Below are 144179 nucleotides of genomic sequence, written 5' to 3' on the forward strand. Positions count from 1 at the left end.
CTATCAAATGTCACTTAATTAAAACAATAGTAACAAATTTTAAAGCTTTAAAAAGTGTCCTGAAGAAGAGGAAGTTCATTTTGCACATTGTAACTAAGTTACAAGAGGTTTACGTCCTAACTGAACGGCGCATCTACCGAGTCAACTTTTGGAATATCCTCTTAAGGTAGCTTTCAACACAGCTAAGGGAAACGTATGTGAACGAGTAAAAGAATCCTCCGTAGCAGAGTGGGTAACGTCATGGTTCGATGACCACAAGGTTCGTGGTTCGAAACCCGTCGCCGAAACCAGATTTTTTAAAATCTTAATTCTCAGTTCTGAAGATCTTTCTCTCCTTTCGTAATCATCTGATGCTCTAAAAAGAGTTCTCCACATTAATTCGACAACTGCCTAATGTGATCCTCGCAGTTCGAAAACTTATCTTTCACAAAATCAGAATTTTCGTCATAATATGAATGCTGTCCGATCATTTTTTCCCCAATTCTAAATCTGTGTATACAAATCATCCCTCTCTGTCTCCATACTTGAATCCCTCTCTCTCTCTCAATGTCACCCAGGAAGTCATATGGCTTGAGATCAAACCTTCGACTCTTGAAACCAAATGTAAGCTCTTTAGCAATGTGTTATCGTAACTCTATAGGTTCGTTGTTAAAACCAGTGTCTTTTAGACTTTATTCGGGGGGGGGGGGAGGGGGAAGGAAGCGATTCTCCGGCGACATAAGATTTTCACTTTTTATTAGTGTATTACTATACATTTGATCAAAAAATACGTATTTATGAAGCTGAAGAGAGAGGAATTACACCCTCCTGTAATATACAAACCATAATAAAATGAATAATATATTTCTAAATCTAAGTATGAATTTTTTGAGTTGATATATAAAGAAAGAAAAAGACAGTATGACTTATGCCTTCATCCACAATTGAATAGCAACATACACAAAAGGGCTAAAAGCTAGAACTTTGTTTGGTATTGTTTTGAAAATTAAAGAAACGAAGAAGTGAAAATCTGAGCTTTCTCAATAAATTTCGTTCCTTATAGTAGAGACCTGCACGGGCCGAATTTTTCGGCCCGAACCCAATCCAGCCCGAATGTACATAGGCCCGGCCCAGCCCGGGCCCGAAAAACTTTGGAGATTTCGGCCCGAGCCCGGCCCGGCCCGATAAATTTTAAAAGTTTCATTTTGTAACATTTTTCACGGACACACTTCTTCAACGTTTGCCTTTATTCTAATTATCGTTTAACGGAAGTCAATAATTATTAAAGAATTGCAATTAATCGGCCCCAGCCCGGCCCGACCTGAAGAAAAATCAGTGTCGGCCCGGCCCAAAGAAATAACAGAGTCGGCCCGCCCAAGCCCGGCCCATGCAGGTCTCTACCTTATAGAACGCTTCAATTTATTATGTCCACCAATGTTTTTCAACAGTTGTCAGTTCGTAAGTTTGAGTTCTCAATTTCCCTCGACATTTTGTTCGAAGAGATTGTAGTATGCTGGTGGTGTCTACGTATTTTCTCGCTGATTGGAAATGTCTAATTTCTTTCGGCGGTACCAGATCTGGTCTAAGCAATCTGGTCTTTCTGGCCAGATAATTCTAAGTAACAAATAGAAGAATCATGTACTTGGAAGTGAAGCAAAGCAGAGGAAACAAAACATGAAAGTTTCAGGGGGCTGAAGGTGATCGAAGGGGACTCAACCCCTAGCTAGTTCCGATATGAACATTGGTTAAGAAATCTGGGCTATATGTATCTTTTCTAATTAATGCTAATTATTCAACACTTATCCCCATAAAACACTTAAATTTCTTATTACTAAGTGCAAAAATAGACTACATCACTTTCAAAAGTCAGGGATTTAAAATTACTTTTAAAAAACGACAACATTTTCGAAAAAGAGGATAAATTATTATTTGCGAATCGAGACAACAGGAAACTTCTTTGACTTAATAAGACGTCTCGTCCCGTGGACAACATGAGTCAAGGCTGAGTTAAATAGTTTTTGCGCGTCCCAAAACCAGTGCCTTACTTTAAGCAAAGAAGATCATATATCGGAATAATATAAAATAATTCTAAACAACATTTAATAAATATCACCAGTTTATTGGCTTTAATGATGAGCCATATACCCAGCCCATGTCACTAACCTTAGGATACATTTCCATGTAAGACATTTGCACTCAATTGAATTACATTGATTTCAATACAAAAATAAAGTATTTACAGATATCATTCTCAACAGCTTGTTTTCAATTTTAAGTTTCGGTACTGACAGATTTATCAACGGAGTGCTAACCTAATTTGCTGACATTTTGCACTAATGTTTGTTTCTAATTAACTCATGATATAGAAATTGACCCCATTTCCCCTTCTCAGGATCGAAATTTTTAGAATCCGAAGATCGCGGTCTGTAAGTTTTAATGAGAAGTGTGTGTGCTGTATTTTACGCCTTCTTAATCCTAAATTACAAAGGAGTCGTCTGGCAGACTACGCGACTAATGCTGAGATCTCACTCTGCTTACATTCCTTACCCTGTTATGTCCTGTTTATTTCTTTAGTACATGTTCACACAGTAATTTTCTTTTCTTTGTTGAATGTACTTATTTCTGAAAGTACAATTTTTCACTGTAAATATGACTTTTTATCATTTATAACCAAAGTAGTTCGTCAGACTACGCCTTTGTAATCTAGGGTTAAGCGAATCCTCACATTCGGCATTTTCTGAACAAATAATCGGAAATTCCAATATTAATACAAACTCCCTCTTTTTTCCTATAGGAGCGAAATTTTCGAAATCGTTGAAGCGTGTTTTCGGTTAATTTTAATGAAGAATTTATCCCCTAGTTCAATCTTCTTAACTTCAAGGATTTATGATATATTCTATTCTTAGTAAAAAAAATTGAACTCTTTTTCACTCTCCTATAGGACATATATTTTAAAAAAAATATTTTATTAGCCCTTGCTTTTTGACAAAGGAATATTCTGTACAAATTCATGTTTCTATCTATAATAGTTTGGGTAAGGTATTGATGAGTGAGTCATTTTAGACATAATCTTTTTTTTAAAAAAAAAAATAAATATAATAGTGTTATCTTTTTAAAAACTCATAAATAATTCGTGTTCAGTTTTGGTATTTTCGCCCTAATTGAATTATGTTGTTGGTACTCGATCATTTAACATTTTTCTTAGATCACTTTTTATTACACAATTCACGAGTCAATACGTTTCTTCTACGGTTTTCTCAATGACTTTCTCTAGAAGAAAGAACATATGGTGTCCTGACATTTTCAAAAAAAATCTTACAACCTTGTCCCTCAGCACGTACAGAAAACACTTTTGTGGTCACTTGTGGTCATGTTTGCGGAAGGGGCTGTTTCTTACGAAGTGTATGTTAAGGGTCGTTTATGGGTGGCCACGACTTTATGATTCTATATCTGAAATCTTCATAAAAGCTAAAATTTTTGGAGATGATAGAAAGCTATCCATCTAAGGAGATATTTCCAAAAAAAATATAATAAAATAATAAAAATATAAGCAAAAAACAAAATTATGCTCGGTTTTGTGTATACTGGCAATCATGGTTTCAAGGGATTTTTCAGTAGCAGAGCACGATTGCGAAGGGAAATTGACAATAGGCAGTGAACGAGGGGCGATAGGCGAAGGAAGGAACTGGAAAGTGGAGTAAAATATTGAATTTATTGGTTTAAACCTAGTGTCTAGATGGTTTGCTAAATATAAATTAGCTTCTGTAACTAAGATGTCGTGCGAAAATATAGAATTAAACAAAAAACTCTTATCTTATCTTAAGACAGCAAACAAAACGTAGTCTCCGTGGTTAGGTGGATAGAGTGGCGGACTAGCAGTTATTTTATTATTTTGACACGAGATTGAATCCCATCCCATCCCATGTAAATATATATATATATATATATATATATATATATATATATATATATATATATATATATATATATATATATTACAAAACATTATAGGAAGTGTATAATTTTGATGTTAATAAGAATCGAAACAATGTAATAAGGAAATAACTTATTGATAGTATCTTTTAATCGACGTATTTATTCAGTATTAGAATACGTGTAGGCCTACTATTGGAAACAGCGATTGCTTTCAGTTTATGGACTTGTATGTTACACCTCCCCTGCTCATTCTTGAACAGCAGACAACTCACTTCGGATTTGTGTGTCAGGAACAGGAAAAAGAACATACGCGACCTTGACAATCTTACCTCTTGTTACACCGACCTGATGTCAAATTGTCGTTTATGTGTGTGTGTGCTTGTTTTTTTTTTTTTTTTGCTTTTTAGAGTATTGACTTTCTCTTCTCTTTTTTCATATCCACAAGTACAAGAATGCTTTCGTTGAACGTAACTAAATAATACAGATCTATGTATGCGGAACACGAATATTTCCAAAAGATAGCATGAATATGAACGATAATCATGCCATATTTCTACATTATATAGTAGCGTGAAAACTGATATTAAAGTGATATAACAAACAGGCATAAGCTTTTTTTCTAGCATGGCGACACATTAAACGTAACTCATTAAATTTTGGGGATTACAAATTATCACCTTACGTGTCGTTGTATTCCTATTCGTTTTCACGTTCGAGCGACGAAAGAAGAAATTGTAGTGATAGTGATAAAAATTGAATTCCAGATTTCAATGAATTCAAGTTTCACTGTAACATATCGAAAAAGTGATTTTGATGTCTGTCCATCTGTTCGTCTGTCGGTTCGTCACGCTTTTACATGCATTCAAATAGAGGCCATATTGTTCGATGTATCTGGACCGAATTCTAGACATGAAGTTTTTATAAAACTTTATCGTTTCGAATTCTATATCCTCCGACACCTAAAAATAAGGGTAGTTTACTGAAGGATGATAATTTAAAATAATTAAATTGTTTTAAAAACAGCTGTAAAGATTTTGCTTATTTTTTTTTACAAATATATATTTTATTAATAACCCTTCACCGTAGTATGAATCATTGCTCTGAAAAAATACATAAGGTGTAATTTACTGTATGGGATGCATTTTTTCGAACAATTTTTTCAATCACATTTCATAAATAAATGTAGCATTAATAACCTAACAATATGACACAACTCGTTCGTTCTATAAACATCCAGATGGGGTAGTTTACTCTTCTCCGACGATTTTCTCATTAACGCTTGACGCAATTTTGTTCATATTTCATAAATACATGTTACATAAAAAACCTAACGATATGGTATAATTCCATCATCCTGAAAAGCTAGAAGTGGTATATTACTTTTCGGAGTAAGTTTTACCCTACGATTTTGTCGAGAGCGACTCAGGCATTTTGTTCGTATTTCATAAATAGCATAACTCGTTTGTCCTGAAAAGATATACAAGGGATATTTTATTCTTGGGGATGACCTTTTCGACGATTTTCTCAGAAAGTATTCAGACGCTTTTGCTCATAGTTCACATACAATTATTTCCTTAATAATTCTAATATATGACATAAGTTATTTCTAACAGAAATATGACTAATAGGTACTTTACTTTTGAACGTAAGTTGCTTCGAACAAAGTTTCCAAAACACATGATTTTATTCGCATTTCCCAAGTAAGTGTTTCAGTAATAGCTGCAGCCTAACACGAGTCAGTTTAAGAAATTCGAGCGAGAAAATTCAGTGCATTTCATCCGTTCCCAGTCTTAAATATATTTTTAAATCACAATTTTCTTAACAAAATCGAAGCTTATTTTTAAATGTGCCTCGTTGTGGCCAAATGGGTCAAGTGCATTGGTTCTGGATTTCATTCCCGGTGAGAGCTAGTGTATTTTTAGCCAACCTTAAGGTATAGGTAATAAGTAGGTGCAAAGAGAAAAAGTGTTTAAACAAGCCTAACCAAGCTAATGAATAATACAAAGAAATAATACAATATTACGAAGTTATAGAAGAAACGTTGTTAGTATTAGATATTTGCGTGTGAAATGTCCAACCGATGACTGTCAACTCCAAAGGTAAGAAAGTGAAACATCCAATACCAGGTTAATCAGTGGTATCTAGGTAAAGCTCTCCTAGTAGGAAGTGATTGAGATACCAAAAAATGTTGTAATCGCTGGGAGACATGTTAGAATACAGTGCGTGAGAGTTTAATACTGCAACTCATGAATAGTCCGCACCTTCGTTGAGTATTGAAGTGCGTGGCCTATGTAGGTTTGCACCGAAATGAACATTAATACACAATATCTATTGAGCATTACGGGGGGCTTGCAGACAGGTTTGCAGTGCATTTCACGGGGTTCGATATTGTAACGATCCTAGCGAAATTCTGAGCCTTCCCTACTGTGCGCTATATGTTAAAATTCGTGCTTAATTAAAACTCTATTTGTTTAAATTTAACACTGTTAACCGTTATCACCTGTGCACTATGAGCAACAATCCGCCAGTAATGTTTTATTTTTTCCCTCTGTTTTAGCGCCATAAATGACTTTGTTCATAAATTTGTCTATGGTTTTGCATATACGTAGCGTGGACATTAATTTTTGACTTCTACGCCATATGCATCTAATTACAAACACACCTATAACACGAACACAAGAAACTTGGAATATATAGTTTGTGTATGGAAAATCATACATGAGGCGCTGCACAGGAGAGTCGTGTGCATACATATGGCAGTCAACTCCCTAAGAAATTAATAATAATAATAATAATAAACAGAAAACGAAACCGAAATGACAAATGTTTGCAGGTACGGTTACCCCATATTGTCAATCTGTACGATATATTTATATTTAATATAACTGGAAAATCATCTAAAAAAAAAAAGCATGCTTATTTTTTCTAGTACGCGAAATTCTCCCTTCTTTTGTTATCAATATTCAATGTTCCACCACTATGAGGCGTTGGAATCAAGTGCGGATCAAAAGCTAATATGACGAAGTGTACACTATTTAGTGTGAACTCCATTTGTAGACCTCGAGTGTGCATCCTCGAAGTGTGCACTATGTACTTTTGGACACGGCCCTAGTGGCCCACTTGCCGGTAAATGGCGATCGTCGATATAGCGACGCGTCGAAGGATTGTCGTTAGTATTCCAGTAGTGGCAGGGATTCGTCGAGTCGAAGCAGATATCTAGAATCGGGGGTAACAGCGAGGACTTCATTTTGATCCGCGCTTCTTTGATTTGTCACGGAGAATCGCAAAGGGACCAACACGAACTATCCCCAGTCATGTGCATGCGGTTATTATTATAAATTACTTTTCCCTGACGAATTTTTATTATAAGGACAATACTTGAGCTCCGGGGGTCAAGAGTAACTCCTGCCTTTACATCATGAAGTGAAAAATCTGGAGATGGGTGCGTATAATTGTATGAATTTAGATGGCAACTGTCGCCGATCACTAGCAAGTGAATATGGGAGAACTATGAAAAAAGTAAATAGACGCTTGCCATTTTGTTATAAAATTATATAGCGAGTGCACTTGATCTGATTCCAAACAGTTATCGTCAAATATACACAGTTAAAGGAGCACTCTGTTTAGAAATATTAAAAAGACGTCAACGATTTATCACTCCACAAGCTGTGCCTTCACAATCGCCTCCGTGGCGAATTCGAAAGTACACGCAACTAGTAACCCTAAGGTTGGTGGTTCGCGCCCAGCTCAGAGCTTTTCTTTTAAGACACACCTTAATGAAAACAAATTACGCACATAGGCGATTTAACGTATTTTCGGGGAATAATTTTGTGGTTCGTTGGCGTTCCGTCGCTTCTCTGCCGCTGGTGGTATAATTTTCAAAGCGGAAGTGGGACCACCGCCGATCGTCGCTGCGGGACCGCCAATTTTGGGGGACATGTCGCTAGTTGCCTAACGGTGGTTCACCGACGCTTACGGCATGGGATTGTCCCCTCACAAGTGAGGCAGATTGTAATCGACCAAGAGTGTTTTGCAAAAATGGGAAACATCTTCCGACTTCGACTTCTGAATAATTCGTTTAGGATCACGTCGAATCAAGGCTGCCCCACAGGAAAGTAGAACAAGTGAGGCAATCGTTCCAAGCACTACGCTCGACACCCTCCGTCTCATTCAAGACTTAGACTCTTCAGGAAAAGTAACAAGTTTATTACTTGTAATTTATTCTTTCAGTCAAAGTATTTTGCAATAAACCATCGTTTTGTAAGATATTTTTACGATCGTATACTATTACTTTCGAAAATTGTACTCATAATTTTCCATCATGGATTTGAACAAATCAAAGTTTGAACAAAGAAAGATCTTCGATCCACATGTCTCTTCATGTTTGATATGGAAGTCTCATCTTCATTATTGACCCTTAATTTATTTTAGTCCTAGGCAACGCGAATCGACTGGATGGCTCTAAGTGAAAACATTCATTTAGATGATTAAGTAATCAGGAAATTGCTGCTATTTCACGAAACACAATAGACCTTGAGTGAAAAAAATTTTTTTTGCTTACCAGGGGGAGTAAATAATCTGCTTACGTTTGCTTAACTAGGAAGAAGGCAAGGGCGCCGATCCTAGTGGCCGGGCCCCCCCAAAGCTCATGTGGGCCTCCTTTGTATTTATGAATATACAATATTTGGCATAATTTGAGTGCCCCCCCCCCGAAATTTACAGAGAAATCAACGCCCTTGGAAGAACGTCTAGTGAAATTAATAAAAATGTGATAACGTAATACTACAACTCTATCTAATGGAGGAAAGTAAATTAGTATTCAACACTTCTTTCAATTTTAAGCATTTCAAAGATTCTCGTAATTTTGAAGCATCTCGGATTTGCATTTTTGAAATATGGAAACTCTATCTATACCACAACGTGGGACCATGGACTTAAGTCACTTTGCCACAAGAGGCACATAGGAGCTTTCCTTTCGATTTCCTTAGAAATATTGCGAATGGTATGACTTTTAAAACTATGTTTAAAAATTAATACACATCGACACAATAAGATGATAATCTGATATCTAGGAAATATATTGAATTGTTTTAATTTGTTCTCACGCTGCCAAAACAGTACTTATGCTTTTTTTAATTTTTTTTATTCCAGGCTTTTAAATATAAGCATTTCACACTATTGTCTGTTCTAGGACGATACAATTCTAGTTCATGTATATGCTAGCTTTGGAAATACAGTAGGGTTTCGCTTATCCGACATAAACAGGCAGGCAGAACGCCGGATAACATGAATGTTTTAAGAAAAGAGCTAAAGTAAAACTTATAATGTTACATATTACACATCTAATAATCATGTTTTATAACAAACAAATGCACTGCACTGAATCAGGGAAGTATCCAGCGTGAGGGCCGTCCCCCTCCGAAACTCAAGCACTTTTTAATAAACTTGCTTTTACCCTTTTGAGTTTCTTTTATAGCAGTTTACTTGGAGTCAGTGTCCAAACTTTGGGCAATGTGCTGTTGTCTTGTTATAATTCTAAGAACATAGCATAATGCCATTATACCAGGTGGAATTAAAGAGCAGTTTTTAAGTAGGATTAACGTTTCGTTTCCGTTCTGTTTTTAACTTTAATATATTAGAACGATACACTCAATGTCTTCTTGCTATTTTTGTTATGTGATATACGTAGCAGACAGTTTTCTTTAGTTACATTTCTCTCGAAAATATGCTTCATTTTGTTTGTGCTATAATGCAGTTTCCAAAGTAAACCGGTTTATAAATGAAAAGTAGGAAAAACTTCAAGAGATATACAGAACTGTTGCATTATTGTAATTATTTATATTTTTAAAACATTAGAATTACGTGCTTACGAGGATTCGTGTTGGGCCCCCTCCGAATAGAAAACCTGAATACGTGTCTGCACTGAATGATAGACATATGAGTCAAGGTGTAGACAGGCGCGCTAGGCGATAGACTCCACAGCATGAAAAATAGATTAAGACCACAACTTGCAGTTCTTGCCGATTGGTGCTATCTGCAATGTCAGACAAGCGAGACCATGGTGTATTGGTGTTTCAGGCACCTAAATCTGTAAAATGTTTGTATAAACAATTATCTTTCACTTCCTAGCTAAATTTGTGGGTATGATCACACACCTTGCCTTATAAAGAATTTTTTTTTTAGCTAAAAGCTAAAGAGAAGCCAACTTCAATAATTTACTGTTTTTTTTTTTTTTTAAATAATGGCAAACTCGTCCATTTCATCACGATAAATCACGTTTGGTACTAAGATGTCTTTTTCTATCCTGTATATCCTTCACACTTTGTTGGAGACAAAATTGTTCTTTTCCCAAGGAATCAGGATGAGAGAAGCTATACAACAGCATAAACTGAAAATAATAGCTATTACCAATAGTATTCTAATACTGGAAAAATACGTCATTACAGCAAAATATCAATAAGTTATGTGCTTATTATATTGCTTCAAAAAAAAAGAGGGGATTCGATCTAGTGTCAAAATAGTATAAGAACTACTAATTCACCACGCTACCCACCTAACCACAAAAACTACTTTTTGCTTGTTCTCTTTTTCTTAACCAATAAATGCTAATATCCATAGCGCATGTCATTTTCAACCTCAAGACAGGAGATTTCCTCTGTTTCTGTATTTCCATACGACATCTTGGTTACAGAAGCTAATTTATATTTGGCAGACAATCTATACACTAGGTTTTAACCAATAAATGCAACATTTTACTCCACTATCCAGTTCCTTGATACAACTCCTCGACTCCCCTACTGAATTCCCTCCGCAATCGTGCTCTGCTACTGGAAAAATCCCTAGAAATCATGATTGCCAGTATACACAAGACCGAGGATAATTTTGTTTTTTGCTTATATTTTTATTATTTTATTATATTTTTTTGGAAATATCTCCTTAAATGCATTGCTTTCTATTATCTCTACATACTAAGAACTGAATTTTACCCATAAACGTAAGGAAATTGGAATAAATGCGAAAAATCGTGAGTTACAGTATACGCGCAATTTTTATTGCGCATGGGTGTACAAACTGTATCTAAATATACAGCGTGTTACAGCAAAATTATTTTGATACTAGCATAGGTGTTGGCATTATGTTTGAGTACAAGAAAACTAAGACGGAAAAATCAATTATTCCCCCCTCCCCCTGCTATTCTTGTCGCTTAAGCACACTCACCTTTTTTCAATAAATTCCTTCTTGACGCATTTACAAAAATGTCTTTTTCGACTATATAATGTTAAAAATGACGCAGAAAACACTTATTCGCCTTGTTTTAGTACTGCGAAGTTCTAATACTGATAATGAAGTTGAAATGCAGCAAGTCCGGAAAATGAAAAGATTGGGTGAGTTAAAAAATAATAATTAGAGGGCTTGCGAGCACCAACATTAAGACTGTGGACTATCTTTTAAACTGTTGTACACTACCTGACACTTGCTAAGAAACAACTGATTTTTGCCACGTAGCATTCCCGGCAGCCGACCAATTACAGCCAAATGCGATGCAGAGGGCATAGGCACGTATGATCGTGGACGTGAAGTTGGACGGCTGGAAGCTGGTCAAAATGTCTTACTCTGGCGACAGCAATGGAGAGAGAGAGAGAGAGAGAAAATGTCATCTCGTGATTAAAACAGGCCGTGTAAGTGGAAATCCGATGTCAAAGCATGTCGGTGGTCGTCGAAGGAAGATCATGCCTCAAGACTAGTGTTGCAAAAAACGTTTTTTTTCTGTGTTTTTTTAAAATAAAAAACATCGTTCTTTTTCATGTTTTTTTCAAATGTCTGTTTTTTTTCTGGCAACTATTATTTATTAATTTACGTTGCAGATTATTGAAATAATCAACAGAACTTGAGTCGAAGCCCTCGTAACTTACAAATCTTTTGTTTCTTTGTACCTATACAGTAGCAAAATTGTGTGATTATTCCTTTCGCCCCAGGTCATTTTTGTCGTTTTCCTACATTTCCAGTTAGTGACTTATTGTTCAAAAACCATTCATTCGATTGATATGGTTAAGGCCTTGTTTTTTCAGAAAATGGATGTGACTATTTTTTATGTGTAAGTTACATTGCAGTGTTGCCAACGGGTGGGAAATTATTGAGGGAAATATAGGGGTGAAAATTTACAAAAAATTCCCTAACCGAATTTCGAATTTTTTTGTATCTAATACCATTGCTGCTATATGGGTTCAAGTCACCTAAAAGAATCTTTGGTATGTTGACAAGGTACAGTGAAATCCTGAAGTCGTTTGCTTCCATCCAAAGAGGGAAAGAAAATATTCTCTCATACACATGAAATTTTGACACTTTTTACGCCTCACAAGCAAAAATCAAATATGCCGGGGCTACAGCTTCTATAATTATCCTATTGAAACTTTTTATGGTGCGTTCTGTAGGCCAAAGACGAAGCTTTTAGGTAGTGGTACGTTTGTTTCAATGTAGCTAATAAGAGGGTAATAATAGAGGGGAAAAGGGAAATTTTCCGAATTTTTCACCTAAAAGCGGGAATTAATTGTTTTTGCTGGAAACACTGCCATCAGACAGACGAAAACTATCTGAAAATAAACCTTAGTACTCCAAGAATATATCCTACAAGTATCATGGCAATATATAACAAAGTAAGCATGAAATTAAAAAAAAAAATCTCATTCTACCTCAGAAATTCACCATTTTCTTACCATTTACAGAACATGGTTTATTATAAATCTCAACTGTACTTTCCCTAATTATTCTAGTGAAACTTTTTATGGTGCGCTGTGTAGGCTAAGGATGAGGCTGTTAGACACTGGTACGTTTGTTCGAATGTAGCCAACAAGAAGGAAATAATAGAAATAAAAAAGGGAAGTTTTTCCAAAATTTGCCCCTAAAATCTGGAATTAAAATTTTCTGTAGCTGGCGACACTACTATCAGACACACACAAACTGTCTTAAAATAAGCTTTGGTATCCCTCAAATATATCCTGCAAGTATTGTGACGATATCTAATAAAGTAAGCATGTCAATAAAAAAATCTCTCATTCTACCTTTTAAAAAATCACAGTTATCTTCCCAATTAGAGAACAAGGTCTACTGTAAACCTCAACTGTACTTCCCCTAATTATCCTATTGAAACTTTCTATAGTGCGTTGTGTAGAGCAAAGACGAGACTTCCAGATACTGGTACGTTTGGTCCGATATAGCCAACAAGAGGGAAATAGAGACAAAACATAATTTTTCCAAAATTTCCCCCTAAAATCTGGAATTAAAATTTTCTGTAGCTGGTAACACTGCTACCAGACAGACGCAAACTATCTTAAATTAAACATTGGTACACCACTAATATATCCTACAAATATTATGACGATATTTAAGGAACAAAACTTCTAATTACTAAAAATATATTACGGCAAACAGAAAAGTACGAAAAAACTAGAAAAATCAAGGGTTAGAACCTAAATACGAATTTTTCCTGCGTTCCCTAATGACCCCATTGTAACGATCTGTACTTGCGTTTGTTAAGGACAAATGTTCGATTGGCGTAAGTTGACTTGCACTCGGACGTATAGGTACGGATTTATAAACAAAAATTTCTAATTTTTTGCCCAAATTTAGGAAAATTTTAATTTCCCTAATTGGAAGCACTGCGCGCAGACCCGTCCAATTGATGTCAACAGTTAGGTATCCATCCGAGATATCTACCTGGCAAGTCTTAAGGAGGTCTTTCTACAACAAAGGAAGCTATAGGTAAAAAAAGAAGTAAAGGAAATTCGAAAATTCTCGAATTTTTGACTGTGGTGAAATTTGAGAAGGAAATTCGACACCAGAAGAAAAATTAATATGATAAACTATAGTCCGACCATATTTTGCAAGAATAATATGCCGATATCTTAATTAGTGTCCACACAGGAGCGGATTACACAAATGACACACCCGTGTTTGCCACTTTGGCCATCTGGGCCACCGAGTATACATTTGATTACATTTTTTTGACTACTAACTCGTTTTGTTGTTGTAGTTATAGTCTCGACTAATAATAATATCGTTGTTGTAAACAATAACTTTATAAGGAAAATTTTCTCTTCTTTTTACATCTTAGTTCCAACACTGTTGATCGGTGTTTCAAAATGAATTTTGGGGCTTATTACATTTTACGTACAATTATAAGCAATGCATCAAGTAAAAGAGCACCTCAAACAGTCTTTGCTACAAGTGTTCAATGTGAGATTCATTCGTCACACGGCACACATCTAGTCGATAGGCGAGAAATGCCCATAAACTTTCCGCCATATGGCACAAAACACATTCAATTTAGGGGAGTCTCGTTTCAAGTGTACCATCTCCTGAGGATTTGCTGACTGCCAGATACAAACATTGTGAGTGTTCACATTAGCTCTTAGGTGAAATGTCGATTTATTACTGAATCCAGAAAATCTTCATTGTTATGCAGCAATATTTCACTTGCGAAATTGGCACGTAAACCGTAGTCTGTAGGCTTTAGACCTGTACCAACTGCAAACGATAAAGACGTAGTTGCAAGCGTCTTCTTAATATTCTTCACACAGACCGTTGCACAGTACAGATTCAGTCTTTATTAAAACACAAAAAACTTTCTGCTCTCTAGTCTCCATCTTTGCTGCTTGCTCTTTCTAACGGCAGACAGAAGAAACAATGCATGTACATGCGTACGTACAAAACTGTTTTTTGAAACACCCTGCATTATTTCAAATTGTGTCATCCTATATTCATGTCTTTTATATACATATAATCAGGGCCGGTCCTAGTCAATTTGTCGCCCCATGCAATGGCATAATTTGCCGCCTCCCCGTTTCTCCAGAATGAACAAATCTTAAAAGTCATGATTTTAACTATGCTACTCCAGCATGAACAACAAAGGTGAGGGTAAGTGCAGTTGCACTCAGAAAGGCTTAAATACTTACTAAAAATGCAATCCCGTTGTGTCTTTTTTTTTTAAATATTAATCTATTATGTTTGTGAAAGATAAAGCAAACACATGTGCAGAGGAAAGATGGTAATCCTTTTTATAGAATTCACTATCGAGCTTCAATCTCAACGTATCAGTTTGCAATTCCAGTGCAACTAGCTCTTTTATCTTTATTTCTTGATTTCTCTTCTATATCTGTTAACATTAAAAAAAAACTTGTTTCTATCTTCAATGATAAGGAACTTGTTTCTGACAAAAACAACACTAGTTGTCATATCAAAACTGTGATAACTTACTAAATGGAACAGATATTCACTACTATTCGAGAATCAAATTCTTGCATTTGGCAACAATCAAGCAATTTGTGCTCGGATTTATTCGACCATTTGCTTTAGCATTGTCCATGTGGCCTTAAACTAATGCAACCTAAACATAATTTCTGAATGTAGTATTCAAATAGAAGGTCAGCTTAGTAAATGTAACTACCATAATCATGAAATCTGTTTCCAACAAGAAATATTTAATTTAAATAATATACTTATGACAGATTTTGCCGGACCATCCAAACTTGCCGCTCCACGCAAATGCACGTGTTGCATATATGGTAGAGCCGGCTCTGCATATCACATATATCTAATCGACAAATTATTTATATATGACATTTACTAAAATACTATTAGGCAAATTAGTATTAGTTTTTAGCTTTAGACAAGTTATTTGAATTTTATACTGTTCGTGACATTATTTTCGTACTTACTAAAGGCCTGCTTTCACGAAAAATCAAAATTTCATTTCTACTTTTATTTCTTAGTTGATATTGATGAAAACTGCTGAAACCCGGATTGTTAATAGGTATGGTATTCATGTAAATTGTAAAATATTTGTAGCGTATTAGTATCTAGCGTTTAATTTATGTTGCATTTTACGGTGATTATACCTACATAAAAATATTTAATACTTAAATAGACGTAAGGTGCATTACAAATGACTATTTGAAAAAAAAAAACAAAATTTAGAAAAAAAACGAGAGGCAATGTTTTTTTTTCTAAAAAAGGGTACCTTTCTGAAAAAATACGAACGTTTTTTTTTCTATTTACAACACTACTCAAGACGATCGGTATGTATTCCTAGTGACGGAAAAGAACATATAGCGCACTCCGCGTCAGATAGCTGCGGACCTTGCAACCGCTATCTGTACACATGCATCTGGCAGATTCATTTCGCGGCTCTTAAGAGCCGGCGGGAGTCAAGTGACCTTGACAAATCGAAGATATCGCAGTGCAAAGTGTTTCCTTATTTTGGCAACAGATGGGGTTGTCGCTGAAATGCCGTCAAAGCAAATGCACCCGTCCTTTTCCTTCGTTTTCCCCTGCATGTGGTCAAAGTTGGACAGCGTAGGAGGGGGATGGTTACGGCTGTAAATGGGACAGAAGAGTGAAATTCTTTTCTTTTGGCTAAAAGAGAAACAGAACTGAAGAAACAAATAAATAAGAGGGACCAACATGATATCAGCCGTCAGCTCCCTGTCAGAGAGCCACTCAAATATCTACAACGGTCACAAACATACCATAGAGAACTAAAGCACTTGTCGCCTGTCTCTTTCTCAAAGGATTCTACCTATGATAAATAACAGAACAGTGCGGGAAGAATCTGATACAAAATGAAGAACCATGCCAATATAAAAAAAAAAAAAAAAAAAACACATACGGGAGAGTCGATATTCTAATTTATTTAGAGCCTTCGTGGTTTAAAAAAAAAACTTGGAATTGAAAGGCAGAAAACCCAGACAAAGATTTGAAATGTATTGACAATGTGAATCATTTTTTTTTAGTGGAATCCATTTCCTTATTTTCTTTTCAAAATATGACCACCAGATTTACCCTCTCTCTCGCCTTCACATTCGAATGGTCCTGGGTTCGATACTAGTTGCTGACCATCCTGAGTTTTTCCTATTATAACAGGAAAAAGCCGCAATGTTACATTCAGCCTTGGGGGCCGGCTTAGAAGGACAGGAGGGAGCACATGCCCTGCTTGATGTTGGTTTTTATTGGGGGAAATAGACCACTTCATTAACAATAGAATTAAAAGATGTGTCACTCATGTCCAAAATTATTGTCGCATGTCTATAAATATGTTATTGTAGGAATATAATTTGATAACGAATTCACCCGGTATTTCTTATAATGTTAGTATGCGTACAATCGGCAAAGACATGTATGTGGCAAATTTCATGTCAAAAGAGCAGTAAATAAGAACAATAAAAGAAAACAAAACTTTCGTGTCCATTTAGCAACATTTTATTTTACTCATTCTAATCTTCGTATTTATAATTACTGTATTTTCCTATGAAATTTACCACATATATTTCCCGATTGTACACATAGTATCAGTATTAAAAGTCTCCTGCAAAATCATTATTACATGATATTTTTACAAGAAGACAGTTATAGAAATGCGACAATCATTTTGGACATGAGTGTACAAGGATGTAACAGGTGTTTGTTTCAAACATTAAATAAGTGTTCGTATAAATTGAACTTATTTCCTGACGTCATAGAACTAAGAACTGTTGCAGAGCGATGTAAGTCCGGTGAGAATACAATATTCCATTCTTACTTTCATACTTTGCAATATATCTATTTATTTTAAAAGCAAATTTTAATATGTTTTTATTTTCAACTTCCTTATCCTAAAATAAATACTAGCCTTTAACCAGCCCTGGTATCCCTGGTTGCATATCACTTTAGGATTTGGAAAAGGTGTCCAACGAATTAAAAAAAATGATAAGACATCTTTTAAAGACATTCTTTTGTTAATAAATTCCCACTAAAAAGTTAAAAATAATTTTGTTTATGCAAGACTAAATAAAAAGAATGGAGTGCGTCATTTTAAGAATTTATAAAGTAACTGTAAACCTATATGAGAGCGCATCCCTTTTTTTTAGTCACGCATAAACATTTTTTAAAAACTTTTAAGTGCGACTTGATTAATGAAAGAATATCTTTAAAATGTTTATTATTATCTTTTTTTATTATTGTTAATGTTTGCATCCTTGGCATAGGGTGTTTATTTTGGTAAGGTACCGTATGGTACGTTTCTATACTACTAGGGTATATTAAAATTTAGTTTCCTATGCGTTACTACATACATTATTAAAAAACATTTTTTTAAAAGAATTACTACCGCTCCGCTAATAAGAGGGAGACAGATTGAGGATACCAAACACCCCTACCGTTGATTGAGAAATATTTAGGTGTCGACACTGATGAGCAACATCTACATATGAATTTGAATGTTTTATGGGCTTTAGACAATTGATTCAGACCGGGAAAAATGGGGGACAGAATGTTGGAAGCAAGTAGTCCAGTCCCTAGTTTGAATGCCTGGAATGAGTAAGGACTCTTCCCCCCTTGGTAAAACCTGCCGAAATTGGAAGCAATATCAAAGAAGCACTGCTTCGAAAAAAGAGGGAGCAAACATGCATAAATAGTCAGAGTCGGATTTAGGTTTAGTAAGGCCCCAAGCTGTTGAAGGTAATGGGGTCCTTTATGTGTCCAGATGAACATACGCACCCTACATACAGCAATGAAGAAACTAGAGATAATTTAGGAAGCAGACTGGTAGAAGGAGCCCTATTAATTACACGAACGTAGGCTACACAGCAGGAAGCACTGTTGCTACGTATATATAAATTTTACTTTATATTTTTAAATTTTCTTATATTTTAGAAATCCAATTTTTCTTTAGATTTTGGGGCCCCCAAGAGAGCGGGGCCCTAAGCTATAGCTCGTTTCGCTTACACGTAACTCCGGCACTGTAAATATTATACATATACAGGCGCGGATCCAAGGGTGGCTATAGAGGCTATAGCCCCCCCCCCCTTGACGCTCAGGTATACACTGGATAAAATGGGCTTCAATCCTGTTTACTCTGGATAAAGAGGTAAACTATGGTTTACCTCCTCCCTTGATCATATCCTGGAGGAAATATATGTATACATGTATGTATGTATATAAATGTGTGTGTCTAGTATGTTGTACGATGGAAGCTGATGAAAGAGCTTTATACCATATTATTCTTGATTTTTTGACAGGTAAACAAAGAATATTTCGGGAATTAATCTATCCTAAAGATTATAATAATGTATCTTATTTTTTCTCTTGCATGTATATTCTTAGCCTGCAGGAAGTTTTCATTTCTTTCTTGGAATAGATAAACGAAGACTTTGGTTCGGCTTCTCCTTCACAAATTTTTGTCGAAAGGTTGACTTTATCGCTACAAACACAAATTACTTCTTCTCACAGAAACCATCTACAAACACACTGTACTGCTGAAACAGAAACCATCAACCAAAGAGGTCATAAATGTTGCCATTCCTCGTGTTTAAAGTTTCCGTTCTTCACAATGATTTCCTTCCTCCCGCCCCTGTTAAGAAGTTCAAAGTAGATTTTCAAAAGGACTGGCTCCCGCTGAGAAGGAAAGGGGGATGAGGAATGACTATAGTGCCATCTAGCAGTTATACGGCCAAGTACGTGAACACGAAAAAATCTGATTTCTGATTTCTGTAGATTCAATTATGAAGGATATAATTTCTCATCGATTGTGAAATGAATGTCTTTGGGGGAATTTGGATTATAATTATCTGTATTTATAAGAAGAAAATATCACGCACAGCGTTCAAATTGCACCTTTAAAATGAGATGCATCATATTTAGTGCGCTACTGAGACATTTTTGCGAAAGAACGAAATGAAACCGTGATTTGCCTAAAAAATGGTCGAGATCCCATGTTAAATTGAACACCAATATTCCGGCCGCTGTGACGCACTCCTTCTCCCTCTTAAATCAAGTTGGTTTGTATGCACGGAAGCCTGGATGATGCATCCCACTTCAACCACGCCATCATCACGAACGATTACAATGGTGTCACGAAAATGTAGGTTGGGATCAGCAACAGTGGTACAGAGTGATGTTCTCCGACGAATTCTGTTTCACTATGACAAGTGATTCTGGTCACCAGTTACTGTAGAGAGAGCGGGAAACACATTATGCACAACACAATGTTCATGAAAGTGATCGCTCTTGCTAAGGCGTGATGGTGTTGGGTAGGCATAATGCACAATGGCAGAACCCTACTTCACATCTTATTGAGGTACTCATATCTGTATTCTTCTTGTAGGAATACCCATTTTGCGTGCCTGTTTGGACCTGCACCAATGAGCATCTTTTTCTTTCTTTCTTTTTTTCCTTTTCCATATGGCGTAATCTGTACAATTTTCTATTGGAATTGTACATTGTCTCTACTAATGCATATGTACTGCATTTCACTTCTTCCCTCAATGTCTATTCTGAATTATTTCGAAAAATGGCACTGTTCCTTTATTGTTAAGCAGCGTAGATCACTCGAAATTTTAATCACATGATTTAAATTCATACGAAAATAGTGATTTCTCCATCAAACATGGGCCACTAAAGTGGCTACATGGAAGACAGCAGTAAAATCGACGAAAGAACAAAGCAATACACAGAAGAATTTCCTAACACAAATTCTTGCATATATGGATTCAGGTGACATCTTTAACATAATAAGAGTACATCTACTACACTAATACCAAACTGCACTTCAACGTAACTGCTCACAGATTCCATGCTTGTATAATTGGTCATCATCACTACTAATTAACAGTGTCTTACCATTATACGAATTATCAGTGTTCCAATTCCAATTAGTTTAATTTCTTCTTGATATTAACGATTCAGATTTCACGATATGCAAATGTTTGGTCGGTGTGATACAAATATCTGACCGATGTCATTTCAACTATCTTATCTCTGTATTACTCAAGGCGAAAGAAACTCAACAACAAATTGTTAACAGCAACACGAACATATCTATCAAAAAGTATATTCGGGATTAAAAGCGATTACAATTCGACACCAGTGATAGTATGAACCACACGCCTGGAAAATATACGAAGCGTTTCACACTGCACTTCATTTTCTCTCTCAGACACACATGTGGGTTGGATCCTATCTACATGTGTTCAAGTGAAAGGATCAAATTATGAGTGCATGTGCAACAGCCTAGCATATCAAATATTGTGACAACATTGTGTTTATGACTTAGTAAAGGATGTTTAACAAGTACACGGTTCATTTTCGAAAGCTCAGCGCAGCACTGATACGCAACAATGGTCTGCTTCTAAAGGAAAGAAGACATGGAGAATAATTCCAACTATACAGGGGAGGCAAAAATCCAGCACCACCCTTTTATTATTGAAACGATTAGAGGAAAGTTAACGAAATTTTGGATGTGGATAATTGGGGTGGGGGCGTATCAGATGGTGCCATTCGAGAAATTCGCTATATTGAATTCAGGTCTAATATTTCACATGGGAAGGGGAGCATACGACACATGATTCTAGATTGGAGTTTCACAAGAAATAGGAATCTGAAGTTATTTTTCATCTAACTTTAATCGGTAATGAAATTTTGTGAAGTAAACATTGTATATTGCATCATGTAATGGGTTTTGTCTTTTCAGGTGATGTAACACTGCTCTTAACCACGAGGAAAGCACTGAAATTGTTCTCATCAGTGGGGAACGTAGTGCTAGACACATCGCTGATGACTTCAATGCCCGACATCCAGCGAGGGACGACGCTGCACATACCAGTGTCGTGTATTTTGCAGAAATTTCACGATCTGTACACGATAAATAACGCAGTGGACGCCCGAGGACTGCAACAGATGAGGCAACAGCAACGGTAGTTGTAACATCCTTGGTGAAAAGCTTGAAAGGCAGTGCAGTCTCAGGTTTAAGTTAGGAGATCGATACTCCGTATGTTACACACAAACAAGTAGCATCCATACTAGAGATGCAAAAAAGCCGGCTTTTTTGAATCGATAGTTTTTTTCACATAAAAAGCCGGCTTTTTTGGGAAAAAACCGAGAATTTTGGAAATTTTGGCTTTTTTCATTTTCATGATTTTTCTATCCAAATAGCTTTCTTATAGTATATTCTATAGTTAGATAAGATTTTCACGACCTGAATGCCATATTTAGCTCTGTAATTCACCATCAAGATGGATGGAGCACATATTTTACGAATTAAAGCTAACATGAAGAATGTAGTATTTGAGGGCAATTTTACAGGTTATTTAACTTTATTTTAACTTTTGAGTTATCGACATTTTTTTCCTTCTCTAGATCATTTTAGTTTGTCATCCGTGTTTCATTTCTAAGAGCTTAGTACTCCAGCTTCTAGCACGAAAGTTAAACTTACGTTTTTCTATATATCCGTCAAAGCATACGTTTTTCAATATGTCCGTCAAACCGTATTTCCACATTTCTGTTATACTGTAGTTGTGCAATGATTTAGCAATAATTTTCCAGATACAACCTTGAATACCAATTTATACAAATAATCAATAGCGGATTTAGAAAAGTACTTTGGGAGGAGTTTCTGATTGTTTCGTTTTCTAAAAAGTCCTAATTTTATTTGGGAGAAGCTTGAAGTTTATGAGTACAGGCATAACTAATATTTCGTTTCGTTTGTATGTTTAGCAATAATCTTCCGGATACAACCTTGAAGATCATTTTATACTGAGAATCAGTGGCGAATTTAAAAAAGTGTTTTGGGAGGGGTTTTCTTACTACTAATGTTTAGTTTTTCTAAACATACGTAATTTTTATTTGACGGGAGCTTAAAGTTTATGAGTAAAGGCATAACTAATAGATATTTCGTTCGTTTTAGACATTCCACAACTTTGGAGAACAGGCTTCAGTCCGAAAGACCGATCCTCTAACCTTCGCAAAACCGTCACTGCTGGTAATTAGTAATAATAACGATTTAAAAACAATAAGAAAGGAAGTCGGCCAACTCTTACACTCCTAGTCGGCCAGTACACGCACTATTTCTACATTCTCAGATGGAATGAAGGAAGGCTTTGTCAGAATGGTCGAATGCTGGGTTGAATCCTGGACTTCCCGATAGAAGCGCAAAAGCCAACCACTCAGTCACGTTTGTTGTGCAGTTGTATTTAGCTTAACTTAAATATATTCCGTAGTTTTTTTTTTTTTTTTTTGTGTTCCGTAATGATATGTTGAATCCCTCTTGTTAAAAATTCAGAAACCTTGAGGACTGGGTAAACCGTGATGGTGGTCAAGGGCGCCCATGTTGTGGTTTCCAAGGAGGGGCAAGTATAAGCGACGTTTCAAAAAGTTTCAAATTTTGCTGTAACTAATGTTAAAATCCTATTGGATTTTCAATATTCTGAAGTACATTTTCCTCTAGGGGGCAAGCGCCCCCTTAACCCCCCTGATGGGCGCCCTTGATGGTGGTTATAAAAAACTTGACTGTAGAATTTCAAGAATATACAGAACCATGTGCAGCCTTTAATTGTATCATACAAATCTAAGTATTTCTCTTATGTTTTATTTTAATTTTATTTTGTTTCAAAAAGAGGGTATGGAATATTTTGAAGTAAATATACTACATACAATTTTGCTAGTTATTTGTGTATTTTTTGAAAGAAGTTTTTACTCTTAGGGTTGGCTCGTTTACACCAGCTGTTTTTTTTTTTAAAAATAACTGGTTTAAACTAAAAAAATTAAAATAACAAAAATGCGAATCGTGTGAACTTCATGGTGACGTTTCACATTTCAAACCATCTGCATTAGTCTTATTTCCTTTTCACCTTTTAATCAAGGTGTCCCATGTTCAATTCTCGGTCGAACCACAACCCTTCTTTCATGTGTAAACCAAGTACTCTTTTGGATGTCACTTTAAGCGAAAGTCTTCTCCTTGATAACCTCGGTATTACGTAAGGATGTTAAGCCTGAACATACAAAACGAAACCAAATTATATATTTCTGCATGCCTGTTGTTTTATAAAGAAGAAGCGAAGGTTGCTTAAATATATTGATTAAAATTGGTAAAATTTATCGATTTCCTACTTAGCTTCCAACATTAGCTTGGATTGGACTTTCAATGATACCTACATACTAAATTTGTAATTTAATACCTCAGTTTTAGAAAAATAAACACACTGCTGAACAAGACTGCACTTATTTAATATAAAAACACATTTACACGTGACGTTTCGATCTTCTATCCAAGATCCTCATCAGACGTACACTCACGTCTGATGAGGATCTTGGATAGAAGATCGAAACGTCACGTGTAAATGTGTTTTTATATTAAATAAGTGCAGTCTTGTTCAGCAGTGTGTTTATTTTTCTGATTTTATTCGTAAGACGTTGACTATGATTGTGTGTCACTCAGTTTTAGCGTACTGATTATAATACGTTGACCTTTAAATTTTACATGCAAATTAAATTTTACAGGATTTTCCCGTTATTGTTTTACATTTAAAAGAATGACGCGATTTTCCCGATGGCTAGGGCGGGAGTTTCTCAATTTAAGAAATTTACTGACCGGACTTCTTTAAGCTTATGGGACCTCTTCCAGCATAACCCCGTTGTTGAATAATAACACCAAGGCGAAACAAACTTATTTCTGTGAACATGTAATATAGACCTAAATACATAAAGCAAAATATCTAAATCAAAAAACCTGGTTTAAACCCCATAAAAGCCTGGTTTAAACTGCCCCCCCCCCGAAACGGGTTTTTGGCATTTTCAGAAACAACCATGGTTCTTGCCAGCTCTGCTTACTTTTGTATATAGGAGGTTAAAATGTGTTTATTATATACATTGGTTAATCCTTTGGAATTCTTAATGTAAAAATGTTGAAGTAAAATTGTTTAAAATATCTTTTCGAAATTCATGGTTTACTTTCGAGGTTTTATATTATTATCGGCATCAACCACTAATTAAATGACTTTCTGTGTTATAGAGAAGCGAAACAAAGTCTGCTTTATCGATTTAAAGCAGAATTTTGAAAAAAGCCCAAAATTTCCCAAGCAAAAAAGCAAAGCAGAAAAAACCGAGTTTTTTTTTCAAAAAAGCCGGTTTTTTCCCGAGCCCTTGCATCTCTAATCCATACGAACTCCAACTGCAGCAGTATCTAATTGATCCTGATAGGAGAATGTAATTTGCAGAATGAGCTGTGACCAAGTGTAACGAGGATTCCACGTTTCCTCTTAGTATGTTGTTTGGTAATGAGGCTTTGTTCCATGTGAACAGTCAGGTCAAAAAACAGAATCACCGATATTGGTCAGACACAAACCCAGCAGGGACAGATCCCTTGAGGGTAATTGCTGTCGAAAAGGTGATGGTATGATGTGGGATATGGAACATTCGTTTCATCAGACCGTTCATCCACGGGAACCTCACTGCTGAACCCAGAAGGTGACTCTCCTGCCTTTTCCCAGCAAGATCTCTGGAAAGGTGCACCTCCTCACTGTGGATTGTGTGTTTGAGTGGTTGGTTGGATGCACTTTTCCTGGGCCACTGGATTGATTAACGAGAGCCACCTGAGTGCGATCCTGTTCGCCCGACCTGACACCCTTAGACTTTTAACTGTAGTGCCATTTCAAAGACTTTTAACTGTATTTTCTTGTTTATCAAGAAAAAAAAATCACGGATATCCGACACCTCGAACAAAGAATCAGGCAAAGCTTGTAACTCTGTGACATCGGAAGTGTTTACGTGTTCATCAGGACTGGAAAAATGTCTTGTATTATGTGTAGCATACAACGGGGAACACGTAAAGCATATATTGTAGGATCCCACATGCAATGTTTACTTCACAAAGTTTCATTACTGATTAAAGTTAGGTGAAAAATTCAGGTTCGTATTTCTCTTGATATTCTAGCCTAAGATCATGTGTCGCATGCCCCCTTTCCATTTGAAATATTGGATCTGAACTCAAAACGGGGGGGTTTCAAGATGGCCGCCATTATGCCAAACGGCACCATCTGGTGCACCCCTACCCCAATCACCCACATTTAAAGTTTCATCATCTTTTCTCAAGCCGTTTCAAAAATAAAAGGGTGATGTTGGACTTTTGCCTCACACTATAGATCACATTACATAAATTCCTTTTTTGCATGTGAGGGAATGTATTTTGGATAGTGTTTTGCCCCTCTATCACTATCCAAACATTTTTGTTGATTGTCCAAAAATCTGAATTATATCCACTATTTCTATGATACGTAACTTCCATTTCCTTCTTTTCGAAAATAAAAGACCAGTTCCTGGTAATGTCACTTATTTAGAAGAAAATGACTCCTGGATTTTCAGTGCCAAACAGAGCATATCACCCTTCCCCATTAATGTATTAACACTTCATTGCACATCAATTTTATACCCTCCAGTTTATCTACAACCACAGTAAATCAGCGTCCACGAACTCATTTTCCAAGTTCTGTCGTTAGTGCAGAATAACGTACCCCCTACGTATAATAAATTAATTAAATGTTATCTTCTCAAAATAGGATTTCAAAACTGTTCACCAAAAATTCCATTTTACATTCTAGGCAAGTCACTCTCTGTTACAGTCTTCTTCCCTGATTTTTTAAACAGACCAGGCGGACTAAATATGATGTATGTGTAAGCGGGATGGAAACTTTAGGTGATACTTTTGATACCTTTGAACCAATAGCTGGTCTGAAAGATAGGTTTCCACTCTGATCGATCATAGACATTTTATCACACTAACCCTATCTGAATTTATTACCTTGTGTTTGAAATACTGGGTTGAAACGGAATAACTTCAAATGAGATATTTACTTATAAAATTTAAGCACATTACTACGGATTCTAAATACAGACATTTACAGATGAATTGCTTACACGATATCATACGTGAAAACAGTTAAATATGGTCGACATCAGCCAATTCATATTAACTGAAATCAACAATGATATTCTTACACAAATACTTCACATTAGCTGTATTACGGTTGTTTTTGTACTTAAAATAAGTCATATTTCGAGAATATTTTACCAATACTTTAAACACGTCTTCAAGCAAAGAAATGTCACTTCTTTAAGTCTCATTAAATTTATTTCGCCAGGTTTTCAGAGACTAAGTTTTTCAAGTGCAGCTCAAACCTTATGTGCAGTCACTTTCTAGCGGAGTATACGGAGACACTGCTGCAGATAAAATGTCTATCTACATGACATTACTACTATATTTAATAATTTTGTACATATATATGAAATCAAAATTTACAAATTTGAAATCTGATGCTGTTCAAAGCAATTTTCTTTTAAAAAGTTAATAAACTTGTTTATATCGTTAAAGTCTGAATCTATGATTATAGATGAAGTTTACCAATGTTATACAAACTAATACAAAAAGGCAAGTGAAAAATACAACATAAACTGAAGTACGAATCGAACTAAAGTTAAGAGTCTTCCATCTTGGGCACTACAGGCTTTGTAATGTAAAATACACAGAAGTTGCATGTAAACTCATCTCATTCTTCAGTTTTGTGTTTTCTTAACACCTATACAATTACAGTTCAGTTCTCTCTGGAATACATGGCATTAAAAACTAAATAGTTCCACCAATTAACTTCTCGTAAACCAACAATTTTACACAACTTACGAATACTCTTTCATCGAGAAATAAATGTTGATATATATATGCATTTTCATTACACTTTGTATAGAAAATTAAACATTCAGTACACAGAACTACTAAATAACGTTATTTTCATAGTTCTCTCTCTCAAACACATCAAGCGAAACTATAAAATGTTTTTCCCTTCCCATATTCACATAATCACAAACTTCATCTGGCATGCCATTTAGCCACTTCGAGAAACAATAGTATAATTCTGCATTATTAAAAGTCGTACGCAACTTGTATTTATCTCAGATCTTGAGTTCATTCACATGAAAAGCTTGATTTGTCTTTGTCTTTCACTTGAATACTTGTTCTAGTAACATTTACTCAGTACGTGAAAATTCACTTTCAAAAACTCTCACTTCTCAAACTTTCTGCCTCAATTCACCTTTCGCTCTTCCCTCTAATTTGTCGATCTCTGCCCATCGGCTACGCACTTCTTGGAAAAGCTGTTTGAAAACAAAAATTAATTAATTCAATATTAATAATAAAAAGAATAAATTCAATAACAATCTTAGCTGCTAAGTTGCAACAAACGTTGAATAAAAATTCCTCCCAGAACTGCAAGCCTGCGGAAAACTGCTCTTGTTCAGCGAACAAGGATCAATTTTATTTTAAGTTCAGAATATATGTATCATAACGCTGACGTCTCTGCAAATAACTAATAACTTGTGATCAAATTGAAGGAATGATAGCTTGGGTGAAGAGAAAACTAAGAGTTTATTTTATATAATGCTATGTAGTAAGTAATTAGAAAAAAATGAAATATCTCAGTTTTACGTCCCACAATTATGCTCTTCAGGCTAAGAACGATGTGTAAAGCAAGTGTACAATGATGGAAGTGGTGGAATGAGAACGTGGGAGGAAACGAGTACCCCGAGAAACTCAAGGACACGATGTTGTCTACAGCACACACACTTGGCCAGGGATCGAACCAGAAACAGCACGCACCAATGGTAAATGCTCTAACACTGTCACAATGTTCCCTTGTAAGTAGAATGGAGATAGGTAATCAGTGTTTTCTTGAATATGAAAAGGAGGGGGGTAACCACATGACCGACACACCTATGTACTACTACAGTAAAAGATGCTATCGAACGAAGGCATGAAGCAAGTCGGTCCATACAAGGGCGTACACTGCATGAAATGAGGGCAGTTGAGAAAGTATTTGCCTCCTGTTAATGCAGCAGTGAATACTGAACACAAGCGATGCATGAAGTCAATATCCATATTATAATAAACTTGTTTATGCATTATTTTTGGTGTTTCCAGCTCAGACAATTTAATCATTTTATATTGAAGGCTGCTACTTCTTCATGCATAGCGTAATTAATCGTTGTATATTCTCACAACGGATATATCAGCAGCGAAGCAGACGGCCATCGCCAGCAGCCAATCACAGTCCTACCTGTGCTTACGTCAATCTGGTAGGCGGGACTCACGTGAGCAGCACGGACAAAGAAGCTAAATGATGTAATCAACATTGCGCGCCGAGACTCCGATTCAGGACAAGCACTTTACATATGATGCTCAAGACAATTCATAGAAAAATGTAAATTTGTGCATATCCATTTGTATTTTTAAACTCAGAAGACATCCACATTTCATAGTGTTGAATTTTGTCCATGTCACTTGTAGAGATGTAAGTATGGTGCTTAATGTCAAATATAATCACTATTTTATGCGTACCATTGGCGTTATTCTGACCTGGAAATTGTCACCTTGTATTCTTTTGTTCTGTTACGCATGGTGCAGTGTAGATTGATTCAAAGGACTTATTATTATTTTATGTTCTCTTTCAGTTTAAATGGTGCTGAAGTTTTATTCTATTCATAAGTTTAAGGTTATTGTTTGAATCTCTGCCTACGTGTGGTTAGTGGTGAAGGAAGCTATTACTCCAGTGATAACTTGTTTCGTCGTTTAATGCTCGGGCAAAATATTCAATCAATGACTATCTAATGTAATGTTTGCTCTATTTGGATTCCCACCCTATAGGGTAAACATCACAACATTACGCAAATGTCTCCACTTTCAAATGGACAAGAACATTAGAAAAAAGCCTAAGTTATTTTCTAGAAAATTCGACTTTATTTTATTTATGTATTTTTCAGACTAGTAGTTGTTCCGCTTCAGCCTTCGGCCCGCTGCACATTAAAGGTTAAATTATGCTTAATTAGAAGATATAATTATTTACAGTTAACATTTTTTCTTGCCCACCAACCACCCGAAATTCCATGTCACATTTATGCAATTATACAAGGACTTCATTAAGAGGTAAGTAACAGCGCAAGCGGTGACATCTGTTAGCGCGACACACAAACTGAGACGTTTAGCGTTTACAGAGTTCCCACTCTTGTTTCCCAAAATAATTTCCAGGACTTCTAGGAAAAATCACCAATTTTCCAGGACTTTGACACAGAAAGGTGTAACAGGATTGTAACTGTAGGTTCAAAACTCACAACAGTGAAATAAAAAGTACAGTAGCTTATGCAGTGTATATTAGTGCACGTACAGTATTAATACACAATAATTAAATACACAAAGCGGGTCGTAATGTGCTGCTTTTTTTTGGGGGGGGGGTCGCCTCCGAACTCCCCTTATAGCCACCCGATCCACTCACACCCCGCACATCTATTTTCATTCTTTCTACACGACATTTTAATTGTGCACCGAACAAATTTACAAAAAGTTTTTCGTACATAGCATCTTCATTGCGTGATAGTGTGGCATATAATTAGGAAAAAAAAAAATTATACTACAAGTTTTTCAACTGAGTATGGAGTTGTCTGATTCCCCATCTATAGACATAATCTGTTTCTTTACCGAAGCTGCTCTGAGGATAGCATTTGACTTTGTCAATAAAGTAAAGCAAGATTTCTGCTCTGTTTCATGTGCAAGCTGGTTTGCTTCAGTCTCCAAAGCTTCACTTGTTTCCATCAATTTCCTTTTCTTTCTCTGCAGCTGCTGTACATCTCTTTCCTCTTGCTCTACACTCGACTTTCTCTTTCGATAGTCCTTATTTTGTCCAGCTCTGCTATGCATAGAAGGCATGATGCAGCATTTCTTTCGTGATGTTGATTAAAGTAAGGTCTTTATGGGAAATGTTATCATACACCAATCTCAACCCGACCAATGATTGCTCCTTTTATATTTTTAACAAGCATATCTTTATTTATAGTGTATCCTCGTTCGACAGCAGCCTGCCCATGAGACAAAACCAAAAGCTTCTTTATGACTAACAAATCTGTAAATTCTTCCGAACCATCCAATAGTTTTGTGTAAAAACAATCCAGCCTCTCAGGGTCCAAAGCAACTGATCACATTTCTTCTCCAACAGTGACTGAAGGACATCACGAAACTTCATGGATAACACACTATCTGGTTGTAGGCATGTAAGGTCTCTCACAAGCTTGTATTTCAGTGGACTTTTCTGTATGACATACAACAGCAATTTGCACAGAAATGTCTGGTATTCAACTCTAAACTGGAATTCTTCCCTTTCAGTAACGTTCCTCTCTTTGCATGCACTACGGACACTTTGTGAAATTGCAAATCCCAAGTACACATTTGATGCACTTAAAATGTTGCTCTTTGATGGGGTGTATTGTCATAGTTTAGCAGCAGAAGACAATCCAAGAAGGGATTTCTCGATGAATATGCATGCCACTTTCATTCCAACTTCATACAAATCTTTAGCTAAGTATGGAACCAAAGGTTCATCAGTTTGGTACCGTTGGAGGAGTAGTTTTAAGAAACTAGTTACAAACACAGAAAATGGAACTTACACTGCATTAGACTTCATGTCATGCAGGATTATGACAAATTATTATTCAGCACGAAAACAGAAATACCAAACAAAAATAGTAATCAATCAAAATCTTCACTATAATTATGACAAATCTGACCCATTATTTCTCTAAATTTCAAGGATAGAAATGCATTTTCAAGGGCATTTTCAGGACGTTTCCAGGACAAAATCAATTCAAGGACATATCCAGAATTTTCAGGACGAGTGGGAACCCTGCGTTTATTATTAAGAATAGCTGTTTTCTCCAGTTTTCTATAGACAGGTAGGTTGTGTCAAATGAGAACCGATCCTCGATGATAAAAACACTAAGTAGTATTTTTTAATGAGGAATAACAGAAAAAACAGTTACACAAATTCTGATTTTTAGCTTGCCACTTACTCTATCGTTGTTCTGTACTTCTTCATAGTGTATGCGAAGTATTTTTAGTATTTCTTTCGAAATCTACAGCTTTCTTTCCATATTTTTTTAACAAATGGCATTAATAAGAATCACTGTAAGTTGACGGAGCCTTCAAGCCTATCAAGAAAATGGACAAGCAAACTATATCAATTTTCAAATTATTTCCGCGCAACCGCGACGTGGTTCCTAATCCCTTTAGCACAAAAAGAACAAGGTTCTCTCGCAGTCCCTGTAGGACATTCTTTTGCAGCGCTTCATGTCCTAAAATTCTTCTTTCCCAGACATTCTTTATCCCTCCGTCCCCTCACAGTTATAATCACTGACAAGGAACCTTCGAATAGTGTTGCACTCCAATTTGCATGAAATTTCATAGGTAGATAGTAGACCTAAAATGACCAAATACCAATCCTTTCTGCGAAAAAACGATTTAAAGGGACAAAAACAACCTCTGAAATTGTTTCTAATGTTTTTCGGATGTAGTTATCTTACAACGACACCATATTAACAAGATATCATATACATAACTAATTCACAATCAGTTTTCATCTCCAAAATTTAGAGACATCTTTAAATACTCGTGGTATCATATTGAGTTCACAACATAAAGACCGGAAAGATTTCAGACGCCTGTAGAGTATTGCTTTGACATGAATGCAGCTCCGACTTGAAATATTTGTGGACAGATAGAAATAATTCGTTATGCGTGGTGAAAATAGTAACTTTCTTTACAATACTTCTTTGTTGATTATCATTACTGTGAAGATTATGTTGGCACTTTTACGGGTTATGCTGAAGATTGACGAAAAAAATCACTTTTGCCTAACACGTTTGGAGAGAGGTTCTACCATCTTAAACAGTTTTCTCGGTGGAAAGAAAACCACGTGTTCACTCATTTTGTCTACTCTTTGTGTATAAAGTTTCATTTCAATTGTTCTTATCTTTCTGCAGATTTTAGCATTAGAAACAATTTCAGAGTGGGCTTTTGCCTCCATAAACCATTTTCCCGCAGAAAAGAAAAGACCTGTATTCGATTATTGTAGGTCTACTTTCTACCTATAAAATTTCACGTAAATCGGAGATCAACACTTTGCGAAGGTTTCTTTTGAGATTAAACCAAGACTATATGGATCACGTGCAAAGGTAGGTTATTTAGTGCCATCGGACATGTTGTTCAGAGGAAACAGTTCCATACAAGACAACAATCCAGGATTTCAAATTACGTAGTAGATTTCAGCTTGTATAGCCGCGATGCTGGAAAGGAGTTAAAATCCAAATCAATCAATCACATGTTACTGTAATGGTAATCTGAAGAGTGAAAATTAGCAACTGGGTCAAAGATCTAAATGGGTCTCTAGCAGGGTGGAAAAAATCATTTTTTATTTAAATCAAATCTTTCTCCTCGTATAATACAAGTCGTAGACTGAAGAAAATACATTAGGAATTAGTATTAAATGTCAATTATGCCATTTAAGTGAAAGTATTGGGGTTGAATTTTGAATTAATCCCCAATCGTTAACCTATTTTAATCCCAAACAATGTTTCTTAAGTATCAAGGAAAAGGTACAGCAACGTTTATCAACATAACACTTTTCTTTTCACGAAAGTTACTGATATTTGGAAGGGGCATATTTTAAAAAAATAGGAACTAGCTAGCGGCATGAAATACATACACATTACATAAATTTCGCCTAAAATTAAGTAACTAACACTATAATCTATGGAACCTGGAGGTTCAATGCCACGTTCACGAGAGCTCTCCATTGACTTCTATCCTTAGCCAACGGGATCCAATTTCTATTTTGTATTCATATTTCTGCGAGATGCACCTTAATATTGTCCTCCCATCTGCGCTTAGGTCTTCCTAATGGTCGTTTTTCGATTGGTCTACCAGTTAAGACTGGAAGCGTTCCTACCTCCTTCCATTCTGGCTACATGACCTGCCCACCTGTCTCCTAGATTAGATGACCCTAACAATATTTTGGTAAACCGTATAAATTATGTAGTTCCTCGTTATGAAGTTGCCACCATTCCCCATTCCCGTTCCTCTTGGGTCCGAATATTCGTCTCAGGATCTTGATCTCAAATATTTCAGTCTATGCTCTTCCCTCATACAGAATAATAGGCATGATTATCGTTTTATATATTTTAAGCTTCAAATTCCTCGACAGAATTCGCGACGACAAGGAGATTTTGAACTGAATAATAACACAAATTCCCTACTTTTAGTTGACATTTAATTTCTTCGTAAATATCGTTTTCGTTTGTTAATATTTATCCTAGATATTTGAAAGTATCCACTTCATCAAAAGTATTATTTGATATTTTAACGCATCCAAAATTTGCCGTATTTAGTCAGATAACTGCAGGTATATACGCCAGTGCAGTTAAATACGCCAGGTGTTCAGTGCTGGGATGTTTCCAACGAAATCCGATAAAACGAGCTTCAAATATGTGCCACGGTCTTGGACAAGTCCGATTTGACGAATATTCGGGGAGACAACGCTGAGACCTCCACGCCGTGCACTGTTCTTTGCTTCGAGAAGGTTCCGTGGAAGGACGTTATTATTTCAATAGAGGTAAGAATCCGTTATTAGTACCGTGTTAATTCAAAACACTGCCGATTGTTTACAGCAATGTACGCCTATTTCTTGTTCGACTAGGAACACTTTGTTTTGCAAGTGTAATTTCAGTAGTTGTGATTCTATGGCTACTAAATAAATACCAAGCATGACGCAGCGAAATACTCCAGGGCTTGTGCATGACAGACTTTTAGAAGACAAAGATGTTTTTACTTGTCCCACATGTTCCATGCAATATCGGTGTAGATTTTTTTAGGTCACAGTACCGTGACACTGTTTGTTTATCTTATGGACTAAAACTTTTCAGTTTGGAACTTCAACTTTGGAGATTATCGTTTTTACATTTACACATTTTATCTTCAACTTGCACTTTGGTTATTCCATTTTTTTCTCTTCAGGCATGTTGGGTAGTAATATTTGAGTTCGTATAATACAGACGATGTAAGCAGTTGCAAGATTTATTACAGGTTTCTCGTAGTATCCCAGACTTGGCGTAATTACCTGCATGTATTGGTAAATACGCCACTTTGTAACACTTTTTTCTTTTACCTTAGGTACAAAATAGAAATGAATATCATCATTGCCACATTTTTTCTACACGCGGAAGAGGCTACTCTGCAACGCACATGTCTTGTTCTTTGTATTTCATGAAAATAAAAAATCCAATTTTATCATGGCGTATTTACCTGCACCTACCTTACATAAATTTCGCCTAAAGTTTAAAATTATTTTTTTTTTTCGGAGAGGGGCTCGGACCCCTCTAAATACGCCCCTATTATGTGGAAACAAACAAATAGATGTGGATAAGAAAGAATTTTTGTCCTAAATGTCCATGGTGATTTCCCCGTTGGAATAGTTAACGATTTAAAAACCGTATGTTACGAAGAGAAGAAAGCTAAATTCATCCGTTACCTGTTCAAAACGGGATATTCCCTAATCATCCTCCGCATTATACTCGTTTTCATACTGCGCTTACACACATTTGAGTCTCATTGTATTATGATTATTACCTTCTACAATCGAAATAACAGAACAAAAACGGGATTTTACTTATTTTCACTTTAAATTAACATATTTCGGAATTTGATTTAAATCAACGATTTTTAAAAAAATCAAGTAATTTAAATCTTGATTAAAATCATGAATTAAATCAATCCACCCTGGTCTCTAGCTTACAAACGTGCTCTAGCCATTACGTTTCTTTTCGTTAAATGTACCAGAAGTTACATCAGTTATATATGAAAAATTCAGTTTCTATGTTTGAAATAGAATGTACGAAACCCATTTTGTTAATGAAAGAATTCTCATGTTTCAAAATTAAAATGATTATTATTCTCTGCGGATATTTTAAAATCTTGTCATCTGAAATATCATTAATCACAATTTTGGGACTTAAAATTAACTATTCCGTTTCTATATACTAATAAAAACTACGGTTATTTTATTTCTCATATACTCATTCAATGTCATTTCCTGTTACCTTATATTTCACCTTTCCGTTCTTGATAATGGGTGGTTTTCGGAGAAAATTCGGAGTTTAATATGGAACATTCTACAAGTTAAAAGGTATGCAATGTTTTGATAGTCATGACCAGGGCCCGGATCTTGTTGACAAGTCAACTTTTTTCTGTTACGCATAGAACAAGGCAAGTTCAAATAGAAACGTTATCCATCAACTCTAGGTTCTAAAAATACAGTTTTTTAGGGTCAACTTTTGGTCACTTTTTGCCGTTTTGAAATTTCAGGTCATTTTTTAATATTTTAAGGTGACTTTTAGGTCACGTATGGTCTTTTTATTCTCTTTCTTCTTCATAAGGAAATCTTTAAATGAACACGGTTTACGGATGTGGAAAAGACGAAGTTGAATAATCTCTTTTCTTGCTTCCTGACTATTGGGGTGGAAAAACTGCATTCTTAACAAGCTAATGAAAACTAGGGATGGCCATTTCCGGAAAAAGAGTTTTCCGGTTTCCGGAAAATTTTCCGCCTTCCGATTTTCCGGAAAATTTTCCGTTTTCAATTTTCCGGAAAAAATATTTTTCGTTTTTCCGGAAAATGTGGCCATCCCTAATGAAAACTAAGCTGTAGCTGGTTAACGAAAGGTGGGGGTTTATAGGTGTCCAAACAGATAGTTTTGGGTTGTTGACCACAAAGGATGTGATCACGTGAATAACTAAAAATGGATTAGAAGGCCTACACAGATTTTAAACAGGTTTTTATCTATTATTCTCATGTAGTGTACACTTGGGAACTTTTATTGTTTAAGGGTGCTGCTTAGTTTCAACTCGGGAGTGAATTGACGCTTTCAATACTTAGGACCTACAATGCCGTACAATGGACTGATCAATAGTAATAAATGATCAATGGAGTGCAACTAATTAAAATTTTTTTGAATATGAGTAGAAATGTTAATTAAAAATCCAATGGATATTTAAAAATGTCAATGTTTAATGAAATAAACGTTTAAGAAAACGCAAGTTTTAAGGTCAATTTTTGTGATTTTTAGGGTCATTTTACAGGAATTTTAGGTCAACAAGATCCGGGCCCTGGTCATGACTGTACATTAACTTACTATTTGCTTCGAACTAGATGTGGGACCTCGATTAACCAAGGACCTACCGTAAAACAATACTATTACAGAAAATCTTACCTCATTCAACCACGGTTCATCCGCCAAAAGTTCATTTAAAATAACTGTTGTGTCCTTATCAGGTGCTTCATCTCTTTTCACTGCCACTCGTTTCGCACATACTACATACATTAGGTACTTTTGATGGGCTACTTTATTGTAAAGTTCTATATATTCGGAGCACTTTGTACAAACTAGAAAATCCTGAAATTAGATCATAAACAAATATTATATAATTTGTATCAAATTACAACCAACTGAATCCTGCGACATAAAAAAAAATAAAAACCTTTGAGTGTTTTTATACTTGACGGAAACAAAAAAGATAAATGGAAATTATATTTCTCTAATGTTACCTGCTTTACAAATATGAAACTGCGAAACGTTTCCGTCATCCTTTCCTTTCTTTCCATCTAACAGTCGATGTATGCAGTTGAGACAACTGTCATCACCAACAACAAATAACAGGCAAAACTTTTAGGTCAATACGCTTTACATCTGCCAACAAAAACTGCATCTAAAATCTTACTCACTCTCTCACTCTCTCTCTCTCTCTCTCTATATATATATATATATATATATATATATATATATAGGGGTTGGACAAAAAACTAAAACGTTTACAGAAGTGTGAAAATCATATCTAGCATGGTATGGGTCCTCGTTTTGCATCCAAAACAGCTTGGATCCGACGTGGAATGGAGTATACAGCTCCTGAATCGTGGTGTGTGGAATTTCGTACCAATGTTCCTCCAAAACATGCTCCAGTTCCGTAAGGGATGCTGGTGGAGGGTAATGAGATCGAACACGCCTTTCTCAGACCACAATTGCTCAATGATGTTCAGATCTGGTAATTGTGGGACCCAGGGGAGGTGTGATAGCTCCTGGTCATGCTCCTCAAACCATAATTTCACCGTTTGTGCAGTGTGACAGGGTGCCAATTCATCTTGGTAGATGCCATCACCATCAAGGAACATATTTTAGACCTGCAGAAAACCACGATATCACTGCCCATACTGTAACAGAAACACCCCCATGCTTTACAGTTGGGAGCAGACAGTCTGTATCATAGGCCTGTGACGGTGTTCTCCATACGTAAACACGACCGGTTGTTGGAAACAAGGTGAAGGTGAAGGTCGATTCGTCGGACAACATTACGTGTTTCCACTGCTCATGAGTCCACGCCTTGTGGTCCTTGCACCACTGGATACGCCTCTTCGCATTTACTGCTGTGACCAGGGGTTTGGCGATAGCGACCCTGCCATAAATTTTCATTTTATGAAGTTCCCGTCGCACTGTTTTCGATGAAACCGGGTTCTGTAGGCCGGAATTTGAGTTCAGACGTAATTTTCATTGCAGTGGTCTTCTTTTTAGCTGCTACAATCCGTTTTAATGCACTTTGGTCCCTATCTGACAGGATTGTCTTTCGACCACTGTTGTGCTTTGCAGACGTCGTTTGCCCATGAACTGTGTATGCCCTCGTGACATTGAACACAGTGCCTTTCGATACCTCACAATGTTCGCCTCTGAAGCTCCAACCAGACGGGCACCAACGATCATGCCTCTTTGGAAGTCTGTCAGGACGCCCATTTGACCGCACCACTTTCACACCACGACAATCACAGGTGAACTGGTTACTGCAGACGGAAGAGGAAGGCCCACATGACACATTGGAAACAAAAAACGATCGGCAACCGCAACACGTGTTGTACAGTGGAGGGCCAAACTTACGTGTCCTGTATGAAGTGTTTTTAGATTTTTTTTATCCACCCCCTGTATATACAAGAGGGTTGGAACTTTAATCGTGGCAACTGCTTTACAGACGCTACGCAACAGAATCAGACTGTTCCTCTACCACACGTTAGTTACATACCTATCTTACCTCAGTGTAAATGGACTCTCCTTTCCGACTTCACAAGGACAGCAGACGATAACAAGGCTCGTATAGCGGACCGTTGTTGTCAGGATGATTTCGAAACAAGAACAACGGAGTTAGATATAAACTGAATGTCACAGAGGTCGTACAGTACGCAAGTGTCATCAAGATCTTCAAAGAGACTTGCGGCTGCTTTATCTTACAGAAAGTGGTAAGATGGGTACGAGCCTTCAAGGAGGGACGTAAAAATATGGAAGTCATGCCCATGTCAATGAAGAAGGCATGAATGCTGTTATCGCGTTACTGGACACTGATCGATGCTACACTATTCGTGAGCTGGCCCAAAAGACAGCATTAGTGCATAAGACTTCTGCACATTTTGAAGGAACACTTGAGCAAGGGAAAAACTGCATAACGACTTTCTTATGTCGTATCATTACGCTGGATGAAACATGGGCCAAATCCTACAAGCCACAACTCAAATGCTAATTAAACGAATGGCGCGAATATGAGTCTCTACGAAAATTCAAAGTTCGTCAGAACCCTAGCAATGTGTAAGTTATGGTGATTTTCATATACGACTGGAATGATGTAATCCTAACGCATACCGTCAATGTGCAGCGTTTTTGTTCCTTTCTGGAACACAACTTGGGACCAGTCTTGAGAAAGAAGCGGTGACACTTTTCCCCACCCATCATTTTGCTGGACAATGTTCGGGCGCATACAGTACAAGCTGTGACTGATTTGTTCGATCGATGGGAGGATGGAGTGCTGTATCATCCACCCTACTCCCTTGACTTTAACTGGTTTTTAAGATGAAAGCATTATTCGTGGTATATTCGTTTGAGAAAAGATCACGAGATTCAAGGCAGTAGACAAGTTAGTTAGTTTCAACAGGTGCTACTTATATAGGTATTCAACAACTTCCACATCGTTGGCAACAGGTTATACACAATGCTATTAAGTGACTACATTTAAGACTTATAAGCCTTTGCCACATGTATCTATTTTGTATCAGTTGTAAATAAATATTTACCACTATTAAAGTTCCAACTCTCGTGTATAAGATAGACCTTTTATCTTGATATGGCCTTATAACTTTTAGATTAATGGACAGAAAACGATGAAATTTTGTACCGTGCAAATATCGACACCGGGACATTGGCATACTCCGTGATACCACGAAGGTAACAATGTTGTCAACTCAACATACAGCTGCATTTTTTTTAAATGGTACTACATTCGTTTTTTTCTAAATATATATTTCAAATCTACTTGTAAAACGAAAAATTTCAATAGTACACTTCTCACGCAGTGTTGCAACTAAGGACGATACAGTATCGAAAACAACGGAAAACAACTACATTTTGAAGGGTACTGCAACAGTAATAACAAAAGTGAGACAGATGGGGTAATGCACAAAGTAGTTTTATGTCATATGATGCATTTTAAAGAAGTAGAAACAAAGTTACAAGAAATTTAATTCTGATTTTTTCAATGAACTTTATTTCGAAAAAGTGCTGAGGTAAATATTACATCTAATTACATACATAGTGTTCAGTAGCCAAGGCAATGCCGTTTACAGTAATTTGGTATCTTAAACCAAATATGAAATCAGGATGTACAATTTAATATTTTACTTAAAATTCCGTATTTGTGGAAGGTTTTGAAACAAATTTTGATTCATTTATCTTCCATACCACTACAACAATATTTTTCGATAGGTGTATTTACAAGTTCTCATATTACACAATTTTATGCTTTGTTGCAAACTTGAAAAGTTTTATCTTATCACCAGAACGGTTTGAGATATCGATTGCTGTAAACGGCACTGTGATCTTTAGGAGTCAAATTTTCAATTGTTTGTAACTTCGTTCGTGACAGTCATATCGGGTTATCATAGTACTACACACTAAAGTACTTTGGATGTACACTCATGTCCACAATTATTGTCGTATATCTATGAATATGTTGTTGTAGGAATATAATTTGATAACGAATTCGCCCGGTATTTCTTATAATTTTAGTATCTGTATAATCGGCAAAGACATGTATGTGGAAAATTTCATGTCGAAAGAGCAGTAAATAAGAACAATAAAACGAAAATGAAACTTCCTTGATTATTTAGGAACATTTTGTTTTACTCATTCTAATTTTCGTATTTATAATTCTTTTCCTATGAAATTTACCACAAATATACATTTCCCGATTGCACACATAGTACTGTATTAGTATTAAAAGTACCCTGCAAAATCATTATTAAATTATATGCTTACAAGAAGACAGTTATGGAAATGCGACAATCATTTTGGACATGAGAGTACATGGCCCTATCTGTCTCACTTGTGTTATTACCGCTGTAGAAGGCACAAAAATTTGGTTGTTTTCCGATGAAATAAAATCTTAAATTTAACATTTCACGATTATTCACTTTGGACTGCGAAAGATGGAAAATTAAGGCAAGTGAATGATGCAAGAATCGGTGGAATGCGAATATGGAAGGAAACGGAAGTACCCCGAAAAACCCATCGATATGATGTAGTTAACCACTAACTTACTTGGTCGGGGATCGAACCAGGGATCTCACGCATCAGAGGTAAGTGCTCTACCACTAAAGTACTGTGTTTCCTGATTGTTTTTCTGTTTGTGATATTGAATCGTCCTTACTTGGCAACACTGGGTGACAAGTGTATTATTGTAAGTTTTGTTTGCCAAGCATCATGATATTGGATGTTTGTGATATTGTAACGTTTTTAGTTCGCAACACTGAATAAAAAAGTAACAATATCAGTTTTCATTTAATACGTAGATCTGAAATATGAAATAACCTGAGGTAGTGCCATTTGAAAAAAAAAAAAAAAAAAAAAAAAAAAAACAACTTCATGTTAAGTTGACAACACTATGCTAAGAACCATGTGGTATCAAGTAGTATGTTGAACAATGTCCCTCTGCCAATAGTGGTATGGTACAAAATTTCAGCGTTTTTTGAACATTAGTAACAAGAACGTATCAAGATAAACAGTCCACCTTGTATATGAGAGAAACTTGGGCGAACATCATGGTATGCCATTTTATATATATATAACTTTCGAGTAATCTGGAAAACAAGGTTATTCATTCCCATGGAATTCAATGGAATAATATCAAACAAGCTTCTCTTGCTGTCCGCAGGTACATTTAAGAAATTAAACTACCTACGTACTTTTCTGTGGTTCGATCACAACCCATTCTACCTAATAACTGAAATTAACAGGAATTGGCGGCGCTTACCATTATGCTCGCCTGAGTTGCTTATATATATATTTGTGTGGTCGACCATTTATCTTGAATCGTAACTTCTAAACTGATAGATAAAAATTGCTGAAATTTCGTACCATGTAAATATCGACAAAGGAACATTGACATATTCTACAACTAAATCGGTAATGTTACCAAATCACTATAGTTATATTTTTCAAATGGCACACTACGTCAGTGTATTACACATTTCGAATCAACATGATAAACGAAAACTTATAATACCACATTTATTATTCAGTGTTTGTTACAAACTAAGGAAGTCACAATATCACAAGCAACTTTTGAAAGCCTCTATGACAGTATGAAAGCAAATGAGACGCACAAGGCATTGCACATCTAAAGTGTCGTACTATTAGCATGTTAAGTAGTATTTCGAATAAATAGGAACGAAGTTACGAAATGGCTTTTAAACACGAAATGGCTAGACATTGTCGCTGCTCGGTTATCATCATTTCTTATTCCTTTCCGGATACGTGACGCCATCTAGGGAGTGAAACGCGCGCGAATCGTTTTCGTAACACCAGCAATTACATTTCCGGCTGGTCTCCAAGTTATCTAATTACTATTGTTATTGTGCAATATCCCCTCCTTGGTTATTTATAGACTGCTTTTCATTAATTCTTGAGTCTAATAGACAGACGGAGCTGCCTTCCTTCTACACGTCTGAAGCCAATAATTAAATAAGTTGAGTTGATTTTGAGTTTAACATCCCTTTCAGCAGCGAGGCTATATGAGACGAGACCTACTGATTAACGTGGAATCCGAACCACATGAGCTCCCGCCGTGAATCGAACCCGTCTCTCCCACGCCAAGGTGCGTACGCTAACCGCTTAGTCACGTAGGAAGCTTCCAATAATTAAATGCAAGGATCAGTTGTTGAAAATTTGTTTATTCTTCTGAAAACTCCAAACTTACTAAAAGGATAGTTACGCAAAAAATGGGAACGGCAATTAAAAAATATATCCACTACTGCCTAACAACAATAACACATTAACATGAGTTAGCAACTTCCCTGCCTGCACAAGAGAACTAACAACTTGAGCCCGCTCATCACTTATCTTCTCTGATGAGTCTACTTTATATTTTCTTGATGTTTTTATTACTATTTTAATCCTTCCTTAACAAGGATCCAGTAGAGAACCGAAAACTTGGTAGTGCAAGGAATTTTAAGTAAGTAAAATACTTGGTCAAATTCCTGAGCGTATTAGCATCTTGCCCGGTATCTTATGTCAATGATTATGCAATATTTGAAAAGCACAATAATATCCAAGCAAATTACTTTTTCAGAAAGACAGAAAGAAAGAACTATAAACTAGATTACAAAGAAAATTCCCATACAGACAACAACAACAATATTACAACTAATTGTAATTATTTTACATTTTTAAGTCATTCCGATAAATATTTTCTTCTTCATATACTAACCTTTTTGTCTGCTTTGGGATCAGGTTCACATCCTTCTAAAGTAATATTGTTGTATGGTTGACCATATACCTGTATCCTCATATTTGCATTTTGTTTTTCACACGATTCACACTGTACTGTAAATGATTCTTTGATAACATTTAAACATGGCCATGTAGCAACACTAGTCTGGAAAACAAGCAAAGAGGAAATTGGTTACAACTTATGATTACAATGAAGAATTTGAAGAAGAAGAAAATATAATACGCAAATATGGTATTCATTTACGAAACTACACATCATTCATCATTTAAAATTAATGGTGTATAAGTACTATTTACTGTTATAATGTGACCTATTTTTCTTCATAAATGAATAGTAAACATGATACAACACAGATTTCTCTCAATAATTTGGTGTGGATTATTAATTTATTTTTTGCATCAATTGAAACATTTCAATGTTTGTATTACATACTGGTATGTATTTTTCGATTTTTAATTCTACTTAGGTAACTGAATCATACTGAAACATACTACAAGAAACCAAGGTTTCGATGCCTCCATTAATATTTCACTTCTATTGAAATAAATATTAATTTTAAAAAATGTTACCATGTACAATTGTGTAAGTTTCACACCTACATCTAGTAACAATCTGTGCGCTACTGTGTATACAAAAAGTGGCACATGTTATGATGTATATAAATTGATATTCTTTATACTCTGACAATTCTTCGTTATTGTGGAGTTTGAGTTACACACTGTTCACCATACCCAAAAAACAGACGACAGAAAAAAGTTAAGCATATCTCAATGTATCATAATGTAAGCAGTTTGAAGAGCAATCCTATCAATAAACTCAAAAGGTACTGAAGTTCCTCTTCTAACTTTTTATAGTGTTTTTTAAGTGATTTTTTTTAAAGTTAAGCAACGAATCTTCGCCAACAGCTGTCAACATCGTCAAAACAGGTAAAAAATGTTTTAATGGGGACGTAGAAATGAATTACGTGTACAGGGTTCATAGTAGTCTGGTCTCTTGTGAAGAGTTGAAAAGTGACCAAAAAATCATCATGCCCTTTTTTCCTTCGTCAACTTCTCCATCACCTCTCTGTTTGTTGTTTGTTCCATCTTTTCTTCTTTACTTCTTTTTCAGCTTCCTCCTTTCTTAGGTTTTCTAAGTATGGTTTGTAGTTACGGTAAGCAGAAGTTCTGAGTAAGTGGAACCAGTTCTGGCCTATTTCCGAATTTCTTCATCCCAGACATTATATTTAACTTAGCACTGAGAGTTCTCAAAGCCATGAAAAATTCAAATTCATCACTTACTCTTTTAAGAAGAACATACAAAAGGCATAACACAAGACAAATATGCTGAACCACACAAACACACACACACAACGTTGAGCGGAGCGTTAACTATTACGAGAGAAAACTAAAAGACTATTACGATAGAAGAAAGAATAGACAGAAGGATTCTCAACCCCACCTTGAAAGTTTAAGCACCCACCAACCATCCACTGTGCTTTAGAAAGAATAAAAGCTGAAGTGAGACTAAAGCTGACTGTTTCACATGTGACAGCAAGTACTGAAGCTTTCAGAAGAGTAATGAGTAACAAGTTTGCCTTTTTCCATTTATTTATATATATATATATATATTTTTTTTAAAGAAAACTGCCAATGAGAAACATAAATCACACGAAAAAGTCACTTTACCTCCCAAAAAAGTAACTTTTTAGTGACAAATTTGAAGAAAAGAAAAAAAAACTTTTACTGACCAACTTGAAAAAAGTAACTTTTAGTTAAAAAAAAGTGACTCGCTATGTGCCCTGCGTGTATTAAAAAATTCCAGATTACACTAATAAATGAAAATTTGTTGCTACTCCTGTGTCTGGACCAGTAGTGAAGAAAAAACTATGCCAATGGAAAACTACTGAAGTTCTGTTCCTACGTTTTTCGCTCCCGAACTAGTGCCTTTTCTTTCTACGAAATTTAGTAATTCATCAGGGTGTCTACCAAACAAGCATAATCAAATTCCCTGACTTTCTCTGACAAAATTATAATTTTCCTTGACTCAGTCGCTTTTTTTTCTTAGTATAACTCATGAAAAATAACATTTAAAGTGAATTGTAAGTTTTCATCTTTGTTTATATGCTTATGCAATATTCTACAAATGTATAATACAAACGAAACAATTCACTTATCTGCAATTTATGACTATTTTAGTGGCCTCTCTTCACCCCTCACAGCCACCCTTTCCATTCCTATTTGTTTTTATTATTTAGTCACCACACCATAATAGAATTTAAATACCAACACCTCAATGGCCAGCCAATACTGCTGCAAACACTGCTGAAAGAAAACGCTGATACAGCCTGTGTTATAAAAAACTGGAGCATGACAAGGTTCCTCAGTTAAGCTTCGCTGGGAAAGAACAAGCACATAGGAAACAAAGAAAAATGAGTAAACATGGGAGGATAGGAAAAAGCAAATTAAAAAAAAAAAAAAATAGTGAGAATTAGTGACTAATGAGAACAAAGTACTAAGACACATTTAGCCTATTGCTAATATATAGCAATTTAAATCACCACTGCAACTGCTCTTGGCTTGTATTTTTAATAATTCAATGACTGAAAAATACAGGAAATAATGGACAAGATTAAAATATAGGACAAATATGCACAAATTTTCAAAATATAGGAAAAAAGGACAGCTGGGAGGCCAAGGTTTCTGATAGCGTTATCTAAGTTAAAAAAAAAAAGAAGTGGGTTTTATGGAAAACTGAAAAACCTTTCCCATGTTATTTCAGTGGCACATATTCCGCGCTCCAAAATGTTGGAACTTCCGGTAGGACCATAATGACGAAATCTGGCATGCTTGTAGGTTTACGAGGTGCGAGACCGTAGCCCGAGCTAGCGCGAGGGTCTTGAGGCGAAGCCCCAGCTGGACTTCGGCTAGTTTCCATTATAGAGGTCCTGGGAAAAATTTTGCTGACACATAATGAAATTCCCTGACCCTACAAATTCGCTGACTGGTAGACACCCTGTTCCTGTCAGCTACTTTTTAGGCTAGGAATGCGCCAGCAGTGTTTTTCCATCTATTTGTGGGTAACATATTTCAATGGGTGCAAACAGTCTCAAAATAATATGGTCGATTTCAAATAATAACTGGCGGACCACCTGACAGTTTCATTTTCTTCCACTGACTTACTTCTTTAGGTACGTTTACTTTCTCGTGTTGCTTTGCGACAAACACTGCAGCATTACTTACATTTACCATATGCCTGATTCTCAATACTTAGCACACCGTACTTACAGAATAGACAATAATATGTGAAACCAAGACCTGAAGCTCTCAAGCATTATATTAAGTGCAACTAGACTCAATATGCAGTACGCTATTTATGTGGAAAATGGAAATCTCAATTCCTGAACTACATTGATTTCTAGCACTTGGGTATTAATTCGCCCTGTTTTCTCGGTATGTTGCAAATATCCTGGAAATTCAGGTGTCCACGTTTTCTCTGATCGACCACCACATGGATATTTTATTTATAGTTAACGATAAGTACAGAAATCAAGAAATAAAAAAAAAAATGAAATCTTTGAGTTTTACGTCCCACGGTTATGCCGGTTAGGCTAAAGGAGACGGTGAAGATGAGTAATGAATGAAATGGTGGAATGAAGAAAGTGGGAGGAAACGGGAGAACCCCGAGAAAACCCACGCACACGGTGTTTGTCCACCACAAAGTTCACTTGGCGGGGGCTGGGATAGAACCCGGGACCCCTAGCACCAGAGGTGAACGCTCTACCACTGAGCCACCGCGGCCCAAGAAATAAAAAAAAAAAAAAATATATACACAAGCAACCATTAAGGCATAAATAAATAAATAATTCAAACTCCTAAAAACTAAAACTGCAAGTAGAAAACTAATTAATATTTCCATCATTACCTCAAGATTTGGTTTCCATTTTACTACGTTCATCAACTTCTTCTTCCTTTCATCTGTAATTTCATCTACTTTTGTGACGCTGGTAAGGAAATATTCGTCTGAAAAGATACGCCATCATCATATTGTATGAAAAACTTTTCTGAAGACGTTTATAATAATATAACAATCATTAGTCGCTTGTGTCTTATTGCTAATCACATGCACTTACTATCTATATACAATTAGTACGCGCATGACCAAAGCAGAATTAGGTCTATCTATTCTGTTAGTTATGGTATTTGAAATGTTATTAGCAGGTGAACTAACGAATTTTATAACATAGAATGTAAGCAAAATACTAGAAAAGAGTTACTTTGCCCTGGAACACTCCTCCGGTACTGCCAGAAAATAGTGAAAACTAATTCAGATTTAAAAATGTAAAACTATACGAATTTGGTTGATTGGCTGGATTGGAGTTCAGTAACCCTTTCATCAATGAGGCTATCAGATGTGGATCTACAGCTTAGTGTGGGATTTTCACCCTACGAGCTCCCATTGGGAATCAAACCCGGGTATCTCCTACTATAAGAGATTTGAATAAATACTTGTTTCTCTCCCTCCAACACATAGAAGAAGAGGGAAGAAAGAAAATAAAAATTACAGAAAAGTAGTTACGGTACGTAACGTCATCTTATAAGTAGAGGAAAGTGCTTATGGTTTGCCCTTTTGTGTGTGATTATGTTCTCACTATTTTCTTGCCATTCATTTTCAATCTCCCCTTCCGGATTCTTTTGTTCCCAATCCATCTCGTACATAATCTGGTTCAAACGAAATTTCCTTCACAGAAAGTGAAAAGGGAATGCTGCAACGAAATTCTCGTAGGTCGTCGAAACAACACGACGACTACAGTAAAACTACGTATGCGATTTCGTTGTACGTGGATTACAGTCTGCATCTGTAATGTCAGAACACTAGCAAACATGTATGTGTTAGTGGTACATCAATAGAGTATACGATGGTGAGGCAGCGGAAAGTTATCACAGCGGATGTCCCTCCATACTCCTGCGATGCACCAGGTAGTTGGACAAAAGAAGCATTTAGGACACTTAACTGATAGGATGGCGACCACAAGTACAGAGCCGTGGACCTTATATGAGCGCACGAACCCTACACAATTTATTGTTTAGCAAGCAAGTTACACACACATCCTACTGATCTTTGGTCTTAATACAGGGGAATATGACTCGTGCGTCGAACATTAGTAACGTTGTCAATCCTGCCCTCTGCCTTTAACTGGATACTTTGTAAGACCCACTCTTCCCGCAAGGGTAATTCAGCGTACTCTACTCAATATACGCTTCTCTCCCGCCTCTAGTTCTTCGGACTTAGGCCGTATCGAGTACGTGAGAGACCTGAAGTGGCAGTAACGACCATCGCCCACAAAGCTGTTTCTATGGTCACTCGTGGTGGTTACATATGGTGTTAGGATAAGTACTATACTTTTTTGAATACCTTGTACAACATATTTGGGGTGTCCTATTGGTGCTATATGTTGGTATCACTATTACCATTCCATTCTTCTTCTGTGCCAACTTCTGGCCAGATCAGAGAAGCGACCGTTCCGAGATGCGCTTTCAACACTGTATATAAACCTAATTAAAATGGATTTCTCAAAGTCTTACCAGTCTTTCGACAATTTGTCATTCTTTGAGCCTTGATCGAATCTGCGTGTAAAAGAAGAGACAAAGGCGTGGCACTTATAAACTGTAATAATCGCATAAATTATTCGCTAGTTTTACTCGATCTGCTGAATTGAAACCACTGATATCTAAAAAGACCATTGAGCAAGCTAAAGGCGAGAAGAGAAATATCTAAGGGTAGTGCATTATTGATTCGTACCCATCAATTGGCTGTCAGGAATAAATCTCGAAGAATGATGTAATGCGTAACATATAGAAAGTTGTCCATAAGTAGAGCAGAAAGACACGACAAAACATTTATTTGGAACTGTTGAAATCTTCGGAGCAATAGTATTGTGCTGTATTTACTTCTTCCAGCGTTTGGTGCGTTAACTGCATAGCACTTCTTTTCAGTGACGTACTTACAACATCCTCAACAAGGAAGGTTTCATTAAATTTTAAAAGAATTAGTTTTCAAAACAATCTTGCATTTACACTAATGATTTAATACCACTTTTATTATTTTTAACTTATTTATAACAACAAGATAATCCTCAATTTTACATTCGTATGACACCATCCTGATTGGATGCTTCTTTCTCACATTAGATTTATAATAAATGCTATGCTTATGCCTAAACTACTATACGCATACAATAATTCTGCGTTAATTACAATAATTTTAGTTTCTAATACTTGAATGTGAACTGATGAAATTCTCCAATAAATTTGAGCATCCACTAGCTACAGAGAGTTCATGTTATCTCGATTGAATACTTTCACATTAGCGAAAAGAATTAAGAATTATATTACTGCAACCACAAAAGCGCAAAGCAAATAAATATGTATCTTCACTGAAACCAATGGCTATTATTTTACATTCCTATCGTTGACTAAATCTAACAGAACTTAAAATCTATGAAAATCACAATCTTGACGTAAGAAGTAACTGGTCATTCTCGAATGAAGTCAATTCAGGAAAAGATATACTACTGAACAAGTGTAAAGAAACAACTTACCCTTCTCTTGGTAAATTTCAGTAATAAAGTTTGAATCTAAAGCTTGCGATATTAACGTCTGGATATATACTTCAAAGTTATCCTGATACTGTTCTGTTTCTTTCAATGACCGCTCCACTAATTCTCTGCAAAATAAGACAAGCAAAGTCATTAGGAATAATTTTGAACACCTATCCAATTCTAAATCAGAATATATGCAAGCAAGTACAAAACATTTAAAAAAAAAAAAAAAAAAAACATTTTTTTCTCCTTAACTTGCTAATGTTTTCGAAGAAGGTAAGAGGGATTTGGTTTGATGAACGTAATCTGCCTTAAAGAACGATAATCGTTGGAGACGTGTACTGGCATCACAATTAAATAGAAACTGAACAATACAAACCAAAACTGCACAAAATTTAGTTGTTGTCACAGATTGAACACATTATTACACGCACAAACTTTCAATTTATGACCACTTTTATCATTGTAAATTCCCTGGGTACTGTTAGATTTGCGGTCATTACAAAAAGTCTGATATTACTCAACAACTCTAAATCAAAGACGATCAGAACTTACAATGAAACTACACTAAAAATCAAATCAGATGCAGAACTCCAATGTCTACTGAATCTTCAGTGTCACTGTCATTGTTACCTTATTTTCTTTCCATAAAAGATCGCCTTCAATAGCATATCACATGTCACGAAAGGAAAACAACTCCATATTTTTGGGCCCGAGTTGTGGCAACAAAATACCTTGTTTTGGATTCAGAAATATACGGTACTTTTCCTTCTTTGCCTATGTGATAATCAATTCGCGGAAGGGTCCAAATCTTTTTTCTATATTTTGTTCTGTGATAGAACTTTACCACCGAGCTTCTCCGCTTCCATTTATGCTTAAATAAATACAAAGATATTAAATCTGAGAATATTGCAACTTGGAAAGTTCGCTCTTACCATGAAAATGCCAAAATCAAATAGTATCTTTGAGTTTAACATCCCGCAACTATGACCTATACCTAAGACGACGAAAAGCCAATGCAAGTGAATGATAATGAAAAAATGGTGAGAAAGGGGAAAATGCCGAAAAATCTCGCGGATACGAGGCTATTCAAAGTACATACGTGGTCTGGCTAAAAAATAACGTTGGTGCCAAGTACGGTTTATTGTCACAAACTTACAAATTAAAGTTGATCTCTTTCAACGTATTCTCCTCTCCTCTCTATACACGTTTGCAAACAGTTTCCATTGTTCAGGGTGTCTACTAAAATTCCAAAATGCAATTTTGTGACTTTTTCGTGACCTTTTCTTTACCAAACCATAAAATTTCGTAGCATGTTTAAGAGCGAATTTGGTTGCGAATTAAGCCGAATTTTCATACAAGCGATAGAAGCGTGCTTTGCTTGCGATTTGGTAGCGTCTAAAGCCGACCACAGACATTTTTTGTGGTGAATTTTGATGTTTTATAGAGCAAAATTTTCTAGTCTGTAGTTGTATTTGTACAGATAAAAAAAAAAAATAAATAATAAAATCGACACCCAAAAGCTAAATTTCGTGATTTTTTCTTGACTTTCATGACCATTTTCTGATTTCGTGACTTTTTCGCGACCGATAAACACCCTGATTGTTGGAAACAGTTGTAGAAATCTTCAGGTGTCACCGCCTTGAGTACCGCTGCCGTTTTCTGCTTCACCTCTTCCAACAGTCTGAAAATTAGTTCCCTTGAGGGCGAATTTCACTTTCGGAAAAAGAAAAATCTCACGGTGTCCACAAATAAAATGGGTGTTCCAACACTGAAGTCTTTTTAGCTACCAGAAACTGCTTACCAGTCAAAGCAGTATGCAAAGGAGCATTGTCGTGATGCATAATCCATTCACTGTTCTCCCACAACAGGTGTATTTCCTTTCTCACGCGCTCTCGCAGCTTCACCAAAACCTACTAATAATACTGCTTATTCTGATGGTATCCATTCAATCAAGAACAGACCATTGGTATCAAATAATACAATGAGTATGATCTTCAGTTTTGATTTGAGTGCCTTTTTTTTTTTTTTCTCGTTGATTTTGAGTTTAACGTCCCGTTCAGCAGCGAGGCTATATGAGACGTGGACTACTGATTAACGTGGAATCCGAGCCACATGAGCTGGGTGCCTTTTTCATTCGCGGTGATGAGGGAGTTTTCCACTACATGGATTGCCTTTTCGTTAGAACGGAACGATCTATTGCCTGAAGAATATCTGGAAGTTTCGAAATTATCACCACGAGATGGTTCTTTCAGTCTTAGAAATCAAACCACATTTACAGGAGATAAGCCTGGATGCGTGGTGATTTTCCAGTCTCATCGAGTGAACAAATCAATCACAGCTTGCGCTACATCCGTCGCATTTGAAAGTTTACAGCACCTAGGAAAATCATGATGAAAAGAAGCTTGTGGTGACTGCCCATCTTACCGCACTGTCGTGAAGTAGAAGAGGAATGTCCACACCATTCACATGTAAGCCAATATCTGGACATCTATCGATCAAGGACGCCACCGCCACAATGAGGAAAATCGAAGAGTTGATCATGGAAGACTGACGAATAATCATCCACATCATGTAGCAAAGCAGACTCAGTTAAGGTAGGGTGTGTAATATAATTCATGAAGAATTACACATGTCTAAGGTGTTAGCATGTTGGGTTTCTCATTTGCTGACTCCTTTTCAGAAACAAATATGGCGTCATATGTCGAGCACTTGTTGAATCTTTTAGACCAAGATGAGGTTTCCTTCGGTGGTCATCTCGACAGACTACCTTCACGAGGGTGGTACTCCCGGTATGCTCAGTAAAGGGATTAGTATGTCTGCGGACAGTGGACCAAGCATGCATCCCAAGCAGCGTCAGTAGAACACAGTACATTTAGCTTTAAAATATTTCCAGACCACCTTATTTTCCTGATCAGGCACCAAATGACTTCTCCCTGTTCCTACAGATGAACCCATTTCGAGGAACACATATGACGTCAAAGTAGAGGTAGAGGAATGTTTATCTATGCTATCTGCAGAATTCAACAATGGCGACTTTTGACAGTTCAAAAAAACAATGGAAGAAATGTGTAACTCTGCACGGAGATTATGTACAGAAGTCTTAAAGTACATAAAACTCAACACTTTTGTCTATATTAACTCATTATGACAAAACTTTCCGACAACCTCTCATATGCTCCAGAACTGAACAGTTACACTGTGCACTTACGGTGTCCCTAAAGTATGGTAAGCATCAGGGTTGGCAAAAACCATGGATTTTATTGAAAAAACCAAAACACCAGGTTTTTTTTGGTTTAAACCCGGTTTTTTTGGTTTAAATAATTTGCTCTATGTATTTATATCCCATATGAACAGAAATAAGCTTGTTTCGCCTTGGTGTTAGTATGCAACAACCGGGTTATGCTGGAAGGGGTCACATAAGCTTAAAGCAGAATCCAAACCGCTTCTCAGCTTACATCCAAGAGAAATTGTCCTCCACTGAACTCGAAACCGGGACCAATTGGCCACAAATGCGATACGTCTGCCGACTCACTCACGAAGGACTCCTGATAAAAATACGTTGACTGATCTTTACATATTTGTTAATATAATCGTCAAGAGACATTAGGAGAGAAGGACAAAAAGATAAACAATTGCACAAGTGGAACCATTATACAGAATTACATATGGACAATTTCAAAGTACTATAGAGTACATAAGAACTAATTTTGTCCAAGTCAGTTCACTACGACTTTTATTAGTCCAAGTTAAAGAAATATAACGACTTACTTTGCATATCAGTAAGAAAAGTGAATAAAGATACGAATTATTTGAGTCCACTTTGGCATGACCCATTTATACGTAAATAGTTACCAAAGATTCTTGTTATTTCAATAATTGCCTCCAGTGGGTTTTGTATGACCTCCCTCCCCAAAAAAGTACGGCATTTCGATGTAGTTTATCAATAGTAAACATTATTAAAACGAAACAAATGTTTAGAATTTTCCTTTTGTTGCATAACAATAATAATAGACTATAAAAAAAAACCACAAAAGAAACATCCATAAAGTTACATAAAAAAAAAAGTTGCTTTTGTAATATAATCTCTTTGAGTAAAGAATGGGGAATTTAGGTCTGAATATAGTAGGAATAATATATGGGAGTGAAACGTGATAACCCACAAATATGTGTTCATCAAGATTTTACGAATAGTTACACTTTTACGAACATTTTTCATTTTTTGGTTTAAACCAGCCAATCCTGGTAGGCATTACGTTAACGCAAATCGAAACCGCAAACAAAAATTAGATAACCTTTACAATGCTGGATTATGATGGAACGTTTGATATTCGTGGTTCACTCGTTCGATTGGTGTTCCATTTTTGGCTCGTACAAGTTGGCCGATGTCTCATCCACTATAATGATATGGCATACGAATTATTATTCTTCGTGCTCCAAGTGGGTTCGAACAGCCATATCGTAGTCAATTTTTCATTTTTGTCACATGATGTGGAATCTATTGCAATGGGATTTGTCTCATGATTAGGATTTCTTCGGAATATGAACCACAGTCGTATAAAATAAATCTGGTCAGGTATGCGATACTGATGAATCGTCTGGTGTCGATCGGTCTCAAGCAACATGCCAAAAAGCCTACACTTTCTCTTCACTGACACCATGGTGATCCGGCCGAGGTTGCAACTTCAGCACGCCTTACTGAAGGATTTTATCCACCATGCCATTCTTTCTATCCACCTGAAAGTCCCCACACGCTCCACAGTTCTTGATGACACTGGAGTTCTGTACGGCCAGGGCACATTCAATCTTCATCCAACCCTATTGTTCTCATCTTGGTACAGGGTCAATCCATACTAAGTGATCGAGAAAAAAGGAAAATTGCCGCTCGACCTTTACAAAAAAGAAAAAAAAATCTAATTTGTTCAGTAATATTAAGTCAATATAAGAGTACTTCAAAACCACAATTAATTATTTTTTACAACATCGCATGGCGACGCAGTGGCTGCCACCATTTTGCGTTTTCAGGGTGTCTACTGGAATACCAGAAAGTAAATTAATGACTTTTTCATGACTTTTAATGACCTTTTTGTTCAAATTTTCATGACCATGGCGATAAAAATTTACCATTAGTAATAATAAACCCCTACCATCAGTGGTGCATCGGAACTATGCGGGTTGCTAGTCTTAAATATCACTTATTGTGAATCTTAAAGAAAGAATCTAAAATTCTGCCGCCTTGTGTTCGAGCACAGAATAGCACTTACCTAAATACGGGCCTGCTCTTACCAGTGAATCACTCAATACTGTATTTGAAGTTTTAATTCTGAGTATAATTATCCATCTAGCAGAAATTTGTCTGAAATTAAGCACTCAGAGAACTGCTCAAAGACAAAACAAATTATAAAAGAAATTAGTTTAAAAAAATAGATCATCAAATTTAAAATCTGCAAACTCAAACGAATAATATTATTTGCATAAGTCTAAAGGCCCAAAAATACACAATTTACATTTCTTGGAAGTAAAGAAATAGCAGATCAGAAAGTTGGACAGTAAAAATTTGTTACTATATTACAGAGATAAAAGATGAAATGGGGAGCAGCTAGGAAGACAGTAAAATACCAGTTAGCCAGCACTAATTGGTGGGGGAAATTCTCACAATTACTGACCTGATACAACTGTTTCAGTACATGCAGGATGAGCTATAAAAGTATGAAGTATAAAAATATACTCTGAGATTTCAGATTTTCATGACCAGCTGGGTAAATAAAGGACTTTTTCATGGCTTTCATGACCACTAAGCAAAATATATGACTTTTTCATGACTTTCATGACCAGTAGACACCCTGGTTTTCTCGATTTCAGGCGTTTACGTTATTTTGAATATCTCAGCATGTATTTGTCCTACCAAATTAAAAATTGCTGGACGTCTCCAACTTATGTAGAGCTAAAACTTTGATCTCTTAACATTTTTGCCTAAGACCACTTGAAGGGGGTGAAATCAGGGCCTACAGTAGCAACATTTTTGGACACTGAAGACATGTTTAGGAAGAGGAAGAAACTGACGTAGAGGTCTGAATTTGTGTGTGCATGTAGTACGGGGTCATAAGTTTATACTACAAAATTTGTAGACCTGTAGCTGCTCCCAAAGGCCTGAAAAAATATCTTAAATTTTCAAAATTATGCCAATTTGACATATTTTACTGTCCAATATCTCCAATGGGCTTGGATATTAAAAAAAAAAAAAAAAAAAAAAAAAAAACTGAAATTTTGGGAATAGTTACTCCTTTAATATACCATAACACACAACAAAGCGCGTTTTGTTTTTTAGCACAAGGGATCAAAGTATTAAGGAATGACGTCATACTGTAGGAGGTATTTTCTTCACAAATTCAACTGGAAATTCGGTTGATGTGACATAAAAGTAGGATGAATGATTAGTCCAGTCAAGGTTCTCATGAATGATTAGTCCAGTCAAGGTTCTCACGATCATTTCATTTCTCCATCTTTGACTCACTGTCTTATCTCACACACAGCAGCACTAATGAAGAATGCCGCTATCAGCAGAAGGCGAGAAAAGTCAAAATGCACACTTGACAAAAAGTCCGTAGCATCTTGCTATATCAACGATATTCAATCATGTTTATTCTTGTTTTAACTGTCAACTCATGCGGGAAAATGTTCTTTCATTTGATCTACATTCCCCAGTCAGTGTTTACAGCGAGTGAGTGTTCAATCTACATTCAATGACGGGAAAACCTTGACTGGACTAATCATTCATCCTACTTTATTTTACATCACAACAACCGAATTTCCAGTTGAATTTGTGAAGAAAATACCTCCTACAGTATGACGTCATTCCTTAATACTTTGACCCCCTTGTGCTCAAAAACAAAACGCGCTTTGTTGTGTGTTATTGTATACTAAAGTGCTAACCATTCCCAAAATTTCAATTTTTTTTTTTTTAATCCAGGCCCATTGGACATATTGGACAGTAAAATATGTCAAATTGGCATAATTTCACAAATTTAAGATATTTTTTCAGGCCTTTAGGTGGAGCTACAGGTCTACAAATTTTTGAGTATAAACTTATGACCCCGTACTACATGCACATACAAATTCAGACCTCTACGTCAGTTGCTTCCTCTTCCCAAACATGTCTTCAATGTCCAAAAATGTTGCTACTGTAGGCCCTGATGTCACCCCTTTCAAGTGGTTTTAGGCAAAAATGTTAAGAGATCAAAGTTTTAGTTCTGCACGAGTTGAAGACGAGCAGCAATTTTCAATTTGGTAGGACAAATACATGCAGAGTTATTCAAAATAACGTAAACGCCTGAAATCGAGAAAACGCAAAATGGCGACGCCATGCGATGTTGTAAAAAATAATTAATTGTGGTTTTGAAGTATTCTTATATAGGATAAACATTCATGAAAAAATTATATTTTTTTTTTGGAGATGGTCGAGCGGCACATGCTTGATCACTTAGAATGGATTGACTTTACACGGACGCAGCGCTTAAGGAGAATCCATACATGAAATAGGATAAATATCAATTTAACATGCGGTATAAGCAAGAGGCATTGATTCCGATTTATGATATATATGCAACAATGTTGCCACAATTAAAATTCCAATCCTCATACTTTGCCACATGCATGCACACACAAATAAACGAAAACTAATAAAGTGAAATTATAGGTAAAATTCTCAATTACTTACTCATCAGTCAATACCATCTGCTCTCGAAGAAACTCAACTATCGTTTCCATCCTATTCTGAACCTTAAATTTAACAGGGACGACCATATACAGATGCCTATTTTGGGGTGTCCATCCTGAATACTGTTAAAATAATAATAATAAAGTAAATAATACTGGAATAACAAAAACTGGTTATTGCACTGGCAACGACTTAATTCCAGACCTTTCGCTTCCCGGATGGACTTCTTCTTCTAGCGATACGACCAGTTTCCTACTGTTGTTTTATTCCAGAAAACTGGACGTGTCGCTGGTAGTTCCTTTTTTAGAGCATTTACCGGAAAGCGACTCCAGTCCAGCGATCTGCTTCTTTTGTATTATACGAACATTGTTCGATACCTACTAGTATATTAAGCGCAAATGAGCAATAAACGTAATAAATTTCATGTTTATAATGGTCTAAATATTACTACTTTACACTACTTAAAAATTTAGTATTTCTTTTAAGCAAACAACTGATCAGTTATTTCCAATGTAAATTTCTCATATGGATAAAATATTCTAGTACTTTACAAGATTAGTAGTACTAATATTTTTTTTTTTTTTCTTTAAGTACCTGAATTTAATATCGCTCAAAGAAATGACAATATAGAAATGACCCACGAAAGAAGTTTGGGCAAACTTATTTTAAGAGAAACATCCATATTAAAAGCATGAGAAATTAAACCATTAATTTTCTTCTACACTTTTCCAAACATAAATGTACTGATCGGACATAGCGCTGGAAATACCACAAGAGAAACAGGGAGGTCAATTTTACCGGAAATTTCAAATTTTCATTCTTTTCCAGGATAAAAAGTTCCCTAAAAATACTGGATATTTTATATTGTTCGTTTCAATGTAATGTTCACTGTTGTTGATTTTCTACTATATATTCATTTATTTTCATACACGAAATTTATTTGGCGTGGGGTGATTTGACGTCCCCCTGTAAGTAGATGTAACTCATCTTTGCTTTTGACAAAATTTCTTTTTAATCCAAAATAACTATTTTAAAACTTATTTTTGCCTATTACACAAACACACTTAGAGGTATATTTTCTGGTGATAGTCATTTTTTCCTTTCTTGAATGATGTTACTTAGTCTAAATTATACAACTTTTGAATTTTGGTGTTTTCAGCATCTGGTTATACTTTTGAACAGTATATTGCGTTAGCGTCTCGTGCTTCTATAGCTACATATTTCGTAACCTGCATAGAATATCTTGTCTATTTATGATGGCTACCAAATATCTCAGTAGCAAGGATGATAATATGAGTAACGTTGAGGAAGATGATTGAAGTATTTTATACAAGGAAAGTGAAGAAGAGGCTAATAAGGAAAATGATGAAGTCTCATAAATAGTACATCCAATGATAAATTTAATTCTAAAGTGGACGGAAATATATACCCACATCACCAAGATAATACTAAAGTTCTGATTGAAAAGTAACACACGCTTGTGCTTTAGTAATGAAAGAAATGGCATATACGTCAAGTAAAACTCTTCAACGGTTTCTGTTATTTAGTTTAATTCAAGATGTTAACTAAATTCAAGAAATAGAATGATCATTTGAAAGGAGCGAGGGCATGATCTTACTTGACAAACTACGTACCAGATATGGGCCCAGAGATAATAGATATCACCACCTTGTGAGGACAAGCAATGTATTTTGCTAGCGCTAAAGATAACACTAGCCAAAATCTTGTAAAACCTTATTTCGAAAGAATCTCGTACCTCAGGTTGAATGCCATTTAGCTAATGTACATCAAAGATAAAATATCTAAAGTTTGTAGTTTGCAGCAAGAGTACCGACAATGGTGAATGGGTTATAACCCACAATGCGTTATATGCCACTGGCCCCAGCAGCCATTACTGCTGCTTCAAGAGAACATATGAGGTAAATTTAGGAAAGCAATATGTCTCAAAGCAGATGGCTACCCTGGTTTGCAGCATTGCAAACTGGACCAGAATTAAATTAGACCAGTGGAAAACGTGACATTTAACCAACTTCAATCCCAACTATTAGGAGTAACTAGTAAGCTTCCCAAAAAACACATGCCTTGTTTCATGATTGTGGAAACTACTGCACTGTCAGTTCTTTATGATGGTGGCAAATTTCAGAACTAAAGCAAGTTAATAGAACAAGCACAACAGAAAAAGACTTAAAAGGCCTGTGCCATTTATAGCAGGACAAACAAAAGATGGTCTCTGACGTTTCTTACTACATGCGGAGGGAAAATGCAGCCCCTACTCTGATACTAGGGTTACCAATCACGGTCACTCTGTCTTACACTATTAATTAAATTACTATTAGAGATGTAGTGAAAAAAGCTTTGACATATGAAGAGTGGCAACATCGCTGCGAGCTGTCAGAGACCTCTTGAGGCTGAGAAATGGTGAAAATGTGTGGCTGCAGCCGGAGAATACTTAAACAGATCACCTGTTCATGTTTTTTCCCTTTGAAAGTAACACGTCATCTGGACATTTTAATCGTACCAACTCAATATTCCATTAATCGATAGTGTTTTATTTTCTAATTTGCTACATGTTACATGGCAAAATACTAGATGGCATTTTTTTTTTCAGTAGACAACACAGTAATTCTTAGTAATACTTACAGTAGATATATTTCGATGCAATGTCTTCCCATTCATTTCAAATGGTTCATACTTTTGCAACAGTGTCTTTCCATCAATTCTCCAAAGTGGTGGGTTTGGATCATTTGCATCAGACTTCAGTATCACGAATTCTCCAGACTACAAAAGAAAGACAAAATATATATGTACAATAAAACTGATTGTATTTATCACCGCAATCTTTACTCTTCAAAATCAGATTATATCCATTGGATACAAAGCTCAAGATTTGCTTTAAATTTAATCTAATTCAGTGGTATTGACGTACAAAGAGACCATCATAAGAATATTTCTCGCAGGAACAATATTTTGATGATAATATTCTTCTTCTTCTTCTTCTGTTAAATAAACTATTTCTGTTTAGGTGTTGAGTTTTTAATACTTATTTGATATTTTTCCCTATTGTTAATAAATTGTTGCATTAGCCTTTTCTGATTTTTCACCCCATTTGTAAACAATTTTCCACACAAATGGATAGAGCTTTCTACTACCTTACTCCCATATACCTGTATTTAAAATAATTCTAATTTATAAGTTTATCTTTCGTTTAGGAATAGTTGTGACTGGCTAATTTTGTAATAGTTGTAAGAAAATCAATATGTAACAATTCTTCGGAAAACAGAATGTCTACATTAACTTTTTTAAAAATTAATATAAAATTGAAATTCATTGTGATATAAATTTATTTTTATGCTCAACAAATTTTCCCTCGTACTTCTATTTTCACAACTAATAAATCACTATTTTAACTACTTGATAATCAGTCAACAAATGTTCACCATATTGAGGAAATGAACACACTAATCAAAATATATACGAACACCGCGATCATAGCACTTGTGGAGTGATGTCAAATTAAGGGGACAATAAATCACTGCTAGAATTTGTAATTTATTACTGATTACATTTATACTAGTAAAAAAAAAACTTGAGAAACAATGAATAGAAGTAAGACATAACACTGTAACTACCGATATATTTCCCCCGAATTGAGAAATTTCCATGCATTTCCCGTGACATCTTGCTGAAGCGGAAAAATATCTAAAAACAGCAATGAATTCATATAGACTGGAAACAATGACAAATGCATTTGTTCACCAGAAGCCCAACATGCGGAATAGAAGACACTATTGCGCTCTACCACTGAATTGATGTTCTGTCACTCCTTCAGTCACCGCTGATTAAGTACCTTCGAAAAGAGTACAACTTGGAAATTTTTATCTGATATAATTTTTCTGATGTATATGTAAGTTCCTAAATGAATGGAACTGTTTATACTCAGTTTCGTATACCTTGATTATTTCCTGACAGTGGATATTTCTGATTCATCACCTTACTGAGGAATTATTAACAACGGAAGTGGTAACAGTAGCACAGTAGCACTTTTTTACCACTGATTTAGAGGATTATTTTTGTTTTCACCGAAATGAACTGGAATTTAACTGATTTCTTCAAATCTATTTAAATATACCCTATTTATCAAAATTAATATATATATATATATGGGAGGGTGGGCTGATAAGTTCTCGGCCCGACCCAGGACTTGAGCTGCAGGCATGAAGGTGTGAGGCTATTTAACATGGTCCCCTCGAAGGTCAACAAACTTGGCACTTCGATGATGCAACTTCTCCAACCCCTCAAAAAAACTCAAGGTCTGCAAAAAAGTTCCGCAACTGTTATCACCTCTTCATCACTGTGAAATTTCTGTCCTTTCAGTGCTGTTTTGAGTTTTGGAAACAGATAATAATCAGAAGGGTCAAGATCTGGCGAGTAAGGTGGGTGGTCAATACACTGAAACCCTATGTCCCTCAGAAAATCCATTGTTCTGCCTGCCTTGTGGACGGAAGCATTGTGTCAACTTTCCCCGGCGTTTTTCTTTAATAGCGTCCTTTACCTTAGCCAGCAGACAGCAGTAATACTCTGCAGTTATGGTTTGGCCCTTTGGAAGGTAGTCTGAGAGCAAAACACCATCCTTATCCCAGAATATTGAGGCAAGCACCTTCTCTGTGGACTTTTGTGCTTTGAATTTTTTGGGCCTTGGAGATCCTGAGTGGCGCCAATCGCATGACTGCTGTTTGGTTTCCGGATCAAAGTAATGCAATCAAGTTTCATCCTGGGTAACAAGCCGATTCAAAAAAATCGTCCTTGGAGTTCGCAAAATGCCGTAAAATCACCTGCGATGATCTAATACGTTCGCGTTTTTGATCCGCGTTCAAACATTTCGGAATTCATTTTGCAGAAAGCTTGCGCACACGTCCAATTGATCATGGATTATTGACCCAATACGTTCTTTGGATATGTGCACTTTGTCAGCTATCTCCTGAAGCGAAATCAGTCTGTTGCTCAAAATCAGGTCAGAATCTGGTCCACTTTTTCCGGAGTTGACACTGACACTGGCCTGCCACACCTGTCACCACCTTCTGTTGAAAATTCACCACGCTTGAAGTTCGCACACCATTTCTTCACAGTGGAGTATGAAGGGCACTGTCCACCCAATGTGTCTAGCATGCAACCATGGATTTCCTTGGGCGACTTCTGTTGCAGGAAGAAGAACTTCATTACACCTCGCAACCCCTCTTCGGTGAATTTGACATCTGGCTCCGCCATGGTTCATTCAATTACCTGTAAAATAAAAACCGTTTATGGTAGAATCGTGAAATTTGGTACGTATAACATATAAAAGATCAACATTTCACATGACATCAATTACATCAGGGTAGTACATTTGGAAGGGGGTCGGGTCGAGAACTTATCAGCCGACCCTCCTATATATATATATATATATATATATATATATATATATATATATATATAGGGTGTCCATAAAGTCTTTTTCCATCCATAAACTCGGAAACCGTGAAATATATTTCAAAACGAGAAAACACGTATTTCATCATTTCAAAAGTACTACGTATTGAGGGAAACAAAGTTGGCCCATGGTTCCTCGGAGGGTCCGAGACGGGGTCCAATTCAAAATTTTCAAATGGCAAGGGGGTCAAGTAGTGTATCGTTTGAAAGCTATTTTCAAAAGAAAGAGGATGGAATAAGTTTCGATGCTCTATAGTAAACCTGTACAAAATAGCGGCAGGTCAAAATGTTAATACAGTTTGCATTGAAATGTCTTTGGTCACCCCTAGAAATCTGAAATGGCTCAACTGATACAAAAACTGAAAAATACGTATACCATCCATCCATATATATATATATATATATATATATATATATATATATATATAATGGAAATTCATTCCGGAAAATGCATGTTTAATTGGACTTTTAAGCAATGTCTAATAATTTTAATTACATTTTTTAAAAAATTAAAGGAGAGATAAGTATGCAAGAACATATTTAACATATTCGATCTTTTACTTAAATTTATCACTCCAGTATCTGCATCTCACGTTGTGATTAGCAGCCAAGTTAAGGCGTTCTTTGCATTGCTCTACCCCGGTAAGTTCGCTTCTTTTTATTTTTCCTCATGTTTTTATCCTCTGTGAACAAGTTCTAAGGGAGAGCAGAAAGTTACTGTATGAAGTATACCGTTTCAGGAATAACGATTAGAAGTAAAATGATAGGGAAAAGAGTTTAATACTGCATAAAGTGTGTCCACTCAACGTAATAAATATGAGATATTGTAACTAGAACATTTACCTTAAATATGGCATCGAGGTTGTCTTGCACCACAGGAGCAACAACGGCAGTTGGCCTTCCTACATTAGATGCTGGAGTAGCTGCAGGAGTGGTTGTAGGTGTAGGAGTGGTAGCTGCCGGCGTAGATGCAGCTGTAGGCGTAGGCGTTGCTGTAGGTGTAGGTGTCGATATCGGGGCTACTGATCGAGGTCTACCACGAGAACCATCTCTACTACTACTATCGCTATCACGAGACGGAGAAGACCGTCGTCTCTTCTGTGGACTAAAATAACTACCTTTGAAACGGCGAGACCTTTTCCTGCCAGTACCATCTTCAATTATTTCTTCATCCGAAGAATCCTGTTACATGAGATAAAAAAATATTAACTAAGAAGCATAATATCACACTTAATTTGATTATACACATTCTTGAAAAATTACATCTGGAAAAAGTTAAGCTCTGCAAAGATAGCATGTTTTAAAATTAGCAACAGACTATAGACTAACGAGTAGAGGAAACTGTACGGGTCTTAAATTACCTCTGACCACAAAAAATGTATCTATGATTACAGATTTATTCATTATTTTTGAATTTACGGGCCATACTATAATAAGATCCTTGACATATAAATTGGCAATTATTTAATTTTAAATCTAAATAATCAAGATGTAAACTATTTATTTCTGTTTCTACAAAGCCGTTTTGTACTAGGTATGGAGCTAATTCAATGTTCATTCTGATTTAATATTTTCTAGTACACATTGTAAATTAAAGGGTAATTTGAAGAGGGGGTGATTCTTGGTACCGAAAATCAAGAAAGGTATATAATTGTGTTTAGTATTTTCTAAATGTTCTGATTTTCACAGACACACACACACATACATACACACAAATAAGATAAAATATATAAAGTAATTCAGACAATTCTCGTATCTAAACGACGTGCTACTTTTTCCTACATTTCGTGTCGGATCAATTTCTAATATTTGACAGCCTTGAAAAACAATGTGATCTTTGTTGAAAATAAGCGTTTGCCGTATCATGACTGAACTAACCAAGATGAAAAATTAATAAATAAATAAAATAAAATAAATAATAAATGATCTCACCTTCGGTGCAGGTGTCCACGCTGGATCTGAATCAGAGTCGGGCTCCGGGTCAGGTTCGTCCACCAAAAATTCATCTTCAGAATCCTCTTCTATGAACTTCTTCATGTTTGCCTTTTCTTTCGCTTTTCTTCTTGATGTCTCTCTACGTGGCACTTCAACGGCAGGTTCTAGCAATATAATGAATTTTGGCTGAAAAATCTTTCTAATTTGAGACAACATACTTTTAAATGTACAATACATACGAAACAAAATTTCTAGTTTAATGTACCACAATTAATTCTGTAGGCTACAGTAGATGGCTGATAATTGTAATGAATGGTGAAGACTGCTGAAATGAAGAGTAAGAAGAAAAGAGAGAAAAAATCTACGGACACGATGCTGTCCATCATAAAACTCAATGTCAAGAGTACGAAGAAAACCATGATCTTCTAATCTTACGTATTCAGATGCCACTCAAATGTTAAAAAGTTTACCATGTAATACAAAAAGTGTTCAAATTAGTCTTTTCTAAGCTTAAGAAGAAGTGACGGGGGGAGGGATAATCACGGTAGGATAACGTGTTTTTACTGCCAACTGAGAGGCAGGGTTTGATCCCAGGTAGAGGGGGGAAATTATTCTCATTTTACCTTCGTTCCAATACGGCTCATGAGTTTCACCAAGTATCTTTCAAATGGGTACCTGAAGCCATCTGGGGAAGTAACTGATACCCATGAATGATGCTGACTACATCACCTTCATGATTGCCGAAGTCAAAAAAGTGCAGACGATTGCGTCCACATACAGGCCTTAACTGCTTATCTCAAAAGAAGGGGATGGGAGCTTTACTAATAGATAGAAGAAATAAGCACCAACGATATTCATCATGACCTGTTCGAATAAACGTTTAAGACAGAGAAAGTATATTTTGTATGCACTGTACTAATATTTCACGTATGGTTCAATCAATATAAAGTGATCCAATAAAATTGGTTATTCGAACATTTTATTTTATTTTATTTTTATTTATTTTTTTAATATCCCATTACCATATACCACATACATTAGCAGCAGCACAAAACTGGTTTCGAAAGATTGTAATTCCAGACAGTTTGTGAGGAGTCCCCTTTTTGTGAAGTAGCGCGTGCCACTAATGACTTCGCAGACATTAGCATTAACTTATATATCTTAGAAATGGATTATTCAAATGCTTCAGCACTTGTTCTTTGACTCTTAGCATGAAAAGCCTTAAACCTTGAAAATTACTTCTGTACTACCTGTTTAGTATCGAAATTTAACAAATTCCACTTTTTACAGCTGAAGTTTAAAATGAAGGGATGTCAAAGTTGACTTATTATTTATTATTACTGATTACATATTATATATAGCAAATAAGAATTTGTCTTGTTTCGAAGCGATCTAACATCTACACACTTTTACTGTGTCGGGTACAGAGGGCTGCATGATACTGTGAAAAAATGAAATCTTTAAGTTATACGTAACACGGTTATGCCGGCTAGGCTAAAGGAGACGACGATGATCAGAAATGAATGAAATGATGGAGTGAAGAAAGTGGGAGGAAACGGTAGAACCCCGGGAAAACCCATGCACATGGTGTTCGTCCACCACAAAGCTCACTTGGCGAGAGCTAGGATCGAACCAAGGACCCCATGCACCAGAGCTGAACGCTCTACTACTGAGCCACCGCCCCCTCCCCTTCCCCCCGTATGCTACTGTAAAATGTACAGTTACGTCGGAAAGAGATTGCTGCTGTTAAGAGTCGTTCATTCTGGTATAAACTAAGAAGCTTGTCAGTGTCATCGGAGAAGGTAGCAGTTCTTCCAGTAGCCAAATCGGTAGAAATGAACTGATTGGCATAATTTGAAATCAATTCCACAAGTAGGTAAGATAGCTTTTACGGTCGGGTACTTAAAATTCCTAAGAAGTATATTCCGTACTTTGGCAAAAAGGGAGAAAACTATACACAATCGTTTTTTGCAGGGCGAAACATTCTGGAATTAAAATAAACTCCTCCTCCTCCAATCGGATCTCTGGGAGAGAGCTAACTTCGGAGATATTACAGGTTGTCATAGTAAGTGTGGAAAAGATAGATGAAGAGAAAAAGGCAAACGAAGTGGAAAAGAACACGGAACGTACGTACCATGTTACAAAATCAACTAGACCAGTACGAATTTGAATATATAAATAAGAAGATATTGGGAAATAACAATGCGAAGGCTATAGGATGTTCTACTAAGACAGTAAGATGGGACCGTGTTGATGACAGGTTATCATATCATAATGTAAGAGAAACAGTGATACAAGCGTACACACTGACTACCGTGCAAACTAAGACGACAATAGAAATCAGGAGGAGAGACACATGTGTAACTGTAATGAAAGATTTTTAAATGATTATGGGATAGGTAGTGTATTAGGCAAACAGTAAGTATCACTTGGATGGGAAAAAGGCCTGGTCAATTTATATTTACTAACAATTCATTCGTAATTGGAAACATTCAAATTCAACTAGCAATGGAGAAAAATATACATGGAAATTCTATAACAAATGCAAATATTGGAGTATTACGTTATGATTCACTGAAGATTACTGTGGCTTGACCTAATTGGACATCCAACTGAGAAATGTACTTAAAAGAAAACAAACACGAAGTTCAACTCAGGAAGATAACAAGAAAATGAACGATCGATTCGTACGAAAAAGTAAATAAACAATAATACAGGTAGTAGCGGATAACGGGAGCATGTTTAATATCGCATATATCAAGTTGCAATAGAAAGAATAATATACTACAAACAAGAACTAGATAAGAAACTGAGTTTCCAAAAATGAGGGGAAGGATTTTTTCAAAAAAGAGACTACTATGCAGAAAAGGTTAAAGATGAGCAGGTAATCGAAATCGAATTACAACTGGGAAACAAACTAGCAAGAAAATTCTAGAAAACAAAATGTGATGATACAGAATTAGAAAAACTTAAAAAATATGACGAATATAAAAGATTACGAAATTAATGGAAGTTCACATGAAACAGAGGAGAACAATCTCAGCAAAAAAATAAGGTTTGGAAAATAGTAAGCGCAACGAAGCTTCAGGTAGGCTGAAAACGTTTAACGAATTCTACAAGAACAGGAGTAGACCATGCAGAATATATAAGACGACGTAATCGAGGAACATAAAAAATTTACAATACTTTGTAACGAGTCTGTGACGTCGACATGGAGAGGAAGGATGAGAGGGAAACGTGGGTAAACAATATAGCAACTGAGTTTATTACGAACACGGGGGAAAAGAAAGAACTATCCCAACTTGGCAATAGTATATATAAGATCGGAAAGTTACCAAGAGATCAAACACCCAAAAATGTAAGGGTTACAAAACTTATATAGTATTTTCCAAAATTATAACTTAAAAATATAAAATTAATTTTATGGAAGGACAATTGAGGAAGTTGAGGAGGAACAGTTTAAGTTTACGAAAGGTACACGCACAAAATGTGCTACTAACTTATAAGATTAATCGGTTGATATTTTTAGAGAAAAAGACAACAAATCTATTTAGTGTTCGTTTATCTTAGAAATGTGCCTGGAATGGAATTATTGCCGACTCACCAGCAATTGTATCAAATATAGAAGAAAAAATGAACTAGTATCTAGGCTTTTCTGTATCCAAGTAGTATTATTAGTGAGATATGAAGTGACAGCGAGAAATAGAAGCAAAGATAGAAATAAGAAAAGACTTAAAAAGAAAAGGAAAGAAAAGCAGTTACATGAAACTATCAGTTTCTAAGTTTGTTCAAACTTCCTTTTTTATCTCGATATAATACGCCATTCATTATCAGAAAAAAGAATTTAGTTACATCTTAGTGTGAAATCATATGCTGATTCCACATTGAACACCACAAAATACTAGGAGGGTGATTACTTGCCACTTGAATATATATATATATTTTTTTATTATTGTCAACCACAGAATAAATTGCCAACTAGGTCGAACTGAGGCTTACAAATCCTCTGCTTCAAGGCTAAAACGCTTTTTTCGAGTTTATTAGATATGTATGAGGGGTGTTGGGAGTCATGTCTAATTACCTCTATTTTCTTTTTTAGGTGAATGAAGCAACCTGGCCATAAAGGACAAGCATATTTAAGAAGGTGGACAAGATTTCAAGGGAAAATGTCAAGTGATCGGGTCACCAGAGCCTCCACAAGTGCACAAGTTGAGCAAAACTCAGAAAACACTAATCTAGAGCAGAGACATGTGATTCGTGTTTTCTTTCGTAAGGGCGTCAGTGTTAATGAAATTCATCAAAACTTGGTGGAAGTGTATGATGATGATGATGCACTGTCGCATCGACAGGTAACACGATACATAAGCTCATTTCCGTGTGGTAAAACAAACGTTGAAGATGAGCCTAGGAGTGGTCAATCAAAAACAACAACTTCACCTGAAGTCGTGGAAATTGTTCAAAAATTGGTCATGTCTGATCGACGAAAGAAGATTAGAGAAATAGCGGAGGAAGTAAGAATTGATATTCATAATGTTTGGGATATTCTACACCAACACCTTCGGCTCACAAAGATCTGTTCCAAATGGTTCCTCACAATTTGAATTTTATGGAAGGATATAATTACTTCTACTAGCATGTAGTGACAGGGGATGAAACATGGCTGCCGTGTCGTGACAAAACGCTGTAACTTTGGCGGAGCAGTTTTGTGAAAAAGAGCCGTAAAGTTTTCATCCGAAAATGTGATCTGTATCGTGTAGAACCAGTGTATCTTGACTTTGGAAACACGTGGTTACATGTAATGTTACGTAAATGCATGTTGTGTGATTAAATTTGGTGAAAATTGATTGGTTGACCATTATATTGCCTAGTTACACTGGTTCTACACGATACAGATCACATTTTCGGATGAAAACTTTACGGCTCTTTTTCGCAAAACTGCTGCGCCGAAGTTACAGCGTTTTGTCACGACACGGCAGATGGGCTCACTGATATGACCCAGAATCTAAACAAGAGTCCATGCAGTGGAAGAATCAGGGGTCACCAACTAAAAAACAGGGCAAAGAAATCGGCTAGCAAGGTTATGGTAATTATTTTCTGGAACAGGGAAGGAATTCTTTTGCTTGAAGCTATACCAAAGGGACATACCATCACAGGTACTACTTAAAAAAAAACACCCGAAGATTTAAGCCGAGCAATTCAGAAAAAACGACGCGGAGGTGCAAATCGTCGAATTCTGCTTCTTTATGACAATGCGTCTGACAGGGAATGACAACTTTCTCACCCACCATACAGTTCTGACCTAGCCCCAAGTGATTATTATGTTTCGTTCTTTGAAAAAATACCTCAGGGGCCAGCGATTTTCAAGTGACAAGCAGGTAATGGATGCTGTGATTCAGTTCTTTGACTCCAAAGAGAAATCTTTTTATGTTGAAGGCAATGATTCACTTGGAACAAAATGGAGACGATGCGTAGAACTGGAAAGTGATTACATTAAGTTTTTTTTCTCAGCTCATTGGTTTTTTTGTTAGCCCGCCACAGACATGACTTTCCCAACACCCCTCGCCTCATAAAATACTTCGTTATAGCATCTCCGATTCGTATTTTATAGTTATTCGTTTTCCGTAGTTATTTTCTACCGTGACCTGGTAGCCATTCTCTGATACGCCCTACTTTTTTCAGCAATATGTAACAAATTCTCTGCAAATACATAAACAAGTATATATATAAAATATCGATCAGCATTAACTAACTTTAAAATTCTCAATGACATAAACATAGTTAACAGTTTTACCAAGTGCTTGCATTCATCCTCTGGACTACTTATGAATGTTAAACTGTATAGAACTTTAAATTTAATAAAGTATTAATTGTTTTACGCATCTGGATATTAATGTACGATAAAATGAAATAAAATGTTGTAATTTTATTTCCTTACTCAATATTTCGATAACTGTTTGGCTGTTACTTTATTCAAAGGACGTGGATTCAAAGAAAATAATCTCAACTGTGACGACGTTCCTCTTATGATCACAAGCTACGTGCCCAATAGGCATGACTAAGAAATTTAGCAACAAAATTAAAGAACACTTAAATTAAACACTACCTAAACAAGATGGAAATATTTAATTTACTTCTTCGTAAATTGAAAGAATTTCTTACAAATCTTATTTTATTAGAACCAAAGAACCAGAATTAAACCAAGATAATGGCATATTAGTTAACAAATAGCAGTCACGTGTACACTATGTGAAAGAGTTTAGTTCGATGCGACCTTTAGGTACTGTTGGGTTGCTTAACAATAAGGAGCAATTATATATATATATATAACCCCCTATGGGAATACATGAAAGGCTGTATCTTCGGATCACGTCCATCAATGAACTCGAGATTCCTAACTTTTGACACTCTCACACGAACAGACAGAGAGTAAGTATATAAAAGTATTTTGGTTTGTAAACCAGCTATACATATGTATATATATTTACGAACACTTAATATATACAACTGGAGAAAGAATTCGTAAGTGCACAAAGAACGAAAGGAAAAGGAACAAACGTGATCATATTTAAAGCTCTCAATTTTATTCGAATCCATGTCCTTTAAAACAAGCATCAGCCAAACAATAAATACTGCGTACGGAAATAAAATTACAACATACAGAGGTAAATATTATTTTTACTTGCTTTATACTTATGAAAGTGTTGTATCAGATGTAAATATGATGGGATCAGCATACATGGGAGGATGGAAGGTTACATGTAAAGTTCCTAAACTTCATATTATATATATATATCGAGTGTTCTAAAAATGGCACCCACGGACCACAGAACACTATTCTACAGGCAAAATAAAGCGAAAATGTCATATGGTGTTATATCCTCCGAGGTCTCCTTCTGCCGCTATGGGGAATCAAAATTTCACAATGTAGCAACGTCGCATATTAACTTGGAACTATTAGCATTATTCTACGAATCTATCAAACAGTTACATCGATTGCTACACTAATAAGTGATGCTAGTGTCAATCTACATCGACTTTAACTACCATTTGGAAAGAATTGACATAACTATTTGATGAATTGGTAATGCTACTCTACGGTTGTTTACGCGTATCTGCGACGTTGCAACATAGTGTAATTCGCGTCTCCTGACGAGGATCCGAAAGGTATATTCTTTGCTTTATTTTGACTTGTAGATAGTGCTCTGCAGTCCATGGGCGCCATTTTTAGAACACCCGATATATACAAACAAGCAACCTGGTTCAATTCCTGATGGAGCACACAAACTTGGAAAGAGGTTAGCAATACCTCAGGTCACATTACAATATTAGATTTTTATATTTTATATTTTTGGAGTTATATGAACTAGTAATGGTCCAGGGAGGAAATTCTCTCTCTTCCAAAACTACGAAAATTTCCTCAGTGCGTATCTTCAATCATGCTCAATATGTGTTATCAGTAGAAATCGGATTTTTATGCAAATGCATACTTTATTTCTTGATATACATCCCTGTTAAATTTGGTAGTGGTTTCTAACAACAATAATATAGCTCGAATTTGAAATTTTATAGTGCATATAAATGTATATTTCAGAGGTTGATGTATATATTAGTGGTTAAGAGCATATTCTACAAGTTTTTAACAGTGTCTTCGAGAGGGTGTGAGAAATGCCGAAAGATGTATTCAAGTAGCTCACTGCTTAAACAGTGGATACAAGATAATACAACCTACGTCACTTTTTTTTGTCAACAATGTAACAAGCAAATTGTGTGGGGGGGAAAAAAAAGTACCAACTGATCCGGCATTCCGACACACCTGATAGATAAGCGTGTAGTAAGCAAACGCTATTAACTTTACAAAACGATCAAATGATCGGGATCAATGTAATAAATTAAGTAATGCATTTTTTAAAACATAAATACTGTAGATAGAGCATTCTACAACAGTCGGCTCTCCGTAAATATTAATTCGACGAACACGGCAATCGAAGAGATTTGGAAGGAATTGAACAACAGTTATACAGGATGACCCAAAAGTAAGTATACACCACTGCATTGATCAAATATAACATTCTAGCTTATGGGTTTATTTGCTTTGGCTGTTTCGATCTTAAGATATAAGTAAAAACACATTAAGAACAAATAATAAAGAAACTAAGTCTACCTGATGGATAACAATAAGAAATGATATAAAAAGCAATGAGCTAATCAGTACTTTTGGGCCACCATGTACATTGTATATGGGGGCTGTGAATGAAACCACTCGCTTGCAGTCGATATGTTGCAAATATGGTCGTCGGGAAGCTTGCCGAAGATAGGCCCTTATCTTATTGCGGCGAAAGTTGTAGATATGATGATCTACTCAACAATAGCTCGTATGTTCAATGCACATTTGAGAATTTTGTTCTTAACAAGCGGTAGGAACGAAAAGTTCCTTGTCTTGATATCAGATGCTGCTAGTTACATGCTGAAGCTGGGTACAGTATGAAGTTGAATTTCAGTTTAGCGTCCCTTTCAGCAGCGAGGCTATGTGAGACGTGGACCTACTGATTAACATGGAATCCGAACCACATGAACTCCCGCCGGGAATCGAACCCGAGTCTTGGGTACAGTATGGAAATTTTATTTAACCCCGAATGATCCACATTATCTGTTTGGCTCATGGACTTCATATATATATATATATATATATATAAAGCATCCCCTGTATACAAGCGTATCATGAAATACTTCCTCACATTCCTCTTCCCCTGAACCCATTCTTATCCGCTGGGACTTTGGCTTAAGGTTACAATGTTTAATTGCGAACTGGAATGTGATGCGCAAAAAGTTAAGATAAAGCTGATAATGATAATGACAGATTCATTTTAAGATCGTGTCAACATCAATTCAGAAACAAGAGATGCGAGGGATGCTGCTGATTGAATGCTTTGCTCTACTTGTTAAAGTTCAGCATGAGCTCCAGTCAGTTCTTGGTGAATTCAGACATACTGTGGAGAAGAAATTGACGGTTGTTTTTGAAAGTAACTCTGACTATAAAACAGTTATACCTTGAAGGAACAGATTCCAACTTGCCAGAAAATGTAGATACTAAATTTGCTCCTATTTATATAATTATTGTCCGGTACCATCTGTTGAGGATTGAGAGGTAATTTTCTGGATACAAACACCACAAGGTGACACCAGAAAATGCAGAGAAGCATCTTGTGACATACTGTAAAGCTAATTACGAGGAGTAAATCCCTTTTTTTTTTTTTTTTTTTTTTTTTTTTTTTTTTTTTTTTTTTAAAGAGGAAACATATAGAAAAGTGAGGCTTGTATTACTTCACGTAAAGTAAATGCACTCTAAAATATAACTGTGAAAATATATTATATATATATATATATATATATATATATATATATATATATAGCGTATTCTTATATCCCTTTGTTCACTTTACTCATAACCTTCGTGTGTTATATCCCTGAAAAGTCAAGTACACTTTCGATGTTATATTTTACCTACAAAACTTCTGTCAACTTTGCTATACGTTTGGAAATGCTCCTTTTATTTTATTGTTAGTGCACATTTTGACACATTTAACATCATAGCTGCATGCATATTTCATGAATTTTAAGTGCATAATAATTCGATATCTAATTATCAGTATTTTCACCTCCTCCCTATATAAGGTAGTGTTGTAATCTCTTTTGTACTACTGCTAACAAAGGTGTGCCTGAGCAGTCGCGCAAGCGTAGTGCGCTCGTCACGTGCTCCGCGATCTGCACAACTTTTTCTCAAGAAATCTTCACTTCTGTAAAAATGTCCATTTTATATCGTTCCCATGATTCTAGAAGTCATTTTTGCTGGGCTATTCCACACGGCTTTATGGTGTTAGTAGTTATTGCTATAATGGCCAACTTCGCTACGCACAGTAATTAAAAGGTTCGAATCAATCCAGTTTATTGCCAAATGAACGTTTTTGAGCCACTCTACCGCCATGATATTCCATGTCTATATAGTAGTAACAATCTCGCGCTTGCTATCGTTCAGTAGAATAGTTATGGGCAATCAATGGCACGCGGCTCGAAAGCCTTTATTTAGCCGGAACATGATTCTTAATGTGACGAATGAAAAGAATAGGGTTACTAGATTAACAGATAAACATTTAGCTTTGTTTTTAAGAATCAGTGCGCCCCAGTTCGAATGAGATTATGAGAAACTAAATCATTAATAGGGCTTAGTACTATGAGAATTCTATAAAACGTACCATTATTATTATTAAATTATATTGGCCCGCGTAAACCTTTTTCAATTTTCTTTGGCCAATCTCTGCAACAGAACAACGCTCCAGTTACACGGTCAAGTTAAAATTACGAACATGAGACGGACTGTACGCGAAAAGGGAAATCATCCAACAATTTTTCGCATTCCTGTGAAACTCCCTGATACTTCCCACATGGATTTTTGTTCATACAAGTTCTCGTAGTTGAAACAAGTGTTGGGATGTCACCAGTCGCGCACACTCGACGCTCTTTGGGAAGATTTCAAGAAGAATACAACAGACTGCGAGCAGCACAGCGAACAACACAGCTTAGCAACATTATCACATGCCTACACTCTAAGATAGCACCCATCTGGATGCTTCATAGTTAACCCCCTTTCTTTATCTTTTCTTCCTACTTCTCCCCTTCACTATTTGACGAAGCACTTAAAGCTGAAATATTAAATGTTGATTTTCAGTAATGTGCAATAATGTTTTCCCTATTTGGGAGTAATTCGTTTCTCATGTCCGTTTTGAGTTTCTGTTGTACTGTAGTTTTTTCAACGATTAAAACGTCTTTTGTAACTCGTTATCGCAAACCACTAAATACTGGATGATATACATTGCTATCTAAATCACAATGTTCTCACACGCGTAATTGCAAATGCTTTGAACATGACTCTACCAAAGTACATTTAGACAAATTCAATCGTATGTACTATGAAATGATACTTATTGAAAAGCCATCAGCACATACCAATTTTACTCTTATCTTTTCTCCCCATTTTGTATATATCAGCAACACACTTCATACAGCTTACGCTTCTTCTTGAGATTTTCCAGGGTGTCTACTAAAATTCCAAAATGAAATTTCGTGATTTTTTTGTGACCTTTTCTTTACCAAATCATAAAATTTCTTAACATTTTCAAGAACGAATTTGGATGCGAATTAGGCCGAATTTTCATCCATGCGATAGAAAAGTACTTTGCTTGCGATTTGGTAGCGTCTAAAGCCGACCACGGACATCTTTGGTGGTGAATTTTGAAGTTTTATAGAACAACGTTTTCCAATCTGTACTTACAATTGTACAGTTAAAAAAAAATAATGACCCAAAAGCTAGATTTCGTGACTTTTATGACCGTTTTCTGATTTCGTGACCGACAGACACCCTGTTTTCGAATATAGATGGAAAATAATATTGTTGTTGATAGATTGTAGTTTAATGTCCCTCTCAGCAGCTATGTAACACACAAATCTATATAGACTATACTGGGATTCAAATTACACGAGTTTCTATTAGGAATCGATCACAGATATCCTACGCGGAAGACGTGTACGCAAACCATATGACCACAAACAAACTCAGGTGGTCCATGTTAGGGTGATGTATTTATTACTTGCATTAATAGTAATTAGTTGATCAGTTTATTTTACTTACCACCATTATACACCAAAGACATCTGAAATCTGGATAAAACATAATTACAAAGAGAAAAACTTGTCAAGGATACTTAATATAAGATAATTAAAAACTAAAAGAATTTACTTATATAACATATTACAGTAAATTAATTATAGTATAAACAAATAAAGAAATAATTACTCACCACTTCCTCGATCCTCATCGACTGAGGTACGAGATCCTCTTCCTCGGCCTCTCCCTCGGCCCCTTCCTCTGCCTCTGGAGGCAGGTGGCGTCACAACTGGAATAACTTCTGGAATGGAAGGCTTTTCATCTATCGTAACAACTTCCGCCGTGATCTCATCTTCAAGATTCACCACCGTCCGTTTTCCCGAGTCAGCTGCCTTTTCGGCTTTCACGGGTTCAGATTTCACTTCATCTGCACTGTCCACTTTTTCTTTCGGAGGTTCCGTTTTCTTCACTGCGTCTCCGTTTGTCACCACAGGCTTTTTCTCTTTCACTTCGGTCGTTGAAGGCGGCTTTGCTGTTGCAGCTACAACTGAAGATGGTTTTCTGCCTGGACGGGTATCAGGCAGCGATGAGTACCGCTCTCCTCTGAGGAATTTCAGGTAACTTGCCATAAAACCAGTATCGCTAGTTTGTCTCAATTCCACAGGTGTCTGTGATTGAAATGCCATATTGCCTGAGAGATCTGCAAGAAACCCCAATTCCTCCTCAACATTAGGTACAATAAGTTTCGGTTTGTCAGTGACAGTCTCCTGGACTACGAATGTAGATGATGATATCTCAAAGGGTAATGGGGAAAGTCGTACAACAGGCTGATATGATGGATCAAGGAATGGGTTAGGCTGCACTTCAGCTAGAAAGTGTGGATGAGCTGGACTGAAATTCAATATGGATTCATCTAAGTTATTTAAGCATGTATCAACAGATAAGGGTGCCTGGCTTGCTTCTGTAGGAGGTAAGGATTCAATTTCGCCGTTAGTGTGAACAGAACTCTCGGCAACATTCTTCTCAATAATACTACCTTCTTTAGGGTCACTGTCAACACACTGTTCTGATTGGGGAGTTACAGCTGCCACTGGTGGAGTTACAGCTGCTATTGGTGAATTAGGATTTGAATTATTTACAGCGTTTTCATGTTCGTCCACGGTACTTTTTTCTTGGTTATCATCAGAAAGCTGACCCAGTCCATTTTGCTGTGACTGTTTATCAGTAGACTCTGTATTGGACACGTCTTCAAGAGTCATGTTTGCTTGCTTTGCAACGTCAGATATAGTTTCACTTACCGCAGGGTCTACAGATAATGGCGAGTTCATTTCTCGTCCCTCGTCAACTCGAGGGGATGGAGCGTCAGACGAAATATTCGATTCTCCTTCACAGCCAGACAAATTCTCAGTCTTCTTCTCGAGTTTACCATGAACTTCAATCTCTGATAAGACCTCTCTCGTTCCGGCCAATCTCACAACGCTTTCTCCACTGCCGGCATTTGACTTCTTTTCTTCAGTTTCAGATCCTGATCCAAGAGCACATGTAATCACCGATGGATATGCAACTTGGGCTTGTCCGGGAACTTCTGGTGCAACTGCTAGGGCCTCCTGCACAGAATTTGGAAGCTTTGGTTTACATGTACGATACACATCCTCATGTGAAGGAGAAGATACAGTTACAGGGCTATTATATGGATATCCTGGGCTTGACACATGACTCACTGGGCTTCTCTGGGATACCAATGGACTTGTTTTTTCAGGCATTGAAAGGCAATCAGGGCTACCATGACTCAGAATACTCTTGTTAACCGTCATGCCAGAATTAGCCACTGCAGGTGAATAGGGTGAGAGAACAGGGGCGTCCGGAGTAGATGGAGTTCGAGCTGAATATTCTGGATCTGGAGAAAGCATGCTTTGAACGGGGGCTGTTGTATTAGGGGACATACCGTATGCTCCCTGCTTCACATTAGCAAGTTGTTGATGATTCGAAATGGGGGTTTGTTTCGAAGAATGCATGTATTCCATTTTCTCCCCTTCCACTCGGTAATTGAGAGGTTGACTAGCGCTAACGGAAGTACAACCTTCATCAGAAGAGTAAGAAAGAGATTGGCTTGTCAAATTTTCAGGATATGCTTTTGCTTGAGCCTTAGTTTGTACCTGCAACGTTGACCTGCAGCGGGAAGGATTTGGTGACGCTTGTCTTTCAACAATCCTTGACATCGTTGTAGGATTTGGCGGCATATACATTGGATTTGCTGGCGGAGTTTGCTTTAAATGCTGTGTCTGATATTCTACTGAAGGTGATGTATGTTGCTGAAAATGCTGTGGGGATGGGGTTACTGACCTCGTAAATTCAAGAGCTTGATGCATATTAGTTTCATGTAATGATTCGTTTCCAAAATTAGGAGGTGGCAAGGATGCACAATCCCGAAGGCGAAGTTCTTCGTTGAATGTATCTGGAGAATGATACAATAATTCTTTACTGTTATGGGAAATATTGGAGTGGCCACTCATAGGAACAGACGGAGACTTACTCCTCCTATCAATTACACCGCCATGCAACGGACTATAACTTGAAGACGTGAATTGATGACTGGTACCCCCTTGTAAATTATATACACCTTCAAAAGACTGGTGAGGGGCTGTCTCACCAGATTTGACATGTGTTTTAGTTTTATCTGTCACAGTTGGTGTAGACGGTGACGGTGAGGCCACACTCTCATGCGGCAAAACACCGAACGGACCGGGCACATTTGCACTGCCCTGTGACCAATCAATGGGAGACGATTGTTCATACAGTGGGCTAGCTGAAACTGGTGGCAGAGTTGGCGAGTTGTAAGGCTCCCGAAGACCACCGAGATCTGATTCCACAGGGTTATGTTTCACAACGTTTGGTCTTTGTTCAACATTCAATGGAGCGTTATACTGTGGTTTTGAATTTGAGGGATGGAAGAGAGGCGGGAATACAGGTTCGTAGCCAGGAGCGAGGAATCCAGAATTAAATGAAGCACCACCTACTCCTGGAGACATTCCCAACTGCCCCAGACTTGGATGAGCTTGCATCAGGAGCTGAGAAGATGTACTAGGCGTTCCTACAGAACTCCCTGATAGATGTGGAAAGTCCCCTATCTGTGTAGTAGGCTGGTAAGTGTTCGTGTTTGGATTAACACTATTTCCTAGCCGATTATATGAATAAGCTGACCATGACCCAGGATCCATTCCGGCTTTGTATGGCAATATTCCATCAATACTGTTCCACAACCATCTTGTCTACGACATAATGTACACAATATAGTTTATTCAATACTAACATAACGCACTCGAATTGTTTTAAATGTGAAAGATCATTTTCTTGCCATAACCGGCGAATTTCATCCAAGCTCATCTTCACCTGGAACGAAGAAATAGGGTGTAAGCCAGGATTCTTGCCACGAAAAGTAGACTTAGTTTAACAAATGTTAAAGACAGCTGATGTAGGAAAGCCATTCACCAAAAATGAACCAAGGATAGGGCTTTAGCCAAGGCATTGTTTAACTGTTGTGATGAATTAACTCCGCCTAACAACTCTTCAATTATTTTTATTATAACAATCTGAAATTCTTTACAATCCCTGGTCATATTTCTATTGATAAATGAGTGATACTGATTCTTTTTTTTTAAAAAAAAAAAGTTTGATTTGATTTATTAAGCATTATGGTTGAAGTTAGGGCTCAATCACAAATAATCATAATATATATAGAGAGACTGAGAACATATGATAATTATGTTAAATCTCTACCATGTTAAAAGTGAAAATAGTTAAAATTTTATAGTAAAATATACTTTAAAATATATACTATGGCCAAAGACTCCTGCATAAATTAAAACACTTACGAGTTCTATATGTTAATTCGTATTTATAAATTTACAATTTTAATAGCATTTAATTTTTGAAATATTCATTGTCATCTAGATTTTAAGAATGTTTAAATTTAAATAAAATTATGCTTAAAAATTAACTTCTAGTTACGAAAAAATAACTGTAATAATATAAACGGTATTTTTGTAAGCATACATACTCTTCCATGCTCCATAGTACTAATTATAAAAATGCAAAAAACCCTGGCTATAACCCTATTTCAAAAAGAACACAGCGGTTTCCCACCACACACTGGTTCATTTTGTCTCATGTGGACAAATAACAACATTGGATCAGGATTTCCAGGTAAAGTCAGAGCAGGAACTACAGCAAGCAATGGTCGCTACAGTAGGAATGCACAACTCAAAACATATAAAACACATTAGGAGCATGACAGTTAATATAATGCAAAAAGCTTGAGTGTCTCCTAAAGCCCTTCATGCACAAATTCCAGAAAACCAACTCAATGATATGCCGAACATAAAATTGTAGCCAGAACAATAACAACTATCACACACTACAAATAGTTTATGTTTACAATAGGAGTATCTGTCACTCCTGCTACTCTGTGACGATTGAGTAGATCAGTTATCAAATTACCACGACTAGTGTGAAATCAATTACGATTAAAAATTAAAAAACGAACGCGATTTGATCATCGTTACTTCAGGGAAATAGGGAAAAGATGTCATTCATGCTTTGGAAAGAAAAGTCTTCTCTGGTATCTTCATGATCAGTAAATTTGCAGATGGCAGATCGACAGCATAGAATAAAATATATCACATTCGCTGGATCGCAAAATAAACGTAGCACATATTTTGAAATTTCTAGCCGCTGAAAACACTAAGACGATTGTATAGCCTACGCTAGTTCTGTCTTTATTGTCCGAATATTATGTTCTACAAGGAAAATAGTTTTCACAAATACCACGACGGTATTTAATACCAGCTGTATTTGCCATTGACATCTTGCACAGTTTTTAGAATTAGAAAAATATACGACTTGCTGGAGAAAACAAGAATACAACCATTTCTTTGGTGTTGAATCCCGGAATCCGCGTGCCGGTCAGATGTAGATGAGGAGCTTGTTTATTCACCTACATCTACTGTTACAGAATATTAGAAAGCGTATCATTGTAAAATATTATTTCCTTGAGGAGGAAAGAATAGCTTGCTGTCATATATAATTCGAGTGACTTTTCCCGTTTTTTTCTTTACTGCTGAGATTTATACTTTAACCATTCTCTTCATATTTGGTACATCACTTTAGGGCATCGGATACGAATCATTGCTACTGAAGACATAATACTAGTCCTATCGTTGAAATATTTTCGGGTCAAATGAAATTTAAGTAATTTAGTACTCAACACATGATATTTTCCAATTAAAAATAATAACTCAATAAACTAAAAATACCTATTAAGTCTCAGTTGTACTACTTATGTGAATCAAGTATATTAACGAAAATTAATCGAATTGACAAAGGAGAATATATATATGTAAAAGACAGTATCAACTTAAGTTACAAAAGTATGAATTAACGAAGCATATCCAGTAATACATATATTGTGATGAAATAACGTTTTAACAGTTAGTTCTTACGCATATTACATGTAATTATCTTACGAGGAGACGGAAATTGATGTGTAGAACTATCCAACGTTTTGCCAACTCAGTACTACATAAACAAGAGTTCAAATCACAGTCAAAGAATCAGATGTTCGTAATTATAATACAAAATTAATTATAGCCTGATAGACTTATCTTTACGGTAATAAAAGTAGGATGATCAAATGGTACATCACTTTGTACAGCAAATTTTGAAGTTACAGAATATATAAATATAGCTGAAGTTCAGCTTTGTTACCACTAATTACCGCCAATTACTATTAGCCACCACCAATAATCTTTGACCACCAATAATCTTTCTCAAGTGTTTGCTACGTTCGAATTACTGTTATGTTGGGACTTTAATCGAAGGAGCTTAAGCTTCCTATTACAAGGAATCCAACTTGTAGTAGAGAGGACCAATGTCTTCAATTCTCCTCTATTCATCATCTGTTTATCTCAGAATTTGTGTATGTGTCTTCATATATTCATCTTCTAAATTATTTATAAGATGGTTAAGTGCTTTCATTTCTATAAAAAGCACAAAAATAGATATTTCAGTCAAGTATGAATTCTTAAGCATAAAATCTACTCCACTAAAGCGTTGCTTTAAGTACAGTTCCCATTACCAGCATCAGGTTCTTCATGTAATATCAAGCCCAGAATATTAGTGCACCAGGAAAAGGGGTATGGGTAGGTGGAGGATGAACACACACATGCTGATGTAACGAATTTACACATACAAGTGACAGCTAACTTTGGGGAGTATTTTTGCTTTCTATTAATTATATTAACAAAATATAAAGTGTAAAGAAAAGGCAAAAAAGAAATTCGAATGGAGATTCCTTACACTTTCGAATCGAATTCAAAGAAATATTCAAAAATGACCTCGTTCAGGTGATGGGAAAGAGAAAATTGCAGTACTAACAACGGTTCAACATAAAACTGAGCTTGCATCTACGTAATTTATTTGCGACACAATTTTCTGGACTCAATGTCTAAAATTTGGACGATGTCCACGTTCTGACAACGTTTGATTCGAATGCATGCTGAGTTAGATCTTTTTTTTTTCTTTCTTCTTCTTTAGTTGCTCTCATTCACCTTGAAGTTAGAATTAAAACAAATAAAATCGCCTTAAAGAACACGAAAAGCCACGACTAGCCAGTTTTTAGTTGGATGACGTGTACTCTGCAAAGATAGCCATCTTAAAATCGGGGTTCATTCTTCTCAATGTTGCTCACGCTTACTACTATAAATGAGGCTCATGCTCTCACTTTCGCATTTATTCGAGTTCACACTATTGTTGCGCTCAAGACCAATTGAGAAAGAGCCGGGCTCGCGACTTTGGACATCACTAGTAGTCAGTACATCGACTCTCGTAGAAGTTATATTTGGCTTTCTAAAGTTTGGTGCCTATTAATTCAAATAACTGCCTAGTTAGCTCGTGATGCTGTTTCTGTATCGAAACGACTGCATGGTAATCGTTCAACAGATGAAAGCCATATATTTTTAAAAAAACTTCACTCGCAGAAATTTCTATGCTTCTCGGAACCAAAAAAAAAAAAAAAAAAAAAAAAAAAGTTTTCTGAGAATGGTTGGTCGGAGTTTAATAGCACGAAGGTTATATAAAATGAGGACCTACAGTTTACGCTGGAATCTGAACTGCAGCAATACATTCAAATTTCAAAGCCTCTCATCGGGCAGGGTTTACAGAGAATTGGTATAAGGAATCACCTTGCACAGGGTTTCTTTGCATTTTCTTAATTCTACCTTAAATACATAAAGTCGAATAAACTATTACTTCTCTAAATACATAATAAAAAGATAAAACAATTTTGAAACAATAAGCCTGAGTTCTTACAGAACTTATGAAACATATTAGTGACTTATAATTTAAAGATCTGAGAGCTTATCATGTACAGCGTTTCTTCAAAACATTGTAAAGTATTCTTGATTCTTGCGTTGATCATACGACGACTACGAAAGTATTAGAAGAGCATTAAGATTCATTCCAAGTAAAATTCGCGTCACTGTACCACGTTAACAGCTCTTATGATATATTTCTCGCTTGTACTAAATAACGACCTCCTTATGTTGCCGTACTTTACTGGACGCTATGGTCTCCGATTATTGTTTGTTTTTTACTATTATTATTGTTATTTCTAAAAAAAATAAAAATAAAAAAAGTGACACGAATTCTACTTAAAATAAATTGTAAGAAGTCAGTTGAAACTACAGCGCTTCAGTTAACATTTATTCACAAACCACTTGCTACTGTTCTTATTTGCCTATGACTGTGATTATATCTTGGAACTACAGGTTACAGAAAGTACAAAATTCATGAAAATTTAACTCTAATTTCATTCCATCATTTATACTATTAAAATGAACGATGATTATAATAGGTAACTTTTTCTTTCTTTTTTTCTTTTTCTTTCTTTCTTTTTTTTTTAAATTTCCAGTTCACAGAAAAATAATAGAATGTCGAATGTAACAAACAACTCTTACTAATATTTTATGGTATATTAAACATCTCCCAAATTTAGCTGTCACTCAACATTGACATACATATTATTTTACAATAATAATAACAGCTCATGAAACAATTTTGACGACATGAAATGATAAACAGATCCACGTAAATATATTAATTATGTGTACCAATAAATCTTATTCAAATCACTTCACAAAGAAGTAAACATACGATGATACGTAACGTATTACATTTCGTGCAAATAGATATAGCATTTCCTTACTATGATAAAACTATGTTGGTACAGCATTTTAAAGAAAATTTGATACGATTCACAAGCTATAAATGCATAAACCTCGAAAAAATTGTTTACTCATATATTACTGACAGTATAGCAAATATTACCTGCTTGATTGAAGAAGGTACTTTCGCGCGGCAATACATTTTTCAACAGAATCTGAAATACGCATTTCCTACTGCGTTAAGTTGATTTAAAAACTTACTGACATTCATCAATTACACGATATATCTGATCCTTGCAAACCACTTTTATTACAATAAATGAACACTACATCTATATGTCGATGTAACAAAGACAAGAAGTCCCTCTTAGCATTCGCTGAAGCATCTATTTGCAAAGTTTAACACGTTACGGAACATCTTGTAATGTATCAAATATTGCAACATAAACATTATAATATTTTACACGAAGTTCAATTAACCAGTAGAAAATTAATTATTTATCAGAAACACTACCATACAACACTAAGAAACACACATTATATGTTCTTTCGCTAAACGTTCCATCAGATAAAGAGGAAAACAAGTACAAACAAAACATATATATTGTAAAGTGGAATTTCTCAACCTGGAGGTCGTGACCCCTAGGAGAGATTCGTGAAATAAGGTGAAAAAGATACATTAGAATCTTGCAGTGAAAAAGAATATTTTAAAAGATTATTTTGATACACACGTTTTTATTTATTTCCATACTTGTTGTCAAACTGTTATTCCTATTTCTATATTGGAGGCACGGTGGCTCAGTGGTAGGGCGCTTACCTTTGTTGCGTGGGGCTCCTGATTCGGTCCCCGGCCAATTAAATTTAAGATGGACTACATCGTGCCCGTGGGTTTTCTCGGGATACTTTCGTTTCGTGCCACTTTCTGATTTCACAAATTCTACCATCATCATTCGTCTCCTTAGCCTAACAAGCATAATCGTGAGACGTTACTCTGAAAAATTTTATTTCATTCAACTTCCTATTCCTATATATGGCTTAAACACACATACAAATACAAGTGACAATCAGCAATACTCAAAAAGCTTAATACACAGCAGAAATTACTTATAGGTGGCACTGACAAGAGGATGTTATAGAAAGGGAGGTCATGATATGAAACAGCTTGAGAAACCCTGCTGTAAAACATTCACGTGGGTGCATTATGGAATACAGAGTATATTCTGCATTTCAATATGGCACTCACCTGGAAACTTAACAGCTGTTTACTTTATTTTGCCTTTACTTCCTCATTTCTTCCTCTAATCTGAAGAAGCATTTAGCGAAAGTACTTACAATGTACCTTTCTTAGTTGGTAGGCTAATATAGGCCTATAAAACTTATTCTGCCTATTTTCTTTTATTGCCTAACACAAGTGCCTAAACTTTAACGACACAATATGCAAGTTAAAGAACCAAATTCGGTACTCACAGACACACCTACTTTCCAAACTACTGATGTACTCAAATAATTTTAACCACCACAAAAGAACGACCTAAACAGAACATTTACATGCACATTACTGGACCTTGGGAAACCTCTTGTGAAACAAAAGAACTATTATATAAGGCAGAACTTCCTTACAATATGTTGAAAAATGAAGTATTATATACTGAATTGCTAAATTTCGTTATGTATGGTTCCCAAACTTTCTTTTTCAAAGATATTCTTTTCCAGAGATCTCTTGATAAATACACGTTTTTAAATCAATTCTGAAACTAGAGTGTACTGAAACACGATTGAAGAAAATAATTATAAATTTATAATAGTTACCCCCCCTTCCAAAAAAAAAGGGGGCATATTTGAGCTGGAGAAAATCCAACAATCCTGATTATATGCCTTAAAGATCCAAATAGTGTCTTTCCTTTTTATTATCATAATTATTATTATTATTATTAAGCTGAGCGAAACATTTGTATTCTTCAGTTCGAGTTACTTCTTCCGTGATTACAATTATCTCCTGAACCGTTCTGCTGACGTGCTTTACATAAATGTATGCATGGTAACATGATACATTGTAAATAATAATAATAAAGCATGTCCAAGAAACAAACAGCGCTTTCTTTCAAGCCATTCTTTACAACTTATATTTGTCTGCTCATGTGCCAGACTACTTACTTATCAGAAGAAAGAAAAAAAAAAGAAAAAAAAGACGCACATTCAAAAAGTACTTTATAAGCGGAGTAGCTTAAAATTTAACTGGAAATGCGGGCAGGGGGAGATAATTAAAGAACAGAGAAGTAACTGACACGTGGATAGCACGCATCTAAATGCTTCAGTGCCTCTTCTCTGATTTTTATATAATTTTTTTTTATTTCCTTGTCTCCCACGTTTCCTCTTCCAATCTCATAAAGCGATTTTAGCGAAAGTACTTATAGTGCATATATATCTTGCAATTATGTAGTACGGTTTTCACTATTTTCTGGTAAGTAATTCAATTTACATCCCAATCTCCGATTTCCTATGTCCAGATACGTTTATATGTACTGATTATTAGCAAAGACAAACCGAGACTCAAGAGGATCTTGAACAGAATAGTTGAATAATACTGTACATCACAAACGTTGCCGTGGATCAAACCAGGGACCTCTCGTACCGAGGTAAGCGCTGCACTACTGAGACCAGTATCTAACCAATATGAAAGTCAAAGACCTTGCAATGGTTGGCAACAATTGAGCATCAATTGTGGTTGCACATTATATGTCGACAACATAAATCATAAACTACTAGTTGAAATTTACAAAGCAGTAGCTTTTCTTCCAAGCACATCAACGAAACGGAGAAGCATTTGCTGGGTATTTGTTCAAGACCTAACACGATCGTTGGAATAATTTATCTTACAGAAATGTATATGGGGTCAATTGACATCCATAATCGCAGTGCTTTTACAACATTAAATAATTTTATTAAAAAAAAAAAAAAAAAAAAAAAAAAAAAAAAAAAAACATATATTGTAAAAATTCCTTAACACACCTGCTGTGACTGGTCCCATATGAGCACAACAACTCTTGTTAAAAGCTTGCAGAAGAAGAAAAACTAACGAACGTATTTTTTCTTAAGAATATGCAAGATTTTTGGCTATATGTTCCATGGACAATGGACAAACCAATACTGACAACCCAAAACTACATGCTTCTTTCTCGGGTCATAATTCCATAACCTCCTGCTTCTGGTCTGCAAGTACTCTCACACTTTTCAAGTGGGCCAGATTTCATGAACATGCATTATATCCGATTATTTGCTACGATACTCCCAACATAAGCTCTACATGAAGCAAAATATTGCTAAGTATGTAAATTGGTTTGGCTAAAGAAGAATATCAGCTACATTCGAGACTGCTCAGCTTTGCATCTAGTAAAAGAAATAAAGCTAAATCATTTTCTAAGCAAGGGCGAACCCAACCTATGAGGAGGAAGTGGAACAGACATTGATCTCACTGAAAAAGAAAATCTTTCCATATTAACTATAATTCGGGAAAAAAAAAAATCCTTCTTCGAATCTCCTTAAATCAAAAAATCTTCCCAGTTGAGCACCAGCTTGAAATGACCAGCTATATATATATTTTTTTTCCCATAAGCAATCATTTTTATGCCATACATGTTTGTAAGCACACATAAACTGAGTCTGTACGTTGCAAAATAACTGCACCACATGTAGAAATGTGTTTCTTTTCATGTTCCTTAGGAAAGTTGGTATTTATTGACTTTCCACACTGCATTTGGAACGACACATCCGCTCGTAAGCAAGGGAAGATATTGGTGTTGCATCATGTCGGTATTTTGCACCATCAGATTGCAAGACAACTTGAATGACATCATACAACTGATAGGTTATTATAAAGAACATGATGTATAGTAAGTTCTCTTTGAGAGACAAATGTGGCCGAAAATGAAAAACAAAGGCGCTAGTTCTGACAGGCTGAGTATCAATCTTCACAACAAATAGGTCAAAATGTGTCTAATGGTTCTGGTGTTAGTGTCAGCTATCTGACAGTTCTTACATGGCTAAAGGAAAAAGGAATTTGGAAGAAAACGCCAATAAAGAAGCTGATACTTTGCGCAAATCACGGAAGAGCCAGGAAATATTTTCTTAGCATCTACGAAGCGTGGAATGTTCAAGGATGGGAACATGTGATTTTCTCTGATGAAAAATGTTTACAAAAGGGGAAGAACTTAAAGTGACTGCATTTCACCGAGGCAGAAGTTTGGTGAGAGTGTAATGGTGTAGGACTGTTTCACGTAGGATATGGAAGACTCGATATTTGCAACAGGTCAGATAACGCGGCATTAACTGTAAACGTGTAACTGTGAGGGATTATATCTCAGTGGTTCTCGTTTATATGTTTTAAATTTGACAATGTAAAGTATCAACAGATGGCGATCATGCTAGTTTCTGCACGTAGTTAAATAACGTTTGATTAAGTACATGACCTATACTGTGAGCGCGTTGTTTGTGCTGGATCTCCTGTTGCTTCGGTTTGTTAAATTTGTGAAGCAGTGTGTTTTCACGTGACTTCGTATTATGACTTGTTTGCAGGGTGGAAAAAATCATGATTTTTTTCAAAAAAAAAAAATCATTTTTGTTGATTTTTTTGATTTAAATCAAATCATCATCTTCGTATAATACAAGTCGCGAACTGAAGAAAAAAACATTAGGAATTAGTTATTAAATGTTAATTATGCCATTTAAGTGAAAGTATTGGGTTTTAATTTTGAATTAATTCCCAATCGTTAACCTATTTCAATCCCAAACAATGTTTCTTAAGCATTAAGGAAAAAGTACAGCAATGTATATCAGTGACACTTTTCTTTTCACGAAAGTTACTGATATTTGGCAAGGGCATATTTTTAAACAAATGGAACTAGCTAGCGGCACGAAATACATATAAAGTACATAAATTTCGCCTGAAATTAACTAACTCTATGACTTATGGAACCCGGATGTTCAATGCCATGTTCACAAAAGCTTCCTGACTTCTATCCTTAGTCAACTGAATCCAGTTTCTATTTTGTATTCTTATTTCTGCGAGATCCATCTTAATATTGTCCTCCCATCTGTGCTTAGGTCTTCCTAATGGTCGTTTTCTAATTGGACTTCCAGTTAAAACTTTGAAAGCGTTCCTACTTTCTTCCATTCTCGCTACATGACCTGCCCACCTGAGCCTCCAAGATCTGATGACCCTAACAATGTTTGGTGAACGATATAAATTATGCAGTTCCTCATCATGAAGTTTTTGCCATTCCTCATTTCTGTTCGTTTTGGTTCCGAATATTCGTTTCAGGATTTTATTCTCAAATACTTCCAGTCTGCGTTCTTCCCTCAGCGTAAGCGACCATGTTTCACAACCATACATCACAACACGCATAATTATAGTTTTATATATATTTTTAAAGCTTCAAATTCCTCGACAGAATTCGCGACGATAAGAGATTTTGAACTGAATAACACGAATTCCCTGCTTTTAGTCGATATTTAATTTCTTCGTGAATATCGTTTTCTGATCCTATATATTAGCCGATGGCAGAACTTTCTTTGCCTTTATGCGATGAGCTTTTGTAAGTCAAAAATTTTCTGCAGGAATTCCAAAATAAAAAAAATCAAGATGATTAGTTCCAGCAGAAGAAACACTTGTGATTGTTAAAAATATGCTTTATGTGACGTGAAAAACAGCCCAAATGCGAGTTGTCCCTGCATTTAAGACATCTATACATAGCAGGCACGTTTTTATACTATTCTGTTGACTATTTCATTTCCTCTGACAATTTTTCCTGCACAGGCGCGGCAAATTTTCTGCAATCACATCGCAGATCGCGGCATGTTCTGCAATGGGGTCAAGTATCCACTTTATTAAAGGTATTATTCGATATTTTAACGCATCCAAAATTTGTCATATTACAATCCCGAGGAACTTACAATCCCGCCCAAAATTTTAAAATCTTTTTTTTTTTCTGTTTTGTTTCGCATAGGAGATCGGACCCCTCTAAATACGCCCCTATTATCTGGAAACAAACAAATAGACGTGGACACAAAAGAGTTTTCATCTGTAATGTCCATGGTGATTTCCCTGTTGGAATAGAAATTTTAATATCCTGTGTTACAAAGAAAAGAAAACAGGGTTCACCCGTTACCCGTTCAAATGGGATTTTCCCTGATCGTTCTCTACATGATACTCGTTTTGATACTGTGCTTACATACATTTGAGTCTTATTGTATTATGATTATTATCTTCCATAATTGAAATAACAGAAGATAAACGGGATTTTATTTACTTTCACTTTAAATTAATTCATTTCGGAATTTGATTTAAATCAACGATTTTTATTTAAAAAATCAAGTGATTAAAATCGTGATTTAAATCAACCCACCCTGCTTGTTTGTAATGGTAATTTACTTTAATTTTGTGCCGACTTATACAATCGCAAGGAGCTGTTAAAATTTTTTTGGAATGTCATGGTTTAATTATTGGTAATTGATTGCCGCAAATCTGAAGCAGCGTTGAAGTTGTCCAAGGATAGAGAATCGGCGGGTTGATGGGTTAAGTGCTTTTGTCATGTGTCTGGCTTTCATGGAACATTTTTCGGAAAATCGAAATGCAGCAAATTGTTTACTTTTTCTTTGGTGTTATGTTAAAGAATGTCGCCAAAGTTTTACTACATATGAACTTCGTTGTTCGTCTCTAGCACCTGTCGACTGGAGTAGCTTTTGCAAGTAGATTTGTGTGATTCCTCTTGCTAATCGAAGTAAAGATTCTTTGCTATCTGTCATAAAGATGATATTGCTCGTTGCCATTATTATATCTGCTTGTTGGGAAGGATACAAATGTTTGTACTTCTGGTAATGGTAATATTCAGTAAGAGAATAATGTGCATTTGAACGACGAGGAGTAGTAACTTATATATAGTCTACTGAAAAGCGTGGTATAGTGTCAAGTATTCCTCATTTTGGAAGATATTTGAGCGTCTTTTTTTATTATTATTTTTATTATCCCGTAATCGAAGTACGATTGTAAATTATTTTTTGCTTGCTTGATGAATTCTGATGCATACCGTGGTGAACAGAATTGTATATTTCATTGTATTCCAATTTTGGGAGAAGAGACGGTTTGCCTCCCTTATGTGCAAAGTAACATCTTTTTTTTTTTTTTTTTTAATAAATTATTTGGGATTAGGGGGACTGTTCTTCCCCAAGTATATATATACGTATTTGTTTTTATTATTTGTTAATTGGCTTATAGGTGGATTGTACTTTATAAACTTTTAATTCTGGTGACAAACTAAAATATAACGCTCCGTTACCTAGAGATCGGGATAAAGCTGGAGTGGGTTTTGTAAACAAAGTCCTGGGATAAACTTTATATTACACGCTCCAGTTCATCTTTGTAAGTACGTTATCAAAAATAATGTTTGTTGTTGTTCTCTATTTATTTCTTAATATGTTAATGAAAATGTTCTTGTTTTAAATTTAGGGATGTACTTCTTAGGTTGAAAGTAGTCCCAATGTGCTCCCACCTACGCTATTGAGTTACAACTGGAACGAGCTCTGTATTTAATAAAGTTCACCCGAAGTGTTTTTTCAGACATGCATAACCGGAGGTGTGGTGGCCATCAATCCCTCCAGACATGAGCTATATTGAAAATTTATGTCCCACAACCTTTCAGAAGAGTGCTTCAAAGCAAGAAGAGAGTTTATTGAATCTATGGTGCGCGTTTACTTCCATACGTTAAACATATGACTGCGCCAGTCTCTCGTACATTGGATGACAAAGATACTGGCAACACTGAAAACAGCACATGAGAAATATACGAAGTACTAAATGCTGCACTTACACGCTTGCGGTTTCTATACACATAGTAGCACTGTCAAAAAAACACGCATCCTCTTCATATTCGTTAACGAGGTGTTAATATACATTCATACGATACATGGAAACAGTAACGTTCATAACTCAAATTACACCCCCAGTAGTGTTCTTTCCAATTTTGCTTTTCTATTTCAAATGAATCACTGTCATTCTTCTTCCGTGATACATAATAGCTGTAAGTCATTTTTATAACATGTTCTTACATTTGAACGTTTCGACAGATAATTTAACATTCATAGTAAATTTTGTTCACACGTATACATATCGATTGGAAGCTCTCGAAATGTAGCTATGGGAAAGGATGGGGGGAATTACGTCGAGCGAAACACGAATAAGTAGGTGTCAGAAATGGTGGGGGAGAAGCAAACAATTATAGATGTTATTCAAAACTGTACTCAACTGAGGTAGAGGGGGCGCGGTGGCTCAGTGGTAGAGCGTTCACCTCCGGTGCTTGGGGTCCCTGATTCGATCCCAGCTCGCGCCGTGTGGACTTTGTGGTGGACAAACATCGTGCTCGTGGGTTTTCTCGGGGTTCTCCCGTTCCCTCCCACTTTCTTCATTCCACCATTTCACTCATTTCTCATTATCACCGTCTCCTTTAGCCTAACCGGCATAACCGTGGGACGTTAAACTTACAGATTTCATTTCAAATGAGGTAGAGAAACTGATTGGGACAATGGCTGAGAAGGAATTGTATCATGAGGGAGGTGCGAGAGTACTGGACAAGAAAGAGAGTCGGTGCAAAGGAGAATACAATTAATGGATAGTATCAGAAAAGGTTGCTGAAGACAGTGGAGCACGGAAGCTTCTTAGTTGCGGTAAGTGACCTACCAATAACAGTAAAATACATACGATGATCTTAGTATATTCTTAACAGTATACCTATTTCTTATTTTCCAGTTGTGTTACGAGTCCCTTCCCATGAATTTTCTTAGTAAGTCACGAAATCGCTACACAGACAATTACTTAAATCACTATGTATATATTGTAGCCAGGGCAAACTATTTTCCAACTCATTAACAAACCTTCAATATTTTATCTAAGTAGATAGGAGCGTGTGCCACTAACCAGTGATATCACCCCAATCTGTATCAATTTCCATTGTCGGTGTTTTTTATTCATTCACACATAGGGAAGAAAAATAGGAAGGAACGCTACTCCATAAGCAAGTTGAGTTACTTGCATTTAATGCGTAAAATCAATGTAGGCATATGTGAAATAATTTAAAGGCAATTCAATATCCTCAATTATTATCAATATATGATACAATAAGCAGAAAGTATCGACTTTTCTTATATGATGCAGTTATTTTGTAACGGACTGTATTTATGGCATATAAGCTTGGTGACATATAAATCTGTACGCAGTTCGTGAGTAGGCAACAACAAAATAAGAAAGGAAGCAAATTAGAGTTTTCTCTCATGTCCCTCGAGTACACTCTGAGGCTACGGGGGCATTCCAAGAAAATCCACGCATGTTGTTTGATAATTAGTTAAAGAATTACAATTTCCGATAATTAAAGAATTGTAATTTTTGAACTTTTATTTTTAGCAGTATCTGTGGGATATTAGCATGCGGCAACAGAAGGAAGTATTGAGGGCATAAGCATATTCCCAAAATAATAGTTTTACGGTTCCTTTTGGCGCACCACATTTCGGAAAATTACAGGTAAAATTAAATATTTTGCAAGAAACGACGTATTTATAAAGAAATTCTTGTGAAACTATGACAAGTGCTATTGAAATGCGTATCATCGCCAAAATCCAAAAATCACTACCATCACTTTCGCACGTACATACCATTGCTGACGCGTCTGCTCTTTCCGGACGCATCCCTCCCTGTCTTTCGGGCACCCAGCTTCCCCCTGCCCTGACTCAGTTAGATAGTATTCGTGCTTTATAGTGGAAACCTAGCAGAGGTTGGTTTGTGTTTTTCCACTAGTACTTAAGCCATACATCCGGACATGGTTGAATTTTATCTGTACCAAGTGTCATATTTTCATGTCGCCCAGCACAAATTATTAGGAGTGGTGCGCCAAAAGTAAACTTGCAAGAGTTTTACTATCTTATATCTTCGTATTTTTAACTTGTACGCTTATTAGTATTATTATTAAAGAAGTAGCTGTAAGCGAAACAATAGTGTACTTTCGGAATCACTTCCTTCCAGCTAGCTTCAAAGAACTATGCAACATGCGCAAAAATTTTTCAATTGAAGTTTGAATTTCTGGAAGAAAAAAAAATCAAAGATGCTAAGCTAAGAAGACAATAATGGAACACATACACCCTGTTACGTTTCCTTTACCCAGCAGCCATTCCTTGGAACTAGAAATCGGAACCTTGCATTATTAATAATATTGAAAGTAATGAGTGATTCATACATTGTGATGTGAAGCAAGTCCGTAAACAATCCAATATATCTTTTTACGACTGAAACAATCTTCAAGGAAAAAAATAAATAAGGAAAACAATCAGGAAACAATAACGCAAAGATAAAAATGCTAAGGCACGAAGCGGTTCGCTTATTTTCTTCTTCGAAAGGAAAATATCGACAAAAATATTAAATTTTCAAATATGAAATCTGGTAACTCCAGCCTGATCAAATCGACAGTAAGAAAGATTAATCAATCACTTATCAAATCCTTCCAGCACTAACTAAATTACTACTACATCTGTCAGCGAAATTTGAATACCTCGATCGATCCCTCTAAGTGAACTAGACAGCGTATAGCTTTTATTACTATACTAAATACTAATAGGAGATGAATAACACACTGACGTGCATTTGTCGCTTGATTTTCTCCTTTAGCACTTTAATACCATTCAACATACCTTATAACTAAAAAGAAACTAGCATATCACAATACAATACAATTTTGCTCATGCCGCCTGATATACATTTCAGTATTACATACCGTAATTATATGTAACGATGACGTTAAAAAAATACCAGCGATTTAAAAAGTGGGCCAACATCCTAAACTATATCTAGATGCAACACAACATGAATACCGGTATTCAACTTTGTCGGGACACCATCAATATAGTTGCCTTCTCTATGCGTTCCTTACTACTTCCGAACACCATTACAACCGTTAAGCCCCATTGGCTTTGTTTACGAAAAGTAATATCAAGCACTTGAAACAAGGCCTTTAATTATATTCTAGTTCTCTTCATACCACGAAACATAGAATTCTTACATACAGCACTATAAAAACCAAGCTCTGTGCTTCCAATTTGTTTCCCTACCAATCTAAAGCGAACGCGGCAGACAACTAGTACGCAAAACGCAACGAATGAGCAACATGCACAATCAAAACAAGAAACCCAATCATACATATCAGAACACATGACTTAGGCACTCCTCGCTTATTACCACCTACATAATTATATTTTACATACGAACTTATCGTTTCTAAAATTAGAAACGGATATCAAACCTTTTATCTCTGTAAACTTACCCCTCCTGTTTTTCGCCGCCATTTTCCAACTCTACTCTTGTATTCCTAATGCGCCATCTATAGCTTCCCTCCAATTAAAATGATGATCATCATATCTTCCATCCGATCGGAAGAAATTAACATATAAATTCAGGAAAAATCGGAGCAAGAAGGTTCTCATTCGATGTATCATGCAAAAGTTTATCAGAAAGGGGAAAGGAATCTAATTTGGTAATAAATTTACATTTTTGTAAATAACCTGTCTCTGAATCGTAAGTGTAAGAGGAAAATGGTTGTGGCACTAAGGCTTGGATATAATGCGTATAATCGCTACTAATTAATTTCATTCAAATGTATGTGAGGGGACAGTGGCTTAACAAAAGACTTGGGGGACCTCCCGCAGACAGCGTGGAGCGGGCACACTTCTCTACGGGCAAACTTCACGATTTGGGGGCCCCCTGATGGCTTGTGGCCCCCGCAATGCGGGGTCTGCAGGGCCCTTATTTACGTCCCTGTGCTAGGGATGGCCTTTTTCGAAAAATCTGTTTTTGATTTTCGGAAATTTCAGTTTTCGTTTTTTCGTTTTTCGAAAAATATTTCGTTTTCGTTTTCCGAAAAAAATTTCGTTTTTTGTTTTTTAAAAAAAACCGTTTTTCGTTTTCGAAAAAAAAATTTCGAAAAAGTATTTCGAAAAAATGTGGCCATATTCTCAAGATTAAAGAGATTCGCAGTCAGTGGTAGAGCGTTCACCTCCGTTGCTTGGGGTCCAGCTTGCGCCGTGTGGACCTTGTGATGGACAAACACCGTGCTTGTGGGTTTTCTCGGGGTTCTCCCGTTTCCTCCCACTTTCTTTATTCCACCATTTCATTCATTTCTCATAATCACCGTCTCCTTTAGCCTAACCGGCATAATCGTGGGACGTAAAACTTAAAGATTTCATTTCATTTTTTCCTATTTTATCCAGTGTATACCTGAACGTCAAGGGGGGCTATAGCCCCCCTTGGATCCACCACTGTATATATATATATATATATATATATAGTAGTTTCACGAAAAGTCCCGGGCGCCAAGCTATTTTTTAAAAAATAGTATTCCCAATTTTTACCTGCCAGTAGTTTCTGAGTTGGCGCCTCATTTTTACAACTAGCGCCTAAATAAGAAGAAAATTTGACGAGTCATATATCAGTGGTAAGCTACAGGAAGACTGGGAGCTAGGATCACTGCTCATAAACTTGGCCCAACCAGTGGTCCCTACTCAATGTGGTCATGTTGCCACTAACTAAAACATTGAAAACCGTAGTACTAGTCGATAATTACTTCGTGCTATCAAAAAACTACTGCTCGCAACTACGGCAATCTCTGTACCAAGCTTTGAGTTGACTATTAGGCAAAAAAAAAAAATCGTGTATCATAATGAAATTAAGTATAAGATCAGTGACGACGTCAGCTTTAATTTCTTCAAGGGGCAAAGAGAGGGACAGAGAAAATTTTGGTGATGGTGGGGGATCTATGTTTTGTACACCGAAGATGATAATTCTATACAACTGAAGGGCACAGGCTTTGAGGGAGAAGCGACGCTTCGGTACATAATTAGGAAAAAAAATATTTGCTTACCTTTGCTTCCGAGAAAATAAAGTAGAAAATTAAAAAAGTGCTTTTAACTTACACTAGAAGTGTTCAAAGTTATGTTTTAAATGTTTATTCATTCACAAATAAACGTTAATAAATATTCATAATTAGCTTTCAATTTCTATTTATTTTGAAACTGTTTTGGGGTCTCTTATCTTCCATCAACCACTCAGGCACAGATGAATTTGGGAGTATCAAGTAATCCTGATATTGTTTAGCCTACATTACAATAGGTCTGTAGGCGGCAGTCGGGGCGTAGCGTTGCATCAAAGAATTACCCCCTTCCCCTCTTTGGCATCTTCGCTAATTGTATAGATTTTTGCTGGATAAACACCGTGCATGTGGGCTTTCCCGGGTTCGTCCCTTTCCTTTAAATTTCTTAATTCCATTATTTTGCTCATTAGCATCTCCCTTAGTTACGCAGACCCATTCGAGGTCCCTCGTGACCAGTGGCGGCGATTAGACGTTAAAAGTGGGGGGCAAGGCACGATCTGAATATTTGTATATCAATCTTAGTTTATCTGGTTGTTTCTAACACTTTGTTTGACGAAAGGTTGTATAACTAATAGGATACTATCTTCTTTGGTTAAAGTACCGTATATCGATTTCATATTTTATTAAATAAATTGACAAGAGCAACGGAAGTAGATACTAGCTCTTTGTACTCTTAAACAACGAAGGTGTAAGAAGAGATTTGATTCTTGCTCATGAACATCTTAAAATTCTGTCTGGAAAATTGTGTGATCAGATTACTTAATAAAAAAATTTACAAAACAAGTAAATAGAAAGGATAATATTAATTATAGTAATGAATAATGAGGCTTGTTTTGCAAAAGTTATGTTCAAACTGGAGATTAATGAACAACTTAAGGGTCTTCACTGCAGCGAAATTAAACTGCCGCTAATTTTAGAGTTTTTCTGTAATGTCATCAAAACAAATAAAAGTACTCGAAAAGCAGAAACGTAATGAACTAGATAATACGATTTTGCATGCGATATTGTTATCACAACTCATTTATCATCTTTCGATTTGTAACTGTAGAAAAATTTAGCATTTTTGCGGGTTCTGTAAATAGCGGGACACCAAAAGAGGATAGGTGAATTGTGGTAAAGGTATCACATGTAAAATCGTATTGTCTAGTTCACTACATTTCTGCTTTTCGAATATTTTTATTTGTTTTGAAGATATAACAGGAAAACTCAGAAATTAGCGGTAGTTTAATTTCGCCGTAGTGAAGACCCTTAATTTATAATTCCACTATTCTTACAAGGTACATTCGCGAAGTGTCCTCTCAAGATTCGTGTAAAATTGATTCAAATACAAAGTTCTCCTCGCTACAATGTGTATTGTACTAATTTTAGCAGCCCATACTGGTAATTGCGTATTTATGAGCTTCATATATCCGGAATTCAATCATACACAAGTATAACGCTCGGACACAAAATTGCTTTTAGTTTCTTTAGATATAACTGAACATGAATGTGGGCATGTGCTAAACAAATTTGATCAAGTACTGCTTCTCTGACACATGTTACCAACCCGAGCTGCCATCTTGGATTCAATTTTCGGTTTTTCAAAAGGGAATAGGTGCAAGTGATAGATCAAATTCATGTACAATTTCTCGGAAATTCACTAATGTAGTGAGTTTTATCGTAGCTATTGCATGTTAAATGTCAGGCACTTCATGAATATTGAATCAAATAAAAATTTGTGCAAGGCCCGCTGTGTATATGTAATGTTTTACGTGATTTATCGTTGACGAAATATTCTCTGAACGTACATAATACAGACACACAGATTTCAATACGGAAATGGTCTTCACCTAAATATGGTCGTATCTGAATTTACATTAAGCATTTTGACCGCTATACAATTCTTCTTTGTTGTAGTATATCATGGAACTAATACAATCACTCACAAAAATGTAATAAGATTATGACACCAATGTTGTAAGGTGTTAGTTAATAACTACAATATTTTTTCCAGGTAGAAATTGTTTTGATTTGTCAACATCAAAAATATATATGTATAACTGATATTACTCTGCAATGTCTATTCGCGAAATGCCTGGAAGGATTTAACATGCAATACCTTGCAAACGGTACAAGCTACAGTAAAATCCTCTACATCAGTGAGTTTCCGAGAAAATTGTATATGAATTTGATGTCTCACTTGCACCTATTCCCTTTTGAAAAATCGAAAGTTGAATCCAAAATGGCAGCTCGGGTTGGTAGCATGTGTCATGGAAGCAGTATTTGATCAAATTTGTTTTGCACATGCCCACATTCATGTCCAATTACATCTAAAGAAACTAAAAACAATGTCTTGTCTGAGCGTTATACTAGTATATGATTGAATTCTGGATATATGAAGATACATAAATACCAGTATGGGCCGCTAAAATTTGTACAATATACATTGTGACGAGGAGAACTTTGAATTTGAATCAATTTTACACGAATCCCGAGTGCACACTTCGCAAATGTACCTTGTTAGAAAATGAAAGACAGTAAATACTACAACCATATGCTACGAAATTTAAAGAAATACTCAATTGCAATATTAATTGCTTTGAATTGCAATTAAAACGCAATTCCTGTAGCTTGCTTAACTCCATGAGAAGACAACCAATATGTACTCACGCAACGGGAAATATTATATGGCACCATTTTTTATGAACCAGTAATACATACTAAACTTTACATTTTCAAATGAAGCTATATACGTACCGTACATTAATGGGTTACTTCAAAAAAGTGGGGGGCAACTGCCCCCCCCAAATCGCCGCCCATGCTCGTGACTATATGTTTAGCGTATGCGTCTTCGGCTCGGGAGACCGAATTCGATTCCAGGCTGGAGCTCAAGTGCTTTGTATCTCATGTTACGCTGAGTTCACGTCTCTATAGCTGAGTAGGACGCTAAACTAAAACCTATATCCTCATCATCATCGGAACACATTTGCAAGGTGTTAAGCTTAAAATAAAAACTAGATTGCGATTCTTCTATTTATAGGTTTTCTTTTCACTTGAAAAATATTTTGAGTCTCTTAAAAAAAAAAAAAAAAAAAAAGAAACGCAACAATCATTTGAGATTTTACATTTAAAGAAAGAAAAAATGACTAATTAGGCTTATATTATATGGAACTTCTCCACTTTAAAGTACAAAAATTTGAGATGGACCATTTATCTTGATACGTCCATGTAATTTTAAAACTAATTGATAAAAATGGCTGGAATTTTGTAATATGCAAATAACGACAAGGGAACTCTGTCTAATAAACCCTGCAGTACCAACAAATTAATAGTGTTGCCAACATAATATAGCTTTATTTTTAACGCCACTATGCCATGTTATTACATATCTCAAATCTAAATATTAAACGAAAACTTACAACACAAATTTGTTATTCAGTGTTGCAAATTAAGGACGCTGCAATATGACAAGCACCTAAACTTCAGAAACCTGATAATAGTATTAATAAAAGCAGAAGCGGATTCAGGACGAACTTAACGGTGAGGAAAGAAGGTAGTGAAATATTCTGTTTTCTCTCTCACCGACTTTTGCAACACTGGTGATTGTGAAACTCAGGGAGGTGAATAACCTTTCCCACCTGGATCTGTCTATGAATAGACGTGAGACGGACAGTGAAGTGCAAACCCGAAATACCTTAGTGTCGAATGCTACGACCATGGCTTATTTCGAATGAATACAAGAAGTTGAAAATTAGACGTTTTTCGAAAAATTTCTTACATAAACAGAACGTCTAATCACGTAGGTGATTCTCAAAAGACGTAAACTTCTCGGAGCCGTTACAGCAATTTGATATCTCAAATCGTTCAGGAGATATGAAAAACGTGAATACTGATACTCCTAAAAATGACGTATTTGGGGATTGTTTGTAATGTATCCTTATCCTCTTTGCTTTTATAACATTACAGAAACAGAATTTGGTACTTGTAATTACAATAAATTCTTGCAATTACATAATTTTAACCAGTGTTGCAAACTTTACCAATGTGTATCATATCTCCAGACCAGTTTGAGATATCAAATTGCTGTAAACTGCGTTATGATCTTTACGTCCGTTGAAAACCTTCTATGTTGTTGGATATGATACTCCTCCAAGCAGTTATGGAAATAAAATCTTTCGGGGAAAAAGTCAAAATTTCAATCCCTTACGTGAAGACTAAGGAGCATGGAAGCTTCTCAGTTGCGGCAAGTGACTTGCCAATAATGGCAGAATACCTATGATGACAACTTTGTACCTATTTATTTGAAATAAATCATATCATGATCATAGTATGTAACACTAATGTACTGTGGATGTGCATGCCCCGTCCATGTTATTATTTATTACTATTATAGAAGACTAAAATATTTGGATCTTTGTGGATGTTACTATATTTGGATCTTTGTGATACTATAACATCCTTAGTTTGTAACAAAAATTTCAGCCTTTTTTATATTATTATGAAAGTTACAAGACTGTAAAGATAAATAGTCCACTAAGTGTGTTCGTGTCACGTTATTTTTCATTTTTACCCTAAGAGTGTTAAACACGAGTGTCCTTTAAATAAATCTTATCTGCCCCACTCGGGGAGGGGGGTAGAAGATTCGAGTGACACCAGTAGATATGTACAATCACTTACCTCTGTTTCTTTTGTGGCTCCATCTCTGGATCACCCTCGGCCTCAATAATCTCTTCCAGTGACTGCTGTCTTGATGTTTCCTGTATAAAACCAACGTGTGATCTTAAATGGTACTACGAGCCAGTCGTTGAATTTCGATTGTGGATAATACTTCGACAGTAATTGCATTTTGAAGAAACACCACCCTTTTCACGAATGAAATTTTCCCATATATTCGACTTTCCCATTGTAAATACTTCCCGAAAATATCTCTTCTTGCAGTTCTCTTATATAGTTCGAAACAAGCTCTGCGTTGGTAACTGATATAATGAACATCGGTTGGGTATTCCTCATAACGAACTAATGCTTCTCCCACTAGGCCAATAAACATATCAGAAGTGTTGATATCGTAGGACACGTGTCCTTTCTCTAAACAACAATCTTTTATTGTTACCAAAATATTCAGTCACAGCGAATATGAAACCACTTACCGTATCAGCAAAGGCGAGTACGAGATAGCTATTACGATTAGAACACGCCGCATCAGCGAAATAAGATACTATTCAATTTCAGTCCAGAGTAAAGCTTATCTGTATGTAATGATGCGTTTCTTTCCTTTTGTTTATAACTTCAATCAAACCAGGCAGGGAAGGAAATGTTGCTCTTTCGCAACTTCAAATTTCTCTTCAGTTTCGTTTCGTCCCTTCGTGTTCCATCTCCAAACTTTGTCCTTCTGTTTCGATTTCTTTTCGTTTTCCGAAAAATAGTTTCGTTTTTGCGAAAAAATTTTCGTTTTTCGTTTTTCGTTTTCGAAAAAGCTGTTTTTCGAAAAAAAATGTGGCCATCCCTACCCTGTGCTAATGTGCTAATGTAATTCCATCGCTATATTCAAACACCTCTTATAATCTAAACTTATAAAATAAAAAAATTAAAATGGTTTCAAATGAGACGTGTCAAACTTGCCTAATAGCTCCAGAAAGTTTCATTGATTTAAGTAGACCTATAGAAATATGTAATTCTAAATGCTTCTAACAATCATATAACGAGTTTTGGAAGCCTAACACCTTAGGTACTACAAGGATCACACATGTGAATCGTGCCAGCGAGTGGTTCGCGTTTCGTGAAACGGAGCAAGGCAAAATGAACACTGTATTCATTTCCTCCCATTTCTTTCAATTTTGTCTTTGGAGAAAAAAAGTCCAGTGCAGGTGCTACAGAAACATTCTTCATCGTCATATTCTTCGGAATGGCATTGTCTTCTTCGTTAGGGTTACGGTATTCTTGAAGGATAAAAGTAGATCTGCATGATAGGGGGACGCATGACGTCGCGCCATCCCCCGTGCCTATCTTTGTCGATTGTATTTTTTTTTAAAGTGGGGGAACGGCACATATATTTTCTGGAAGTGCGGGACATCCTCGCGTTCCCCATCACTTTTAATCTCCTGAGTCCAGGTTGATCAAGAACTGTGCTGCGTTTGGTTATTGACTGTGCGGTAGGCCTAGTTACTGACAGACGGGGCTAGATAATCGTTAGGAACTTAGCTTTTCTATCGATTGTCCCTGTTTTTGTGGACTTCTTTCTGACGTTTGGTGATGGAAGTTTTATATATATATAATATTTACTAGGGACGACGAGGTTCTACTTTGTGGAGCTGATGGTTTTTCAATAGTAGGTTCTAGATTCGGATGCTCGGATGTCCTCTCAATAGGTGGAGTTGCTATCAGTGGATCCGGATATTCTCATTTCCTCTCAAAGGTGGAGCTGCTGTCTGTATATTAGAATACTCAGTCAGTATGAAATGAAACAAGTTTTTTCTTGGGAATTACAAGACGGTCAAGTTTTATGATTCCATATGACTTGAAAGCATTTTTTATATTTAGTACTGAAAATACTTTCACAAAAGGTATCTTAAAAATGCTGTGAAAATTCCGTTTGTTTCATTTCTCTGTTTTTTTTACCACACAAACTTTAATTTTTTTCGCCAACCTGCTTTGAGTGAAAGGTTAGTGATACAATCTTAAATGATACAAGTAAGTTGATGATACAAATCTTGAGCGATACACCTAATTTGGTGATATTCTGTACTATACTGTAATCACCAAATAATAATAATAATAATAATAATAATAATAATAATAATAATAATAATAATAATAATAATAATAATAATAATAATAATAATAATAATAATTGATTGCATAGTCTAAGATTTTAATGCATTGCAAACTAGAATAAATACATTTAAATGCATTTTTTAATTCTTCGAAATAAGGTCTGCCTGCCAACTTTATATACAAGGTGTTACAAAACAACACCGACAACGTTTAGGAGGTGATTCCTGACACCGAGATAAGACGAAAAGTATAGACGAACCTGGAAGCACAAATGCTTCCTTTCGGAGTTATAGGTTGCAGAAAACATGAAAAATCAAATTTAATAGTCCATACCTCAAAAACTATGGGATCTACTGCAGTCGGGTCAAGACATCATTTAGGAACTAATATGTGCGCTATCCAAAAATGCATGTTTCAGAATCCTAAGCTACTCAAGCAACAATTTTTATAGAGGCAGATTGACTACGGGGATATAATGGGAACTAGTCACCAACTGCCTCTATAAAAATGGTTGCGGAAGTACCGTAAGCTTCTGAAACTTGGATATTTGGATAGCGCACATACTAGTTCCTAAGTAAAGTCGTGATCCGACTACGATAGGTCCCAGAGTATTGGAGCTATAGTCCTCTAAAGTTCATTTTCTTGATGTTTTCAGCAGCCTATAACTCCGAAAGGAAGCATTTGTGCATCCAGGTTGGTCTATACTTTTCGTATAATATTATCTTAGTGTCAGGAGTCACCTCCCAAACGATGTCGGTGTTGTTTTGAAACATCCTGTATGTGTTGAAAATATATATTTTCTTACTATGAAAAAAAATACAGCTATCACACTACGTTCTCATGTCTTCAGAGTAGAATATACTCAACCGATGTATTTTGTATTAATCTATGCCTCTGAAATAATATAAAACGCAATGTTGCTCCCCGATAACCACAAATCATCGCTCCTCAATTCGACACTCTATTATTAAATTACTTCTACAAGTCGCTGACTGAAAGAAAGGACAGTCACAGTTCTATCTGCAGGGTTATGGGGCGTTTACACTTAGTCGATTTAGTCGCACGACTAAATCGACTCGCTGCATTTGCCACTAAATCGAAGCAACTAGGCCGAATCAGATTGATGGATGTGTTCAATTATTTCAACCACAGAAAATAGAACGTCTTTTAATTCAGTTGCCAGTCAATTTATCGCCTTCGATCAACAAGCGATTAAGTTGAAATCCCGTTTACACGGTCGATTAAGTTGAAAGTGACGTCAATTCAACTGAATCGAACGCAAATCGACTAAGGGCCGTATGCATAGTTATTCTGCGGGTTACTTAGGGGCTACGTACGGGACACGTGATAATTTGCGTTGCAGAGTTCTCCCACAGGGTCAAACAAGCCCGCAACCTTCCCGTAAGTCAAGGGGATGGCTAGGGGTGCTTCAACGCACCCTTTGCTAGCCCGTAGCAGTTTCTGTTGTTGTATAAAATGCATATGCTCCGTGCTGACAAAATATTTGAGTATGTTAATGAGTTTACCGAATTCGTTGAGCTGATTAAGCGATAATAAATGACATATTGATGGCAACCAATTTAAAAATATATACCAATTCCTGAAAGAAGATTGCAGGATATTTTGCTTTCGCTCGTACAAATATTGAATACAAGGTCAAAGAATGGACTAACAACTTCTACCTGAAATAAAATAAGCGAGAGATACTTGTTGTTACTGAAGTAGATTTTAGATTAGATTGTAGAATAGCTTCAGAATTGATTCTAGGGGTCCAGTGGTGATTTCAAGGATCGGCCGGGGGGGAGGGGAAAATTTCTCCCCGAGAACCATGACATTCCCTCAGGACCACATAACCTATCGTGCTCAACGTGAATTCTCAGTATTTTCGTTACTAATACATTTCATCCGCAGTATATTGAAACCGCCAAAAAAAAAAAAAAAAAAAAAAAAGAATCATCACTGATGGGAAAAATTGACTCAATAGTTACACATATTTCATCGTGAAAATGTTATTCTAATGTGTTTTACATCTTTCACCCTATTGGTGTTTTCCTACATTTCTCAGTTAGCATAGGTAAACTTGAGGAGCGCTAACATCCCTTTTTTTTCAGTAATGATCTAACGTCTTCTGCATTCTTTGTTTCTTACCTGACCACCAGCTGCGTACACATTTATAATATGCTTGTAAACTTATATATTATAAATAAATAAGTGCGAAAAACCATGCCCAACACAGGATAAGTTTGCATTTATTCCGATTCCAAGCTGGGCACAATTTGAGGGATCACGCATGATTTTGTCACCTTAGTGTTGGTGATATGCATATAAGGAAAGACAAGTGGAAATCATCGAACTCCTGTTTATCGACGCGCTGTAATTGCTCAAAGTATGCATCGGTTCACGTGATTATGGAAACAGTGTTAAGAAGTATGGCTCATAATTATGCAATTATAATGGAAAACTAGGTTCTAGTGACCACCTACTACAGATAGATGCATATTTTTTATACTAATTTGATCATTATTCGAGTAAACAGTTCTATCAAATTTTGACACATTTCTTACATTTTCAGGTTAGGTTAGAGCTTTGTATTTCTTTTAGCAAAGTATGTCTATATGAAGAGCTCCATTACTACTTGCAGATTAACTTCAGGAGGGCTCAGTATAAATAAAGTGTGGGCGTATAACATAAAAACTACAGTACATAAGATACGAATCAATTTGTGCTATGTAGCTAAAAGCACGAATGCTACCTAACTGAGTTATGGTAGGAGCGCATCAGGCGACTCCGAGTGATAGCGAGCGGGTGCGTCCATAGGGAGCAGGCGCGTCAGAGATGGGGGTATACGTATATACGAGGATAGTGGAAGAGCACACTTACACATACAATACTTCCATTATCACTTAAATCATTTCAATATGCTGCCATTGATGGTAATTACTTATATTTACTCTTTCATTCCTTCACGAAAAATGTAGGGCTTCACATCGTATTTTACCTATAAATTTTCTATTTCGTAAAAGTGTCTGCTCGAGTGAACCCCTAATTCGTTTACACACCATCGCAAACTCGCCCATTCCCTACGGACGGACCTCGACTGTAGCCCTCCAGCTTCACCTTGGCATTAAACCGTAGTATAAGCAAAAATTGCTTGTAATAAGCAGCTTGCAAAGTTTGGTGCGTGGTTTTGAGACGTCTGGCTTCCACTATATTTATGTATGTCTTATACAATTGTACGCAATTAGATGATAACACTCTAGGAATAAGTATATAAGAAGTTTTACGCTATTTGGATGGAATATCCCCCCAAAAATACTGTATTTATAGACATAACTTTTATGCCCTCCTAAGGTTAACTTTTACTGGCAAATTGTTTAGAAAATACATTCACAAAAATACTATGGGCTGATTTTGTCCAAAAAAAATACAGTATATAGGTAATTTATTTCTAGTGGGATATCTATTGTAAAGCTACAGCCTCACACGTTTTTTAGCTACATATCTATGTTTCTTTTTGCGAGTTAACAGACTTTACCTGAAAATTAAAAAAGAAATGTATTGCTAATCTACACCGATATTTTTCCGCTTTTCTATATCACTTTATAACTATTTTCAAGTTAACAGACTTTATCTGAAAATTAAAAAAAAAAAACTGTATTCCTAATCTACACTGATTTTTCCGCCTCGACAAGAACAAAGTTCAGAACATTTATTTCATTTTTTTGATATAGCATACGTTGTATCCATGCAGCTGCTGCTTCGATGTTAATTCTTTATCATAGTAGAATTGAGTTTCGGAGCTCTACCTTCAACTTTTTTTTGACAAAATTTTAGCCTCGCTCGAGGTGTACTAGACCAATCAGCTCTCAGTGTTAACCGTACCTGAGGGATCACTTTGGAAGCTTTATGCATTGCACAGTCAAGGGGAAAGTTGAGGAAGCCCACAGGTACGGTTCGTCTAGGGGACCCCTACGTGGTCGACTATGCATATGGCCCTAAGTGTAAACGCCCCATTAGAAACTAACATGCCTTAACCATCTATCAGTGATGCTAGGTCCTCAAGTTAAAATTTCCATCATGAATGCTCAAAAATTCCCTTTTTAAAATAAAATTTTCCTAATTTTCGTTCAATATATACATATCATTGTTTAAAGGGAGCATCACTGCATACCTATAGATTATTATACTGTGTTCATATCTCCACAACTTATACTTGTGCTTTCGATCTTCTATTAGTACTTCAATGTTATCTTGTATGATGACATCTTCAAGCCGGGTCCCGGAAGGCTTGTGAAAAAAAGAAAAAAAAATGTCACTTTATGAGTGGGATTCTGAAAAGAATGCCATCGTCTTTCGTCATATTTCCACAGTACTTGGTAACAAAATTTGTTGAAAAGTTAAATTTCCTTACATTTTATCTCATATTCGTAAAATCTGCCTTTTTCCCTTCTTAAAAAAATTCTTTGCTACATCTCTATATGCCGCGGGAAATTTCCCTTAAACTAGCATCACTGCCATCTATTGGCTGTATCAAAAGTGATTCGAGTCACGGTTGCGTTCGTAATGAAGAAGAAAAAAACATCACCAAATTAGGTTCCCTCACCCTCCAGACGAAGATAAGAGAAACAACAAAGTACAATAATAAATATAGTTCTAAGAAATTCTCATGTAAAGCCATGGTACTATTCCAGTTTAGATATTTATACTTGAATTCATAATTTATGATTTCTTTATTCATGATTATATCTTAGGTCAGTTTTACATGGTCATAGTTTTCCGTCAAATGTAGTACCGAACCTTTGACAGTCGTTTTGGCAAATAAGTTGGATAAACTTTTACACGCATTATAAACGATCAAATACAAAACTTAAATTTTGTTGCTCATTTGTTTATATTTCCTCATTCAATTTTACACGTATTGGTATGCATAGAATGCAAACGATACTAGCTTGTGGAAGTTATTTAAAAGTAAGCTGTTTAAATCGTAATTCTTAAAATAAACTAGCAATAGGACATATGAACTGTGCATGTGAAATATGTACACTCTCCAACTTGTAGTCTCTGGTCTTGCCAGCCTATCTTCAGCCACAGTTTTTTAAACTTTCTTGTGTGTGTATTTACTGAAATATTCTAAAAGTTTAGAGTTTAGTCAAGTCTACAGGATGCTGTTTGTAGCCATCAATAAGCATTTCAATTGCTTCCTGTGTCCATCTTTAGCGCTACCACGCATTGATTTTTGTTTGTTTTCGTTGATACAATGTTGGATAGGAATAGAATGTGTTTTATTTGTGAACAGTTTTATCAAATGTTGTAACCAACCCTATAGCTGCATACAATTTGGTGTCGTACACGTTCAAATTCCCTTTGCTCAAACATTTGATACAATATTTGAAGAAATATTTGATGAACGAGTTTCGTTCATAGATGCATACACTTCAGAAAAGATTAACAGATTATAGCATATTTCGTCCAAACATATGCCATGAACATGAGTTCATAAACACGAACCAACCTATGCTAGATGGTCACTAAAGGAGAGAATCCTATATACTCCAGTCAGAACAAGACTTAGCTTGTAAGACCGTATTGATCCGCTGGGTGTGTCAAAACGAAGAAGACGCAACAGCGACGATTGGTATATGTGTAAGCGAGAATAGTGGGAACACACTGTTTTTTTTTTTCATGTTATTAGACATCTTATTCGTCAGACAGCTTCACCGTTGCAGATCGTGACCTAATACACTGCACTGACATATGAAATAGGTACATCATCGCTTCCTTAAGTATTATTATGTGCTTAAAAGTAAGATCTTCGTATACTTTGATTTATTCTATATTCCTCTTGTAAAATAACATTCAATGTTTCTTCTGTAAAGTTTGCAAATTTATGGATGCCAAACTATGAAATCATTAAAGTTACACAAACTTGTATTCTATTGCAAATAGGTCTTCTCGAGTTAGCAGCCAGCTTCATATTTGCCTGAAGATGAGAACAATGTCAGCCCTCAAAACGTTGCAATATACAACAGTATTTACCTAGCTAATAACCCGAGAAGACCTGTTCGCAATACGACGCTAGAAAGGTTTCAATAGATATTTTTGTATTCTATTGTTGGTTTTCCATTTGTGCTAGATATATTTGCATAAGGAATTTGTTTTGTAATCTAGACTAGCAAAGGGAACAATAAAGAAGAGATAGTCTAATGGCACACTTAAGGCATTACTGGAGATCTTTGGTGTTTCCTTTATAAAAAGATAATGATTTGTTCAAATTCCTTTATAAAACATCTGTTCAAATTAACTTATTTTCATTTGAACTTATTTTCTATTACTTATCAATTGTCTCTTTATGTTCAAAGGAGTTTAGTTAACCAAAACTCCCATATAACTAACTAACTAACTAACTAACTCTATGGCCTATGGAACCCGGAGGTTCAGTGCCGCGTTCACAAAAGCTCTCCACCGACTCCTATCCTTAGCTAATTGGATCCAGTTTCTACTTTGTATTCCTATCTCTGTGAGATCCATCTTAATATTATCCTCCCATCTGCGCCTAGGTCTTCCTAATGGTCGTTTTCCTATGGGTCTACCAGTCAAGACTTTGAAAGCGTTTCTACTTTCTTCCATTCTAGCTACATGACCTGCCCACCTAAGCCTCCTAGACTTGACGACCCTAACAATGTTGGGTAAACCGTATAAACTATGTAGTTCCTCGTTATGAAGCTTCCGCCATTCCCCATTCTCGTTCCTCTTGGGTCCGAATATTCTTCTCAGGATCCTGTTCTCAAATACTTTCAGTCTATGTTCTTCCCTGAGAGTAAGCGACCATGTTTCGCAGCCATACAGAACAACAGGCATGATTATCGTTTTATATATTTTAAGCTTCAAATTCCTCGACAGAATTCGCGACGACAAGAGATTTTGAACCGAATAGTAACACGAATTCCCTGCTTTTAGTCGACATTTAATTTCTTCGTGAATATGATTTTCGTCTGTTAATATTGATCCTAAATATTTGAAAGTATCCACTTTATCAAAAGTATTATTTAATATTTTAACGCCTCCCATATACTCTCTAACTGTCTGCCAAAGGGACAAAAAGTCTAAAAACTTACTTGATGGATCACCAACAAATTTATTCAGAATTTAGAGGGTCAGAAAGTATGTTCCGAATCTGTTTCTAGAGGAAATATCCAAACTAGAAGTGACAAAAACCAATCATTTCCGTTTTCAAAGTTGATCACTGTAGAAAAAACGGTAATGGATAGCTAGAACCGGTTTCTGTAATTGATTATGCGTCCCAACAATACATTTAATAATCGGGAAAAATCCAGTATAATTTTTGGTTTTAGTAATCGACATAGAGCAAAACTTATTAAAAGATGGCGAGAGGTGTTTTTTTTTATTATTATTCAATTAGGCGTTCCGAGAATACATTCACTTCACTCTAAACTTTCTAATGAAATCGAAAATGGGAAAAGTCGAACCCTTCGGTTAAAATGTTGATCACTACAGAGCACTGGCGTCTCTGGCATGTAAAATTTGAGGGGATATAGTGGTGTAGCCCACTTTTGCGCCCCCTCCCGCAAAGTATAGAGTTGAGTTGAGTTGATTTTAGTTTAGCGTCCCTTTCAGCAGCGAGGCTATATGAGACGTGGACCTACTGATTAACGTGGAATCCGAACCACATGAGCTCCCGCCAGGAATCGAACCCGGGTCTCCCACGCAAAGTATAGAGAAGGGGCCCTAGTTGTAAAGCCGACAGAAGTAAGGGTGAAGTTCTACTTCTTTAAATCTTTATTCATCGCAAGACTTCGGGGCCCCCCGCACTGCGGGGGTTGCGGGAGCAGCTGCTACGCCACTGAGGGGATATCAAAGAAAGTGATTTAAATGGTACTATCGAAGCACACCAATAATCTTCGATTCCATTTGTTACTTTTCTGATTTCCTTCACGGACCTTCTGAGAATTCTGAACTCTGTTATAACCGTTTCGCAGCCTGAATATTATATTCCAAATAAATATAATAATAATTATTTATATGTTATTCTGCAGTAAGTAAATAAATTAAATTAGAATAAATTATTGAATATTTTGTGCTTCAAAATATTGGGGGGACGCTTCCACCCTGCCAGTGACGGCCGTGCTAAAGAGTAAAAACTGTAATAAATAGCGACAAACGGTTTACAGCAATCGATTGAGTATCTCAAGAATACATTTTATCCTCATCCTTAATACGAATGAAAGAGTAAAAGTAGGGATGGCCAGCATTTTTCGGAATCGGAAATTCAACTTTCCAGATATCGGAAAATATTCCGGAATTTAGAAAATTCTGGAACTCAGAAAAATTCCGGATTTTTCGAAATCGGAATATTTCCGATTTTAATTTCCGGAGTTCGGAAATTAAAAATTCCGGAATTGGCCATTCCTATTAAAAACTAGTATTAATCCATTACAACTTCCGGTTTCAGTTATTACATAGAGCAATAACGATAGGAGGTGGCGAGAAGTGGTATGCTGGAATCGGCTCAGCGTTCTAAGACTCCTATAAATCTGGTATTTTTTGAACGTAGGAATGAGGGACCAGAGAGATTTTGAGGGAGTCAGTAGTGTTTAGCTTCTTAGCACTAACATGCTCATAAGTATATACATGCCGAGATCTTATTTCATGTAAGCAAAGTTCATATTTTTCTACAGAAAAGAAAAAAAAACATATACATAAATCACAATATATCAAACGACAATTACACTTGTGACTCGGGGAGTTATTCCGCATCAGACTTCACAAAATATGTACAGAACAACGGAAAACATGAACAAATTATAACTGCTACGTTGATCGCAAACTATAATGCAAATTTTCCGTTGACGCAAACCATTAGGAATGATGTCATAATAAACTATTTTTTCTAGTGGTCAGCAAAAAGATTGATACTTTTGCGATCATTCCTAGTTACAATGCATGATCAGGGAAGTTCGTAGGACTTAGGGGGAAAGACCTGCACATAAGAACAGTTGCAAATAAAAATACAGGTTGATCCACGCGTGTACCTAATAATTCTACAGCACAACATTTATTTATACAGATATCCTTATTAACTACAGCAAATAATTGTAGTACATGACATTTAACATAAATACATAAAGTACTACAGTTTGTGAGAGCAAATTAGTAGTTTTAAACATGCATTTCCAAGAACTGACAATCTTCGGAAAATACATGGAAGGCAACTATCCCTTGTTCCCATCTCCATGAGTGGCCATGCTAATAGCACAATGTAGGATTTATATATCAACCAGAGAGTTCGTTCTGGACCAATCTTTCCAAAATGTTGCGGACCTCAACGCAACGTTAGAGCAGGTACAAGTAATATATCGATTAACACCAACCAACCACAACATATATTTCGCGTTGCTTTGACACAAACACGTTAGGATGAGACCGAAACATTAAGTTTTCCAATATATGTCTTTACATTATGGACTGTACATGGTCAAAAGAAACTTAAACGAGTCCATGCAATTTCAAATTTAGATGCTCAACAAAATATTGTTCGAACAAGAATCTCGAATGAAATTTAAACTTGTTTTACACGATGATAGAAGTACGGAATGATGTTTTATAAACTTATTGATAGGCAGTCCAAAACAAGAAGTCAAAAATATGCAAACAGGTGAAAGCGAAATTTTGTGTTGATTTGATTCAAACTTACGCATGAATAGCTTACACTATTAGTCTAATAATTACAGTATTACTTTCGTTCCTAACTTTCTGTAGATATTTGGAATTTAATAGAATACATTAAATCTTTTACAAAACATTTCAGTTGAGATTATAGTTACGCCATCAAATTTTCACTAAGTATTTTGGGCTTTCTAGATCAAATATATTTAGTATAATTATTTACTACTTTCCAGTCCTTAAAAAAGAATTCTGAATAAACGTTCAACTCAGTTACTCCTAATAACAATAATTGCGATCTAGCCTGGAAAAGTAGTAAATATTTCATACCTTGGTTAAAGTAATATCTGTTTGAGAACTAGTATCTTAAAAAAAAAATAATATACTGAGTGGTCGTAAAATTGGGCATTTTATTTTAATATTCGTAACACAAAGGAAAAAGCTGTCTATGTGAATCTTAAATAAGAAGTTAAGATAATTTTTTCTCCAAACTGGTAAATGTCGTACATGCAACGATGAAAGGGATGCATGAAATGTCAACAACCATAGAAAAGAAAAAGAAGTACAAATACGTTACCTAGATATTGAATATTTATTGTGTATATCCAGTGGTGTTATTCTAATCTTTTAGTATGTTATATATATATATATATATATATATATATATATATATATATATATATATATATATATATATATATATATATCAAGAGAGAGAGAGAGAGAGAGAGGGGGTAGACGAAAGCAAATCTGTTACTGGTACCACAAGTGACAAGTAGAGATCTATATTGTATCCTAATACAACGTGATGTAACGAAAGTAGGTAGCACTGCGAATATCTTGGAAACGAATTATCTTAGATCCTTGTTAAATGTATTGAAAAGATCTTAATACAGCAATGGATCAACAACTGTTGAGTTTCAAATATAGATAACCCTCACCACTGCACTCATGTGATTCCAGTTCTCATTCTTGGTATCAAGGCATTTAAGATTAAGAAACAAATACCTTGTTCTGAGAGAGAACACTGTAGCTGTACGAATATTTAAAAACAAAGACAGTTAAACTAAAATTTACTATTCCTGGGTATAATTGGGTAAAATTACTGTTATGTCTGGGTATGACAAACTGGAAATATTTTAACAACCGGTTTTAGCGAACCAGCTGAATAACACCACTGCGTATATCCAAAAAAAACTAAAAATGAAAATATAATTTAAACACGCACGCAATAAGTGCGACATTAAGATTATCGGTGATTAAACACTAAATATTTTAGCAATATTATTATTGTACACTTTCGCGGTCACTCTCACACTTCGAATCACATAAATACACTGATATTTATTCCTCAAGAGGGAGTATACCGTGTTTCCGCGTGTAATAGTCACACTTTTTATACTAAGTTTTTAATGTGAAAATCCAACTGCGACTATTACGCGAGGAAAGCTGATATTCAATCCGCTATGATCAAAACAATTTCGAATTTTGATACATACAGCATTGTGCCAACATAAAATGGAAGGTGAAAGTAGGTTACTTTGATCTCTGTTGACAAATGGGTCACGATATGACGTATCAGTAAAAAAATAAAAGATCTTTCGCTCGGATTCGCGCAAGATAAACAATTTCGAAGGAAGTTTCGTTCACAAAGACAAAAATCCCGTATACTGCCACTCTTATGTGGGGAAATTTTTGGCGAATATTTGTATACCAAACTTACGGTGTGACTATTATGCGAATGGGGCTGTTACCTGAGTAAATACGGTAATTTAAGGGATCACTGGTATTGGGATATTGATAAGGTACCACGTCAGAAGGGCGAGGACAGAAAGGCCGTGTCAAAAGGGCCCACGTTAAAAAATTAAAATAAAGCCTGAAAAGCCTGAACAGTATAAAAAAAGCTTAGGTAAAAATATTCTGTGGACGGTACCTGATTTATTTGTGTTGAAAGAACACACATGTGGAAAAATATAGTTTTAGTAAAAAAAATGCAACAGACCAGTAATAGCGATACGCGTAGACGGAGAAAAAGTAAATGTTACAGGTGGGTATTGATGCGAAAACTGCACTGAATGGGGTATGGTAGATACCTTGGATTTCGCGATATTGGATATCACACAATATTTTTTGAATGGAAAGGGGTAGGTTTAACACATCAATTTAGCCTAGAATCTTTTCACAAATGAGAATTTGAACTTTTTTTTATCTATCCTCATTCGTCTGCGAGGTAGAATGCTATGCTTGACATTTGTATCTAGTAGATAAAAGTATATGGACAGGTAATTAGTAACGAGACACGTGGACGGAGGAAAGAAAGGTTGCAAGTGTGTACTGTGATTGAGGGTATGGACATTATGGCATCCATATTGGATTCCGTCATATTGGATATCACAATATTTTTAAATGGAAAGGAAAGGACACATCAATTTAGCCTTGAACCTTCCCACAAACGAAAATCTGAATTTATTTTTTTACCTATCACCATTCTTTTACAAGAAGGGTGTGCTATGTTTAACATTTGTATGTAGTAGGAGAAAGTATTGTGACAATCCAGTAATAATATGCCGTAGGAAAAGCAAATGTTGCAAGTGGTGTTGGTACAAAAACTGTATTGAATCCCAGACAACACGGACATGTACGGCACATGTGCACTTTCCATGCATAAGCCGTACATGTGAATTTGCTTGGACGAAGTACACATAGATAACCCGTGTATGTGCACATGTGCATTTGCGTGGGCTATGCACTCGTACATACCCCGTGATTAAGTCATGTATGTCCACGTGTGCATTTGCATGGATGAAGTACACATATAACCCGTGCATAAGCCGTTATGTGCACATGTTCATTTGCATGGATGAAGCACATTTAAATAACCCGTGCTTAAGCCGTTGTGTACACATGTGCATTTGCATGGATGAAGCACACATTTATATAACCCGTGCGAAAGCCGTTATGTGCACATGTCCATTTGCGTGGGCTATGCACACGTACATACCCGTGATTAAGTTGTGCATGTGCACATTGCGTTTGCATGGATGAATCACATATTTATATAACCCGTACCTAAGCCGTTATGTGCACATGTGCATTTGCGTGGATGAAGCACGTTTAAATAACCCGTGTAGGGATGCACGAGAGACGATACAAGACGAGAAATGAAAATGTCTCATCTCGTCTCGCATCCTCAAATGTTGGTCTCGTCTCATCTCGCGTCTAGCATAAAATTTTGAGTCTCATCTCGCGTCTTGCGCGAGACTTTCTCGCATGGTCTCGCGTATATTCTGGGTCAAAATTTTGCAATGTGTTATTCTATGGCTGTTAATGAATAATGATATGATATTCTGTCCGAAGGCAAGTATTTGACCTAAAAGTCCCTTGGCAAGGTGAATCCATGGTGGTTTGCCATTGCTTTCCATGGGATGAATGTTCATAACATCCTAAGGAGATGGAACCTAGAGTTCAACATGGTATCCGAACTTGAGTCCCCTCCGCTCCAAATTAAAAGATAAATTGTGCTGGAATTTGATTGCTGGACCATTAATTCTCGTCAAATTAATAGCATAATTTACAGCAAAACCAGCATAAATTGTTGCTGGATCCAACATTGTTTTCCAGCTTAGAGGCCTCCAGAGGTAATTTTACTAGAACTTACAATGGTTTTAAGCAGTTTTGCTTTCATGAAATTAACATTAGCGTTTTGATTTACATTGGATTTATTTGGATTATGCTTTGAAATTAGAATTCTTTTTATAACGGGAAACTTTATAGCTGAGTTTACTTAGAAATCTCTTTACAGCATCTGAAGGGTATATACGTTTATTGCATGATGGTTATTGTTCTTGTAGGTGAAATGAATATTTGTTTACTGAATGAAGATATGATTACAGAAATATTTGATTTTTGATAGTCTTATCAGCAATTGAACTAAGAATATTGTGCTCCAGAGGTTACAATTGAACACTAAGTAATTTTAAGTTTAACGTCCTACAGTTATACCTGCTAGGGTAAAGGACACGCCATTGATGAGAAATGAATGAAACGGTGAAATGAGAATGTAGGAGGAAACGGGAGAACTTTGAGAAAATCCCATATGTTAAATGTTTGTCCATTACAAACATGTATGGTCCAGTATTGAACTAGGAGTATTGGCGATACCAATTACGAAGTGTGTTTACTATAAGTAAGAATAGAGGGTATTTCATTGTTTGAAGTGAATTTAATGCGAAATTGTTGATAATTGTAGGGGTAAAAGTTATTTAATTTGTGATAGATAGTGTTGCAGAACTATTTATATATATTATGTGGACTTAAGACTTACATTGAATACAGTACCGAGACTATTGATTTACGTGAATATTTTAGATGAGGTCTTTTTATAGGGAGTTTATAGTTTAAGCTTGCTGATGAGTGTATTATTATACTTTGAAGTAAATATACTACGGATATTGAATTTTGCACTCACAAGTGGGCTTGATCCACAAGCCTTTTGGTTAACACTTGGACGTGTTGATTATTTAGTTCCTATGCTGCACAATATTTTAATGTATATGGTTTTATTTGACTCATTTATATACATTTAAATCAGTGACAGAATCATTATAGATAAAAATTGTTTTTGTCTCGAAATTTTATGTTAAGTGTCTTGCTTGTTTACCATAAAAATATTTTTCATGGAGTATATGTGAATTTGATTATATCTAAAACTAGAATATATTGTTATTGACAGAGTATTTGACACAGATTTAATTGAAGTTGGGAATCTGATATCCGCACATTGACATGTGATGTATATATGGTACATTGATATTTAGTATAGTGTAGATATATTTAAATTTACAATGCACAATATTAGAATTTGACATATCTTGTATTGTGGTAAACTATTACCCTACAGAACCATCATGTGAAGATTTGGTTGATTACACCTTGTATTTTGCTAAACTAGGTCCTTTAGGAGATTAGTTTTGTATAGAGATACAGATTAACTACACACTATTACTGTATGATGGTGAAAATGATTGATACTTTATTGTTCAGATAATAGATATATGGGTTATTGGTTTCTAGGAAAGAATTCACGGAAACTTGTGTACATTAAAATTTTGGAATTTCAGATTGCAAGATAGAACTTTGATGTTATTTGGTTTATTTATGGATGTTGATTTTAAGTTTCTTGAATTATAATCACACTATTAAAACTTGAAACCTGTTTACTGTATTATATTCATATAATATTACCAGAAACAACTACAAATTAGTTTGTTATATCACATTAGGCCATATTACAAACTATTTATCAGAATTAGTAACTATATTTGAAATAAGATTGAAGACAAAGGACTATGCATGAATTTAGCGATGATTAATATTTGCTTATTATATTGATTAGAACTCTAATTATGTGTTATGGTACCTCCACTGATTTACTACTTTATTGTATCACATATTGCATTCATTCTAGAATAAATTAGTTTTCTATGACTATTTGCAGATATTACAGTAGGATTAGAATTTATTTTATATTTGAAATATGACACAATATTAAGTATGAACTATTGATAACTAATACTAACTACGGTTTACTAGGAACACAAGTTCAGACTATACTTTGTAGGTTTGAAATTACTAGTCTTTTAAGAAGTAGATGGTTACTATGTTTTAAGAGCAAGAACAACTGATTTGTACAATAGTGACAGCTATTATACTGGATTGGAGATATTTTATTTATATAACTTTAATTTATTAGTATTGCAATTAGCAGATGGAAGTACATTATTTATAAATATTGATGATACCGACTCTTTTAATTACCTATAAATGGTATGTTTATTAATGTCATTTAGATCTGTTTAATTGGAATCAACTTAAGTAACAGTCGTAACTATGACCAATATTGTGATCCACTGGAGAATGTTTTAATTTGTGAGTTGATATCAGTGAAAATGTACGGTAGAGACTCATTATATTCTTGGAATTATAGTTTTTACTAAGAAATGCTATGATTATGAATTATTATGATCTTGAGAGATATATTGATATATATTGCTTCAATAATAAGAACTAATTGATTTTGAATATTAGGGTTGACAGATGATTCCTGGAATATTGTTAGTTATATATTTATTTATTTTAGACACAAACCACCACAGATAGTGACAACTATTATCCTCTTGAACTACTTAACACATAATACTTTATAACAGAAATGCATTATAATTAGATGTAATGCTAACTGAATAGTACACTACCGACATTTAATTAATAGATAGCCGGGCCACCACAAATAGTGACAACTATTATTTTGTTTAAAGCTATTTAAATATGATTGGCAGATGGCTATGTTTTGTTTTTATAATAATATATATTTGGTTTACATTTAGGGAGACACTTTTGTTTACGGCATTAGTCACTTATTTTAGATATGAGGCAGCGTAACTAGCGACAGCTATTATTTTATTTGAAGTATTAAATACGTGAATGTCAGAGTGATTTGTGTTTTTGTCATAAGATGTATTTGCTTTACATGAAAGTTGGATATTTTGATTACTACAATACTGAAATCTATATATGTTAGATAGAAGGCAATACAACTAGCAACATCTATTAACTTATTTGAATTATTAAAATGTGGGAATGCCAGATTGATTTGTTTCCTTTTCATTATAAGATATATCAGGTTTATATTTAAGGATTGATATTTGATTAGTATAATACCAAGATTACTCATGTTAGATAGGAGATAGCACAACTAGCGACATCTGTTGACTTATTTGAATTATTAATCGCATGAATGACAGATTGAATTGTTTTACTTTCAAATATTCATTTATTAAACCATAAATATCTTTAAAATGGCTGCATAGTAACAAGTTATATTGTCGTTAAATACGACTCAGTATATGACATTACCATGTACTACAACGTATTTAAATTATTAGATTTTTTGAATGACAAACTACGACGTTTTGCTGTTATACTAAAAGACTAATTGTTTTGAATATTTATTCAATCAGTCAATAAATACTAATGGATATGCATTATATTTTCTTTTACATAACTTTGTATTTTATTTATTTTGATGTTTATATTAATTTGTTATTGTAGACATTTTCTTTTGTTAAAGAAATTTGATAAGATAAATATAATTGTATAAACGCAGGTAAATTGAAATTATATATTTATAGTCTACTTATTGAATACGTACTGGTTTGATTTACGAGTTGATGATGAAGAGTTGAAAAAACACTGTGAATTTTATATTTGTATATCAGTAAGCATAACATTAAGGATAACTTTCTACGAATATGGACTAATTTTCTTGTACTGAAGAACACTGTATCCTTATTGAACAGAAGTTTTTTCAAAAATATGAAGTTTAAAGAATCATAAGGAATATTTACAGGTAATTGGTAAAAAACTAAAACGATGAGACCTGACTTTATGATGTGGAGATATATCAGGAGACTATGAGGGATAAGAAAATAGCAATTTTTTACTTATGAAGACTATGTATTTTTGTTTAATAGTGACATCAATCATTTTTTCATTTCAGATTGATTACAGACAAAAACTATAGACTATTTTCACTACTGATGAATTACAGGGTAATTTAATTGTATTATAGATTAGGGCATTTACAGTAATAAGTGTTTTGAAGGTTTAAAATCCTTCCAAGACAATGTTTGTGAATAGATGAATGTTATGACCATTTATAAATGTTTTAATAAACGTATTAATCAGGGGATCAACACATTGTAGGATTTGTTCGTAGTTTCAACACATACAAAGAATTATTTAATTATTAGTAACTATAGACGCTTTTTTCATCTTAGGTGACAGTTTTGAGACTATATTGACTTTAACAATTGCATAGAATTGTTTTCATTATTATGATTCCTTTATTTTCTGCAAGATATGTTTTATGTCACGTTTGTTGATCCTATCTCTTCAGTATAGTGACAAATGTTTTAACTGTATTGTGATATTTGAATGAAAATGATAAAATGATACCAACCAATTTGTTTATTATTAGAGGTTCATTTTGCGGAAGAGTATGGAGGATATGAAGCTATATTGAAGGAGAAGATGGATTGATTGTGTCGGCTGGATACCTATATGAATATGAATATGTGGGACTGAGTGGTGTGAAGATGTTTTGAAGGAAATCAGCAAAAGCACCAGCTTTGGAGGAGTCTGTCTATATATGTAAGGCATCATTTTAATAGTGGATATGGTATTTTACTATGTTTTCCCCAAAGAGCAATGAAATGTTTCCAGTACTTGTTAGGATGAGTGACGTTAGAGCGTATTACAGATTTTAACCTGACAACGTAGCTTGTAAGCACAGATGTAATTCTTGACCATCCTCTGAAGTTGTCCGTGATGATGAAGTGATTTTGGATTTTTTGTACATTGATAGTCACGATAAAACTGACGAGAGCGAGTGATAAATGTGAGATATTTTGGTGGCAATGTTGATCGATAAGGCGATGATGTACTTACTGGTATGTAAAGTGAGCTAGCTTCTTGGATTGAAGTTGTGATGGTATGAATGTCGTGATTCAGTTTGTCCTCTGATGTAGAAGGTTGTAAAGGCTCTACTGCTGCCGATAGATATGTTTTGTATTGTTCCCAGGTGAATTTGTCAAAGTGGACGCTAGTTATTTGAAATTCTGTAGATTGAAACGTATGATGAATACTAAGTTGTAATTTGATCTGTATATGCTCACTTCCTAATGGATTGAGAACATCAATAGGGATTTGTGAAACGAGATTAGCAGAAGTAATGACAATATCTGCTATGCATTGTGATACAGGCTTAGTGGGTTTTGGAAGATCATGAATGATACCCGTTATGTGAGTTATGACAAAGGTTTGAAAGATAGATGTGTCTCTTACTGATCTGATGTGCATGTTGAAGTTGGCCACAATTATGAATCTCTTATAATTATTGGATATGTGTTGCACGATTACAGTAGCTAGCGGCTTTACAGATTTGATATAAACTGTAGCAACGGTTATAGCTATATTACGGAAGTATAAAGTAATGATGAGATATTCAGGAAGATCTAACAGCCTACAAAAATGTTGACATGATGGAATACGTGGAGAAAATTCCACGGCTGTTCCTCCATTTGTGCGCCTTCTATAAAGGTGCTATCCTGACGAATTAATGTATAACCAGAAAAAATGACAAATGATGGAGGGAGTCAGAAATGTTTTGTTAAGGATAAATACTGCAGCTCTTTCTTCCACTAACAGCGCTTCGAATAAAACTTTATTTTGACGAATCGATCTAATATTGAGAAATATAAAGACTATATTCATGATCAGTAGGTTAGACAGTAGTTTCCAAAGATGCTGTATGAAAATAGACATTTTGACCAGAATAAGTAGCATGAAATGTAACATAGAATATTTCTTTTGCTGCGTGGGTGATTTGTTTTAACACATATGAACGGTGAATTGGTTGAATATTTTGAAGAGTATGCGTTAGAAAGCCAATCATATTGCGCACTGTTTTGAAGACTCCAGTGATTGTGGAACGTTTGCAGAATAGGTGTATATACGTAGGGATGTCACCTACTGTGGGTGAACTTCGGTAGGGACAGGTTTACCCTTGCACATGTAATTATGTGTCGGATGTTGTTCAGGGCAAGTGTAACAATTTGGGAGTTCATGTAGATTGGGACATGAATGAGTGGAAAGATCGCCAGAACAATAGCTGCTGACAGAGGTATTTGGGCATATTCCGGTAGAGTGTTGATTATATGTTTGGCATTTTTCGCATTGAAGTGGTAGGGGTGTTGGTGACCGTGAAGGTTCAACTCTGTCTTCTGTTATAAATGTATGCCCCATTAGTCAGAAGAGAATCATTGATGGTTTGAGGTGTTAGTACTCGAACAATGTACGTGCGGGGGCATGTAGCATTTCTAATTCGTATAACCTTCAGGAGTGTGTGTCCTTTGTAGGTAAGTTCCTACTGAATATCTTCATCGGTATAAGGATCAAAACCGCGAATCATTACGAAATGGAGGAGGACGGCGAGGTGGTGATATTTGCTTGCGTTGAGATGCATTGTGCTTAGTAAGTTTAGCATTTTTGACGAAGATATCTATAGGTACTTTCTTACTTATACTGTTGAGCAAGTTTGCATTTTCTGTTTTGAAAATAAAAACGTTCCTAGTCTTGACTATTTCTTTGAGTGAGGCACGAGGAAGATACTTGTGCAGTTGTAGAAATATTTTTTCTCAGTCGAGAAACGTGAATCGAAATTGGTCAACAGAAACGAGTAAATTGATTGAGATAAAGTTGGAGGTAAAGTTGGAGCCGCAGTAGAATTTATTTCCATGCCCATAGTGTTGTCCACTATATTTGGTGTAGTGTGTGCTTTCTTTGCAGCTGGTGAGAATTGCAAGCGCTTAGAATAAGTTTGATTGATTGAAGAGCGGGAAGCCACAGACTTAATAGAGCTTTGAGACGAGCTTCTGGTACGACCAAATGTGGTTTGTGACTTCACCCTGCGTTTCTTCCACCCTAGTGGAACAACCAGGAAGTTTACGCTAATTATTGTTAGCTAGTAGGTTTACGATTGATACTTTGATACATTTTGACACTTTATACTTAGAAGTTGACATCAAGAAATATATGGTAGAGAATTTTTATTATCGATAGATGCACCACATTATAATTAACAATAAACATTGATATGGTATGAAATATGGAGAGTTTAATTGACATGCTAATGTGTTTTAGGTTCAGATAAGAACTATTTGATTTATAATATCACAGAACAATATTTGATTGGTATATTAGGGTTACTCATATGCAATAGATACAGCATATCGTATCTAGTATCAATATCGTATCTAGTATCGTATCTAGTATCAATAATTATATTATTTGAAATATGACAAACACATGGTTTATGAATTCTTGTGGATTAATATTTGATCCAGAACTACAGAACCATTATGAATCAACATTAATGCCATATACAAACATGTTAAGGAGACGAATTACGGAATTAATTGAGATAAAACGGAAGTATTGGAGATGGAGAAAAGAATGATAATAAGGAAGTGGAAAGAAGTAGATTGGACAAAGAAGGTAGGAAGAGATAAACTGATGAACTGGACAGGGGGCTTACCAATTAATGAATTATGGCAAGGAAGTTTGAATACCATAGAGAAAAAGAAAATTAAAAATAGGCCCTTATAAGAACCAGAGATGAAGGAACGTGATTAATTGGAAAGTGAACACGAAGACTTATGGGATTGGCTGAAGGCCTCAGTAAATAGGGAAAAAATTAAAAAATAAAAAATAAATAAAAATAAAAAGTACAACAATGACTATATATGTCTGTTAAAAGAATTTAAACTTTTCATAACAATGACTATATATGTGACGGTTAAAGAATTTAAACTTTGTCATAACAGTATTTATATATATGTCTGTATTTTCATTTATTTTTGAGTGTCTGAAGCAGGATATGCTAGATATCCAAAACAGTTACAAATTGTAATTTAAAATAAAGTGGGTTTTAAGCTTTGGTCAGTGTCTCTTTTGTTAAAAAAATCAACATTAAATATGAAGCATCATAACAATTGACAAATATTACCATATTCGAAATTTTAATCCCATGATTGTCAGACTGAAATGTTTAGTTTCATAAAAGTTACGTACATTACAATATTAAATCAAGAGTTATCAATATTATACATATTTAAAACAAACAAAAAGTGTAAAACTGAAAATAAAACAGTGCAGAACTAAAACTAAAAGTGCATATTGAAAAACAAAAAAAAAATAAATAAATAAAACTGAAAATGAAAAATGCAGTATTAAAATTAAAATGCAACTTGAAAAACAAAAAAAATGCAGAACTGAAAATGAAAATTGTAGAACTAAAATCAAAGCTACAACTTGAAAAACAAAAAAGTAAAACTGAAAATAAAAAATGCAGAACTAAAATTAAAATGCAACTTGAAAAACAAAAAATGCAAAACTGAAAATGGAAAGCGTAGAACTAAAATCAAAACTACAACTAGAGAAAACAAAAAAGTAAAACTGAAAAATAAGAAAACGCAGAACTAAAATTAAAAGTGCAACTTGAAAAACAAAAAATGCAAAACTGAAAATGAAAAAGTGTAGAACTAAAACCAAAACTGCAACTTGAAAAACAAGAAAAGTAAAACTAAAAAAATAAAAAAATGTAGAAACAAAATTAAAAGTGAAACTTTGAAAAAACAAAAAATGTAAAATCGAAATAAAAACTGGAAACAATATTCAAAATGCAAGTCTTGCAATGTGTGTGTGTGTGTGTGTGCAATTGCAAATTCAGTTTACTTGAACATTGTGTGATCATATTAATTAATTAATTTGGTTCGTATGCAAAAGCATACTTTGCTTATTTATTGGATCGTTTGCTGTGTAAACTCGTTGTTAAAATGCTGTGAACATATTAAAGAAGGGAAGGAATAAACTTTATTCATCCAGGACCATTTTTATTCATTCATTTGTAATTTTATTGTTTTGAAATTTACTCCAACATTGTGTGAGAAGTCGAGAAGCTCCTTGGTAATAATGTGAAAGACGTTGTGTACGGAGTACGTATACTTTTCCATGATAGGTTATACTGTTGGATATAAAGAGTATGGTTGTTGGACGTCCTTTCCTGGCGAATTGAAGAGACGAACTGAAGTTTTGGAAACCGATTGCGTAGAAGTGAAAGTTGGTGTTGGAGTTACATATTAAAAATAAATACAAAAGAAGACCATTAGCATGTCGGGTAGACATCACAGAATGCCAACAGAGTAATAAAAATAAGGTTGGCGCCGCTGTGATTAAACATAAGACAATGTCGGCGAAGAGTACAAAGAAAATTGAGGACGCAGTAGGTAAACATGTTGAAACTTTCTCCTATGCTAATTGATAATAGGAAAGAAGTATAGCACCGCTGTCATTAAACAAGAGACATTGTCGGTGAAGAATACAAAGAAAATTGAGGACATGTTAATTGATAATAGGAAAGAAGTAGGGCGCCGCTGTTATTAAACATAAAACACTGTTGGTGAATAATACAAAGAAAATTGAGGACGTGTTAATTGAGAATAGGAAAGAAGTTTGGTTCAGCTGTGGGTAAACATATCAAGTTGTTGGCGTACAATATAAAGAAAATTGGGGACGCGATAGATAATTATTACAGAATTTCGTTAAGTAATAAAAAACAACTTAATGGTTTGGTACACGAACTGCACATAATGACAGCGGAGAATACAAAAGAATTTTCCTGTTACGAATAGTAGAACTTGAGATAACATTGAACATGAATACAATAGGAGATTGTCACATTGATGTCATACTGAATGTGAAATACAAAGGAAGTTTCCCTAATATGAAGGCTATTGAGTTTATGAGTTGTTGCTACATGTTTTGTTTACCTGAATAACAATACTATTGGAAGATGTAAATGATCATGTAAATAAGATTTTAAAATAATGTAAACCGTTTATTTGCATACGGTTCATGTAAAATATGTTGTTTGTACAGATGACATTTGGTTGATTGGCACGCGATATGAATACCGTAGTAGAATGTAAACACCGTTAATGATTTTATTTTTGAAAAGAATTAGTTAAGAACACAAATGAAATTTAAGTATGTTTTTTCTGCCCTTATTCGTATGAAAATTGTATAGAGAATTGGGAAAGTGGATGTGACAATATTTTAACTGTTGTAGGAGGTGTGTTTTAAAGTACCACGTGATATGACGTTGCTAGTAAAGTTTTAATTATATATTGAGTTTGAAGAGAAGATTGGTATAGTATTATCATGACTTCGTTTTGTAGTCAAGTTCAAGAAAACATTGAGAATATTAATTCTCCAGAAAAGAAGTTTAAGTTTTTGCGGGATTATCCACACTCGCCAGATATTAGTATAACACACGAAATTATTGATTTGAGAAACGAGCCAATTTTAATTCTATTATCGCCTTCGCAGGATAATAGTAACAATATACTTGTTAACAGTAACACATATTGGAACATCTAATAATTCAGAAGTAATAACACCAAATCCAATAAAGATACCAGTAATGAAGTGCAGTTTGCCCGTAGAAAAAGTAGAAGAAGAAGAAAAACCACCTTCGCCGGATTTATTTATTGGAGAAAAATCATCTTTGCCGGATTTATTTATTGAAGAAGAAGGAAAAATAACTTTCTCACGATTTATTTATTGAAGAAGAAAAATCAAATACGGTATTTATTGAAGAAAGATCACCTCGGATTTATTTATTGAAGAAGAAGAAAAAATTACCGTCCTTAGATTTATTAATTGAAGAAGAAGTAAATCACCTTTGCCGGATTTATTTATTGAACAAGAAATAACAGTGCCTTTACCAGTTTCAGTATTGCCATTTCAAACATATTCAGTGAAGAGGAAGAAAAAGAAATTCGTCAATTATTTGAAGAAATAGACAAATACCAACCAAGTACACCATCACCAAATGTGTCTCCCATTCATTTTGAGTCTACCTCAACAAAATATCGTATTGACTTCTCATTTCGGTGTAAAGAAAACTGTAAGTGTGAATGTGTTTGCTCTTCAATATTTGTTAGTGAAAATTGCATAAGGAAAAGTATTTTAAAATGGGAACCAAGTGATGTTTTATTGTGTTATGGATGGAAAGAAAACTATTTTAACCAATTTGGGCAGAGGTGTTTCTTTTCAAACGTATTAACATTAGAGAAAGAAGCTTTTAAAATTATGCACAGTGCCATTGTAAAACAGGCTGTGTACAATGAATATGAAAAATTACATTTTAATAGTAATGTAAATAAACATTTGTTTGTAAAGTCATATGAAAACTTACTTAAAAACAGTGGTTATATTAAATTATTGCCAGACATCCTTTTACAAAAGGATAGAAACAATCCAGTGTAATTGTTTTGTATGTATATATGTATATATCCTTTTTATGTTTATATTATTGTTATTGTTGTATTTTTATAAATATTTCTTTGTGTTATTATAATTGTATATATTACTGTATTTTTGTTTATATATATTGTGTTATATTCAAATAAATATATACATAAAATTCATTTTTGATTTTTATTTAATAAAAACATTTCCTAAATAAAATAGTTATATTTTCATGAAAAAGTCGTAAAAATCTCTCTTTGTGAACGTGAAAATAATTGCTATTCAAGCTTTGGTTATTTTGTTGTTTTAGATGTCAAATTAATTAAAGTTTGATACATATTTTTCCTTTCTTAAAAATTTTAACAATGAATTTACACTATAGATTTGAGAAATATTTTATAATTGAAAACGGAATTTTGAAACTACTTTTATTTAACGGTTTAAACTCATTAAGTGCTTTTAAGAGAAATAAGGTGAGCTATATATGGAAGCGATTTATTACCAAGTTTGGAACATAGTTCCTCAGAGCTTTTATATGTATTTTAAATAAGTTTGCAGCGCACCTGCATTGAGTTTGTGTAACAAACGTATTAGCTAATATTGTAGAGCAATCGATTTAAAAATAAATAAATAAATAAGCAGGGTTTACGTAGTAAAACAAACGAATAAAATAATTTCAAGTATGTTGGCTTAAGAGACATATTGTAAAGAATACGAATTACATATACGTTCGCACCGTAGGTGCTCTTAGTTTACGAACGAATTATTTTACAAGGAGCTTCCACAGGAAGTGAGCGAATAAAATTCTCACACTCATTAAGTGTTTAGAGATTTTAACATGAATTGTATGAAGTAAACACCAACTTTTCATTCGAAAAGAAAAATAGAAATAACAGAAATGGATTTAATAATTAATTTTAAAAACTTTGTAATGTTACACTGTGATATTTTATTTATATACTTACCTCATAAATTGCTGAAACGTATTTTAACATACGCAAATGAAAATATTCAGAAACTTATTTTACATACATGTACGCATTGTAAAATGCAGAAACTTATTTTAATATAAACAAATGAAAACATGTATAAAGTTGTTTTTAAATAGGGAAATTGTGAAACGTACAAAGTACATAGCTCCTCTGAGTTTCCATAGGAAACGCTTAATTTAGAAGTTCGGAATATAGTTCCTCAAAGATTCTGCAAAAATTATAATAAGATCGCAGCACAGCTGCTCTGAGTTTTCATAGGAAACGAATTTTACGAATAATAATAATAATAAAACAGGTGATATAGAGTGATAATAATTTTATTTACAAATTTCATTAGAATACATATTTTAGTTACAAAAACAATTATAACTTTTAACATGTTAATATTCCCTGAAATATTGTTTAATACATTCAATATTTATAATATTATATTTACAATTACATGTTGGCCAATTTAATGCTGAAAGCTTTTTATCACTTGTTTTTGTTAATTTACACACGATGTTCATCTAATTTACTATGGTGTTGAAAACAATCATGACACTTAAGTTTTTGATATGGTTTCCATCGTGCAATACATAGTAATACACAATTTTCATTTAGAGAAAAAGAACTACATTGATATTCGCATTGATCGTATTTATTTAGGGAAATACACTGATGATTTCCGAAACACATATTTATCCTGTTCAAGATACGCCTCCCTTAAATCAGAAATATAATCATTACATGTAATTTCCTGATATATATAGTTAAATTTGTTTATAAGATATGAAATAATGTTGGTATCTATATATTTTACATGAATTTTACATATCGTTTTAATATTTGATCAGGTGTTGATTTTTTAAGTAGGAAATTCCACACATTAGTATTTAGTTCTTCATTAGTTTCACTTATACATTTGTGCACAGTTTCATTTTCACTTTGAATCGCACAACTTTCACAAAGTAATGGTTCAGAAAGTTTATAATTTTCTAGTAGTTGTTTTACACAAACTTCACTTACTTCATAAGGAGTACAATCACGCTTTACTTCATTAAATATTAAATTGTCTTTAGGAATTGTATTTCGATCTGCTACTTCATCTTCAAAGGATATTTAATTTGGATATCTGAAACTCCGCCTGTAAACTAAGTATTGCATTAACTCCTGCTTAACATAGATAATTTTATATTTATCATCTTCTTCAGGAATATCACAATCATTTGGATGCACAACAATAATTTTCTTTTGTTTTTCAAGTTCAAAACATTTTTCACGTGGTGAAATATAGTTAGACTCTACACATTTATTTTAGACCTGATTTTTACTCACAAAGCTACGCAGAAGACTACGCATTCCCATATTTAATTTTCCGTGTACATCACTTTATCAATTAACATTATGAAGATTTTTATGTGTGAAAATAGACATTATGTAATAAATTACATGATACTGTTTTTAGAAAACATTTTACTATTTTAGTAACATATAAATGGTGTACTCATAATACACTAAAGAATGGAAACCATATATTATTAAGTTCAGTTCCGTCAAGATTCAACTTGCAAGGGAATTTTGTTGGATCACTTTATTAGAAGCTTCAAGGAATATGTTTTACATTTAGAGAAGTAAAATATTAATGATTGTACCATTACTTGTACGTTTTGCACAATAAAGGAAATTTGGGAATTTGAACTCGGAGGATCGTAATACATATAGTTTGTTCGAGATATGCACCGTCTTCCAAATGAAGTAAGAATCTTCAGGATTTCCTGGAACATGTTAAAGGAGACAAAGAAAAATATATTCATGAGTATCTTGCCCATGATGGCATACAATTAAATGAGAAAAATATTGAAAGGAACTCGGGACTAATGTATATTTCTAAAATATTTCGCAATTTGCCTTATGGAAAATGAAGACCACTAAACGCACTTGTCATATTCTGTAATTGTTAACATGTTGGAAAAGCGGAGATATGATGCGGAGAAGTTTCTTTCACTTGGAAGGTGATGAGGCAGTGCGATGCATTATGGGTGCAAGTAACTAATGATAGTTATGTTAAGTTACTAAGTGCATTCTTAATGCATTTTGATTATGGCCCGCTTGTTATATTGACAAGTTGTAAGTTCACAAAGGATATTGTTAGTTTATAACATATGGGAATTGACGTGTGAAAAATTTAGGGAATTTACGTCTGCAGGGAAGACTACCGGCTTAACTGTTGATAATTTTGACGAGTTATTAGCTGGTTAGTATGAGTTTCTCCGGTGGTTAGTATGAGCTTTTCCGGTGGCCAGTATGAGTTTTCCATCAGAACATAGTACATGTTCTACATTGGAACCTACATTGTATGGTACAGGCAAAGGGAATTACTTTGCAATAGTAAAACTAGACACTGTCCTTAGTTTGGTCTGCGTGAAAAGGAAATTACAATAAAATGCATATGCACTATTGGAATTATATACCTTCAAACATATATTTGCTCGTTATTTGAATTTATACAAGAGCATACGATAGATGACGTTGGTAACGATATGTATATTGGTATTACTATTAAAAGTTTTGCTTCAAAATTAGACAATCCGGTATACATAACATGGTGTCCAAAGAAAGAATTGAACCTTGATATATTATTTCATACCATCTTAAATACTAATGAACACATCAATTTCATGGATGCACTAATTTTTAGGGTACACATTGTAAATCCTCCTAATAAAAGAGAACCAATACTAGTAAGTACGTTGATTTCACTACATATCCCGCTGAACAATAACATATACTGTTCTTAATAGGTCAATAAGAAATATGACCAAATGTATAAATTAAAAAAATCATCCGAAACAACTATTGAAGCAATCAGAAAAAATAACCACTGACATGCATGTAGACATCCAGGAGCGGTGCTGGTGCTTAAAAATTTTGTGAACATAATAAAAAATTAAGTTCTAATTATATAAATACGAGGTTTTCAAGTATATATCTTTTAAAATCTTTTTTGTAGGAATATTTTTATTAGTTCATTAATAAATTCATCATTTTTGATTGCTTTTTCATATGTATTAAAATTGTAATGTTGTCAATGTTTTTCGATGGGATTTCTCAAACTGTTATAAAATTTTATCCTGGATGTTGATATCAGTAATTAAACATATCACTTTTGTTTTTAGAATATCCTTATGAATTACTAGGCATTTATGTGCTCTACTTTGTTTATAATTGTCTGAACACACATTGAACACTAACAAAGTTCTTCTGTTAGGTTGCCACAAATGGAACGTTTTTATTAAACGCTGAATGTTAATATCATCATTATGACATTCGCACACGCAAAATGCTTCATCCGACATGATTTGGCTTCTATTTATCATTACGCAGAAACAGTTTTCAAATAGTCTTTTTCTTTTCTTATTTACATATATACACAAGCAGAAATACGGGTAAAACTACGGAAATGACTAGATTAGACATTGATTTGTTCATTTTTAACGCGGTATTTATATATCTTGTTATGACGTTATTAAGCAGATTTTAGCAAAAACGACCACTTAGAAACATGTAACCAATAGCTTTTATTCTCTTTTATAACCCCGTTTTTCTTCAAAAATTCTCTTGTTAGAAAACTGTAACATTTTAAAATTGTTGTTTAAATGGTTATTGAAATGTATTTTAGCAGTATCAGTTTACGAAAACTTTATAGCACTTAGTTTTTTCCTTTTCTTTGTAAGCGGACACTATTACTACTATTACAAATAATAATAATAATAATAATAAATTGGTACACTTAAATTACGAGAGTTCTTTTTGAATAACTAACTGTATAAAACATTGCATTGAGCTCTCGGTTAATTTTTTGCTAAATTACATTGACTGCTTTATTGAAAAAAATTGGAATAAACTCACAATGAGCACAACAGATGTGGATATGAAAAACAAATGTTCGTATTAGAACACCGCACGTGTGTATGAAACTTTGCTAAGGCAAACTTACAAGAGTAAGACAATCATGCAACATATATAATAAAGTTAGAAGTTTGTATGATAGCGAATTAGTTCAGAAAATGTAAATATATTAAGACACGTACATGAGAAAGAGAAAAACGAAAGAGAGAGAAATATAGAGTAAGGTTAGGTTAGGTTCAGCGTAGCTGTTCTGAGCATGCATAGCAACCGATCCATAAAAGATATGAAAAGGAGAAAACAGAAAATAGATTTCTAATTGATCAAAAAATACTTCGATATTCAGAGAAATAAATAAATAGAGACATAGGAAGAAAAAATAAATAGCAACAAAGGAAATAAAATAAACAGAATACACATATGTAAAGAGAGAGAGAAAGGAATACGAGATAGATAGCTAAATAATCATGAAGAGAAAGGAAGTAAAGAGTGCGGGAAATACACAGATAATCATGTAAGAAGAAGAAAGGGTTATAAATAGATAAAAAGAAGAAAGAAAATCTCCAAGTTGGAGCCTCCACTAAAAGGAAAAAGAAAACGCTAAAATATTTGCGCTATGGCTTGCGTGATCACACAAATATGTTGTCGTATTATAATAAAGATAGAGAATTTTTGGTTTTTGAAACCTTTGTAAGAAATATGAAAATGTGTGCATGCATAATTTACCGTTTTCAAAACTAATAACTAATGTATACACTGTCTTAAATAAATCTTGAAATGAGGTTGTGAAACCTATGTATTAGCACTTTTCGTGTAATAAGAGTCTGTAAAAGGTTATAAAATTTCGTAAAAAAATATCCGTCGCCATTACATGCTGATTTCATTTGCAAGTTGGAAGACTGCTTGCAGTGGTTGATTGACAATTTTTCTTATTACTATATGTTCTACATCATTGCTTTCCATTCTTTTTAAACACTACTACATGTTTGATGATGATTTTAAATTTCCATAAGAAATGTCCTTCAGTTCCTTGATGGTATGCATACCAACACTATGACAGTGTCGTACCAAATTGCCTGACCTCATAGGATAAAATCGAAAGTAGAGTTCACTCATTTCTTTCTATAATTTTAGCAAATATACCTATAGGTTACATTGAGCTAGCACACCGAAAAACATACAAGACGGGTGCAGTCCCCATATGTTTTCCGTAATTAACATGTTTCATTCCCACTCTTTCTTGTCTTGCGACGTCTCTGTGATTTACTTCTGTCATCTATACATAATAATAGCCATGAAAACTCGTAACTTTATCAAATTATTTTCAATCTCTTGCAATTATTTATCCACATAATAATAAATATTATATATATTGTAAAATAAATAAAATCGATTTACGTTACAAATATATTAAAAAAATCGTATCACATCATGACCAAGGATCGAACCGGGGACCGCGAGTATAGGAATCAAGCGTCTTACTCGTTACTCAACAATACGACAACGGAAGCTGACGCGATTTCAATGTCACGCTTTTTGGGTGGTACGTGTTTGTACCAACGTATCTAAGTTTAGCATTTATTTTTTTACTAATGTTTTTCTTATTATTAATATCAACTTATATTTCTGCTTTCAATATGGTAGTACATTTGATTTCTACGGTCTTTCAAACGAAAGAGAAGTTTGTACATTAAATATCTTTCAATTAATTAATTTTGTCACCACATGCAAACTGAAATGTTCATCCGTTATCCGTTTCCTAGAAAAGGATACAGTATATTATTTAAATAATTATTAAGATTTTCATTACTGCAGCCCACACCCACCTTCCTTACTTTTTATGTCTGAATTACTGTTTCACGAAATTGGAATTTATTTGTGTGGATCTGTATTTTCGAAGTATTATGTGTATATATAATACTCTGTCATCTTCCTCCTCCTCCTACACTTGTCTTAAAACTCATTCTTTATACACATTAAATACAAAATTTCAATCTAGTTTATGTATACTATTTAACTTAAGTTCTTGAGACGATTCATCTTGCTACCATGTAATGGTTTTAGCTATATGGCCTGCAATATCCATCAACCCTAACTTTGTGGTGCACTGTTCAAAACAAAAAAGGGCTTTCAAAGAATTATCACTATGTTAACTATAACTCGGTACTGGTTTCGAGAATTCAGTTTTGATTAATTCTCGAAATAAACGGTGTAAGCTATGAAATTGCTATAGAAAAAATAGGCGGTAAAAAACCATAAAGTTAAGTAAATTTTGCAGAGTATAGTGATTACCCATTGTTTGGATTGGCATTATCCATTTGTCTTAGCTTTTTAAAATGTTATTCATATTCCAATAAACCGAATGAAAGTTAAGTGTTAGAATATTCAAAATAATTCAATACACTATCAGACTGTCCATAGTTAAGCGCACACACACAAACACCTTAGTATGTAATTTTTATTTGTAAGAGAAGTTTTTATTCCAGCTTTACAATTATTAAGAGTTCGATTCCCGGGTGCAGTTATTTTTCACAAAACAAATATTTTGAAAATTTTTAAAATAACCGCGGTTAGTATTAATACTACCATTAAGTATTTAAACTGAAGTTTTTCTTTGGGGGCGCGGTGACTCCGTGGAAAAAAGCGGAAGAGCGTTCACCTCTGGTGCTTGGTGCCCCGTCAATTATTTAAATATTTTCATGACAAACACCGTGTGCGTGTGTTTCCTCGGGGTTTTCTACCACTTTCTAGTTATGTTTTTCAGAGTTTTCATAAAACCAATAGTACAACAAATTACCGTCTCCTTTAGCCTAACCATCATAATCATGGGACTTCATTTCATTTTTTTCAAGTTTTTCTTTAATCCAACTGCACAAATGGTATGTCAATTAACATACAAGATATGCTTTATCCTTCTACACTTAAACCCTTTATATATGTCATCCATACCTTACTTTAGATAGATGAATATTTCACCGTAGTTCATTTTCGATGGATCGAATCTTTTATTGTCTTGTTTTTATTTCTTAATTGGATCGTATCCTCTGTAAACTCATTGAACACTTTGTGTGTGAACCTACAAATAATTCCTTGACCAATAAAATTGCAATGGACATTATTGTATTTTCATCTTAAAAACGAACTTTTCTCGAACTTCACTCCTTTCATTTTTAAATACATAAATGCAGAATATTAAACTCACAACTTCAAACCCAAAAGAGATAGCTAATTATTTATTCAACTAATGAAAAAAATGATCTCATTATATGTTCAAAACTAACTCAGTGATAATTTCTCAAGTCTTGGAGCTCCCTACTATCAAGTAATTTTACCGTTCTTACGAGAAAGTTTTTAATTTTCTTTACATTATGTGTATAATTTTTCTTGGACTTTCCATTTCCTCCCATTTTTCATCTTAAACTCCTCTACTGTCAGTTAGCCATGAAGTAAAATTCATAGATTTCATTTCAGTATACTGCATTTGAAAAGAAATATTCAGTTTACTTGTACTAAACAAAAACTCGAATTCGTTTATTACTGATAAAAATCAAATAACGATTTAGTTCAATTTTCATTCTAAGTATATGTTTCATGTAGCCTCCAAACAATAGTAAGTGCCTAGTGGTTAGACTATTAGTCTCACAAGTAATTTCTATTTGTACAAAACATAATCTGGTTCCCAATTGGTAACTCATATGGTTCCAACTGCTGATAAAAAAAATCAGCAAGTTCGTCATCTTGTAAAAATATAGAACCTCGGTGCTGAAAATTCATCCTTGCAGTTGACAAAGGACATCTATATGTTTCAATACACAATATAATCAAAAAAGTAACACACATTTATGAACACTGTTAAAAAGGTTTTAAAATTCAGAAGAAAGAAAACACAAATTTCCCCACTGGCCTACAGAACATTCGTTTATTTACATTATATACACATTTTTTTCCATTTCATTTCATTTCTTCATACGTTCCTCAAGGGCTATAGACTTTAAGACTGCGCCAAATTGTATTGTACGATTTTCTTTATTACAATATTTTTCGACTATGATAAATATATCTTCTATATCCTTTCTTAATAATTTGTATGTCTTCCTCCTCTGCTTCTCAACCCTCCCTACAGATCCTTTCCTCTGATCTTGAATTTTCATCGATGAGGTAGAAGGTTGCTGTTGGGAGTCCATTTTCTTCTGCAAAATAAAAAATAAAGAAAAATTTTATTAGTATAACATATTTTCACCAAAATAGTGCAATTTATAATTACTGTTTTTAATGTGGACAATAAAAGTTCTGTTATTCTATCCACGTACGATAATCAGTTTCTTTTAGCGTACAAAACCTTAAAATCTTTAGTTTGCAAGAGCTATGTAGGATTCTAAACAGTATTTTATACGTTTTTCGGATTCTCAATAAATCTATACAAGCAAACTATCTGTGCTGTGTGAGATCCAAGCCTAATTCCCAATAAAATGTTCATATAATTCGATTTGCCCGTTATAATTCTGAAAAATCTATAAAAAAAATTCACTGCTAAACGTGCCGTTAAACTTAAGATCAACTCTAGTGTTCCCTCATAGCGTAGTCGCTAACGCTCTCGTATTCAGTGCGAGCGGCCCCGGGTTTAATTTCCGGTGGTGGTAAAATACTAGTATTGCATAGCGTAGTTGCTAAAATTTTCGCCTTTTACTTCCAATGGTTCCAGTTTGAATTTATGATGGGTACTAGTAGTCGTGCAGAACATATTCGCTAAGGCTCTTGCTTTTCATGCAAACAGTTTCACGCACAAGTTTCGTTTAGTAAATATTGTTCCGCGTACTCTAATTCTCAATGCTCTTCCTTCAATGCAATAATTAAAGGTTCAATTCCGGAAAAACGCAATCGCGTCCGTACGCAAAGCAATTGCGCGCGCGCGGGTCGCCCGGCAAAAATTAATGCGCACCCGCATCCGTGCCCGGTATTTGCCAACATCCGCGTGCGTTCGGTACGCGCAAAAACCCGGTAAAAAAAACTAACGCGGTTGCGTTACGGCTGCATGCATTGAAACGCGCAAGTTACGAGTCCGGGTTTGATTTTCAATAAAGCAATTAGTTAACTATGCCATATAAAGTTTTCTCATTCACATATTACAAATTAGGTTATAAAATAATTCCTTACTTCCTTCCTTCCCCTTCCCCAATAGTATACTCGGCAATGAATGTTATTTCTCAAAACATGACAAATTAAAAGTCTTTAATACCAAAAAATATTTACTAATGTATAAAGTTAGGTTTAAGTCCCAACAAAAACTTTCGCAATTCTAAAAAAAAAATCCTATATTTCAATAATATTGCAAACTCAACAACAATAACAACGCAATAACTTCATATGTTTAATGCCTGTAGTTCGAATTTGGTACCCCTCAACTAAACAAGGAATATATAGTTGATTCTAGTAACTATATTAAATAATTATCTTTTAATATTACATTCGATTCTTTTTTTCTTCTTGGAATTTTCCAATATTTTTATACTAATATTATTAATATAATAACAATGGTACTACTACTCGTAACACCTAGCGGCAAAAGTATAAAATAGGGTTTAATACAAGGCAAGGTGTTCTACAGTGAGAACGTCTGTCGTACCGTGTTCGTTAATTTTATATATATATATATATATATACATTTTCAAGGGAAAGTATAATATTGTTTATTTTATTAAGTATTATATTTTTTTCTTAACCAATAGTTAATATTTAGAAAGGCAAAACATTTTCAGTATCCTCATAAAAATGTATATATGTGTGTTCTGCTGATTACTTTAGCCATTAGTGTTCAGTACATGTATAAGTAGAATAAACTTTAATAAACCTCCGTTCCTTCAGTAAGGAAATAAATATTTACTTAGGAAAACCAACACCCATTATTTGCCCTAGTCGTTAACGCTCTTGCCTTTGGTGCAAGCAATTTTGAGTTCGATTCCCGGTAGAAACAGTCAGTCAAAAAAGGAAAACTTTTTCAGGCTATCCATCCTGAATGAAGCTTTCCTACATTTTCCTCATTTACAACAGGAAAATAGCGGAATAATACCTAACTTATATATTCCAGACCGCTTTCCAAACCTTTCTTCCTTTCCTTTCCCCGAATTATGTGCTCACCAAGGGACGTCATCAATCAAAACATAACAGAGTAAATGTCCTTAGATGCCAAAAGCCTAAACATCTAAATTCTTTCATTTCTCGGGGACATATCCCCCTGTAGCACTATTAATAAAAGGTAAAGTAAATGGTCTAGGGGCAAACCTAGCGATAAAACTAGCCTTTAAGTTGAAGCGGCCCTCACGTATTATTATTATTATTATAAAGCCTCAATTGTAATTCTATTATCAAAAACACATACTAAATAGTCTTCAATTATGAAAAAAAAGTATAGGGAAAACTAACTAAAATACGGGAAAACTCCCCCTTTTATTTGGATGGTCTTTCTACCATAATATTACGAATAAACCTTTACTTTCCTATTATACAAAAGTATAAGAAAAACTAGCTAAAATATAGGTGACAAAACTCTACCTTTCAGTTGCAAAATAGTTCTGCATACCCACTTCTCATTGCAAAAGGGACCGTTCAATTTACGAAAATTATATGTTTCATATTACAAAAGGAATTTTCACCAGTAGTTGTCCATAATTTTTAAATATTTATTACACATGTCATTCAGACATATATCAAGTGTCTGTATGTCAAAAAGTGTTCCACATTTGTACAGACCACATTTTTACCAAATCAAAAAATATAATATTTTCTACAAAAAAATCTAAACCAGTATCATTTACTTCTGCAATTGGTTCTGCAATAAGGTGAAAAATTCAGTGACGGTTCTTGAGGGAGGTCACCACCACATGTTTTCTATTCAAAATAGCACAGTTTAACTCTACCAATATTTCATGAAAAAGATTACCCATCAGCTGTAACGTAAGTAAACTAATCTTTCTCATTCTTAAAGGTAGTCTCCAGAAGTTTTGGTAAAAACAAAAGAATAACTTTCACGCACTCTAATGGCGGGGACCCCCTTCATTTCCTTCAACAAGTAAGTTTGTGATGCAGAAATACAATATGTGTGTTCTAGGGGAATTCAGTGGTAAAGTACATATCTCCAATGCCAAATGTAACTTACGTTAATTACTTTCATGATATACATGTAAATTTCCTAGGGACAATACTCCTAAATTTAACCAACATACATAAATAAGCGGTCATGGGGTCCCCACTTCAATCCCGGTTGGCATCATGTTCGTCATTTTCATTCACTTATTTTGATTACCATCTCCCTTTGCAAAATCATTCATAACTAAGCGGTTAGCATACATCCCTTTGACGTAAAAACTAAATTTAATTCCAGAAAAAAACGCAAACGAGTGCCGTACGCGTTCAGTGCGCGCGTGCCGTTACCGGCAACATCCGCGTGCGTCACGGTTGCGCGCGGGGCGGTAAAAAGCTAACTCGCCCGCGTCACGGTGGTATTCGCTGCGCGCAAAACCCCGAGCCCTGGGTTTAATTCCCAGTAATTATGTGATATCTTCAAATAGATAAAAGATAATCGAAATGTGGAACAAGAGCGCCCTAGACAATATTATTTTAGATGAGAAACCGTTATCACGACTGGCTTATCTGCATTCGATTTTGAGCCATTTTGAAAATCGGCATTTATTTTCGCGTTTCTAAACAGCTGAAAACGGAAAGCCGCTAGGAGACTTGTGATAACGGTACCTCAAGCAAAATAATATTGTCTAGGGCGCTCTTCCATATTTCATCTATCTTTTATCTATTTGAAGATATCTCATAATTACTGTAAAATTAGCGGTATTTTAATTTCGCCGGGATGAAGACTTAAGTTTTACGTCTTACTCTTATGCCGACAAGGCTAGGCTAAAATACTATGATAAATAAATAAAATAGTAAAATGAAAAAGTGGGGAAAAATGGAAAAACCACGATGGAAGCTCATGCACATGGTGTTTGTCCACCACAATTTATTAGAAAAATAAGTCCAAATCTAATGTTTGTCATAAAAATGTTCAAATAATTGGCGCAAGCTAAAATAAAATCATAAACCCCAAGCATCGAAAATAAACGCTCTACCACTGAACCACCGCGGCCCCCAACAATCATTATCATAACTTAATTTCAACTTATATCTAATCGTGTATATTTCTTACCTTAATCAATAAAACAGTTCTGGGTGAGCAAAACAAAAAATCAAGAAAAAACTAAAAATTACACACAAACAATGGAAAGTTCTGTCTCACCAAAGGCGCAAGTAAAAAATAATCAAAGAAATATGGTCATTCATATACTTATAACACGGTTCATTCAGGCCCCCACTTCGTTTTCTATCTGTAGTCGATTACGGAAATTACCATTTTCCAATGGACAATTTAATATCATATCATGTCGTGAAAAAGTAATCAACACTTTTATCATTTTTTCACGTAGGGCGTACTCCAGTTAAACTTAGTACTACAAACAATGTTAACGGGTTATACTACTTGATAGCATCAAGATTGTCTCCACTCATTTTCTGGGAAAACTTGTCATGACGGTATATGGTTACACTAATACCCATTTAAACCTAATACCTACAAAGTAACAAGTTTATTTTTTCAACTTATATTCTCAACAAAAATAAGGACAGCAAACAGTAATTTTCAAAGTATCATAATCATTGTCTCGTGTTAAATTTTATTCTTGGTAAACAAAAACAGGAACATTGGTCATTTTTCTCTCTAAATACATAAGAAACCGTAAGACATTCAACAAAAAATTTGATCACCATCAGATAAATGTTCAGTGAGGGTCATTCAACGTGTTATTAATACAAGAAAAGGGGTCATCAGTTCACCCAAACACGATCCAAGTGGCAGGGAGGGGAAAATGCATCCTGCTATCTGTAGCAGAAGGATTATGTTGAAAACAAAAAGTAAACAACTCATCAAATTCAAGTTCAATTAGTAGGTCAGTGAAAGTTCATCAGTAGCTGAGCATTCACACAAAGCAGTCTCTCGCATTTAAGAAGTACCTTTTGGTGAGAACAGATCATGTTCTCTACGTTTCTGCAAAGTTTTTTCACGTCTCCCAAGTATGAAAAGGAAGATCTACATAAATCAAATGAAATAAAATATACATTAATACGAAAAATTTAAATAAAATAAATAAATAATCATTCCTCTTCTTTCCTTAACCCTTCCCTTTACCTTCGGATCTTTCACTCCTTTGCAAAACAATACGTCTTCTATTAAAATCCTTCACAATGTCACGGCGTGGGAGGAAGGGGGAAATAATCTGAGCTTACACATCAGTTTTTAATATACTCAAGTATGTTGTTCTTTCGCAATTTTTACTATTTTTCAAATGTAGTTCCTTCAAATTTGTGCAACCAACTAATATTGTTCTTGTGCAGTTACGTACTAATTAATTTTAATACAATAATAATAATAATTAAAAATTGTTCATTGATAGGGAAAAAAGCTTGTGGGAACTAGAAATCATTATTTAATTAATTTAAAACATATTTTTTTTATAATTTCGATTAAACAAACGTGTAAGATCATGTTTTCAACAGAAAAAGGTCAACATTCACTTTTACATCCTCATCAATCCGTTTTATGATCCCGAAATAAATTTGGCATGCCCTACTAACCTCTCGGGGCGGTGGCGACAAACAAAATAATAACAACCTAATAATGTCATTCCCTTTTACATCCGTTTTATGACCTCAAAATAAATTTAACATGTCCTTCTAAATCTGTTGTGATGACGTGGGGCCACTTTCCTAGACTGGTCTACTATAATTATCGAGGCATTTCTCTTCTGTCAACATCTTATAAAATTCTTTCAAATATTCTATTAGCAAGATTGGCCCAATACGCAGATGAAATTATTGGAGATTATCAGTGCGGGTGTAGACGAAATCGATC

General features: G+C 35.2%; 1 protein-coding gene across 1 annotated transcript; it reads right to left on the reverse strand.

The window, feature by feature from the left end:
* Positions 1 to 26561: 26561 nt before the first annotated feature.
* LOC145680722 (uncharacterized) lies at positions 26562 to 96481 on the reverse strand. The gene is made up of 11 exons (XM_081751665.1): positions 96384 to 96481; positions 77004 to 80200; positions 65149 to 65315; positions 64060 to 64398; positions 60391 to 60528; positions 57751 to 57872; positions 50034 to 50158; positions 47357 to 47454; positions 43430 to 43597; positions 36850 to 37032; positions 26562 to 27861 (listed from the first exon to the last, which is right to left on the reverse strand). Exons 2-11 carry the CDS (start codon positions 80026 to 80028, stop codon positions 27778 to 27780), a joined length of 4449 nt encoding a protein of 1482 aa, XP_081607791.1. The 5' UTR covers positions 80029 to 80200; positions 96384 to 96481; the 3' UTR covers positions 26562 to 27777.
* Between the last annotated feature and the right edge of the window lie 47698 nt (positions 96482 to 144179).

This window comes from Thermobia domestica, chromosome 3, assembly GCF_964235325.1.
Source record: "Thermobia domestica chromosome 3, izTheDome1.hap1.1, whole genome shotgun sequence".
NCBI classification, from domain to species: domain Eukaryota; kingdom Metazoa; phylum Arthropoda; class Insecta; order Zygentoma; family Lepismatidae; genus Thermobia; species Thermobia domestica.

What these genes read in the sequence shown, in the direction of transcription:
- LOC145680722 (XM_081751665.1), bottom strand. Translation starts at nt 80,028, where the DNA reads ATGGATCCTGGGTCATGGTCAGCTTATTCATATAATCGGCTAGGAAAT. An exon ending in ATCCCAAAGCAGACAAAAAG is followed by an intron (nt 37,033 to 43,429) that starts GTTAGTATATGA and finishes ATCTAATTTCAG; the next exon opens with GATTTTCTAGTTTGTACAAA. An exon ending in ATGAACCGTGGTTGAATGAG is followed by an intron (nt 27,862 to 36,849) that starts GTAAGATTTTCT and finishes GTTTTCAAACAG; the next exon opens with CTTTTCCAAGAAGTGCGTAG.